The 125,336-nt window shown below is 40.9% G+C and overlaps 1 protein-coding gene across 1 annotated transcript; it reads left to right on the forward strand.

The window, feature by feature from the left end:
- The first annotated feature begins 25,288 nt into the window (after positions 1-25,288).
- Positions 25,289-104,609, forward strand: LOC136874103 (toll-like receptor 13). The gene is made up of 5 exons (XM_067147655.2): positions 25,289-25,997; positions 38,373-38,695; positions 48,885-50,232; positions 65,599-65,788; positions 104,172-104,609. Exons 1-5 carry the CDS (start codon positions 25,582-25,584, stop codon positions 104,445-104,447), a joined length of 2,553 nt encoding a protein of 850 aa, XP_067003756.2. The 5' UTR covers positions 25,289-25,581; the 3' UTR covers positions 104,448-104,609.
- The last annotated feature ends 20,727 nt before the right edge of the window (positions 104,610-125,336 follow it).

The following is a 125,336-nucleotide window of genomic DNA, read 5'->3' on the forward strand; positions in this document are numbered from 1 at the left end:
GAAAGCCAACCATATGATTTAAAAAAAAACAGATTTCAAAAATTGAATGTATGGGCCACGTTCAAAAACGGATGGGAACATGCATTCAAAACTAGAAGCGGACAGAAGGAAAAGAGAAGTTGTAGATGGAAAGAGACTAAATGTTAAAGGAAGACTTGCAGATAAAAACATCGATGAACTCCGGCATTATTATGGAATGGCAATAAGAAACAACACATTTGAAAAGAGGAGTGTGTTATTAAACTAATGATTCTGCCGATCAACATTTTACTGCAAAACACCGTGTTACAGCTGTTTTCCCTGCACGCCTGAACCTATATCGTAGTAAGAGGTACCGCCCGATAGTCCGGCATTTTCGGTAATCCGGCACCGGGCCGGTCCCGAACGTGCCGGACTATCGGACTTCTACTATTTTATTGTAATAATGGTCATGTGATAAGCTATAAAGATGGGACATTTTATGCAAATGATGCTGCGAAGGAACACACACACAACATATAATGTAGAATGTAAGGGGTATGGGTATAGATATACATAAGTTATTGATAGTTGGTAAAGAAAAATACACGTCACAACATATGCTAGGTAGGGTCCGCCTTGTCCTATTTGTTTCCCTCGCAAGCCTGGGATACAGAATATAGTAGTATAAAGTTACAGCTTCGTGACGCTAATATATGTATGTATTATTTTTATTAACGTGCCAGGAACCGACATGGAGCTGTTGCATTGCAACTCCCTTTTAACGGCCATGGACTCAAGCCGCGATTTGAATCTGCGAACTCGGACTCAGAAGAACAGCGACTTGACCAACTGAGCCACATGAAATGGAGGCGCTTGTTCTCATTGTTATAAATAGATGCAGTTAGTACTTTCACAAAGGTTTTATGATGATCGCTCATTAAGACGTACCTTTTCTAATCGTCCTAAATGCACGAGACCGGACGGTAGAACTAACTGGAAGTTACTGAGCCTTGCAGGGATATAACTTCCTCTTCTGTTTACTTTTCCAAATCAAACTCCATGGCGTACCAGCTCCGAAGGGCCATCGCCTACCAAGAGACCATTGTTCAGCTCGAAGGGCTGCAGATTAGGCCTACGAGGCGTCGTATGGTCAGCGCGACCTATCCTCTCGGCCGTTATTCTTGGCTTTCTAGACCGGATCCGTCATCTCACTGTCACATAGCTCCTCAATTATAATCACGTAGGCTGAGTGGACCTCGAAGCAGCCCTCAGATCAAGGTAAAAATTCCTGACCTGGCCGGAACTGAACCCAGGGCCTCCGGGTAAGAGGCAGCACGCTACCCCTACACCGCAGGGCCGGCTGTTTACTTTTAGGTCTCCTTATTTTAGAATTTGACTTAAGGTATCCTGCGTTCGATTCCCGGCACTGACAGAGTTATGAAAAGCATGGGATGGGAAAGATACAGCCTTGTTTGTAGGTGCAATAGATTTGGGCTTGAGTCTTCCGTAATCGAAATATCTATGACCTGGAAGGTAGTTAACTTCACGGCGCGTAGTACCAAGTTGGTTCCTTCTTTTTTAAGAAGACAATGAAATGAAGATTCTACTTGCTCACAAACGAAGAACGATATTAATTTTGCGAAAAGTTTCAATAATGCAGCCGGTTTATATTAAGAGTACAGAAGCTTTGATTTCGATTATTGGATATAATTACACAGTAACAATCAAAACCATCAATATCGATTGAAGGTCCGTCACCGCACTCGGTAGAACTGGCTTTCTTTTCATATCCGCTTCCAAGAAAAAGTCGTATCCACGCTACTGGCCTGGACTTTTACCCTATCCACTGAAATTATTTTCTGGGCACGCCACTGCATTCACTCACCAAGAATGGTTGGATACTCAAAATACATCACATAAATTATGCGGTTACGGCTCAAAAGTACTTAAGAAAGTAAAGCGACGAGATATACGGTTTTAAGTAGAACCCGAATCAATAGGACGTGACTTCCCATTTTAAAAATTTTGCATGCATCGACTACGATTCAAGACGCGACCATCTTGATGAGCAGATAGAAACATTGGAACTGTGTTATCACACCCGCCAGTTACAAAATAGTTACCCGCACTTTCGATGGTGCCATTCGAGGTTCCAATCAGTCCCCGGGCATTTGACAAATAGACAGACCTACCTATAGAAGTAAGGCACGCATCCGTGATCATGTCTTGCTACTACATGCTAGTGCTGCTGTTAGAATAAAAAAGAATGTTTTCATAACTTACCGAGGATGTAAATAGTTTTGGCGTATTTATTAAAAAACGGCCCATCTTCAAAAAGTCACTAATACGGCACAAAATGAGAAACTAACGTACAGCTCATAATCTTGTCACAGTCTTCTGAACACTGCAACTTAAATACAGCACATCCCTCTCAAGCACGGTACGACCCGACAATTGTGACCACGCTGTGCCAGGATCCCTGGGATATTGTTATTTCCAGGAACCTATGTACAAAAGCTGACACGATGATGTAAGCTTGCAACTGTTTCTCGTCCCCATTATCTCGGTGGTCACGTTCCAGCCCCTTGACAGTCTCCATTCTTTTGACATTTGACATTTGTCAATACACGGTTATATTCCCAATACTGAGGTCTCTACAGGGAAATATCCCCACGCATCTCAATCCTAATTCATTCAAACTCCTTCAAGCAGTACAGACATGGAGAATTGAGACTGAGTCTTGCTAGTAAATTTTTTGTCGCTATGTTAATTTAACATTTCGTCGTAAGTTTTTAATTTGTTCGTACCGTACGTAAAACAACGGCTGATCCTCGCTCTAGTGTCAGGAAACCTTTAGGGGGGCCCGGCCCCACTGCCCTTCTGGCTACGCCAGTGACTCCTGTACCTATTGCGAGGAGATGGTTCTGTGTGGCATAGCTGCTCACACTTCCTTGTTGTCCAACAGTGAATTCGCAAGTGATCTGCTGCACTCTAGGCCCGTCTACCACATCTTACCATCCGAGTTACCCGACGGTGACCTTCCTCATCAACACGTTGTACTTTACGTCATTTGACCCTGGTAGTGGTGGTGGTATTTCCCATAACCACATACTCATGGAATGCTCTCGAGATGGTGGCCTGTGGAAATCCCAGTGTCTGCACGACTTCGGAGATGGAATGACCCATACGCCTGACACCGATAATTTGCTCGCAATCAAATGCGCAGAAATGGCGTGTCCTGTCTATCCTTTGGTCAGTTGTTACTCACACGACCAGTACGATGTCTGATGACATCGCAGTCACGTGTTACACTGTACTATTACATTTACTAGGCCGACCACTGTACCAGTTTGCCAAACCGGCAACCGTCTCTGATTCAATTGTATCAGTGAATGTGCTACTGTTAAGACAATTTCAACACGTAGTAAAATGAATGTATTTAACTGATTCAGTGTCCTTGCAAGCCAGCGCTTACAACACCACCTCTGATGCAAAGGGCAAACATCCCTTATTACTCTTTTGAAAATCTGGTTAGTGTGTTGCGAGTTCATGATGAGGTGTGTATAGGGACAAACATGCAGTCACCGGTTCAGAAGAATTAACTAGACGCAGACCCGACAACATATCGAACCCAGGGGCCTCCGAACCGAAGGCCTCGACGCCGACCATTCATCTAAAGAGCTGCATTTTATTAATAATAATAATAATAATAGTAATAATAATAATAATAATAATAATAATAATAATAATAATAATAATAATAATAATAATAATACGATGTTTAACTGTGGACCTGAAAAGGACCAAGATGATGTTTCCGTCATGATCCTAAGCAACCTGCATCATTTAACAGCGACAGATGGAAACGCGAATAGAACCTACATCTGATATTCAGCAATGAAAACATCTCTCAACAGAGCATAAAAACAGTCTTTAATCCCACTCCAAATACGCAGTACAGACCTATAATGTGCGAAATAAACGCTGCCGTTAGGCCGCAGAAAATTCAGTTTCAAAGGAGGTTCAGTTTTCGGAAAGCCGACTAGCCGAAGTTTACAGACATGATGGATGGTGTATTTTTCACCATAGAACCCACACCTGAATTGTAGGTTCTACAATGCTTTTTTGACGCTGTGAATAGGGGCTCCAGAAGGGCCATACCTCATGATTGTCGTACATCATTAATCCCTGGTCTTACTTTAGAGTTTGCTACTCAGTTTACAGAGTATAAAACGCTATTTGAAAAGATCCACTGGGCAAGGCCACATTGGCGGCTAGAAAGAAATTCGTCACATTACTGACAGCATCAAAAGATAATTTCTGGGTTAAAGCTATAGAAGGACTTGATAAAACTAGAAACAGCCACAAAGCGTGGAGACTACGGAGGTGCCTTAATAACACCCCAACCAGATCCTCTGCACATTCCAACATCACTGCAGGCCAGATAGCTCACGATTTGCTGATGAATGGGAAAGTTAGTTACAAAGTCGAAGTACCTAAAATTCATCGTGTGTTCCAGAGCAAGAAAAGTGAACTTACTATCCTATTCAAGTTAGTAAACAAGATTATCAAAGAGAGCAAAACTGATAAAACAGTCGGCTTAGACAACATCCGTATGGCACAAATTGAGAATTTTGGTCCATCAACAAGAGAATGGATATCGCAGCTTTTCAGTACTTGCATGATCAAGTGTCATATACCGAAGATCTCACTCAGTTCGTATAGAATATGGGTATGAAACTCACCAGGTGACAGGGGTGGGTTTTGTGGACCTAACAGCAACGTATGACACCGCCAATCACTGGTTACTCCGTGTCACTTTGATCAATCTAATCAAGGACTTCCATCTGACAAGATTTATTACCACTATCCTTCAAAAGCGCAGGTTTTTGTTGACTTCCAAAGCCAGCGCAGTCGTTGGAGAGCACAGAGAACTTGGCTACCTCTGGGGAGCGTCTTGGCTCCAGTTCTCTTCAACATCTGCACCAACGACCAGCCGTTAACCCAATACACAAGAAGCTTCTTATATGCAGATGATCTGGCCCCTTAGTGCACAGGGCTTAAGCTTTGAATCCGTGGAGTGAAATCTGACAAGTACCCTTAGTAATCTGTCAAGGTACTGTAATCAGAACCAACTCAGACCCAATCCTTTTAAGACACAAGTATGTGCCTTCCATTTCAGGAATCAATCAATCAATCAATCAATCAATCAATCAATCAATCAATCAATCAATCAATCAATCAATCAATCAATCAATCGATCAATCGATCAATCAATCAATCAATCAATCAATCAGTCAATCAATACTGATCTGCATTTAGGGCAGTCGCCCAGGTGGCAGATTCCCTATTTGTTGTTTTCCTAGCCTTTTCCTAAATGATTTCAAAGAAATTGGAAATTGGAAGCTTATCGTGAGTTACGTCTAGAATGGTCGGGTACCCAACTGCAACACTGTCGCACTACAAAATACCTGGGAGTGACCGTTGATAGAGCTCATACGTTCAATATCCGTTGTAAGAGCAACAAGTGTAACGGTTCAAATCTCGTTACGAGATGATATCTGAATTGTTATTATTTAATCTGTGATATTATTATTATTATTATTATTATTATTATTATTATTTCTGTGTTAATGGTATTGTGATTAATTATTATGCCTGTATTATTGTAATTATTATTATTGTTCAATTCAATTATGCAATATTGATCGTTTGCGTGATTGTAGTTAAATATATATATACGTGCGTGTAGATTAACACTAAAAACATGTAAAGTAAGACTTGCTACATAATATCATATATGGATATGCTTTGTAATAAGTTTTGACATTGCAACGCACAAGTTGCAATACTGCTAACGTAACTGCCGAGTCATCGCTCCGTCACTATGTGCATTTGGCGATGAGCTCACTTTGTGGAGATATCTACTGAGCGCCCCAGGCAATTTCACCATTGTATGTAACATTTGTCGCTGGGTGGGAGTAGAACATAGTTCTTTATGGAGATTGCGTAGGTGTGTCAACTAATGTCTTTATAAGCTGACTGTATATTGTAGCGTCAGTCATTGGTCAGTGGTCATGGGGAGAGTGAGGCCACAGTTGGTCGGTCAGACAAATGGATAGTGAACAGTGAGTGAGTCAGTTGGGAGGAGAGACCACAGCCGGTCAGTTAGTTGAAGATACGGACGAAAAGGCTTGCCATGAAGTCATAGAAGGATAGACTTGCCACGTCATATGGATGGAGACACTTGCCAAGAAGTGAGGTACTGAGATGATAGTAGTCAGTCATCTGGATGGAGAAGAAGCAGTCACATGGATACTTGGTCGTCAGTGAAACAAAAAGGATACATCACCAAATTAGGCTTGATACATCTACAGCAAACACCAACTCAAAGGAATACGTCGTAATTACACTCAAAGTGTTGAAGGTAAAGACAAGTGAACCAGTGCGGGATAAATTTCGTGTATAATTGTTAAATATCCGGTCAAGAGGAATTCAGATTAATGCCTAGTTTCTTTCAGTTGCAATGTCATACTTTTATATTCTCATCTGTTTTATCGCAGCAGTTCTTGCTACTTTTATTGAAATTATTTAAGAATATATTTTGTTCTATCAAATTCATGTATCGTTTTATTTCAAGAATTACATAACCAAAAATTTAATGGGGAAACCGAACAACAATGTCCTTTTCCTAGAACCTATATGGTGTGTTGTCAAAAGCAAGCTTATTACCCCACACCCTTTTAGTTTTTAGTATTCTCTTTTTGTCGCCGATACTTAGGACTCGAATAAATTCACAATTTGTTCTGAATGACAGCATATCATAGGTTAATTTTGGGAAGAGTATGCACATTTAAGCCAACGGAATTATTACCGGTAAATGTGAGGAGTGTAATTTTGTGTTGTATATTTGTATTTTGGTGGCATGTCAAGGGATTTGAAGAGGGAAATTAATTTAAGGTCGCGTACTATTACTAGCAACCCAAAGATGGACAAGAAAGACAATGGGAAGTTATGTGACGAGGAGGTCTCTGCTTCTATGAACATCCAAGGTGAGGTTGAGAGTAGTGAGCAGATGAACACGATGGAAAGTTCTGAGGTAATTCAGGAAAGTGCAGAAGTTGAGAAGCACACTGAAACTGAAAAGGAAGTCCCAGGGGGGAGGAACAGACAACTTCTTATTTTGATGTTGGCCAAAATAAACGAGCTCTGTGAAAAGGTGGATATTAGTAACGATAATAGTAAGAAAGAGATGAAAGGATTATTTAGTAGTAGTAGCGAAAATAAGAAACAGATGTAAGAAATGATTAGTAGTAACGAAACTAGTAAGAAAGAGATAAGTAGTAAAATGGAAGAAATGATTGGTAATAATAACGAAAATTGTAATACGATCATTAGTAATATAGATACTAAGATGTTAGAGATAACAGATCAAACATCTAAGTTAGAAAGTAAGTTAAATGAAGAGTGTGTTGAAATTGAAGGTGAAATGAAGTTGAATCGGAGCAATCTTCACACTCAGACAAGCAAATCAGGGAAAAATGTACAGGGGACAGTAACAATATCGTACTGTTAAGTAATAAAATTTCTAGTATTCGGGAAGAAATTCATGAGGTAGTCGAGAAAAGATTGGGCAAGATTTACAATGCGGTTGGGGAAGTAATGAGGGAAGAGATTAGTAGAAATGAACAAATTGAAAGCAAGCTTGGGCGGGTCACTGAACTACGGAATGAACAGGATACGCTATCACAGCAGGTGAGATGGAGAGAGAGGAAGAATTGCAGGAAGCCGTGAAAATAGTGGAAGAGAATGCTGAGAGAGTATCGGAAGAATTAATTTTGAACTGCCAGGGAGTGATACGGCAGGAATTTAGAGGTGAGACGGCGGTAGAGGTGACAGTAGCGAGTGTTTTGTTCAGTAGGGATCGTGATTTACCTGGGTTTTCTGGAAAACAGTTCATTCCCATAGAATTTGTAAAACTAGTTGAGAAAAGATTTGCAAGTAAGTTGAGGAATAATATTATTGAATGGGAATACGTGTTGGAGATTTTGTCGAATGTTTTTGTAGGTGAAAGTAAAATATGGTTTTGAGTGTACTGGAATAATATGTCTAACTTAGGAGAATTTAAAGAGAAGTTCATTGACAGGTTTTGGGAGGAATGTGTACAAGGGCGCGAGAGAGAACGCATGATATATAGTGAAAGTAGTATATTGAGAGGGGGGAAAATGTTAGCCGAGTATCAGAGGAGAGATAGTAATCATGATCCGTAGAGGATTAATTGTTATGTCGAGGGGGATAGGGGTCAGAAGAGTAACCAGAGAGAATCCGAAGATGGGTGGCGTATGGATTTGAGTTATCAGAGGGATTATGACAGGCCGAATATGAAGGTTATCGAAGAGTCGTTATCGAGCCAGAGTAATTCAAACTCACAGGGAATCGAATAAAGTACGTGGACAGGCCGAAGGTAGAAGATGAACAGGTATGTAGCATAAGTAGTTATGTAGTGAAAGTAGATTTAAGAGAACAGTGTGATTGTGACCTAAGTAATGTTAAGTGAGATTTTTAAGTAATGGCGTAGTCGTAGATAATGAATTAATGGTAATAGAAAGTTCGACGTAAGAAGTGATGTGTTAAGTGATGTAAGAATTTATAATATTGAGAATATATTGTAAGTAGTGAGGTAATAACTCCGACGACAGAAATTAAGACATGGAGAAGAAAGTTAAGGTATTATTAGATATTATAACAGCCGTTGGTAGTAAGTCACAATAAGTCAATAAAATGATAGCGGTACCAATCACGATTGAAGATAAATGTAATTTTCAGCCATGCCTTATTGTACTAAATCTTGTGTATTCAGTTATTTTAGGAGCTGACTGGGTTGAAAATCATGGAAGTAGAATAGACTTTGATTTAGGTAGAGTGTGTTTATTCTGGGAGAAAACTAGCAAAGAAGTACGTGTTAATTATGATGGTCTGAGATAAGTGTTTGGTAACTTGTGTTCTTTTAAAGATATAAGAGAGGTGAATGAAGGTGTTCCTAGTGAGAGGAAATGTGATGTGTGTCACGTGTCTATACGACCAGGATCCGAGGGATAGTCTGTATGAGGCAGTGACGAGAGGTAAGTTGAGTGAATTGCAGGAGGAGCAATTGTGTTCGATGTTAGGTAAGCATCGAGATGTATTTAGTGATAAGCCAGGAAGAACACATATATGAACAAATTTGTTGTACATGACCATTCATCATTTGTGGGAGGTAAGTACCCCATTCCACTTAAATATGCTAGTGACATCGAAGAACAAATAAACATTATGCTAGATTACGGAATAATTGAACCATCTTGTAGCCATAGTGTTAATCCCTTAATTATAGTTGCCATGAAGGTTGGATCTATTGAGATATGTAAATTAATAAGGGCAACATTGATTCAGTTTGAGTGACAAGTTGCTACTCAGAGTTCCATTTTCATCATCTGCAGAGGCGGGAAATATGTCTTAAATTCTTTCTTTTGTATCAGGGGTATTTCACGATTGTGAGCCATATCGGGGAGTGTGCATATTCCTTAAAAGATCAGGAAGGGAAGATTGTCGGTACATATGTCATAAAAATTTGAAGAAGTACTTCACGTGAGATTTGTTGAGATAAGATTAAGATAATTAATTTTTGTAAGAAACTGGCAAAATATAACTAACATCTGTGAATTTGCGTGTGAACCAAGTGTCGTATTGGTGCAATGAACTCCAGTACATGGAAAAATAAGCGCTACATTGTCATATATTGTATGACAAAGAGAGAACGAGACTTTGCACAGTTAAATGTGATGACAATATGCGAGAAAAGTTCTCATATAAGTGATATTTCATAATGTTTAGATATGTTAAAAAAGGAATGTTGTATATTCATTTAATTTTTTGTATGTGTTATAAGTGCTATATTGTTGTGTAGTGTACAACAAGGAGATAACAGGACACTTAAGGAGTTATCTATGATGACACTGTACAAGAATAGTTCTCATATCTGTGATATTTTATAAAATGTATTGATGTAAAATATTATTGTTGTATACTCATTTTAAGTGTTTATATGTGTCAAGGGTCAAGGCTAGTGTTCTATATTTCATGTTGTTCATAAATAAATCGATTCTTTGTTCTTCGATTTATTTATGAGGGAGGCGAATTGTAACGGTTCAAATCTCGTTACAAGATTATATCTGTATTTTTATTATTATTTCATCTGTGATATAATTATTATTATTGTGTCATTATTATTATTATTATTATTATTAGTAGTAGTAGTAGTAGTAGTATATCTGTGTTATTGTTATTATGATTATTAATATTATGCCTGTATTATTAGGATTACTATTATTGTAATTATTATTATTATTATCGTTCAATTCAATTATGCAATGATGATCGTTTGCGTGATTATAGTTAAATGTATGTATATATACGTATGTGTAGATTAACACTAAAAACATGTAAAGTAAGACTTGCTACATGATATCATATATGGATATGCTTTGTAATAACTTTTGACATTGCAACGCTCATGTTGCAATACTGCTAGCGTAACTGCCGAGTCATCGCTCCGTCACTATGTGCATTTGGCGATGAGCTCACTTTGTGTAGATACCTACTGAGCGCCCCAGGCAATTTCACCATTGTACGTAACATTTGTCGCTGGGTGGGAGTAGAACATAGTTCTTTGTGGAGATTGCGTAGGTGTGTCAACTAATGTCTTTATAAGCTGACTGTATATTGTAGCGTCAGTCATTGGTCAGCGGTCATGGGGAGAGTGAGGCCACAGTTGGTCGGTCAGACAAATGGATAGTGAACAGTGAGTGAGTCAATTGGGAGGAGAGACCACAGCCGGTCAGTTAGTTGAAGATACGGACGAAAAGGCTTGCCATGAAGTCATAGAAGGATAGACTTGCCACGTCATATGGATGGAGACACTTGCCAAGAAGTGAGGTACTGAGATGATAGTAGTCAGTCATCTGGATGGAGAAGAAGCAGTCACATGGATACTTGGTCGTCAGTGAAACAAAAAGGATACATCACCAAATTAGGCTTGATACATCTACAGCAAACACCAACTCAAAGGAATACGTCGTAATTACACTCAAAGTGTTGAAGGTACAGTCAAGTGAACCAGTGAGGGATAAATTTCGTGTATAATTGTTAAATGTCCGGTCAAGAGGAATTCAGATTAATGCCTAGTTTCTTTCAGTTGCAATGTCATACTTTTATATTCTCATCTGTTTTATCGCAGCAGCTCTTGCTACTTTTATTGAAATTATTTAAGAATATATTTTGCTCTATCAAATTAATGCATCGTTTTATTTCAAGAATTACATAACCAAATATTTAATGGGGAAACCGAACAACAATGTCCTTTTCCTAGAACCTATATGGTATGTTGTAAAAAGTAAGCTTATTACCCCACACCCTAGAGATATTCAAGATTCTCATTATATTATTGTTGCACTGAGTTGTAGCTGGCGCCCATCAAATAACGTATGTGTAAGTAATAAGGTAAGAACTAAGTGTGTGTACAAGGTCCGACGATTGAGTATTTTATTTAATGAATATTAATTTTACGTATTACGTAATATTATTAATATTTAATATTACGTACCAATCCTGACCTATGGTTGCGAAACATGGACCATGAGAAACAAAGATGTTAGTAGAATCCAGGCGGCAGATATGAAATTTGTCCGTAGAATGATCGGCAAAACACGGAGGGACAGAATCCGTAATGAGAAAATCCGCAATCGGGCTTAAGTTGTAAGACTGCAGGACAAAATAACAGTGCAGCGACTGAGATGGTATGGACATATGCGACGCATGGGTGATAACAGATTACAAAAAAAAAAAGTACGATCTAAAACTTGAAGACAAAAGACCAAGAGGGCGACCAAGACTCAGGTACAAGGACATGGTGAAGATTGACATTCAACAGAGAGGATATACTTTGGAAAGCATTGAAGAAGGAGAGAAGTTCAGGGACCGCAACTGGTGGAGAAGCCTCGTTTATCGACCCATCGCTTAAGATGGAACGACGTGGGATATGTATGTAATATTAATTTTCATATTTTTCATTTTAAATGCAGTTTTATATGTTTGTAAAATTAGTAAAGGAGTCAGGAACATCTTCACAAGATAAAAATCTTCACACGAAACAATTTATTCACAAATTGGCAGGGTCACAATGGGGCTATCATACTCAAACAATCCGAACTTCATTAATGGCACCGTGTTTTTTACTGCTGAATATGCTTCCTAAGTCTGGTACAATTCATCTAATGCCAGACAGGTAGATACGGCTCTTAGTGAAACCTGAATGTTGATTACAGGTTGCTTAAATACGACTCAGCTCTATTACCTGACTGGAATAGTCACCCTGTGCACGTAGAGAAGTAGCTGACAACAGGGAGAGGCTTAAAGTGGAAAAGATCGTAGTCCTCCTCAGCAACGGCTGAGATCCTGGAAGAGCTTCCTGAGGACATCTGAGGTGCTTACTGTCCCACCAGAGAAGGCATGGCTGAAGCTGTGGAAGAAGACGACCCCTCACCTCCGCGGATGGATGCCAGCAGATGGGCAGTTACCACCTGGACATAATGAAAGCTGGCTGGTATGAAATGAAATGGCGTATAGCTTTTAGTGCCGGGAGTGTCCGAGGACATGTTCGGCTCGCCAGGTGCAGGTCTTTCGAGTTGACGTCCTTAGGCGACCTGCGCGTCATGATGAGGATGAAATGATGATGAAGACGACAAATACACCCAGCCCCCGTGTCAGAGAAACTAACCAATGATGGTTAAAATTCCCGACCCTGCCGGGAATCGAATCCGGGACCCCTGTGACCAAAGGCCAGCACGCTAACCATTTAGCCATGGAGCAGGACAGCTGGCTGGTGTGGACGTCCCTGAACAGGCTGCGATCGGGAGTGGGAAGATCCAGGGATACCTTGAAGAAATAATAATAATTATTACATTGTTATCCCCGACTATGTTCTGTCTAGGTGTTAGTGGTTCTGGTGTTAGTTTCGTCTGCAAATTGGTGATTATCGATTAGTGTTCGGAAGTTACATATATCCCGTATGATTTCCTCAGTGATGTTGATTATCTGGAGGTAGTTTCAGTTCCACCAAGCCAGTTGTTTGGTTTTTATTGAAAGGGGAACGTTAAACATACTTTTAGTCATTGTATCCTTGCTCATTCTGAGAATATGCCCATCGAATTTCAGTCGCCTTTTTCTGAAGGAGTGTGAGGTGTAAGATTTTTTTGGCATGACAATATATTTCCTGAGGTTTACTTTTCTTCCAGATTCCATCTCTATGAAGGCCGAAAATTTTCCGTAGAATGTTCTTTTCTTGCTTTTCTGTGTCTTTGATTAATGATCTATGCCCCCCCCCCCCCGCCCATGATTAATATTTCCGTTGCATAAAATGTTTCGGGTTTGATTACTGTATTATAATGCCTTAGTTTTGCCTTCCTAGACATTGAATTTTCGTTATATGAATTACGGGTGATTCGGTAGTCGTTTTGTAATTTAGAGATTCAGTCTTTATTTGTCTCACGATTTAACTCAAAGTGTTGAATGACTTCTCCTAGGTATTTAAACATGTTTACTTGAGAAATCTTTGCCGAATTTAGATACCAAAGGTACTGTGCTTCCTCGTGGAGTGTTTGAAGCCCTGCTTTGATAGCATTTTCATGGAGTTTTTCAACTCAATGAATTGCTTCTTGTCTATTATTGGAAAGAATTGCTAAGTCATCTGCAAAGGCCAGACACTTCACTTGAATTCTATCTTTGAGTAGTCTGCCGAGGGCCACTCCTTTAGTTTCCTTTCCACACGTTCTGATTTTTTTTCCAAGTACAAGATTGAACAAGAGAGGGGATAGTCCATCTCCTTGTCGGACCCCTGTCTTAATAGTAGGTCTAAAAGGCTCAGATATGTCCCCTAGGAGTCTAACTTTCGAAGTAGTGTCATTTGATGTTTGCCTCGTCAGTTCTCCTGTTTTCCTACCTACTTTGAAGTCTTCTAGTATACTGAATAGTGTATGTCGGTCTACAGAGTCCTGAAGTCAACAAAAATGATCATTGTTTATCTGGTTTTACGCATTCGTAAGATAGTATTGAAATTCAGAATTTGTTCTGCACAGGACCTGCCCTTTCTGGAACCTGCGTGTTATTCACCTATTATTATGCCGGACTGAGTGACTCAGACGGTTGAGGCGGCTAGCCTTCTCACCCCAACTAAGCAGGTTCGATCCTGGCTCAGTCCGGTGGTATTTGAAGGTGATTAAATAAGTGAGCTTCATGTCAGTAGATTTACTGGCACGTAAAACAACTCCTGAAGGACTAAATTCCGGCACCTTGGCGTCTCCGGAAACTGTAAAAGTAGTAAGTAGTTAGTGAGACGTAAAGTAGTAGTAGTAGTAGTAGTAATAGTAGCAGCAGCAGTATTGTCCTTTATCCGGAGGCGCCGGGTTCGATTCCCGGCCAGATCAGGGATTTTTACCTGGACCTGAGGGCTGGTTCGAGGTCCACTCAGCCTACGTGATTAGAATTGAGGAGCTATCAGACGGTGAGATAGCGGCCCCGGTGTAGAAAACCAAGAATAACGGCCAAGAGGATTCGTCATGCTGACCTCACGACATCTCGTAATCTGCAGGCCTTCGGTCTGAGCAGCGGTCGCTTGGTAGGCCAAGACCCTTCAAGGACCGTAGTGTCATGGGGTTATTATTATTATTATTGTTACCGTGTTTTGGTGGTAGTTATGCATGAAAGAAGGTGCTGGGTGGTGAAGGGGTCTCAAGCTACTAAAGTGAAATTAATTTTAAAATTTAACAAGGTTATATTTTCTTTTCAAAATTAGGTAACAACAAATAAAACAGGTACTTAGTAGCCGAAACACGATTGACAAATACATTTACATAGGTACCCCATTTGGGGCTTCAAAAAGTCAGAAACATAATTCTTGAGCCATGAGCCCAACCTTACAATGAACACCATACAACCAAGGGGCCGAAAACCCCCAAACATGCCAGAAACACCGGCTTCCAATTACATCCAAAAGCCTCCTTGAGGCAGAAACACAATTTTCAAAAAGGGCAACTTCCCCTTAAAATACAAGCCTATCATAGGCCACTCCGAACTCCACCTTTAAGCCGTCCTCAAAGGACATATACACAGGGGCAAAATACCCAATCTACTGAGGTCTGTTAAATGACAAGAAAGTTAATACATGACCTCTAAAATCACAATTTGAGAGGAGGCGAACTTGTACTCCTAATACACTTTGTCTTTAAGACCTATTTTGGCTCTAAGGCCACTGATGCAAGGGCTAATCCCATACTATAGAGGTGACTTAAGAAATTACTAACTTACATTACTGAAGAATAGGTTGCGAAAAATAAATTCACCTCAAACAATGTGAGTGGGAGCTCGAGAGGGTTAACACTCTCTATCCCAGTATGTCGCTTTACAAGAGAATAGAAGAAAAGAGAAGTTACATTTTAGGAAAAGGTTACATAGGGGAACGCTTAGAACCTGCCCCGAAAGTTAAACTGCTGAGCTGGCAAAGAAAAAAATTTATTAATCGGCCATTACCTTATTGTTGACCGCTGCCGAGGAAAGAGGCGCTTCCCGCCTCCTGCTATGTACTTAATACACTGAAAGATGGAACAGAAGTGCCCGGAGACCCTAAAATCAGCAGTTTAAATACTCTCGCAGAAAGTTCTAGGCGTTAGGGGAAAGAAAACACCCTCCCACAAAGATTTTATTGGTTAGGACCCCGCAACAGATTCAAGTTGGGGAAAGATACACCAGATTGGTCAGAAATTAATTGAAAAAAATCGTGATTGGATACATTCAAAACAAGGGGAAGAAAGGGGTAAATATTGCCAACTTAAACAATGACAGAAAGAAATTTAACAAAGAACAAACTCCTGAAATTAAATTTTCTCCAACAAAATAGTTCTTTGACTCCGCACTAGGGTGCACTATTGTTGATCTTCAGTAGTGTCCTCTAGAAGAGAAAGTTCACACTTCTTAATACAAGCAAGACAACAGTACGTCGAAAATGACACAGTTCACAAACTCAAAAATTTCCAGGTAGTGACATCTTCTGAGAAATTTGGAAATTAAGACCGTAGATAAAGTTCAGACTTCCTCCAGAAGAGGAGTTTTAACTGGCGCAACTTTTAAATAAACGGTGTGGAGGTGTACCGCTCGGTACAGACCTCCCCCCCCAAAAGTTCCTCCACGGGGTAACACAGAAGAACATAAACTTTTGTTTGAAAATAAGTTCCAAGTTTTGATGTTGATATTAAGATAACTTGCAGAAGTATTTGAGAAATTTCTTAATTCGGTTCCAAAATTTTGTTGTTGGAGGTGAAGTGAAGTCTTTAGGTTTATAGAAGTTGAATTTCTGAAGATAAGCTTTTACTACTTAAAAGTGAAGGAAAAATTTGCAATGTCCATCAGATATTGCTGTTGAATTCCCAAATGTAGTTATCTCTTATAGTAACTGTCCATGTAGTTGATGTTGATGAAGTTGGATGGCCGGACCGGCCGTTGCAGCTTGCGTCCAAAAGGAGGCCGCTCGGACCCCTTAAGTACCCTGAGATACCGCTCGCCCGCACTATGAGGGGAGCAGAGTGTTGAAACACGCCGCGCCCGCGGTGAACATATACAGGCTGCGGGCCAGTAGCAGGTCGTGCGCCGCACATCAGCCTTGGCCGGGAGGAGAGCTCCGGCTCGCCGTGCACATGTCGTCCTCGCTGGAGAGGAGGGGGCCCATCCCCCTCCCCAGTTGCTGCACGGCGCTGCGCGGCTGCGGGGGCACTGAAACATTAAGGCTAGGCGGCAGAATTGTGTTGGACCATCGTCTTTTTGAAGGCACAGGCATTATGGAGAGGTTGAGGGGCCAGCGGCGTGTAGATATCCATGGCATTTAATCTTATGAAGCCACAGTGTAAGGTGGAGCAGGAGACGGGAGCGTGGTAATGGCCGTGGCAAGAACAGGATGGCAGTTTAACGGATCGGGGCGGGTTTTACAAAAGGCTTACATCTAAAACCAAAATATTATAGAAGGGGCAGAATGCCATAAAAGTGAAACTCAAAAAAAAAAAATATAACCTTCATATCCTTTCAAAATAATATGAAGCAAGTTAACACAAAATTACACCGGTTTCACCTGGGACAGGTGAACCCTAAATATCCTCTCGGTGGCTGGATTACTTAACAATAAGGTAACCGGCGTAAGAAAATCGAGAATGATACAAGGCCCATGAAATCTGGGGGCAAGCTTGCCCGCGGGAACAAAATTTTTGACCATAACCTGGTCACCTACCTTCAAAGGGGTTGGTCTCCGTCCACGATCATACCTTTCCCTAACCTTTTCATGAGACACTTTAAGATTGGCTTTAGCCTTCTTCCAAAGATCTTTAATGTTGTCCGGATCTATTATCTCGGGTAGAATGTCATTCAGAGACCAGAGGTTAGAGAGCGGCGAGTTGGGAACAAACTTGAACATTAAAGAAGCTGGAGTGAACTTGTGAGATTCATGAACCGCCGAATTCAAAGCAAAAGCTATCCAATGCAGGGACGTGTCCCACCTGGAAGGATCTTCATGATGATAGGCAATGAGTGCGGACCTGAGATTACGGTTAACCCGTTCAGCCAGAGATGGTTGAGGGTAATAAGCAGAAGTAGTTACATGAGAGATGGATAAGTCAAAACAGAATTTACGAAATAAATTAGATGTAAAAGCCTTAGCATTATCGGAAACTATGTATTGACAAGGACCAAAAGAAGCAAAGATAGTATTAAGACAAAAAATGGTGGACTGAGCGGTAGCCAGCTTAGTCGGAAATAACCAGGAAAATCTAGTAAAAGCATCTCCACATACAAAGATGAACTTGTTGGCATTCCCCTTTGACTGGGGGAAGGGTCCCACATAATCAATATACAGGCGCTCCATGGGGCGCGACGCTTGATGAGAAGACAAAAGACCTACCTTAGTGGACATGGTCGGTTTACTAAGCAAACAGGATTTACATGCCTTTACTAATTCACGGATTTCACCGTCCATACCTTTCCAGATGAACATATCACGAATCTTTTCACGAGTTTTAAAGATACCAAGATGCCCTCCTAATGGGGTCTCATGATAATACTTGAAGATCATAGGTACAAGAACCGCTGGAACAACAACTTTCATCATCTTATCATGCCTCGAAGGGCAACATAGAACTCCATTCCTCAGAACATAAGGGACAACATGTTCCCCAGAAGAAAGAGTTTCCATTATCGGAGCCAGCGTCGGATCTTCACGTTGGTATTTCTCGATATCCCTAAACAGCATGGGAACATCTGTTAGGATGGCATTAACCTCAGATAGCATGGACTCGGGAGGTGATGGACTGTCGACCTGTTCATGCTTCTCAACGTCGTCTGAAAACATACGGCTGAGTCCATCAGCGACAACATTTTCGGTACCTCGGATATGCCTGACATTGAATTGGAAGGCAGAAATACGGATGGCCCAACGGGCCATACGACCAGTACGACGCGGCCTACCTAAGACCCAGCTTAATGCTTGATTATCTGTCTCCAGGTCGAATTTGACATGTTCCAGATAGAGACGGAACTTTTCTAAGGCAAATAAGACTGCCAACCCTTCGAGCTCATAGATGGAATACTTGGCTTCTTGAGCCGATAGAGTCCTAGATGCATAGGCGATGGGTCGCCTCCCTAGTTCAGTCTCTTGAAGAAGGACTGCCGCTACCGCCGACGACGACGCGTCCGTTTGGACGATGAATTTCTTCGAGAAATCAGGCATAGCAAGTACAGGGGCATTACAGAGAGCTAATTTAAGATCTTCGAAAGCGGCTTGTTGAGAAGGTCCCCACTCGAATTTGATGCCTTTCCTACGAAGAAGGTTTAAGGGCGCCGCTCTATTAGCAAAGTTAGGAATGAACTTTCTGAAGAAATTCACCATACCAATAAACCTGGCGATGCCTTTAATGTCCTTGGGAGGTTTAAAATCACGGATGGCCTGTGTTCTAGAATGATCGACCGCTACACCATCGGGTGACACAATATGCCCTAGGAATGACATAAAGGGCTTAGCAAAGGCAACCTTGGACAACTTAACAGTTAACCCAGCCTTACGAAGGCGATCGAGAACTTCTCGCAGATGATCTAGATGTTCTTCAAAAGTCTCTGAAAATACGACGACATCATCCAAGTAGTGATATAAGTACTCAAATTTGATGTCGGAGAAGACCCTATCTAGTAGCCTAGTGAGCACAGCTGCCCCCGTGGGGAGCACGAAAGGCACGCGGTTGTATTCGTATAAATTCCAGTCCGTGGCAAACGCTGTAAGGTGTTTAGACTCTTCGGCAAGGGGAATTTGATTATAGGCCTGATTCAAGTCCAAGATAGTGAAGAACTTGGCCTTACGAAACCATGAAAAGCAAGAATGAAGGTCGGGAAGGGGCACAGATTGCAACACCACCTTCCGATTGAGAGCCCTGTAATCAATGACAGGCCTGAAGCCTCCTTGGGGTTTCGGGACTAGAAAAATAGGCGATGAATACGCCGATTTAGAGGGCCTAATAATACCATCCTTCAACATCTGATCGATGATTTCTTTTAGAGCCTTCATTTTAGGTGGAGATAGCCTATACGGTGGAAAACGGACAGGAATCGAATCCGTGACCTCAATTTTGTATTCGATCAGGTCAGTAACGCCAAGAGTATCAGAGAATACCTCGGGAAACGACTGACACAGTTTGCGAATACTATCAGCCTGCTCCTCAGGTAGATGTCTAAGGTCTAACAACATCTCATCCTGGGTAGGCGAAATAGAAGAACATGACACAGAATTACACTTTAATAGTGGAATTTTACAACTAGAAGCAAATTTGAATGTGCACGACCTAGACTGGAGATCGAGCACAAGACCAGTGTGAGAAATAAAGTCAGCTCCCAATATAATGGGGCAAGACAATTGCTTGGCCACAAACAATTTAATTTTCCATGTAAATTTAAAAATACGAATTTTGACCAGTAAGGAACCTAGAATTTCTAATGGAGATGTATTAGCAGAAACACATTTCACAGGAGAAGAGTCATAGACAGGTAGGTTACAAACAGACTTCAATTTCGAGTACCATTCAGCCGAAATAATGGAACAAACACTGCCTGAATCTAATAGAGCTGTTATAGGTTCGTTATTTACCTCAATCTTAAGGAAAGGAACAGGTGCGGGGGTATCCGCCGCAATCTTAAGACACTCTTTGGGGCATTCAAAGGACAGATTAGCAGATTGAACGTTCCCAGAATTTTCGATTTGCTTACCAGGGGCTGAGCCTCGGGAAGATGAATTAGTTGACTCAGCCGAAGCCACTAGTCACTTTTGATTGTTGTTGGAAGTTACCCCAGAAGTTGAGCAGGAGGGGGTGCTATTCGAATTGGGACAATTCTTGGCGATATGTGAGAAAGCCCCCCATTTAAAACAGCCTTGTGATGAACCAGCTCCATTATTTGCCCTACTAGACTTGATCAGAGGACACTTATTGCGCAGATGGTCAGGCGCCCCGCAGGCATAACATTTACGGGGATTGACTGGTCGGCGAGGTGGAGGCCGAGTGTTACCAAAGGAAGGCGGGGGTTCTTTCGCGACACGCAAAGAATCGGCGTATCTAACTCCTTCCGCCGAGACGGCCAACGCTTCAAGTTCCGAGAAGGTTTGCGGGCACGCCGCGAAACACAAATATGACCTATAGGGAGGTGAAATTCCCTCTACAATAGCCTGCACAATCTGATCTTCAGGAAAATGAAGGGAAAACACCCTAGTATAAAACTTAATGTCCTGTATGAAATCAGCCAAGTTTTCATCCAAGCGCTGTACCCGATAATAGTATTTCTGAATCAGAGATGACCTCGCGCGGGCAGGAATGAAATTTGCAAGCAAGTGTGCGTGAAAATCTTCAATAGATGACTGTTCAGCAATAGCTCTTACTATTTTATCTGAGAGAACACCAATAGCATACGGATAGATAATTTGCAAAATCTGACAAGGGGAAAGAGAAAACACAAGGGCGTGATCCTGAAATTCCACTAGAAATCTTAAAAATGAAATAACTTCACTGGTGGTGTTGACAGAAAACTTAGAGATACCTCTTAGCAACATTGCCAATGGATGAGGCAAGCTGCTAAACCCGGGTGACATAGTAGGTAGAGGTTTCAGGGGCAAAGAAGTTAATTCAGAACGGATGTTACTCAACGATGCACGGCGTTCAGACTCGTTGTCCAATGGGGCAGAGATAGTTTGAGCAGTGGGGGTTTTCCTATTTACTTCTCCCTTAGGAGACTCTTCCTCGCTACCTACATTCACTATGGTGGGTTGATCAGATTTGGGAGGAATTTCCCCAGTTAACAATTGAGTGACTTTACTAGACAATTCAGAAATAGTTTCAAGGAGCGTATTAGCTTCCTTCCTCTGAACGTCATTCACCTTTAGAGACAACAGATCATTAACTCTATTTGAAAAATGATATAGCCTGCCTTGCACACGCTTAATTTGATTAGGAGACGGATCATTTTCATCAAAAAAACTAACGACCGATGCTAGCCCAGTAATGTTCTCGACGATCGTGGAAAGAGAGTCATCAATTTCTTTCTCTCCCAAATTGGGGATGGAAATGGGCAAATCAAGGGAGTCTCTAAGCTTGTTAGTGTCGATAGCAACCGTGCCTCCAGATTGCACGTTTCTAATAGTTAATTCGTAGATCAACTCCTCTTTGCGCAAGTAGTTAAGGAGGAGAACATCGCGAGGGCCGGGCATGATAACAGAAAAATTTTGAAAAACCTCAATAAAAAATTTCCAGCAACTGAGAAAATGGTTAGAGTTCGGATCAAAACAGAGTTTAGCCGTCAAAAGGGGCTAAATTGAGACCCATTCAACCACGCTCTGCTACCACTTGTTACCGTGTTTTGGTGGTAGTTATGCATGAAAGAAGGTGCTGGGTGGTGAAGGGGTCTCAAGCTACTAAAGTGAAATTAATTTTAAAATTTAACAAGGTTATATTTTCTTTTCAAAATTAGGTAACAACAAATAAAACAGGTACTTAGTAGCCGAAACACGATTGACAAATACGTTTACATAGGTACCCCATTTGGGGCTTCAAAAAGTCAGAAACATAATTCTTGAGCCATGAGCCCAACCTTACAATGAACACCATACAACCAAGGCGCCGAAAACCCCCAAACATGCCAGAAACACCGGCTTCCAATTACATCCAAAAGCCTCCTTGAGGCAGAAACACAGTTTTCAAAAAGGGCAACTTCCCCTTAAAATACAAGCCTATCATAGGCCACTCCGAACTCCACCTTTAAGCCGTCCTCAAAGGACATATACACAGGGGCAAAATACCCAATCTACTGAGGTCTGTTAAATGACAAGAAAGTTAATACATGACCTCTAAAATCACAATTTGAGAGGAGGCGAACTTGTACTCCTAATACACTTTGTCTTTAAGACCTATTTTGGCTCTAAGGCCACTGATGCAAGGGCTAATCCCATACTATAGAGATGACTTAAGAAATTACTAACTTACATTACTGAAGAATAGGTTGCGAAAAATAAGTTCACCTCAAACAATGTGAGTGGGAGCTCGAGAGGGTTAACACTCTCTATCCCAGTATGTCGCTTTACAAGAGAATAGAAGAAAAGAGAAGTTACATTTTAGGAAAAGGTTACATAGGGGAACGCTTAGAACCTGCCCCGAAAGTTAAACTGCTGAGCTGGCAAAGAAAAAAATTTATTAATCGGCCATTACCTTATTGTTGACCGCTGCCGAGGAAAGAGGCGCTTCCCGCCTCCTGCTATGTACTTAATACACTGAAAGATGGAACAGAAGTGCCCGGAGACCCTAAAATCAGCAGTTTAAATACTCTCGCAGAAAGTTCTAGGCGTTAGGGGAAAGAAAACACCCTCCCACAAAGATTTTATTGGTTAGGACCCCGCAACAGATTCAAGTTGGGGAAGGATACACCAGATTGGTCAGAAATTAATTGAAAAAATTCGTGATTGGATACATTCAAAACAAGGGGAAGAAAGGGGTAAATATTGCCAACTTAAACAATGACAGAAAGAAATTTAACAAAGAACAAACTCCTGAAATTAAATTTTCTCCAACAAAATAGTTCTTTGACTCCGCACTAGGGTGCACTATTGTTGATCTTCAGTAGTGTCCTCTAGAAGAGAAAGTTCACACTTCTTAATACAAGCAAGACAACAGTACGTCGAAAATGACACAGTTCACAAACTCAAAAATTTCCAGGTAGTGACATCTTCTGAGAAATTTGGAAATTAAGACCGTAGATAAAGTTCAGACTTCCTCCAGAAGAGGAGTTTTAACTGGCGCAACTTTTAAATAAACGGTGTGGAGGTGTACCGCCCGGTACAATTATTATTATTATTATTATTATTATTATTATTATTATTATTATTATTATTATTATTATTATTATTATTATTATTATTATTATTATTATTATTATTATTATTAGCCCCTGTGTATAAAGGAAAGTGTGACAGACATAAAGTTGAAAATTACAGGCCAGTAAGTTTGACATGCATTGTATGTAAGCTTTGGGAAGGCATTCTTTCTGATTATATCAGACATGTTTGTGAAATTAATAACTGGTTCGATAGAAGGCAGTTCCGTTTTAGAAAATGTTATTCCACTGAAGCTCAACTTGTAGGATTCCAGCAAGATATAGCAGATATCTTGGATTCTGGAGGTCAAATGGTCTGTATCGCGATTGACCTGTCTAAAGCATTTAATACGGTGGATCATGGGAGACTACTGGCAAAAATTAGTGCAATTAGACTAGACAAAAGAGTGACTGAATGGGTTGCTATATTTCTAGAAAATAGATCTCAGAGAATTAGAGTAGGTGAAGCTTTATCTGACCCTGTAATAATTAAGAGAGGAATTCCTCAACGCAGTATTATCGGACCTTTATGTGTTCTTATATATATAAATGATATGAGTAAAGAAGTGGAATCAGAGGTAAGGCTTTTTGCGGATGATGTTATTCTCTATAGAATAATAAATAAGTTACAAGATTGTGAGCAACTGCAACGTGACCTCGAAAATGTTGTGAGATGGTCAGCAAGCAATGGTATGTTGATAAACGGGGTTAAAAGTCAGGTTGTGAGTTTCACAAATAGGAAAAGTCCTCTTAGTTTTAATTACTACGTTGATGGGGTGAAAGTTCCTTTTGGGGATCATTGTAAGTATCTAGGTGTTAATATAAGGAAAGATCTTCATTGGGGTAATCGCATAAATAGGATTGTAAATAAAGGGTACCGATCTCTTCACATGGTTATGAGGGTGTTTAGGGGTTGTAGTAAGGATGTAAAGGAGAGGGCATATAAGTCTCTGGTAAGACCCCAACTAGAGTATGGTTCCAGTGTATGGGACCCTCACCAGGATTACTTGATTCAAGAACTGGAAGAAATCCAAAGAAAATCAGCTCGATTTGTTCTGGGCGATTTCCGACAAACGAGTAGCGTTACAAAAACGTTGCAAAGTTTGGACTGGGTAGAACTGAGAGAAAGAAGGAGAGCTGCTCGACTAAGTGGTATGTTCCGAGCTGTCAGCGGAGAGATGGCGTGGAATGACATTAGTAGACGAATAAGTTTGAGTGGCGTTTATAAAAGTAGGAAAGATCACAATATGAAGATAAAGTAGGAATTCAAGAGGAGAAACTGGGGCAAATATTCATTTATAGGAAGGGGAGTTAGGGATTGGAATAACTTACCAAGGGAGATGTTCAATAAATTTCCAATTTCTTTGAAATCATTTAGGAAAAGGCTAGGAAAACAACAGATAGGGAATCTGCCACCTGGGCGACTGCCCTAAATGCAGATCAGTATTGATTATTATTATTATTATTATTATTATTATTATTATTATTATTATTATTATTATCATCATTACCAGGTTACAAAAGGAATACTGAAAATGAAGTAGTGGTTGTACTCAAATCTTGTTTAAAACCACACCTTAGCTTCTGTGTTTCGACATGTGTTTAGTTACGCCAACAAGGCCTGAGCTTCCTCCAGTTATATACAAAGCCAGCGTTCACTGAGGGAGGCACCTTAATACACGCACGCCATCCTCGAAAGATGATATTACGTTATAAAATCAGGTTCAGTTACAGTACGGTAATTTATTTGTGTTTCTTTTGCAGGATTTTCCGCCAGTTCTCTCCCACCACTGAAGATCGAGCTGGAACAGTCAACCGTTCTCCTTGAGCACATCTCCAGCTAGCTGCTAGAGAGAGTGGAGGCGCGCCAGTGTTACTCCAAGACCTTCACACTTCTGCGCTTGTGTTGTATAATTCGTGTCGTGCTTGTTTATGCTGTGCATTGGCGATGATATCCTTTTAATTTTTTCCTTGCATTAGCGCTTAGCCACATACAACGATTGTTGACCTGACGAATTCATTAATCAATGGCTTTGTGTTTACGTTGTTGCTCGTAAATAATTCTCGTAATAAGTCTCTTCAAAAATACATGTGAAAATGATGAAGGCCGTGGATATTAGACAACTGGTAATGTTTATGTTTTGTATTACTGCGTGTTCGTGCGATACGTCAAATAAGGAAGAATTGCTACGAACGTGTAAAAAGTTTCTGGATACAAATCCTGAGTCTTATCCTGTGCAGATAACTTTAACAAATGATGGTGGTTATATGGGATACTTCCGCAAACCCGTTGGAAAATATTTGCTTGATAATTTCATAAAACTAAATAAAACTGAAGCTGTGATAGATGGCCCGGAAATGACCAGTGTGTGTGTCAGTGTTGTTGATACAACGTCGCATACGTACTTTCTCAATAATACAAATGAGAAAATAGGATGGGTTACATTCAATACGAAGGTGGAAGTCTTGACGGGTATCGTCAACTTTTCTACTCCATGCTGGAAGAACTCTAAGTAAGTACAGTACATTCTTTATATTCACACCAGGCAAGGCTGTACCTTATTTAAGGTAAGACCGAATGCCCTATCTCGCCAATGTTAATTTTGTATAATTTATGTTCCTTTTTCTCAGAAATTGGTAAAGATAAGTGCATGACATTTTACAGTATATTCCTCAACTCTTACAAGGTGCTGGGATCTACAATAGGAACTGTGGTTCAATAAATGTGGGAGTAATGATTTTTTGTTTGAAATTATATATTCTAATAACAAATATCATGAACAATGAGGCATAACTCTCAAGGTGTTAGTCGCAATGACCTGATTGTAGATCCCCAGTTGTATTTTATACACATTCAGTACCTGTCAAAATTTCATGGCTATACATTGTATAGTTTTGAAGAAAAAGGAACATTTATTGAGATTTTTTTAGTTTCAAGAAAATCAACTCCAAAGTTGAAGAGTGAAGAAAGTATCTTAAAAGTTACTCCATACGTTTTCCTAGACAAATTAGAAGCATCCAGCACCATAATCTGACTAGTCACTGGCTAACCCGCTCCTTTTTTCTTCTTTCTTGCTTCTTTTGTTGCCATATTTGCCGCAAATTCTGCTTCTTGCACCCTTAACCATTCAAGCACTTTCAATCCAGATGCTGTATGCTTTCCTACTCCCAGTTCTTCAAGAACCGTAAGCCTGCCTGAATTCCCATGATTTAAGGTTATTACAGCATCTGAGACCCCTAACTTTAATTTATTATATCCCACAAATCCTAATCCAGATGATATCATTAAAAAACTGAAAGAAATGTGAAACCACAACGAGGATTCAATAAACATATAATTTTATCGCCAATTATTTGTTTGTAAACAACAGTAGGCAGACATCTTAGAGCGCAACAGTATAGAAAACTTCCGGAGCTTTAAAATGAGCCAAGCCACAGCCTTCTAGGTCAACAAGTTCCTGATATATCAATGACTATATCAATCGGTGCAAGATGAAACGAAAATCCATGCAGTGTAGATGTAAACTTAAAAAATAATTTAAAATACTTCTAGGACGAATTTGCATATAAATGATACACCAAAATGTTCGTTAAATTCCAAGTTGATAAGTCAATAAACGAAAAATGTCATTTTTTTCAGATTTTGGCGTTCGGTCTTACCTTAAGGCCACAGTCACTTCCTTCCCGATCCTAGCCATTTCCTATCTCCTTGTCGCCATAAGACCCATCTGTGATACATCCGTTCACCTACATTTGACTGGATCCCATTCGCTCTAACCATAGCCTAAATAGAGTACACGAAGCCTTGTCAAAAGCCATGCTTCTACCGTAAAAAGTAACAATTAATAATCATAATAATTAATAATAATTATGACCGTCTCTGTGACGTAGTAGTTATTGTAGTTATCTGCCACCCTCGGAGGCTCGGGTTCGATTCTCGGCTCTGCCACGAAAATTTGAAAAGTGGCACGAGGGCTGGAACGGGGTCCACTCAGACTCGGGAGGTCAACTGAATAGAGAGGGGTTCGATTCCCTCCTCAGCCATCCTCGAAGTGGTTTTCCGTAGTTTTTCACTTCTCCTCCACGCAAATGTCGGCATGGTACCTAACTTAAGGCCACGGCCGCTTCCTTCCCTCTTCCTGTATATCCCTTCCGATCTTCCCCTCCTCCAACAAGGCCTCTGTTCATCACAGCAGGTGAGGCCGCCTGAGCGAGTTACTGGTCCTCCTTCCCAGTTTCATCCTCTCGACCCAAACTATCTGTGACGTACCCACTCGGCCCACAGATGTGGGACAAAATTATAACGTGGCGGGTCACTTTAATATTAATATAAATAAATGATATCTCATTGTTTCTCCATAAACAATATCCCATGGGCGCCAGCCTTCAAGCTTATGGCTTGAAAACGAAAGTTGATAATTAATAATAATAATAATAATAATAATAATAATAATAATAATAATAATACGTAATGAGACTCAAAAAACTCCCAGGGGTGAGGTGACGGAACACAAATTATTAAGTACGCTAACTTGGAATTTAAGGATCATTAATAATAATTTCAGAAAATACAAATTAAAACAGCTATTTATTAAGATGAAAAACGTGACATAGCGGCGTATTAACGAAATCTGAACTTACGGAACCAAAGGAAAATTAAATGAAATGAACTCTAAGAACATGAATTGTAACGCGTAGACTTGCAGTAATTTCAGCCATTAGCTCACCATTTGTAGACTCTGTTATCTGGAAGCTAATGATTGATGATGGATCTCTCGTACCGGCTGCGTCATCTGTTGTTGGATTCCAGTCCTACTTCTGCTTCGTGCATAATACACTAGCTGTAATATGACTTTCCTGCCTTAACACTTCCTACTGTACTCCTTACATAAAGTCATAATGAGTCATAATTTTAAATGCCAAACCACCATGGGTTATGTTCATGGAGAGAATACACTTGTATTCTTCCGTATTACGGAACAGTAGCGTAACTAAATTCATAATAAAAGCTCTCCTTCCCTGTACTAGTCAAAACCGGTCTCCCGTTGACTACCTCTCGTCATTGAGATAACAGGTCCCAATGAGAGTAACTTTCGAGTAGTATATACTCAGATGCGAAGTGAACTAAGTTAAAATCTTCTCCGATGTGCAGACGTAGAATCGTAGTAACAGTGTCTTCCAAGAGTGTCTCTGTCTCTAAGAATGTCCTCTCCAACTCTTGTCTTCGAAGTATATACCCTGTAGGTTCAAAAGTCTCCCTCCATCAGCCATATCACATGGTCCAGTAAGATTCGAGGTCTCATCCCTTCTCCTATGTATTGCTGTGAATCCATCACGTTGCTTCATTACGTCCATTCTAGGCTGATCTTTCCCGCGAAATCAAAGCGTCAGGTAGCGAACTTTGAAAAGAAGGCGTTCATAATGTTTCAACTGTCTCTTCAGAAGGTGGAGAGGGTAGGTCGCTCGTAACCTTGATGAGTACATTTCCTGGAAATGAGCTGAAATTAGCCTGTTGACCCTGGTCACCTCACAACGGCTATTGGAAAATTTACTGCAAGCTATTAATATGAATGATGTTGAAATACGTTACCCAATATGTGGTTCGTTCAGAATACGTTATAGCCGCGATACAAAGAAATGAAATGATGATGTGAAATGGACGATTAAAACCCTATATATAATTTTAAAAATGACCTATCAGTGATGAAATATTTACATCTTATCAATTAATTATATAGTTCAATAATTGAATACATGCAGTGATGTCCCAAACATCACATATCCCTCTCCATGACACTGCCCTTGAGGCGGTAGAGGTGGGATCCCTCGCTGAGTCCGAGGATGAAACCAATCCTGGAGGGTAAACAGATTAAGAAAGAAAGAAAGAATGGAAGAAAGAAATTATTATTATTTTCTCTAGGCAGATAGAAGAATTAATACACAGTTCAAAAAATTACGGGAACAGGTTTTGCAACGTCTTGTATGTGAACGTTAATTTGGTAGATGGGTTCCAATGGTTGTACACCATACCTTGAGACCTTAGCTACTCAGGGTATGTCACATAGAAATTATACTCCATCTGTAGGCGTAGCCATATATTAAACTGTCAGGTGATCCCTCACAACAAAGTGAATAGCGGTGCGTACGTGTGTCGTGTGAGGTACACAGACTACTGCGGTCATTTCAGCACGTTGTACATAAACCAGCACATCCCATGAGACATCTTAACGAGGTTCAAGTCGCAAGGGCCGGGACTTTGGTCCAGGAAGGATGGACTTTTGGTCGTGTTGCTGTGGATCGCAGTTATTCAACGCTTGTGGAATCGCTACAATGAGACAGGCCAGTTCACAAGGAGGGTTGGATAAGGTCGTAGACGCGTGACAGCCCCACGGGATGAGCGATATCTGACCATCTGTGCGTTTTGGCGTCGTTCAGCAACTGCCAGATAACTGCAACCAGTGGCGTATGCTGGGATTAAGACATCGACTACCACTAGACTTAGGTTACCTCTTTTCGATGGTTGGTCGGGCTGAGTGGCTCAGACGGTTGAGGCGCTGGCCTTCCGACTCCAACTTGGCAGGTTCGATCCTGACTCAGTCCGGTGGTATTTGAAGGTGCTCAAATACGTCAGCCTCGTGTCGGTAGATTTACTGGCACATAAAAGAACTCCTGCGGGACTAAATTCCGGCACCTCGGCGTCTCCGAAAAACCGTAAAAGTAGTTAGTGGGACGTAAAGCAAATAACATTATTACTTATTCGATGATTGGTTTAGTGAACGTCAAGCCTTCAGCGTTTTGAGCTGCAGCCAGTAGGGAACGGAGAAGCCTGCTGTGTTGTGCAGGCTGCTTTACAGGCTACTGCCCTGGCCTCTGCTACCAGCAATGTTCAATCCCTGATCAGTGGAGATGGTAGTCTAAGGTTTAGCAAATGAAAGTCCAGCTTTGTGGCTAAATGGATAGAACGTTTGCCTTTGGTCGGATGGCCCCGGTTCAGTTTCCGAAATCAACCCCCTCATACTGTTAATTCACCTGACTTGGGGACTGGGTCTTTATGACGTCTTCGCCATTCATTTTGTCCCCATTAGGTCAGCACCAAGCCTATATAGATGCCATGCCCCATTATTATTATTATTATTATTATTATTATTATTATTATTATTATTATTATTATTATTATTATTAGTATTATTATTATTATTTTACAGCGGTCGTGCCCATCGTTTACTGGTTAATTAGCTTCCTCGGTAGATCAGTGGTGGTGTCCGACCCATGATCACGGGTTCGATTCCAACCAACAAAAGAAAACACTAAACCTGAAAGATGGCATTTCATTTAAGCAGATCTACCCAAAAAAAAATTAAATCTATATTGCTCCGTTAACAGCAGCCCTGCAGTCTCTTCCTACAAGGATGTAGAAGTAAATGGGAGTGAGGCATACCCGCACTCTCTTAGCTTATATCTTTAAGTCAGAAGTATGAGGTGAGGAAGTATATACGATGAGTAACGCACGGTTGATAGTTAACAGTGACGATCTGACGGACCGAAGCCTAGCTAACACCCCTATCCAACGCCGGTCCGCGCTCCTATCCGATATCCAGCAGCAAGCCGCGTGTGATGAGTCGAGGGGAGAGGGACGAGAGTCTGGGCTGCAATAAAAGTCTCCGATGCCTTGCTCTCAGAAATACGTGCGACGTCTTTTCTCACTGCTTTCGAGTTTTGTAAATGGAACAATGTTTCAGATGATTACATTATAACAAGCTTTAGACTTCCATCATTCTCAATTGAGATTTGGGTTCACTGATAGCCCTCAGTATACTCCACTGACTGCAACAAGACCTCAGGAGGGTCACTGGAGTCACGTTGCCTGACCAGACAGTAAGAAACAGGTTAAGCGAAGTGTTCTTACGACCCAGACGTCCTGTTCGAGTGCCCCGTTTAACGCAACAACATCGCGCAGCTCGCCTTCTATTTGCCCATACCGACGTCAAGTCGCCAATGGAGACCTGTGTTGTTCACAGACGAGTCCAGATTTCCCCTGACACAGCGTGATGGACGTCCACGTGTAAGGAGACTCCGTGGTGATCAGTACATGCCAAATGTTGTCCACGAAGACGACCGATTTGGACAAGGTTCTGTGATGGTGTGGGGTGGTATCAGTATTGACAGCCGCACGGATCTTGTCGTCGTCCGTGATATTCTTACCAGTGCGGGTTACGTCGAGCAGATACTGCTACAGTATGTGTTGGTTGCTGCGTACAGTGTTGGTCCTGAATTCGTACTCATGCACAACAATGTAGCGCACATCACCAGACCTGTCTTGCGAGAACTGGACATTCAAGAGATTGAATGGCTAGCAGTGAGTCCCGACCTTAATCCCATCGAGCATGTGTGACATTTCCAGTACACTAAAATTACATGGTTTTTCTCTTTCATCTTTCGATTTAGCCTACCTACCATTGAGGATTCCCCTCAAAATGAAGAGGAAACTCGGGAGGAAATCCAAGTTGGGGAACTAACACAGATGAGGGCTACAGGTAATGAAGAACAACGGGTTTTTATTATTGACGAAATTCTTCAGTTATTCCTGAATAATGGAGCATCTACAAGTGACTGCAAGGCATACTTTCTGGATGGACCAGGCGATACTGGAAAGACTTTTGTGTATCGGTGTTTAATCCAAAGTTGCATTAATTTAGGAATACAAGTCATTTCTGTAGGGTTGACTAGAATTGCTCCTATGTTGCTTCCTCAAGGTCGTACAGTTTACAGCCGATTTACTTTAAATTTACATGAACATTCTGTATCGAGTTTGATTGTGAATAGCAAAGAGGCTAATATTTTTCGTTCTGCTAAGCTCATCATTTGGGATGAAGCACTCATGGCAAAGAAACATTATTTAATGCGTATAAACCGGTTACTGAAAGTTATGTCCGGCTCCATGGCTAAATGGCTAGCGTGCTGGCCTTTGGTCACAGGGGTCCCGGGTTCGATTCCCAGCAGGATCGTGAATTTTAATCATCATTGGTTAATTTCTCTGGCACGGGGACTGGGTATGTGTGTGTCGTCTTCATCATCATTTCATCCTCATCACGACGCGCAGATCGCCTACGGGAGTCAAATTGGAAGACCTGCATCTGGCGAGCCGAACTTGTCCTCGGACACTCCCGGCACTAAAAGCCATACGCCATTTCATTTCACTGAAAGTTATAATGGGTAATGAGGTACCTTTCGGTGGAAAAATTATCATAATAGGATATTTCCGATAAGGATTATCTGTTGTTCCTCATGCACCAAGAGCTGCTATAGTAAAAATTCAATTAGGTTTTCGCCTCAGTGGCCACTTTTCAACATTTTCAAGCTTCAGAAAAATATGCGACCTAAGGGAGATAAATGTGAATTTACAGATTTCCTCTTGAAAATCGGTGTTGGTGAGAGAGAGAATCCACAAGGGATAGCTGCCCTAGAACAAAGGGTACCGTACGGTGACAGCATCAAATTATTATCTATTTTCGCACTATTTATCTTAGGATAAAATGAGCTTATATATTTTTTTAATTTTTAATTTCCCCTGTTGTAGCCCTACAGCTATCCCCGATCAGGAAAACTTTATTTTTCTTTACACATATAGTACAAATGATGATTTACCATTGACAAAGAATCTCGTAAAACATCTAAACAAATATATTTTAGATACGAAACGGGAATACCAAAACGAAGGAAGAAATTCATTGAAAATTTTGTGACAGATCCTCGCGCACCAGCAACTGGCGGGCATGTGATACTTTTCTTCAAAGTATTTAAAACAGGGTTCGTAGTGTCTCTTCGTTTCAGAATCAACTTCTTTGGCCTGTGAACTGTTACTCTCAAACCTTATTGTTGGATCAATAACAACCCCGATGTTTCTCTCCCTGTCAGTCGCGACAATGTCTGCACTTTTACTGGATCCATCACTAGAGATACAGTGCACTTCTTCAAAGACTTCAAATCTGCCAGATTTTTTGAGAAGTTCTGCAATACTGCTCCTGACCCTATGGTGCCTGTTATTACTCAATAGTTCCCCTTTCGAGCAGAAACCAAGAACATGAGGGAGAGTTTCCATCTCGTTGCAGTGACGGCAACTGTTTTCTTGGCTTCTACCTGGAACGCTTTGGACTGCTATCACATTGCAGTTCATTTTAATGGCATTAGTCCATTGGGAAGTTGAAAGTCCTTTCTTCGTTGTAATCCAGGTGTTTGATTGTGTCCATTCTGAAAAGTGGTAGTTTTTTCTATGTTTCAAACTGCTGATCTCTCAGTTTCTTCCGAAGAGTCTGTATCTTAGGTTGTTCATCGGGAGCAAAGCCAAGGCTTCTCAGACTACCCCTTATTTCTTGTTGAAAATTTCTTGTTTGTACCAGAAGTGGGTCAACAACACAGTCCAGTCTGTTACAGATGTTAATGTGTTGAAGGAAAGATTCCCATGACGCTCTCATAACGCCCAATCCACGAACTTTATTTGAGCTGTAGAGCATACAATCTGGACAATCCGTTGGTAAACCAATTATTTCCTTTACTGTACTTCTGATTAATTTATCGACATCGTCTAAAAACCCGCGTCTGAGTTTCGATAAGGGTGCACACTGTAAAGGATAAATCAAACTCGGTCAAATGTATTGATTTATAATGTTAATTTTCTGATCTGGTTTAAGAAAAGTTGAGTTCACAAGTCTCGATAAATTGTCGTTTAGTTTAGTTATAATGTTCCTTTCATCTAATATTATTTCATTGTTGTATGTAACACCCAAATATTTAAGGTTTTCCTGCTTATCAATAGATGACACCTGAGGTCCACTGATAATCCTAATAACAACGTTTATCAGTTGCCCATTCTCAATAACTATAGCTTTTGATTTAGAAGTATTCAGTGTGAGGCCTACTTTGGAAAGGCATTGGCTTACTGTGTCAATCATAAGCGCTGCTGATTTTTTGTCTTTAGATATTAACGCAATATCATAAGCAAAACCTAGCGCTGCCACGTTGTCCATATCTTTCACAAGATTGTAGCCGAATTGAGGAGCATGTTCTAAGTCGTTTAACTCTCTTAATATGAAATCAACTGCCAAATTAAACAGAAGAGGCGATCTTTGAGCTACTCCCCTATGAACTTGAATTTCCTTAGTTCGAGTGATCGCGTCTATTTCCACATGAATCGAATTATTCCTGAAAAGAGATATTATTAAAGACTATAGCTTCTTGGGAACAGATGTCAAATTTAGTGCATATTCCAAATGATTATGATCAATATTATCGAACGCTTTGGATACATCTAGAAAAGTGATGCAACAATTTTTTTTTTTTTTTTTTTTTTTTTTTTTTTTTTTTTTTTTAAGTTTCGCATCTTGAAGACAACTGTTGACCAAATATGAATTTATGAATGTACCTGGTGTAGACACAAAACCTCTTTGATGGGTTGGTAAGTCAATGAAAGGCCTAATTTTTCTTGCCAGACTTCTTTCGATGATCCTTCTTAAAATAGAAAAAATTGTTATTGGACGCCAGTTACTAATTACGTTTGGATCTCCTGATTTAAATAACAGGATAGTACGACCTCTTCTAAAACTTCGCGGAACATAATCCCAGGTTATCATTATATTTGCTATAATACTGATGATTTTCGAACATTCGATTTCCTTTATGACCTTAAGAAATACTCGATCAGGGCCAGGAGCAGTATCAACATTTATTCCCTTCATAGCTTGTTGAATCTCCTCGTCTGTCACGGAACAGTCATATTCGTTATTCTCATCATCAGAAGAAGTGTAGTTACTTAGAACAGCAGGATTTTCTGTCCCTATGGAATTTGAATAGAAGTCATATACTTCCGAAGCAGGAAGTGTACATTGTTTACCTTCAGTATTTGTCATAATATTTTGAACAACCTTCTTTCTTCTATAATAGAAATAATGTTGAATCAGATAAGAACTTAATCGACTTGCCTTCTTCGATAATTTCAAATAGCATTACCATGGCATTAATAGGGTAGTTTCAGATCTACTTCCAGGATATTCAAGATCTTAAACGAGTGTGAATACATTGGTAACTGAAGAAGAAAGTGAAGTTTTGCAGTTTCCCACTGAATTTTTTAACAACCTTGAGGTGAGTGGTCTACCTGAAAGGAGGTGCTATTGCAATGCTCCTTTGGAATTTCAATCCAACTAAGGGATTACTGAACGGGGCGAGGTTAATAGTCAGAAAAATGTACGACAATATCATAGATTTAGAAGTTGTAACGGGTGAGAAGAGTGTGCTACCTCGCGTGGATTTGTCACCATCTGACATTACAATGCCCTTCTCTTTTAAACGACGACTATTTCCAATTACCTTAGCGTTTTGTAATAGATCAACAAAGCACAAGGTCAAACACTTCTTCGAGTTGGAATCTATTTGCCTGGTCCTGCTTTTAACCACGGACAATTGTATATTGCCTTATCGCGAGAAAAAACATTTAAGAATGTAAAAGTAGAAATTAAACCTAAGGGTCGGCGCACAGCGAACATTGTGTGGATGGAAGTATTGTGAAATAAATGTTATAAACTAGTACGTAATGTCATTATTTTTGAATGCTAATAGTCCAAAATAATGCTGCGGAGGAGCGTGGGCGCCCTAATATTAACTTATTTGCCATTTACTGGTCATGATTACTGTCATTCGCATTACTTTTCCAATTAACATTTGATAAATTGGGATCATCCGTAATAATCACATTCCTTTCCATATCGTTTCCCACATAGCTTATTATCTTATCAAATAATTATTTCCCGGTCTGTACACTCCAGAGATATCAAGTTGCCTATAATATTTAGATATGAGCCTTACACCTAGAATTTCATGTTTGTCGTCTTTAACTTTTTCGTAGCTTACAAATTCTTCTTTTCCAGAATGAATACACCCCTCCTACCATTCCTATCCCATTTCTACGATACACACTCCAGTTCCGTGAGAAAATGTTTGCTTCCATTATATCATTTCTTAGCCACGATTCAACTCCTTAAATTGACAGTACAACACTAACATTTTTATGTCATCCCTACTTGACTTCCAGATCCCTGTACCCGTATCACCGCTCCCTAGATCATGCGTACATACATATATACAGACAGACAGAACTTACGGAAAATTAAAAAGTGCACTTCCTTGTTAGTGTGGACACGACCTATACAGAAATACCACTCTTTTTTAAATTCTGAGCAATGTACAGATAAAATTTAGAGAGATTGTAAATTTATTTATTTATTTAGTTATTTATCTGTGTCTTTATAAAGTGGCGTAGTTAGGGCTGTTGTTCCTCTCTTAGATTCTACATTTAATCACATACAATTTTTTTATTTTTACAGTATCATTTTAAAATATTGTGGTAATTCACTACAATTAATGGGAGAAACCATGTAAATCAGATAAAGAGCAATAATAATAGAATTAATTATGATTACTGTTAATGAAAAATATAGGATTGATAGGGAGTTAGCAATTAAAAAATTCAAATTAATAACTAAAGAATGTCTAAGTTATTACTACAATGTCTACTATCTAAAAGGAAAACGTATTCTAATATGAAGAAAAATGAAATGAACTGAATATGACTACGGTAAATCTGAGTTCACTAAACACCATGTTACTATATTATTGTGTTACTATGTTTTCTATTCTGAGAAACCAATGCACAACCTTAAGTGAGAAGAGTAAAACGTAAATGGGATAGCCTGAGATACCTACATTTAATATATATAATTTTTGGTATCATTTACACATCATTCACACATGTCTTCATTCAAATTAGTTGTAAGTGTTCTGGAGGGATTTACGGTAGGGTCCTTGATGAGCAATATCTACTGGAATCGTATTCCGTAACCTCGAAGCAGTGACCAGGAAGAAATAGCTGTAAATATTTGTTCGATGAGGTGATATTTCGAGCAGCGATCCGGAGCGAGTATTAATTTCGTGGAATGAAGAAAGAAGTCTAAAATTGGACGATAGATACGTGGGGCCGTTTGTACAATCCAAGTGGTAGACGAGAGTCATTTGTTGGGTGTTTCTACGGTCGTTTAAAAGTAACCACCTCGTCGCCATAAGACCTGTCTGTGTCGGTGCGACGTAAAGCCACTAGCAAAAAAAAAAAGTGTAACCATCCTGGCTTTTTGTAGTATGGTGTTATACAAGCATCAATGCCTGAGCTGGAAGGCACATAGAATGCAGGAGTTCTGTGCACGTTGTAGCTTTGCAACTTGTTCACAGGTTAGGTCAATAAGTACACGTCACAGTAGTCAAAGATTGGCGTGGTGCGCATACATACAGTCAGAAATTAAAGTGTCCTTGTTACTGTAGACATGACGGGCACAGAAATACCATTCTCTTTTAATTTCTGAGCACTTTATATATACTTTATATATACAGATGTACTAAATTAACGTACTTTATAATTTAAGGAGATTGTAAATTTATTTATTTATTTATTTATTTATTTATTTATTTATTTATTTATTTATTTATTTATTTATTTATTTATTTATTTATTTATTTATTTATTTATTTATTTATTTATTTGTAAACTGGCGTAGTTAGGGTTCTTGTCCCTCTCTTATATCCTACACTTAGTCACATACAATTTTTAGATTGTTACAGTATTCGTTTAAAAGATCCCCCTAGCGCTAATAAAAGCGCGCACGTATGTGGACAAAGGCTTATCTTTTGATAGCACGACCAAACAAAAGTCGTCACTGTAATTGCAGTGACACTGGTTACTATGGACTCTACAACCTCATAGTCTATACACTCACAAGTGTATGGGGTTTATGACTGAGGACAGTTTCACATCTCATGAGGAGTAATACTATATTATGTTTTGTTCACAGGGAATGCATTGCTATCTTCATACCAGTGCCAGGTTTTATGGATACAGCCTTATTCAACTATTCTCCATTTAATGAGGAGTTTTGGAATTACGTCCAGGATGACACAGTTTTCCAAAAGGATTGGATCTGGCGAATGAACTTCAAGTCTACCCGAGCTAGCGGTTCTATCAACACGTCTTGGGTATCTCGAATGAATCTTAGTAGCTTAGTTGAGCTACAATTCCTTGGCAACGACTGGAAACGACCTGAAACTCTTATGGGATCATTAGCAAATCTGGGAAAACTGGACTTGTCCTACAATAACATCGAAATAATGCCCAACGGTGAGTAACTGAGGGTTGTTAATTTTCTTGTTTTGTTTTTTTTAATATCTGAAACCATCTCTTTTCTGTTTCGACTCGGTTAATTTATAACTGTTAAGGGGGACCAATACATTTGACCGACCAATTTGATTTTTCAATTCATTTTTCATTTAAAATTGAACTTTTCTCTTTATAACAGTGTAAACTGTTGGTTAATATCGTCAGTACTTACGGAATTATGACCAAAAACGTGAAGCCGTGTTCCCCAAATAAGCCCTTTATCAGTAAGTTTGTCGCTCGTCTTCCGTAACTTTTGTTTTTCAGAACCGTTTACCTGATAACTCTGAAAGTTTTTAAAATATTAAAATGAAATTTTCCAGTAATCTGTGCCTACCTGCGGAAATGTTTCGCTGGATCTTAGAGTATAACAAGACTTGTAAGTGTGACAGATGGAGCAATCTGTATACTGTTTCACAGAAGAAATGGTGACTTGGACGGATTAGATGGGATTGTAACGCAGGGTTTTACACCACCAACACCTTCCGATTCATGCTTGTGGTTAACTGTTTAAGCAGACTACACCGAACTGAAGCTCGTCTATGTGGTTAAATATCAATTTTTAGAGTCAATAGAGTTTTTGCACTCATGTTCTTTAATGGGTAAACACCTATTATATCTTTAGTGCCTGAACGTTTCATTAATAAGGTCACCATCATTGTGTGAAGTGTTGCTATGCCATGTCAACATTATGTTGACGTTAGCAGGAGTACCAGGATTAAATTCCGGCACTTCGACGTCCCAGTAAACCGTAAAAACTGTAGTTAGTGGGACGTAAAGCCAATAACATTATTATTTCGGGTGTACTTTCCTTTCATGTGGGTGCTGAATATAAGAAATTGTCCATCACTTCAAAAATAAGGCAAAATTATGTTTCATAGTTCTCATGAGAGCGAATAAATTGAGGAATTTCGCACCTTAATTTATACTGAAACATTGAAAATGACTTGATAAATATAATTTTAACAGTTTTATCATGTATACTCTTCTATCCAGTGAAGAGAACTCTAAGAGAAACCGTTATTTGACTAATTGAAATTTATAAATAATAAGCTTGTTTTTCTCTTTTCTAGTAGAATATACGCGATTCTAGTTGATTATATGTGGTGCGTACTAATTGGAGAAGCGTTTTCGTACGTGAAAAAAGTGATTTTCCGTATGATGTTACATTTTATGTTAAATTACCGCCGTTTATATAATACTAGCTGATGTACCCGTGCTTCGCTACGGGATTCTCAGAAAGACTGACTTTTTGGTTTTCCTAACTGAAGTCAACATAGGTCACTACAAAAACGTCAGTAGGAATGTAGCGATTAAAAGCAATGTTATATCATATAAAACACTCGATCAAATGAAAACCCCCACATTTTCTCACTTTTAACGAACAGTACTACAGCGCCGATCTAACAGTCCAAAGTTTCAGAGCTGGAATGACCAGGCCGCAGAGAGCCGTGAACACTTCTCTGCCATTATTCCGTAACATATGCACACTGCTCATTCCATTCAGTGCCTCAGAGTAGGGATTCAATAGTTCGAATGTTATGATGAACCAGTGTGTTACGTACCAGTGGTATCAGAAAATTTATGAACCACAGGAATGGCATGCTAAAGAAGAAAGTTATCTAACTCCCCAGCTACTTCTCGCCAATATTCAAGCAGGCTGTTACACTCGGTACGACCGGGCGAGTTGACCGTGTGCTTAGGGGCGCTCAGCTGTGAGCTTGCATGCGGGAGATAGTGGATTCGAACCCCACTGTCGGCAGCGCAGAAGATGGCATTCCGTTGTTTCCCTTTTTCACACCAGGCAAATGCTGCGGCTGTACCTTAATTAAGGCCAAGACCGCTTCCTTCACACTCCTGGCCCTTTCCTATCCCATCGTCGCCATAAGACCTATCTGTATCGGAGCGACGTAAAGCAAAGTTTAAAAAAAAACGGTACGCAGCAATAATCCTATCTATCCGAGATGAGTGGCAACAGGAGATACAAAGCACATCACAACAAACAACGGTCCATTAAGGCCACGGCCGCTTCCTTCCACTTCCTAGGCCTTTCCTATCCCATCGTCGCCAAAAGACCTATCTGTGTCGGTGCGACGTAAAACAAATAGCAAAAAAAACAAAAAAACAACGGTCAATATAATGTTATTGTTGATCAATTTTATGAGCTTTCTATATTGTAGGCCTTTAAATTTAGTTTTCTTTCGACTCTGTGATATTAGGGCGTCTTAAAAATATTTATAGCGTAGATTTTAGTTCATTATTCTCCGACTTTACATACCTATTTTCATCAAATTCTGTTTACCAATCTTCCTGTGACCCGGTGCTGATATAGACTTAGTAACAAAAATCCAAATTCATGAATATCTCTGTGATCATAGCCTATACGGTAACAATGTAGAAGACATAAATGATCGAAAATTTAATACCATATAACTTTAGTTATGTAGTATTTATCGATACGACCACTAAAAACATAAATATTTGAGAATTACATTTTTGGCCTTCCCCTAAACTACCATTTAACTCAGCATTAATAACATTATTTATGGCCTAGATTATAGCGCCTTACTCCCCGACTTTGCGTACCGATTTTCATTAAGATAGGACCACCAATATCATAAATACTTGAGAGTTAAATTACTGGCCTTCCCCTAAGCCATCATTTTTCTCAGCGTGAATATAATTATTTATAGCCTAGATTGTAGCAACGTATTCTTCAACTTTGCCTACCGATTTTCATTAAGATACAACCACTAATAACATAAATATTTGAGAATAAATTGTTATGCCTTCCCCTAAACTACCATTTCACTCAGCGTGAATAACATTGCTTATCGCCTAGATTATAGCAACTTATATCTCACCTTTTTATACCGATTTTCGTCAAGATAGGACCATTAATAAAATAAATATTTCAGAATAACTTTTAGGCCTTCCCCTAAACTACCATTTTACTCAGCGTGAATAAAATTATTTATAGCCTAAATTGTAGCGACTTACACTGACTGACAGAGCAAATGCAACACCAAGAAGGAGTGGTCAGAACTTTATGCCAATTGCAGGGTAGACTGACGTCACTGAGGTATGCTCATGATGTGAAATGCGCCGCTGTGCTGCGCACGTAGCGAACGATAAATGGGACACGGCGTTGGCGAATGGCCCACTTCGTACCGTGATTTCTCAGCCGACAGTCATTGTAGAACGTGTTGTCGTGTGCCACAGGACACGTGTATAGCTAAGAATGCCAGGCCGCCGTCAACGGAGGCATTTCCAGCAGACAGACGACTTTACGAGGGGTATGGTGATCGGGCTGAGAAGGGCAGGTTGGTCGCTTCGTCAAATCGCAGCCGATACCCATAGGGATGTGTCCACGGTGCAGCGCCTGTGGCGAAGATGGTTGGCGCAGGGACATGTGGCACGTGCGAGGGGTCCAGGCGCAGCCCGAGTGACGTCAGCACGCGAGGATCGGCGCATCCGCCGCCAAGCGGTGGCAGCCCCGCACGCCACGTCAACCGCCATTCTTCAGCATGTGCAAGACGCCCTGGCTGTTCCAATATCGACCAGAACAATTTCCCGTCGATTGGTTGAAGGAGGCCTGCACTCCCGGCGTCCGCTCAGAAGACTACCATTGACTCCACAGCATAGACGTGCACGCCTGGCATGGTGCCGGGCTAGAGCGACTTGGATGAGGGAATGGCGAAACGTCGTGTTCTCCGATGAGTCACGCTTCTGTTCTGTCAGTGATAGTCACCGCAGACGAGTGTGGCGTCGGCGTGGAGAAAGGTCAAATCCGGCAGTAACTGTGGAGCGCCCTACCGCTAGACAACGCAGCATCATGGTTTGGGGCGCTATTGCGTATGATTCCACGTCACCTCTAGTGCGTATTCAAGGCACGTTAAATGCCCACCGCTACGTGCAGCATGTGCTGCGGCCGGTGGCACTCCCGTACCTTCAGGGGCTGCCCAATGCTCTGTTTCAGCAGGATAATGCCCGCCCACACACTGCTCGCATCTCCCAACAGGCTCTACGAGGTGTACAGATGCTTCCGTGGCCAGCGTACTCTCCGGATCTCTCACCAATCGAACACGTGTGGGATCTCATTGGACGCCGTTTGCAAACTCTGCCCCAGCCTCGTACGGACGACCAACTTTGGCAAATGGTTGACAGAGAATGGAGAACCATCCCTCAGGGCACCATCCGCACTCTTATTGACTCTGTACCTCGACGTCTGCGTGCATCGCCGCTCGCGGTGGTCCTACATCCTACTGAGTCGATGCCGTGCGCATTGTGTAACCTGCATATCGGTTTGAAATAAACATCAATTATTCGTCCGTGCCGTCTCTGTTTTTTTCCCAACTTTCATCCCTTTCGAACCACTCCTCCTTGGTGTTGCATTGTCACTGTCAGTCAGTGTATTTCCCAACTTTTCATACCGATTTTCATTAAATTCTCTTCAGCCTTTTTCTCGTAATGCGTGTACATACATACATACATACATACATACATACAGACAGACAGACAGACAGAAATTACGGAAATTTTAAAAAACGCATTTTCTTGTTACTGTGGGGACGACTGATACAGAAATACCATATTTTTAAAATTCTGAGCAATGTACAGACAAAACTCCTATTTTATATATGTAGATGTTCGTGATATTTTCATGTTAGCCAGTACCAGCAGTCCGGCTACTTCGACCGCCATGTTTTTAAAAATATTACGGTCTGAGGATTGCAGTCGGTCTTGGTCTATTGTAGCATGCGGTTTGCATTGACATTAGCTTCTATCGACGTCCAAAACTGATTGTGGTTCCACTATTTCTAACAGTAACAACAATTTATTATTGTTCCGAGAGTTGGGTGTAATTTTTCATACAGCAACTCTCCTACTTGAACTCAGTCTTTTTCAAGTTTCCGAACGACAAGCAAAATCTGATCAGAAGGAAAGCGTGGACTAAATCTTTGAAACGAATCACGAAGGATGAAAAACCGAGGACACTTCTCTCTTAATCCTCTTACATAATTTCGTTGTCTTCTTCCTCCTACACTGCCAAATTCCAATCCTCACTCGATACGGCTCCAACTTAATCCCCATTCCTCAGCACTCGCTCAGCACATCCGTTCACACTGCTTACTCAGTCGAGACTGTAATGTTTCATGTGATATTGTAAGAACTGTTAGTGATAGGCGACGACGTGATTTTCATGACTAGGTAAGTAGTTAGAGTAGATGGGATGTACTTGTCAGACGTATCAATACCACGACTATGTAAAATAAATTATACAAGGGATGCCACAGTCTTCATGTAGCCTAATGTATGTTGTTATGTCACAATATAGTGGATATGCAAATGATATCAGTAAATATAGTGGATATGCAAATGATATCAGTATTATGGTAAGAGGGACAGGTCCCTACTAATTTGTAGTAAAAGTGTAATATTTGCAGTGTTGAATGATTTTGGCTTGGGAATGTCAGAATGAAATTCAGGAGTATGCGTTAAGGTTAAGAGTGTTATATCGTAAACATTGAAAAACAGGCAATTATGTGGCAACTCTCGTGTGTATAAAGTTTATTAACCAATGATTTCTCTCAGTGATTAAAATTGTGTAGTGAATTCGGTATAAATCCGTTCTTATTATTTATTAGATTAGTGTATTCGTCGTTCTATAGTACCCTATTTCCAAGATATTTATGTCACATGCCCATTTTATTTATCGAACAGAACCATGAACCGTATGCTCTTGAGCGTAGCCGTTGCGCTGAATGAAGGTAGGGAGGATGGGACTTCGATGCCCGGGTTTGATTCTCCGAAGTTCTTCATCCATGAGATTTCCATCCATGACATATTTTTGAAGCAGAATTTTATACTTAGTACTCTGTCGAGGCCCAGGACAGGTACAATACTGACTATTGAAGTTTTTAAGTTAACCGATTAACCGGTTAACCAATGTTTGGTTGATGCATATTCGGTAATCGATATTTTACTGTACTTACGTTTTTCAATATTCCAGCATATGTTACTTTACCTATCACATAGGAAGTGCGAACGTCGAAGCAACGAAAGGCTTCTCGTAATGAAAGCATTACAAACATACAAATCACATAAATATTCTTGTGCGTGTAAATGACACAAATTGCACTATGTTAACTATCTAAAGAGAATCCATTTTGCTATTAACATTATGAATTTAGCAAAGTAGCAACTGACATTGCCTTTGACTGGACTTTTCTTTGGCATGAGGGAAACAATTCCCAAATCTTTCATCACATGGCGACAAAAATATAAACTAGCGAGAAGCCTACAAGATGAGATAGTCGTCTCACTCATCAAGTACTCCGTTTCGATTCTTCGTCACCATTTATATGGAGTTCATGCCATTTAACATGGTTAATTGTAACCTATCAATTTTTTAAACATTAATCTTTTTATCTTCCCTCAAAATTGTTATTGTGTATTATTCTGTGTCTTATGGCAAATCTAGGGTGTCCTGGATCAGACTAAATAAATAAAAATGTCACTGGTATTTTTTTCATATGTTGGTATGTCTCTCTCCGTGTCCCGTTTCCTTACCCATCATTTTTATGCACGAGTAACGGGTCCCTTTCTTCCAAAATCCTTGGCTTGGGATGGGATTACCAAAACATGCAATTTCTTTTATGTACAACTCTTAACTTCGTCATAGATTGCATGATTTTCATACTTGTAATGTAGCCTGCTGGTATATTTAACGTCTAATTGTAAAGGTGTAAGCAGTTATTTGGAATATGTTAGAAAATGTGAAACTGCATCCTCATTATACGAGGGCTGTAAATAAAGTACTGGCAACGTAGTCCAGACACTCGCAGGAGATAAGGCATGCGCAAATAAGATATGGAAGTGGGCAGGTGGCGCTGTTCTCTACGTCAGACACACACTATACCCTCCTCTCATTTCATGCATGCATGACACATATACACTGACTGACAGTGACAATGCAACACCAAGGAGGAGTGGTTCGAAAGGGATGAAAGTTGGGGAAAAAACAGAGACGGCACGGACGAATAATTGATGTTTATTTCAAACCGATATGCAGGTTACACAATGCGCACGGCATCGACTCAGTAGGATGTAGGACCACCGCGAGCGGCGATGCACGCAGAAACACGTCGAGGTACAGAGTCAATAAGAGTGCGAATGGTGTCCTGAGGGATGGTTCTCTATTCTCTGTCAACCATTTGCCACAGTTGGTCGTCCGTACGAGGCTGGGGCAGAGTTTGCAAACGGCGTCCAATGAGATCCCACACGTGTTCGATTGGTGAGAGATCCGGAGAGTACGCTGGCCACGGAAGCATCTGTACACCTCGTAGAGCCTGTTGGGAGATGCGAGTAGTGTGTGGGCGGGCATTATCCTGCTGAAACAGAGCATTGGGCAGCCCCTGAAGGTACGGGAGTGCCACCGGCCGCAGCACATGCTGCACGTAGCGGTGGGCATATAACGTGCCTTGAATACGCACTAGAGGTGACGTGGAATCATACGCAATAGCGCCCCAAACCATGATGCCGCGTTGTCTAGCGGTAGGGCGCTCCACAGTTACTGCCGGATTTGACCTTTCTCCACGCCGACGCCACACTCGTCTGCGGTGACTATCACTGACAGAACAGAAGCGTGACTCATCGGAGAACACGACGTTCCGCCATTCCCTCATCCAAGTCGCTCTAGCCCGGCACCATGCCAGGCGTGCACGTCTATGCTGTGGAGTCAATGGTAGTCTTCTGAGCGGACGCCGGGAGTGCAGGCCTCCTTCAACCAATCGACGGGAAATTGTTCTGGTCGATATTAGAACAGCCAGGATGTCTTGCACATGCTGAAGAATGGCGGTTGACGTGGCGTGCGGGGCTGCCACCGCTTGGCGGCGGATGCGCCGATCCTCGCGTGCTGACGTCACTCGGGCTGCGCCTGGACCCCTCGCACGTGCCACATGTCCCTGCGCCAACCATCTTCGCCACAGGCGCTGCACCGTGGACACATCCCTATGGGTATCGGCTGCGATTTGACGAAGCGACCAACCTGCCCTTCTCAGCCCGATCACCATACCCCTCGTAAAGTCGTCTGTCTGCTGGAAATGCCTCCGTTGACGGCGGCCTGGCATTCTTAGCTGTACATGTGTCCTGTGGCACACGACAACACGTTCTACAATGACTGTCGGCTGAGAAATCACGGTACGAAGTGGGCCATTCGCCAACGCCGTGTCCCATTTATCGTTCGCTACGTGCGCAGCACAGCGGCGCATTTCACATCATGAGCATACCTCAGTGACGTCAGTCTACCCTGCAATTGGCATAAAGTTCTGACCACTCCTTCTTGGTGTTGCATTTGCTCTGTCAGTCAGTGTACCTCGACATCACGTAACTCGTTCTTTTTTCTATTATCTAGGCCAAAGAGCCGCGTGTTCAGCTGGTATCCGCCTACCCCTCGACGGTGTCGGAGTTGAAATAACTATTTGATTGATTGATTGATTGATTGATTGATTGATTGATTGATTGATTGATTGATTGATTGATTGATTGATTGATTGATTGATTGATTGATTGATTGATTGATTGATTGATTGATTGATACTGTTGTCAATGTGTAGTGTACAGTTCACGGGCATCCAGTTGGGAGTGTCATTGCTGTGAAGCGGTGAAGTGAAAAGTGTGGTGTCGTGTCCTCCCGGGGACATGAACTCAGGACAGCTATTCCCTCCGAGGATCGAACCGGAAGGAACGTAGGAGGAATTGTTGTACCTGATACATTAGAATTAGCTTAGAATTCAGTACTTGATTACAGATATAGTCACACCTAGTAGAAAAGAGATTGTAATATATTTCATATTCACATAGTTGAGAATTGTAGTAGTCATATTTCAACTTATTGGGACATCTTGAGCAAGGGAAGTTGTCACAAGTCTAGAGTCACAAGCACGAGGATATGAGTCATGTTGACCCAGTACATACGTCAGGTTGTGGACAATATTAAGACGTACAGGAAATACACAGAAAATACTGGCCTCTGATTGGTCAGAACTACGGAAAGTTCTGTGGTCACGTAGATAGAATATTCTACAAACTTCGGGAACAACTGGGTGGAGCCGCTGAGACTATATAAACTCGAGAAAACCGCTGCTGAGGGCTTCTACTAATAATTCGCGGACCAGTTGCAATCAGAACCCTTGTTGGTCGACAGGGTGATTACGCAATGAATAATAATAATTTTTCTCGAAATTACTCTTCGAGGAAGATAGCTACTTGACAACTTCTCGCTCAAGACTTGCCAAAGTACATAATTGTATATACTTCAGCCGAGAATAGAAATTTCATCGTGAGATTCTACTCCATTGCTTATCCTTCTTCTCTGCACCTTAGTTGAAACTTCCCAACCCTAAAGTTTCAACCGCTCGGGAACGATCCAACCAACCTGACTATCTCCTACAAGCTCTGATCCTGTCTGTCGCGACAGTGGATTTCACCGCTCTAAAGCACGTTTTCAAAAGGTGATCAGCGTTCGTGGATCAAAATTAACTTTGTCCGTGGCAAAAGTGCATCAGAATGTTATGGAGGATTTCGTGAAGCCTGTGGCGAGAATGCAATACCGTATACGACGGTTGCACGATGGGTCAAGTTATTTCGTATGGTTCGGATTGAGACTGCGGATTTGCACCAGACAGGTGCTCAAGATTACATTACTCAAGATCTTGTAACACCCTCCGTACTCACCAGACATGAGTTCTTGTGACCTCGACCTGTTTCCGAAGTTGAAGGGACCCCTCCTAGACCGCACAATAGGACGCTTCATCGCTGCAATCAACAGAGAACGCCTTGCCAGCGGTCCCCAAAGGTTTCCCGACACTTGGCAAAAGTGGGTGACTACATTTAAGGAATGCAATTGCACTTGTTAATTCATTAAATATTTCGTTCAATCAGTATTGCCACTACTTTACTTACAGCCTTCGTACCTCAGGGTCGTTTATGGCTCATCCAAGAAAACACTTCCCACTTAGTGATTATGAACATATATTGAATCACGTTATATGGATTTTTGGGGAAGGGGAAATAATCGCGGGCATAAATTGGTTAATGCACTTCATTATTTCCATATCGTTATTTATATAGTATATTTATGCTGTTTCAGATACGATTGACCGCCTACCACAGCTGTATTATCTCCTTCTGGGTCACAACAATATCTCTAAACTGCCGTATGGTGTGGAGAAACTCAAACGAATTCACATAGTTGATTTAACGAATCCTCTCGGAAATGCCACGCTGTCGATGTCCGATGACGATATATCGACATTGAATAGAGTCGTAGTCTTAGGTTTAGAAAGAACGAAACTAGAAGCAAACGTAACCAACATAATCAGCCTACCTAACCTCAAGTTCTTAAACTTGAGTGGATGTTTTATAGGAAACATTGATGATGAATCTACGGATAATCTAATGCAAAATTCACAATTAGAACAAATAGATTTCTCATTTAACAATATTGACGAAATTCCCATGCGTGTTTTTTCTAAAACTAAAAAATTACTACGGTTACATCTACACCACAATAAACTTAAGTCTTGTTCAAATGATTCCCTCAACAATTTAGTCGAACTAAAATACCTTGATATGTCATGGAACAAACTTGATAGTATTCACCAGGATTGTCTCTTTAAACTTCATAAGCTAGAAGAGTTGGATTTCTCTTGGAATAAAATATCATCACTTCATATTTCAATGTTTAGGAATGCGACGAAATTAAAACGATTGATATTGTCACATAACAGCTTGTCTTTCATATATCCCAAAGTTTTATTGCCATTGAAAGATTTAACATTTCTAGACTTATCATTCAACCACTTACTAAAGGAACCCATCATCGGTGAGAATACTTTAGACAACGTACTGTTGGCAAATAACCGCATAACTGAAATTTATAACATGACATATTTCACGAAGCACATAGATAACCTGGACCTCTCAGGGAATCTCATCCGAAAAGTACAATTTCATAACGTGAATACCTTAAACTTATCTTACAATTCTTTAACACACATATCTAAGGAAATGTGGGAATATTTGGACAACTTAACAACTGTCGATTTAGGGCATAATCAATTCGACTGTTGTCATAATGACACTCCGTTTTTGCAGCAGAAGCTAAGAAGTCCAAATCATATCAGGTATTTGGGAAGAAATGAAAGTAGATCGTTTACTTGTTTCATAAACCATCAGGAAGTTCAACTCGAGAAGTTTGAGTACAACACTTCACTTTGCTTAGAAGAAAGCATGGCTGATCCAACTAATCTCTATATTGAAGTTGGAGTAGCCGTCTTATTCCTCTTCTCCTTGGTGATTGTGACCATGGCGCTGTTATACTTCTATCGTACTGAGTTAACTTACATCAGCCACCTATTCAAGATGAAGAAACGAGGATGGGAAAAGGATGAGGAACGCTACAATGCCTGCACTTACGATGCCTTCGTTTGTTACAGGTAAGAAGTTTACACTACTCATTATTAACGTCCATTACATCGGGGATGCCACCTTTTAACCCTGAAATTCGGAACTTAGGATCATAAATCATTATACGAAGGTTGGGCGTAAGTCATAGAAACTTTTCTTTTTCGCACGAATGTGGGATCTACCACACAAATGGAGATATGCAGATGGGAGTATGGCGCGTAAGGTGCTGTGCAATGTACAAATAATGCCGCGTAGGTTTTACCAGGTGCAGGGTATAAAAACGCCATGAAGTCCTTCGGCTACATAATGCTTATTCTCAGAGAGTACAGTAACCTTTACGGCAAACCCTCAAAGTAGTCCCTTAGATTGTCCACAACACATTGGCAATGATGCGGGGGAGTCGGACACGAGTCGCCTCACCATGTGTGAATTTTGCAATCTCGTGTTTCACAGCGGTGGGAATATCCTCTCGTGTCCCAAACCGTCTTCCACGCAATGGTTCATTCACTTTGGAGATGAGGTCAAGATCGTACGGTGAGTATGACGGGTGTTCGAGTACTTCCCACCCAGTTAGCACCGTACAGCCTCTGCTGCGTGCGGTCTGGCGTTGTCATGGTGAAGGATGACATTGTTGAGAAGGAGATTGTAGTGGTGATTATTGTTTTAAGAGGAAGTACAAGGCAACCATCCTCTAACACTAGTCGGAGAGAAAAACAAATGAAGGGGCCAGCAAGGACGTGAAAATGAAAGACTCCTTAGGTAGATCCGGGCGTTTGTCCCTAATGGCGCGACGTAACTGTCTCTGCAGGAAAGTTCTGTAGAACGTTGGTGGTGGTGATTTATTGTTTTAAGAGGAAGTACAAGGTAATCATCCTATAACACTAATCAGAAAAAGAAATGAAGTGGCCAGGAAGGGCGTGAAAATAAGACTCCCTAGGCCTTGCGACCTGATACCGTCGGGGTCGGAAAAGAACAAGAGTTGCCCAAGAGAGGTCAGATAGAATACATGAAAGTGAGGAGCCTAACAGAAGTAAGTGGAAGTAACGCCAGGACTCAGCTAAGGGGCCCATGGGTGCCGGCCCACGCTCCCAAGTTAATAATAATAATAATAATAATAATAATAATAATGTTATTGACTTTACGTCCCACTAAGTACTTTAACGGTTTTCGGAGACGCCGCGGTGCCGGAGATTAGACCCGCAGAAATTCAATTAATTTCCAGTAAATATACCGACACGAGGCTGACGTATTCGAGCACCTTCAAATGCCACCGGACTGAGCCAGGATCGAACCTGCCACGTTGGGGTCAGAAGGCCAGCGCCTCAACAGTCTGAGCCACTGAGCCTGGCCACGCTCCCAACTTAAGAACTCCTGAGGCCCCTTTTGGTCGCCACTTACAACAGGCAGGAGATGCCGTGGATGTTATTCTACCTCCCCTCTGCCCGCAGTGGGTGCAGTTAGTGATGGGCAATGCTCTCGCTCGAGACACACGTCACAGATTTCGAGACTCATGCGAGAATCTCGAGACCAATTCTCCTGTGCTGCGATATATGCGACGTCCCAGTAACTACCAGTGTAGGCTTGGTAGTATATCATAAGCAGTTATTGCGTGAAATACAGAGTTAAAAAAATTAGGGGATCACGTTTTGTAACGTCTGGTATGTGAACGTTAGTTTGGTAGATGGGGCTCCAATGGTCGTACAGCATCCCTTGAGACCTTAGCTACTCAGGGTATGTCACATCGAAGTTATGCTCCATCTGTAGGCGTAGCCATGCAATTAATTGTCAGGTGGCCCCTCAAAACAAAGTGAATAGCGGTGCATCTGTGTGTCGTTGTGAGGTACACAGACTACTGCGGTCATTTGAGCACGTTGTACGTAAACCAGCACATCCCATGAGACATCTTAACGAGGTTCAAGTCGCAAGGGCCGTCACTTTGAACCAGGAAGGATGGACTTCTGGTCGTTTTTCTGTGGATCTCAATGTCTCTCCGTCAGTTATTCAACGCTTGTGGAATCACTACAATGAGACTGGACAGTTCACAAGGGGTTGGTAGATGCAGAGTGCGTCTCTGCCCTTAAGTGGCCACGGCTGGTCCGTGGTCCAACAGCTCTGCACTCCGACCGACCAACCGAGCAGAGGAGGGGTGGCCACGGCCTTACCGTGGCTCTACGCCTCTGCATTCGGGAGACGGGACCGGGCTGGACCTCACGGCTGGCCCCAACCGTCGGCTGTCTTGAGAATGGTTTTCCGTGGTTTTCCATTCTCCTGCACTAAGGCGAATGCCGGGACAGTTCCTAGTATAGGCCACGGCCCTCACCTTCTCCGAAAATCTCCTTCACCGAACAAATCTCCCGTTCAGAGAGACGGCGTCGCCGTCCAGGAGGCCCACCGCCCCCTTCAGGGGAAGAATGAAAACATTTTAGTAGTGGTAGTGGTAGTAGTTCACAAGGAGGGTTGGATAAGGTCGTGGACGCATGACAACCCCACAGGATGACCGATATCTGACCATCTGTGCGTTTCGGCGTCGTTCAGCAACTGTCATAGAACTGCAACAAGACCTCAGGAGGGTCTCTGGAGTCACGGTGTCTGTCCAGACAGTGAAGAACAGGTTAAGAGAAGTGTCCTTCCGACCCAGATGTCCTGTTCGAGTGCGCCGTTTAACGCAGCAACATCGCGCAGCTCGCCTTCTGTTTGCCCGTACCCACGTCAACTGGCAACTTCGCCAATGGAGACCTGTGTTGTTCACAGACGAGTCCATATTTCCCCTCACACAGCGTGATGGACGTCAGCGTGTATGGAGACGCCGTGGTGAGCAGTACATGCCAAATGTTGTCCAGGAAGGCGACCGATTCGGACAAGGTTCTGTGATGGTGTGGGGTGAGGTGGGTGTGAGGTATTGTTTTGTGGAGCATGGCATACGTTCAAAAAATGTATTGATGGCCGTACGGATCTTGTCGTCGTCCGTGGTAATCTTACCGCTGCGGAGTACATCGAGCAGATACTGTTACACCATGTGTTGGTTGATGCATACGGTATTGGCCCTGAATTCGTACTCATGCACGACAATGCCAGGGCTCATGTAGCGCGCATCACCAAAGCTGTCTTGTGAGAATTGGGCATCCAAGAAATGGAATGGCCAACATTGAGTCCCGACCTTAATCCCGTCGAGCATGAGTAGGATAGTCTTGACAGAAGTGTTCGTGGGCGTCCTGTTCCACCACAGACTCTACAAGACCTCGAACAGGCTCTTATTGAAGACTGGGACCTGATACCGCAACGTGACCTCCGTTGACTTATACGGAGCATGCCACGTAGGTAAGTAAACTCGTGTCCTCATCCCGAGGTAGTGCAGCTCTTTTCGGGTACACCCCCATTGGAGGTGAGCTGCATGTACCATTTCAACCACATACCAGCCCTCCTGCCATTCTTAAATTTCTGGCAGTACCGGGAATCGAACCCAGACCCCCAAGAACGGCAGCTAATCACACTAACCGTTACTCTACGGAGGCGGACGCCACGTAGGTGCTAAGCTGTAATAAATGCTCGTGGAGGACATACACCATACTGAAGCTCTCCAACTATGATAAAAAGTCAGCACTGGAGGACTGTTATCACTTTGTTTTCGTCCCTATTTGGACGTTTCCGTTTGTGTTTTGAAAATGAACGCGAATCCATCAATGTTCTTTTGTGCACTTCAACGGTAAAGGATAAAGGTTTAGTTGGTAATATACCCTGAGTGTGAGGTATTGTTTTGTGGGGCATGGCATACGTTCAAAAACATGTTTCTCTATTTTTTTTAAACTGTGTAACATTCTCATATGGAAACGTGTGTGTCGATAAATTGTCTCAAAAGCTTGGAAAAGTATTGAATGTTCAACTAGGAACCCCTTAATACCGCTAACGAAAGTGAAAACAGAATGCCTGTATCTGGCTTATTTGAGCTGAATAGCCCTGCATAATTTGTGAATAACTGTAGATAGAAAGTACAGAACACCTACCTGGTATATGTTTAGTCCTCAGCCCGAAGGCTGGTTGGATTCTCAACAGCACCGCCATCTGCTGTCATAGATGGCCTAGGCATTACTGAAGAGGCGTACTAGGGAAATGAGGAGTGAGGTAGTTTCCCGTTGCTTTCCTCACCGAGCCAGATGTCTGCCAAACCCACTGAAATGCCTGCACCAACCGACCCTATGAGCAACATTTTCACACCATTCATAGCAGGGACTGGCTGCATAAGAAATGGCATTACTAGCATCGCTCATGCCTCAGTCACTTTCATTTTGTCAAAGCCAAGGATAAGACAGAGACAGATCAATGAAAGTAACAAAATTGCTCTAGCCCATACCAGAAGACATAGTGCACTGTAAATACTAGGCCCTGCCAGCAAAGGCACAACCTACCTGAATATCTCACAATTCTTGTCGACAGGGTAGCTTCTTGTGATGCAGGCCGGGCAGGGGGGTATTCTCTGTGACGATTCTCTTTCCACGATATTATGTGTTTTTAAGTACAGAATAATCCTAAAATATTTATGCTGACGTAGTTTACTTCTTTTGAATAAACAACACAGTGGACTGTGCTACGTGGCATTTCTTCAAAATAATCTACATCCACGGCTTACGTTGCGTTTCGGACATCGTCTTAAAGCTGTCGCGTACAATTAGACACAATTACACACTGCACCGTCATATACCGAAGTACCTAATTATTACGGGAATACTCTAACATTGTAAGAAATTATTTCCTTCGTCTCCAAAAATCGGTAAATACAAGCACTGGTCATATGGATATTGATTGCGGGGTCTGATAACGATGTACACCTACGATAGCCGCCAGCTGTAATTAGCCTACCCATTGGTGTACTCACCGCTGCAGCAATGCCAGAATGCTTATGCTTTATAATTATGTTATACTGCTTCAGTGGCGGCTCGTGCTGAATAATGTTGGTGGCTCTGCTCTGTGACGCCCAGTCCATACTCTGTTGTTCCCATCTGGTCCGAAAATGTTTATTTTGGTCTCATCAGACCAAATAACTTGGTCCCAGAACTCTTGACTCCCATTTTCATACGTCTTAGTAAACTTCATTCGAACGACTCGATTTTTTCGACTTACAAACGGCCTCTTTCTTGCTCATCTTCCCTGATATCCATTCTTCCAAAGTACCTGGCGAACAGTCTGGCTGGAAATGTTCTTTCTCAGTAGTGTTTCTGTTAACTGTCGGGTTTCTGGAACACTTATTTTCGGATGTTGCCTCACTAATTTAACAATAAAACGTTCTTGTGTGTCATTTAGTTTCTTCTTTTCAGATCTTCTCGACAATTTTTTTGTTGTGCCATTGTACCGAAATTTATTAAGCACATAATTAATTGTAGAGTGCGGTTTCTTTACTTCTCGTCCAATTTGTCTAAGGGAAATAGCCTTTAAGCGCTAGGTTAACGATAACTTGTTTCAAGTCAGTGCTTGCCCTTACCCATCGTGCACGCGACTGATCGAACAAGGACATTTAACGTCTGTACATGCCCCCCATAGGCTGCGCAGTCTGGCGGAATGTACACAACGTTTATTTACATTCAGAATTTCTTGGTCATTACCTCGCATGTACAAACAAGACTGTTGCCAGTAAATAGGTCACTACACAATATATTGCCCTCCCATTCTTTCACGATTATGTAGCGAAGCTTTTGGTCGCTAACTTCCCGTTCTTAACGCCTTGTGCAATAACGTATCCACGTCTCGTGCGTTGATTATGTGTAGGTATATAGACATTATACAGGCAATGTATATCTGCTACGCGAGGTGTACAAATATGAATGTTACGAACTGTATTCTCCACGTACAGCGACTTACGCGCAAGTTACAATGAATCTGTTATAACTAGGGCTCGGAAGTTGAGGAACTATAAATTGCCTATAAAAGGACCTAAAAATGAAAAAGACCAAAAGCTAGCAAAAAGAACGTAAAATGCGATTTAATTATTATAATTACTTACTTTATCTGTTTACCCTCCAGGGTTGGTTTTTTTCCCTCGGACTCGGCGAGGGATCCCACCTCTACCGCCTCAAGAGCAGTGTCATGAAGCGTGAGACATTGGGTCGGGGGATACAACTGGGGAGAATGACCAGTACCTCACCCAGGCGACCTCACCTGCTATGCTGAACAGGGGCCTTGGTGGGGGATGGGAAGATTGGAAGGGATAAGCAAGGAAGAGGGAAGGAAGCGGCCGTGGCCTTAAGTTAGGTACCATCCCGGCATTTGCCTGGAAGAGAAGTGGGCAACCACGATGACTGAGGTGGGAATCGAACCCACCTCTACTCAGTTGACCTCCCGAGGCTGAGTAGACCCCGTTCCAGCCCTCGTACCACTTTTTAAATTTCGTGGCAGAGCCGGCAATCGAACCCGGGCCTCCGGGGGTGGCAGCTAATCACACTAACCACTACATCACAGAGGTGGACCTACAAAAACTCAACTACCAAAAACGTGTACCGTACGTAATTTCGTTCCCACCAAATTTATGAAAAGTACAATCAATTTTAATATATGTTTCCTTTCTAACCTTACCAAACACTTTCCCTATAATGAATCACTTGAAGGCCATTTATGAAAACTTTTTCTTGGTATTCTCAGCCTTTATGTTTATAACCCTTGCCTTTGTAGAATGGGGCTACTTATAGCAAATCCCCCATTCATTTGTTATAGCTCCCTAGTACATTTCCCAATTATTATTATTATTATTATTATTATTATTATGTGCGTATGGACCCAATGGATCACGCAAAGCTCTAACGATTCTGTTTTCTGAGTTGCCAAACAGCTCTCATCCTTTCTCCGTGGATCCTTTTTCGTTCTTCTGTCCACTTTGCTCCAGTCTTCTTTTTCACTTCGTTCTCTGGTTGCACTTTCCATCCATTTATGTTTTTTCCTGTAGAGGTTTCTGTCCGCGGTGTCATTTGAGTTCATATCGGCTTTTTCCAGATCCTTTTTCATTTCCAGTACCCATGGAATATTTTCTAGATGTTCTATGTAGGTGAGAATCGTGTGTGTCAGTCTCCTTTCCGGCAGTCTGCGGACGTGCCCATAAAACTTCAGACATCTTTTGCGGATGTCTGCTGCAATGTTGGAAAGCTCTTCTGTCACTTTGCGTGACCTCAGTCTATATCCATCTTCTGTTTTTCGGGGACCGAGAATTTTCCTCAGGATTCTTCTTTTAAAATGTTCTCTAGGTCACCTTTCCCATTTAGTGTAAGGATCTCGCTGTCATATAGAACTCCGGGCTTGATTACTTGTATTATAGTGTCTGATTATCATTATTATATATTTTATTCTTCAGTTCGTTCTCATGTCATTCTACTGCATAGCACGCGTATACAGACATACAGTACATGATCGCCCGGAGCCCGAGCAGTTATTGTGACTGCAAAAACTCACGTCCACGCAGCACTGGGGAACCCAAGTCAAGCCAGTAACACAAGAATACAGGCCTCGAGGTCACACCAAGCCACTCCGGTATTTTCCAGTTAAAATCTTTTCTTCCAGCTACACTGCATTTCAGCCGTCCGACCTCATGGCTAAATGGTTAACGTGCTGGCCTTTGGTCACAGGGGTCCCGGGTTCGATTTCCGGCAGGGTCGGGAATTTTAATCATCATTGGTTAATTTCGCTGGCACGGGAACGGGGTGTATGTGTCGTCTTCATCATCATCATCATTTCATCCTCATCACGACGCGCAGGTCGCCTACGGGTGTCAAATCAAAAGAGCTGCACCTGGCGAGCCGAACATTTCCTCAGACACTCCCATCACTAAAAGCCATACGCCATTTCATTTTGCATTTCAGCCTTCTGTATACGGGCCACCGGAACTTGGTCTCACCAAATAATTCTACCATTGTAATTCACCAATGGCTGCTCATGCTAAAATTAAGCTGTGTGTTATAATTTTAAAATACGAAACCGCACAAACAATAAATAAGTAAAGTATGTACGGTACTTACTCAGTGTCGAAAACGGAAATACGCACGTCTCTGTCTTCTCCTGCAGAACTTATCAATGACATCAAAATCGAACCACTTGATTCTTGGTGCCCATATTATTATTCTCGACTGAGAGTACAGTATAATAGGGGCATTAAATTGGTGCCCTGACATGGTGTTTTGGAAGGAAGGTCTTTATTCGGTTGAGGAAAGAAAAACATACTTTATTTCCGGTTCAGCAGTTGTCATGGGCGTTGTGACCGGTATTCTCAATCATATGATAATTTGAGCAGCCGGCCCCTTGGTGTAGGGATAGCGTGGCTGCCTCTTACCCGGAGGCACCGGGTTCGATTCCCGAGTAGGTCAGGTATTTTTAGTGTATCTGAGGGCTGGTTCGAGGTCCACTTAGCCTACGTGATTAGAACTGAGGAATTATCTGACGGTGAGATAGCGGCCTCGGTCTAGAAAGCCAAGATTACCGGCCGTGAGGATTCGTCGTGCTGACCACACTACACCTCGTAATCTGCAGGCCTTCGGGCTGAGCAGCGGTCCCTTGGTAGGCCATGGGGTTAGTTTTGGTGGGTATGATAATTTGAGAGCTCGTGTTTTGTAAATTGCTGGTCAGGATGAATTGAAGTAATGGTACAGCTCCTTGTGCAGGTTGGAAAATATATGGTTAGAAATGGCTGTGGAAGAAGTAAGGAGAAATTGAAGGAACTTACTAGGAAATTGAATCTAGCAAAGAAGTCAGCTAAGGATAACATTATGGCAAGCATAATTGGCGGCCATACAAATTTTAGTGAAAAATAGAAGAATATGTATAGGTACTTTAAGGCAGAAACAGTTTCCAAGAAGGACATTCCAGGAATCATTAATGAACAAGGGGAGTGTGTATGCGAGGATCTTCAAAAGGCAGAAGTATTCAGTCAGCAGTATGTAAATACTGTTGGTTACAAGGATAATGTCCAGATAGAGGAGGTGACTATTACTAAAGAATTATTAAAATTTACTTAATGACAACAATGACATTTACAGTAAGATACAAAAGTTGAAAACTAGAAAATTAGCTGGAATTGGTAAGGTTTCAGGGGATATACTAAAGACAATGGGCTGGGATATAGCACCATAGTACTTATTTGATTATAGTTTGCATGAAGGAGCTATACCAAATGAATGGAGAGTTGGTATAGTAGCCCCTGTGTATAAAGGAAAAGGTGATAGACATAAAGCTAAAAATTACAGGCCAGTCAGTTTGACATGCATTGCATGTAAATTTTGGGAAAGCATTCTTCCTGATCATATTAGACATGTTTGTGAAATTAATAACTGGTTTGATAGAAGGCAGTTTGGGTTTAGGAAAAGTTATTCCACTGAAGCTCAATTTGTAGGATTCCAGCAAGATATAGCAGATATCCCGGATTCAGGAGTTAAATTGGACCATATCGCGATTGATCTATCTAAGGCATTTGATAGGGTAGATCATGGGAGACTACTGGCAAAAATGAGTGCAGTGAGACTTGACAAAGGAGTAACTGAACGGGTGGCTATATTTCTAGAAAATAGATCTCAGAGAATTAGAGTAGGCGAAGCTTTTTCTGACCCTGTAATAATTAAGAGGGGAATTCCTCAAAGCAGTATTATTGGACCTTTATGTTTTCTTATTACATCAATGATATGTGCAAAGAAGTGGAGTCAGAGATACTTACTGTAAGACTTTTTTAAGACTATGTTATTCTGTACAGAGTAATAAATAAGTTATAATATTGTGAGCAACTGCAAAATGACCTCGATAATGTTGTGAGATGGTCAGTGGGCAATGGTATGATGATAAACGGGGTTAAAAGTCAGGTTGTGAGTTTCACAAATAGGAAAAGTCCTCTCAGTTTTAATTAATGTGTTGATGGGATGAAAGTTCTTTTGGGAATCATTGTAAGTTCTTTATTGGGGTAATCACATAAATATGATTGTAAATAAAGGGTACAGATCTCTGCACATGGTTATGAGAATATTTAGGGGCTGTAGTAAGGATTATAGGGGAGGGCATAAGTCTCTGTTAAGAAACCAGCTAGAGTATGGTTCCAGTGTATGGGACCCTCACCAGGATTACTTGATTCAAGAACTGGAAAAAATCCTAAGAAAAGCAGCTCGATTTGTTTTGGGTGATTTCCGACGAAAGAGTAGCGTTACAAAAATTTTGCAATGATTGGGCTGGGAAGACTTGGGAGAAAGAAGACGAACTGCTCCACTAAGTGATATGTTCCGAGCTGTCAGTGGAGAGATGGCGTGGAATGACATCAGTAGACGAATAAGTTTGAATTCAAGAGGACAAACTGGGGCATATATTCGTTTATAGGGAGGGGAGTTAGGGATTGGAATAACTTACCAAGAGAGATGTTCAAGATATTTCCAATTTCTTTGCAACCATTTAAGAAAAGGCTAGGAAAACAAGAAATAAGGAATCTGTCACGTGGGCGACTGCCCTAAATGCAGATGGCTGGCTGGCTGGTTGGTTGGTTGGTCGGTCGGTCGATATAAAAATCGAATCTCCGTCTTCAATCTACGCTTCTCTATCATGCTAAATTTGAGGGGTATTCAAGTCATTTTCCTGAGAGAAATCTTGCTGCCCAGATCTACAGCATGCTACTGACGACGCTGCCTGTCTTACAGGTAAACGTTCAGTTCTACTTAAGAATATAATAGGCAATAACTTCTTGCGAAGGCACTACTTTACTCGTAGACAAACTGTTGTCACCAAAAAGACACCTATGCTCAATGAAGTCTCTTCTAAAAATTATTAGACCTAATTAACATATTTTTAAAGAGTGCTTTAAATGTAAGATTGTTAAAAGTAATTAACTCCATAATGGTGTAGGGAGTAGGCTTAAATGAAATGAAATGGCGTCTGGCTTTTAGTGCCGGGAGTGTCCGAGGACATGTTCGGCTCGCCAGATGCAGGTCTTTTGATTTGACTCTCGTAGGCGACCTGCGTCTCGTAATGAGGATGAAATGATGATGAAGACGACACATACACCCAGCCCCCGTGCCAGCGAAATTAACCAATTAAGGTTACAATTCCCGACCCTGCCGGGAATCAAACCCGGGACCCCTGTGACCAAAGGCCACTACACTAACCATTTAGCCATGGAGCCGGACGGTGTGGGGAGTATTCGGGTGACATGGGCTGAATCCACCTGATCCGTCTGAATAGGTAAATGACCAGTAACTGCTACGTTGAACAGCTTGGTGACCACTTGTAGCCCTTCATGGACTTCACGTACCCCTACGATTTTGAGATATTCCAGGAGGATAACGCACCGTGTCATTGGACTCAAGTTGTCCAGAATTGGTTCGGAAAGCGTTCTGGAGAGATTCAATGAATGCGGTATCTAATTCGTTCACCTGATGTGAAACCTGTCAGCATTTATGAGACGTGGTGGTGAGGTCCGTTCACACCTAAAAACCTTGCAACTGCAAATAGCAGAATGCTGTGGGTCAGAATCTCTCCATATGTGTTTCTTCCACTCGATACCACGACGAGTTGCCGCACTTGAGCGAGCTAGAGGATAGCCTACACGATACTAGACTCCCCTTCCCTTGACTTTTGGGGTATAAAATGTTTGCATGCACTTCGATTCGGAATGCGATAAATGATCCTTACAGCTCTATTTTGCAGGAAAAAGATGTTCCAAATATGCATTTGCTACACAACTCCAGACAACTATCCCATAGCTCAAGTGAAGGTATATTACTCCATACTACTTCTTCTTCTCCTTAATCTGTTTACTCTCCAGGGTCGGTTTTTCCCTCAGACTCAGCGAGGGATCCCACCTCTATCGCTTCAAGGGCAGTGTCCTGGAGCTTCAGACTCTGAGTCGGTGGATACAACTGGGGAGTATGACCAGTACCTCGCCCAGGTGGCCTCTCCTGCTATGCTGAACAGGGGCCTTGCGGGGGGGGGGATGGGAAGGTTGGAATGGATAGACAAGAAAGAGGGAAGGAAGCGCCCGTGGCCTTAAGTTAGGTACCATCCCATCATTTGCCTGGAAGAGAAGTGGAAAACCACGGAAAACCACTTCCAGGATGACTGAGGTGGGAATCGAACCCACCTCTACTCAGTTGACCTCCCGAGGCTGAGTGGACCCCGTTCCGGCCCTCGTACCACTTTTCAAATTTCGTGGCAGAGCCGGGAATCGAACCCGGGCCTCCGGGGGTGGCAGCTACTCACACTAACCACTACACCACAGAGGCGGTTACTCCATACATTTGCAATCTACAATTTGTTATATGTCCAGCTCCTTGGCTGAATAAGCAGCGTAGTCGCCTAAGTTTCAGAGGTCCCCGGGTTCGATTCCCGGCCGGGGCGGAGATTTTAATCTTAAATGGTTACTTCGCCTGGCTTGGGGGCTGCATTCCTGCAACTCACACACAAGACTATCCTTCACTTCAAAAGCACGCAGTTCCTACACACGACAGATGCTGCGCACCCTCATTTGAGGGTCTGCCTTACAAGGGCTGTACCAGCTAGAAGTAGCCACACAAAATTATTATTATTATTATTATTATTATTATTATTATTATTATTATTATTATTATTATTATTATTATTATTATTATTATTATTATTATTATTTACATCCTGCGTAATACAAATATCCCAGGCGTTATTGTGTTACAAGCATAAGTAACGCGATTCTTCCAGGCCTGCTCTCTTGAACAATACCTAAGTACAGGTACATTATTTTATCTATTTGGGGGATTCTCACTCGCCCAGTTGCCTGCACTGCGAGCCTGTCTTCAATCAATCAATCAATCAATCAATCAATCCTGATCTGCATTTAGGGCAGTCGCCCAGGTGGCAGATTCCCTATCTGTTGCTTTCCTAGCCTTTTCCTAAATGATTTCAAAGAAACTGGAAATTTATTGAATGTCTCCCTTGGTAAGTTATTCCAATCCCTAACTCCCCTTCCTATAAATGAATATTTGCCCCAGTTTGTCCTCTTGAATTCCAACTTTACCTTCATATTGTGATCTTTCCTACTTTTATAAACGCCATTCAAACTTATTCGTCTACTAATGTCATTCCACGCCAACTCTCCGCTGACAGCTCGGAACATACCACTTAGTCGAGCAGCTCTTCTTCTTTCTCTCAATTCTTCCCAACCCAAACATTGCAACATTTTTGTAACGCTACTCTTTTGTCGGAAATCACCCAGAACAAATCGAGCTGCTTTTCTTTGGATTTTTTCCAGTTCTTGAATCAGGTAATACTGGTGAGGGTCCCATACACTGGAACCATACTCTAGTTGGGGTCTTACCAGAGACTTATATGCACTCTCCTTTACATCCTTAATACAACCCCTAAACACCCTCATAACCATGTGCAGAGATCTGTACCCTTTATTTACAATCCCATTTATGTGATTACCCCAATGAAGATCTTTCCTTATATTAACACCTAGATACTTACAATGATCCCCAAAAGGAACTTTCACCCCATCAACGCAGTAATTAAAACTGAGAGGACTCTTCCTATTTGTGAAACTCACAACCTGACTTTTAATCCCGTTTATCATCATACCATTGCCTGCTGTCCATCTCACAACATTTTCGAGGTCACGCTGCAGTAGCTCACAATCTTGTAACTTATTTATCATTTATAACATCATCCGCAAAAAGCCTTACCTCCGATTCCACTCCTTTACTCATATCATTTATATATATAAGAAAACATAAAGGTCCGATAATACTCCCTTGAGGAATTCCCCTCTTAATTATTACAGGGTCAGATAAAGCTTCACCTACCCTAATTCTGTGAGATCTATTTTCTAGAAATATAGCAACCCATTCAGTCACTCTTTTGTCTAGTCCAATTGCACTCATTTTTTGCCAGTAGTCTCCCATGATCCACCCTATCAAATGCTTTAGACAGGTCAATCGCGATACAGTCCATTTGACCTCCAGAATCCAAGATATCTGCTATATCTTGCTGGAATCCTACAAGTTGAGCTTCAGTGGAATAACCTTTCCTAAAACCGAATTGCCTTCTATCGAACCAGTTATTAATTTCGCAAACATGTCTAATATAATCAGAAAGAATGCCTTCCCAAAGCTTACATACAATGCATGTCAAACTTACTGGCCTGTAATTTTCAGCTTTATGTCTATCACCCTTTCCTTTATACACAGGGGCTACTATAGCAAGTCTCCATTCATCTGGTATAGCTCCTCCGACCAAACAATAATCAAATAAGTACTTCAGATATGGTACTATATCCCAACCCATTATCTTTAGTATATCCCCAGAAATCTGTTCAATTCCAGCCGCTTTTCTAGTTTTCAACTTTTGTATCTTATTGTAAATGTCATTGTTATCTCCCGCCAAGCACTTTGGCGTTATGCGCTTTTCGGCGCCACAAGCTCCCGTCCTATGCAGTCTACTGAGAGCTTTATCAGCGTAAGGTTCAATTTAGTCAAGTGTTCACGTGTTTAGTGCTCGGTGTGTTGTTCCAATGCGTTTTTCATTACTTGAGCGTGTGTGTAGCCTACACATAATACCTACAAAAAATACAGGAAATCTTGTGCGAGAACACGCGCTGGCCGCATTACGACAAAGTGCTTGGCGGGGGAAAGACTCGCAGCGCAGGCGACTGGGCGAGTGAGAATCCCCCGAAAAAATATTATGTCCCTGTATTTAGTAGAATTTGTCAGTTGAGGGTATTTGCCATCACATACTTACATAAGGATTCAGTTTCAAATATGAACAATTAGAGACAATTCAACTTCATAAATAAACGCTTCGTATTAATAACTGTATAAACGTCATGTAGATTGTAATAGAAGGTGAAGGATGGCTGGCCGTTATTTACGAAATAATGAACTATGAAGACGTTGCACCATACATTCTCTGCTCAACAATAAACCTTAGCTGGGGACAGTTTTTCCAAAATGCTGTTAACTGTCTCTCAACGTCCCGTGTAAGAGTCTGGCTAAGCAGTAATTAGTGAAGTTGGATGATATCTCTTTACCAGGCGACAGGAAGGTGCCTTGCAACCAGTTTATGGGAAACGCCGATCTAGTCGATTAAAATTACTGTTATAGGTTCTTTTAAATTATGAAATGTAGACAATTTGTATACAGTAGTACAATAAATATTGAAGAAGTACCGTAAAAATTAAGCGATTTTTTTTCTTTAACATGTAAAGCAATCTACATATTTCAGTCAAAAAATTAAAACACAAAGATCGCAATGTGCACTAAACCATTCAAAATATTTTCATAGAGATATTTTCTGATTTTGTTGAAAAAGGGCACAATAATAAATATGAATTTACAGACAAATTGTAGCCTAGATGAAATGAATACAAATCATGATCCTGTTAATTAAATGTTGGTCCTGTTAGTCACATTCGATGTAATATGTTTCAGTGGTAATAACCTCAAGTGGATTGTTGAAGAGCTGCTTCCAAACTTAGAGAAGGGGCCTGAAGGATATCGACTGTGTTTACACGATCGGGACTTTACTCTGGGTGCGGCAATAGACACCAATGTCATTGCATCTTTAGAGAAGAGTCGAAAAGTTGTCTTCGTCTTGTCTCAGAATTTTATTAGTAGCCGGGTGAGTAAATAAATCTGTTCTTCCCAGTTTATCTTATCCAGTGCTTTCATCTATAACAGCATTGCTAAGATACTTTACAAAAGATAAGTTTTTATTATTACGTCCTCCTATTCAACACATGTATCCATCTTTTGATGGAGTGATTTTAATCAAACATGTTTCGGCTCATTTTGAGCCATCTTCAGTGAAAACATGTTAAAAACTACATGAATTGATGTTAAAAGAGTGGCATTAAAACACAGTGAGAAAGAATATATAAAAATAAGTGAAACATGAAAAATCTAAAACAATACGAGGTATTTGAAGGTATTAAGGTTTTAATGTTACTCTTTTAACATCAATTCATGTAGTTTTTAATATTTTTTCACTGATGATGGCTCAAAATGAACCGAAACATGTTTCATTAAAATCATTCCATCAAAAGATGGATACATGTACTGAATAGGAGGACGTAATAAAAACTTTTCTTTTGTAAAGTGAAAACCGTCAACACGGAGTGATTTTATTTATTTATTTATTTATTTATTTATTTATTTATTTATTTATTTATTTATTTATTTATTTATTTATTTATTTATTTATTTATTCGTGTCAGTAAAACAATATAGATTACAGATGCAAATTAGATAAAATATATGAAATTACAATATTACATAAAATTAAACCGTTATTTACAAAATATCGGCACGTTAACAGCACTGTGCCAGATCAAGTTCTGTGCACTTAACAGGGCACAGAAGGCAATTAATAAGGTGCCTTGTCGTTTGTACCACGCCGCATTCACATAGGGTCTAATCGCCCTTCATGAGGGCCCCATTTCTTCATATTGTCCTTTGATCTTCCTGCTCTTGTCCTGCTGTTGTCCTTACCGTATGAGGGTGGGCGCCCCACTTTGAACCTGTCACTTGACGGAGCAGGGAGTTTCGAGAGGAGACCTTTGCCTTGATGTTTGAACATTGCTCTCTGTAAGTTAGAGAACGATCCAAAGTAACACCCAAGTATTTCGGTGTGTAATTATGTTCTAGAACTTTGTCCTTCCACTTCACTTGCAGCTTCCTTAAGGCTTGTTTGTTCTTCAGATGGAAAGCACATACTTGAGTTTTTGATGGGTTTGGTTTGAGATTATCGGTCTCATAGTAGCGAGACAAAATATCCATTCAGTTCTACTATTTCAAAGCATTCACTCTGAGTAGCCAAGGCCAGATCATCAGCGAATAGGAAGCTTTTAGTATGAGGTGAATGTGGCTGGTCGTTGGTATATATATTGAAAAGTAAGGGAGCTAGCACACTTCCTTGAGGAAGACCATTCTTTTGCGTTCCCCATCGACTTCGCTTACTCTGAAAGTCAACAAAGAAACGTCGGTTCTGTAAACGGGCAGCAACAATTCTGGTAAGCTTGAAATCCTTTGTAAGGCTGTACAAATTGTGTAACATGATTTGATGTTGTACGGTGTCATAGGCACAAGAAAGGTCTACAAACGCTACTCCTGTGATTTTTCGGGATTGAACACCATCTTCTATATACTGTGTTAGGTTTTCTACTTGTGCATTACAGCTCATGCCTGGCCTAAAAGCAGCTTGCTCTGGGATTAACAAAGGCTCCACAGATGGTGCAAGACGATTAAGAAGCATTCTTTCAAAGATCCTGTAGAGATGACACAAAAGGGAGATCGGTCGAAAGTTTTTAGGGCCATTAGGGTCCTTAGCGGGTTTAAGGATAGCAACTACTGTGGCCTTCCTCCAGATTTTTGGAATGTGACAACGCTCCAGGCAGTTATTGAAGAGTTGAAGTATCCATTTTTTGGTAGCATTTCCATAATGTTTAATTTGCTCTATAAGACTGTCGTCTAGACCAGGTGCTTTTCTGTTCTTACACATCCTGATGGCGTTTTCCAGCTCTCCAAAAACAGGAGGTTCGGATATTTCACAGGTTTCGTCTTCAATGTTCCTTAGAAATTTTGGTGGTCTAGCTCTGCGTTTAACTTTGCCATTCAACAAGAGCTGATGGGCGATTTCATTTGGGGATACATCATAATGAACAGATGCCTTGGTGGGGTCATTATTCAAACGTTTTAGTAGTTTCCAGGCTTTCATGCTGCTCTGCGACATATCCAATTCTTCCATCAAATTAATCCAACGTCCCCTTTTCAATTTACCAACAGTCTCTATCAGTTTATTGCCAGCCTGTATTGTTTCTTCACTAAAAGGATCCACTTCAAAAAGCGAAATGTACTTTTCCAGATCTTTTACTGCACAAGGATCTAAACCTTGTATGTACTGTGTTCTGCAACCACGTGGGATTGACTTGCATGAACATTTCTTGATAGCACCGGTTAACTTATCATATGATTCTGGACTTGGATCAATGTTCAAGAACGCTTTATGTAGACTCTTGGTGAAGTTATCCCAGTCAGCTTTCTGAAAATTGTACCTTCTTCGAAAAGGTATTATTTGAGGTCGAACCGCTGAGAACACCTGACACTTAACTGGTCTGTGCTGATTATCAGGAATAGGTTCACAGACTTCCTTTACACATTGATGGGATATGGTATCAGTAACAAATATGAGATCAGGATTGTATCCGCGTCTCCATCTGCCACAATTGAAGAGCGGTGGAAGCTTGCTGTCATGAATTAAAGACAAGTGATTCATTTCAGCCCAATTTGTAACAGCTAGTCGATCTTTGTTGTCATCTCTATATCCCCAAATGGAGCTGTGGCTATTGAAGTCACCTATAACAAAATGGATCTTACTTCCTAAAAGATTAAAGGACTGGGAGAAGTGAAATGGAACATTTGGTGGTTTATAAACTGACGTTATCATACAGTTTGATAATTCTATTGATATCAGTTCTATATCATCATCTTCAGAAACGGAGGTTGATAGTATATTGATTCCAGGGCTTGCAAAAATGGCACTGCCGTATTTTCCATGAGGTCTCTCGGCGACAAGTCGCATTCCTGGTACTTTTGGTCGGTTTTGTGTACTACTTCTATGAGTTTACTGAACACAAAGAACGTCACATGTGTGCGTGTGTGTGTGGCACATTTGCTATAATATGGCCTCTTTATTCAATGTAATGCCGTCTATGTTTACCGACAGGATTGTTAGCTTTGGTCCTGAAAAAGACCCTTTGAAATATTTATTCACCATACTGAGTTTGCAATAGTGCTACTGGAGTAAGAGAATCAGCCGTCTAGGAACAGTCCTAGTCCGTTGCCCAGGAGACACCCGGATGTATGACAGTATCACATGTAAATACACCATTCTGGGAGGTTTCTCTCGTGTCCCCCGGAATGATGTTAATATCTTGTAACTGTTGAGACATCCGTCGTAATTCGGGCGGCCCACGATGGATGTGTGTCTAGAGGAAATAATGGTATAAAGCCGTGAAATATAAGGGCAAAAATGAGTAACACGCTAGACATGGGGTACCGAACGACTTCAGCATCAGAAAGCAAAAATAATTCCTTAAGAAAGATTGGATATCAAAGATGAAAGAACATTTTCGAACCACCAGTTTTTACAATGGTTTGTTGCAGATCTCTATACTACTTTAACATATATTACTTCATCTGCACATAAAGAGCTTCCGTGGCTCAGACAGCAGCGCGCCGGCTCCTCACCGCTGGGTTCCGTGGTTCAAATCCCGGTCACTTCATGTGAGATTTGTGCTGGACAAAGCGGAGGCGTGACAGGTTTCCCTCCAGGTATCCGGTTTTCCCTGTCATCATTCATTCCAGCAACACAGTCCAATGTCATTTCATTTGTCAGTCATTAATCATTGCCCCACAGGAGTGCGACAGGCTTTGGCAGACGGCACAATTCCTACTTTCGCCGGTAGATATGGGCTTCATTAATTCCATCATTGATCCGATTGAATGACTGGAAACAGGCTATGGATTTTCATTTTTATTTTCATCTGCACATAACTACTGTAGCTTACGAGTACTACTGTAGAAAGACGGCTGCGATTCTACGGACACCTGGTCAGAATGGATCCAGCAACGTTAAATAAAAAAACGTTTTAATAAAATACACTGACTGACAGAGCAAATGCAACTCCAAGAAGGAGTGGTCAGAACTTTATGCTAATTGCAGGGTAGACTGACGTCACTGAGGTATGCTCATGATGTGAAATGCGCCGCTGTGCTGCGCACGTAGCGAACGATAAATGGGGCACGGCGTTGGCGAATGGCCCACTTCGTACCGTGATTTCTCAGCCGACAGTCATTGTAGAACGTGTTGTCGTGTGCCACAGGACACGTGTATAGCTAAGAATGCCAGGCCGCCGTCAACGGAGGCATTTCCAGCAGACAGACGACTTTACGAGGGGTATGGTGATCGGGCTGAGAAGGGCAGGTTGGTCGCTTCGTCAAATCGCAGCCGATACCCATAGGGATGTGTCCACGGTGCAGCGCCTGTGGCGAAGATGGTTGGCGCAGGGACATGTGGCACGTGCGAGGGGTCCAGGCGCAGCCCGAGTGACGTCAGCACGCGAGGATCGGCGCATCCGCCGCCAAGCGGTGGCAGCCCCGCACGCCACGTCAACCGCCATTCTTCAGCATGTGCAAGACACCCTGGTTGTTCCAATATCGACCAGAACAATTTCCCGTCGATTGGTTGAAGGAGGCCTGCACTCCCGGCGTCCGCTCAGAAGACTACCATTGACTCCACAGCATAGACGTGCACGCCTGGCATGGTGCCGGGCTAGAGCGACTTGGATGAGGGAATGGCGGAACGTCGTGTTCTCCGATGAGTCACGCTTCTGTTCTGTCAGTGATAGTCACCGCAGACGAGTGTGGCGTCGGCGTGGAGAAAGGTCAAATCCGGCAGTAACTGTGGAGCGCCCTACCGCTAGACAACGCGGCATCATGGTTTGGGGCGCTATTGCGTATGATTCCACGTCACCTCTAGTGCGTATTCAAGGCACGTTATATGCCCACCGCTACGTGCAGCATGTGCTGCGGCCGGTGGCACTCCCGTACCTTCAGGGGCTGCCCAATGCTCTGTTTCAGCAGGATAATGCCCGCCCACACACTGCTCGCATCTCCCAACAGGCTCTACGAGGTGTGCAGATGCTTCCGTGGCCAGCGTACTCTCCGGATCTCTCACCAATCGAACACGTGTGGGATCTCATTGGACGCCGTTTGCAAACTCTGCCCCAGCCTCGTACGGACGACCAACTGTGGCAAATGGTTGACAGAGAATGGAGAACCATCCCTCAGGACACCATCCGCACTCTTATTGACTCTGTACCTCGACGTGTTTCTGCGTGCATCGCCGCTCGCGGTGGTCCTACATCCTACTGAGTCGATGCCGTGCGCATTGTGTAACCTGCATATCGGTTTGAAATAAACATCAATTATTCGTCCGTGCCGTCTCTGTTTTTTTCCCAACTTTAATCCCTTTCGAACCACTCCTTCTTGGTGTTGCATTTGCTCTGTCAGTCAGTGTATACTACTTGATGAGCCAGGGGGGATATGCCAAGCAGATGAAGGAAGAACTCAAGAGGTTAGGAATTGCAGATGAAGAATGCCGTGATAGAGTCCAATTCAGGAAAAGACTTTCCGACATAAATTTATTGTGGAAGAAAATAAAGAGCGCAGAGGGGGAAGATGGACTGAAGAGAGAAGAGTGCAACATTCTGAAAGAACGAAGGCAGTGTGGAGAAAGAGGAAGGAAAAAGGGATGATAAGAAGGAAGTGAAGTGGTATTGGCGTGGTCCTAAGTTTGGCCTGTTCGCAAGAAAGAAAGAAAGAAAGAAAATGAAATATGTATTTTATGTGGACAACTGTCTTAGTGGAGCTGTTTCAAAAGAAGAGATTGGGACATTTATTTTAAAGGCACAAGAGTTGATGTCCTCTGCAGATTTCAATTTGAGGGGATGTGTGAACTCCTCAGATTGTAATGTTGGCATAACTGAAAATGTCTTAGGACATCGATGGTATTGTGACGTAGATGAAATTGGATGCAACTTCAACTCAACTACAGGTTTGGTAACCCGAAGGGTGGCACTCTCCAGTGTGCAGAAAATATTCGATCCGGTTGGAATTTCGGCCCCAGTGACCCTTATTCCCAAACTCATTCTACAGAAGACGTGGCAAAGGAAAATAGGATGGGATGAGGTTTTACCAGAAGATATTTGTGAAGAATTCCATCGATGGAACTAGCAGCTACAATACCTGCATGACTGCCGGATGCATAGAATTATTTTCCTGAATGATAACAGCTCGTTGCATGTATTTTTCGACGCCAGCAAAAAGACGCTTGGTTGTTGTATATTTATGAGGACAGAAGATGAAAAGGAAATCAAAGTGAGCTTTCCGATGGCTAAATCTACAGTGGCACCTCTCAAGGAACTAACACTACCTCGTCTCGAACTGATGGGTGCGCTCCTTGGAGTTAGGATGTCTCGGTTGAGCCTCCGATGCTTACATCTGGATAATATACACACAGTATTTTGGTCTGATTCAACAGTAGTCTTATCCTGGATAGAAAACAAAGGGCAATGGTCTGTGTTCGTAGAGAATCGGATGAGAATCACGAGTACAGTAAGGCTGATTCATGGAGGCACATTCCGGGTAGTCTCAACGCAGCAGATCTGCTATCTTGAGGATGTTCACCAGCTCAGCTTTGGATATCCAGATGGTGGAAGGGCCCCTCTTGGTTTAAAAGTAAAGAAGAAGAAGAATTGGTCTCTAAACGTCCTGAACTAGTATTGGAAGGAGTCAACAGGGAAAGAAGGAAAACAGTTGTAACTGCCAACATCACTGTTGTGGAAACAATCTTACTGCAACTTAGCTCACGATTCTCTGGATACACTAAAATCGTTAGGTCTATGGCTTGGGTTTTGAGATTCAGAGAATATAATCATAGGGATCGTGTATCTGCAGAAATTGGTAGCGAAGAATTTCTGTATGCTGAGGAAAAGCTGTTCTTCCTTATCCAGAGTGAAACTCTTCATGAAGAAGAAATAAAGGAGCAATTGAAGAATCTGCTGGCGTTCACAGATAACGAAGGAATTCCTCGCATGAAATCAAAAGTTGTTGATTCTGACGACACTCCAGAATATACCTATCCAATTGTACTTCCATCAAGACATGTAATGGTTGAAAGAATGATTGAACAATTTCATTAGTTTCATAATCATGCTGGGACACACACGCTTCTTGTTTTGTTGCGCCAAAGGGTTTTTATTCTTAGAGGAAGAACGGTGGCAGCAGTTTTTCGGAGACATGTGATCTGTTGTCGTAAGTCTGCAAAAGCTTTGGAAGTAGTGATGGGTCGTTCATGAACGAACTAACTCTTTTGAACGACTCACTGGAGAGAGCTAGCTCAGAGCTAGCTCTCTCAATGAGAGTCGACTCTTGTACGAGCTAGCTCCCTCCTTGCTCCTTGAGAGCTAGCACGAGCCGACTCTTTTATCAACAGCTAGTCGTTCAATTACGAGTCGACTCTTGTATGAGCTAGCTCCCTCCTTGCTCCCTGAGAGCTAGCACGAGCCGACTCTTTTATCAGCAGCGACTTCAAGAAAGAGCTAGCTCGTCACATCGACTCTCGTTCATTTCTAGCCAATGCCATGCCTCAGATAATCACGTGACGTACTGAAGCCGCTTTCTTTTTTATAGGCTGCCCAGCCCAGTCTAGCCTCTTCCCGCATTCAGTCCAGGGGGGTGAAACTCTAATAGGGCTTTTGGTTCCAATCTGTAGCTAGCTTCAAGTAGTTTCAGTCTCTTTTTCTAGATGGCGCTGGAGGTCATTCATAACGTGTAAATAGTTATATGCACGTTCTGTAGGTGGCACGCAAGTAAGCATGAAATGAGCGTTGTTAATAATTAAAGGCAGTTTGTCTCGAAGTGAAGTATTTAAAGTATTTCAAGTCTAACCTCAATCAGGGGGCACTTCTCACAAATTAATTAGTCATAAAACGTCAAGCATTGTGGAGATAATATTGCTGAATTGCATCGAATTCGACTTTACCCAATCGATTAACCTTGTTCGAACTTATATCGATTTTAATCGATAGTTCCCATGATGCTACAGTATTTGTGTTGTTTGAATTCCAAGTGCTCATGTGCTTGTGAGGTAAATCTTAGTTCCTTGTGCTTGTTTATTTGAAATATATCTTCGCCAGTCCTCCTGAAATCCTGTATTTCCTGTTTGAGTACACATCAGGGGCTGAAATCTGAATGGTTCTATTAATGTAGTTCTATATATTTCCTGTCTCAGTGCATTTAATTGTTATTTTCATTTTCATGTGGTACTTGGATATTGATGTGATACCCCATTGTCTTGCATATGGTGTGCTCTGTTGTCTTGCTTTCGAAGGGATTTCTTATTTGTTATAATATCAGCTTTGTGTTAATGTGTCAATCATTCATTTGAAGTTGAAGCTACTTTGAGGTGTGTGGTTATGTTCTCAGTAACATAGTATGCCATACGAACTAGGGGTATCAGATCATTATTTACAACGTAGTAAGTACTTGGAAATAAAAATATATGAATTACAATGTATTGGGCATGGAAGTAGTAGAACTGCATTATTATCGCCTTTAGGGGGGGGGGTGGCGAGAGGCAGGGAAAGGAGGGGGGAGGAGCCGTAAGCATACCCGGATGTGCGTCACTGCGCCGGATGTTAAATCTCCGCGCTATCTGTTGATAGTAATACTAAGGTATTGCACCAGAATGCACACTGTGGTGCTATCTCGGAAAAGAGACTAAAACTACTAGCGTCAAGTGGCTTGGAACCGAAATTTATCATTTTCATCTCTATTCTATTCTATCCTCTTTGATTCAGTCAGTGCTCTGAGTGCAGTGGTTGTGGGCTCTTTGTTAGGTACGTTTTTGTGCCATAGTTCTGGCAACTTGCAGCGTAACGAAACAATGAAATGAAATAAACAACATGTTATTGAGCAATACTTACCTGTTCACTTCCTGTATGCACTCATAATCTATGAAGGATGTAGGGCCTAGTATAGATCCAGTAGGTTAGGAGCAAATAAACGACACGAAGTTCGGGTTAACTAACCTCAACTAAGCACGAACAAACAGTCGCTATCCAGAATACTGAATATACCACTCGGCAAGTAGAAACGGCGTAGTTTTATTCTGTCTGAAATAATTAAGAAATACTCTGATAAATCCTCATCTGTTTCTTAAATGAGTTCGTAGTTATGAATTAACATATTGCCAAAATCTTTCGGTTTTACGGTACAGTGGATAAAATAATATACCGTAGTTTTAAATCGAATTAAGGCAAATAGAAAATAACACTAGTTTTGGCTTTAAAATATAGGCTAAATAACTCATACCAACGTGTATACCGCAGTACATTTTAAAATAATTTTTTATTGACCTGTAAGAAGTCCGACTCCTTAGCTGGATGGTCAGCATTGAGGCCCTCGCTGCAGAGGGTCCCGGATTCGATTCTCGGCCAAGTCGGGAATGTAATTCTTCTGGCTCGGGAACTGGGTATTTGTGTTTGTCCCAACACTTTCCTCTTCATATTCAGACAACACACCACAATACCAACCACCATAGAAACACGCAATATTGATTACATCCCTCCGCATAAGGTTAGCGTCAGGAAGGACATCCGGTCATAAAACAGGGCCAGCCGGGCTGAGTGACTCAAACGGTTGAGGCGCTGGCCTACTGACACCAACTTGGCAGGTTCGATCCTGGCTCAGTCCGGTGGTATTTGAAGGTGCTCAAATACGTCAGCCTTGTGTCGGTGGATTTACTGTCACGTAAAAGAACCCCTGCTGGGCTAAATTCTGGCACCTCGGCGTCTCCGAAAACCGTAAATGTAGTTGGTGGGACGTAAAGCCAGTAACATTATTACTTATTATAAAACAGGGCCAAATCCACATTTGCGGAACAGTTCGCACCCGCGAACCCACAAGTGTAGGAAAAGTGGTCGAAGCGGAAGAAGAAGTAAGTTTATATAGTGTAAGGAATGCCAATATATCGAACATATACGACTCATACGGTTTAATCGTTCTTGAAAAAAAAAAATAGTGTGACCATACTGTACACGAAAAATAGGCAAAATGATATGCGTACTGTAGTATACTTGGTTATATGTACATTTGTGCTGATAGTAGTTTCCATTATTTTCGTTAAAGATCGCGTTTAATCAGCTATGTTTCCTACGCTGCATAATGAATGAAAGAATCTGTTGTCCCAACGCGGAGTGTCAAGTGAGAAACTTTCTGCAGCTCCAGTCGAAAGAGGATATTCTGATGACATCTTTTGAGTGAAATGTAAACTACGTGCACAGGAATAGAGATTCTTCTTATGCTTATCTGGATTGCCGGGGTCGAACGGAAGTATTGCCAATATCTCGAACATACGTCCCGTACGGTGCATTCAATCTTGAAAGACATCATTTTAAGGAGAATGGAACTTAGGCAAAGTAATATTAGATGTCATCAATCAACACTGTATATTTGTGACACGTTTCTTCGTTACTGTGTATAAAACTTTATCATCGGATTAATTGCGAATGTTGGCAGCAATGTACATTTGTTTTATTCCAAGAGTAGCGTACCAACAAACTGTACATTGTGTTGCCATCTGTTGTGTAAAAGGTGAACTATCTCGCACCATCTCGCTCCTTCAAATAAAGACGGGAGTCATGATTAATCTAGAAGATGTACAATCACGCTATTTTGGGCGCTTCTGAATAAAAAACGCATGGCTTCGTGTATACTATAGTAACTTACATCCCATTACATTCTTAAACAATTATTTATTAACGTGTAAGTATTGCCAATATCATGAACATACGTCTCGTCACGGTGCATTCAGTCTTGAAAAGCATCATTTTAAGAAGAAAAGAACATGGGCAAAGTAATATTAGATGTCATCCATTAATACTGCATATTTGTTAAACATTTCTTCGTTACTGTATATAAAGCTTTATCGTTAGATTATTTGCCAATGTTGCCAGGAGTGCATTTGTTTATTTCAAGAGAAGCTTTCTGAACTAGACGTTGTGCTGCCATCTTTTGTGGAAAATATAAACTATTTGCGCTATATCGTTCGTTCCCGGAAGTCATACAGAGCGACCGGAAGTCATGAAGAGCGACCGGAAGTCATAAAGAGCCGTCTGCCCTAAACCGGATGAACGAATGAACGAACGAACCTGGAGCGGAGAGCGGCCTCTGACTTCCTGGCTCGCTCCTACCTTCCCGCTCCCAAGAGTCGACTCTTTTGAACGACTCTCAGTTAGGAGCGGGAGCGAATGAGCTAGCTCCCTCAAAAGAGCTAGGTCGACCCATCACTACTTCCCGCTCCCAAGAGTCGACTCTTTTGAACGACTCTCAGTTAGGAGCGGGAGCGAATGAGCTAGCTCCCTCAAAAGAGCTAGTTCGACCCATCACTATTTGGAAGTACCTTTCCCTCCATTACCACAGGACCAAATCAAGGCTTCGAGTACTTTCCAGATCACTGGTACAGACCTAGCGGGCCCTGTGTTTCTACGAGGTGCGGAAAAGGGATGGGTTATGATTTTCACTTGTGCTGTTTGTCGGGCTGTGCATCTGGAGTTGATCACTTCACTTAGTACGGTAGCTTATGTCCAAACTCGACGCAGATTTGTAGCAAGAAGAGGAAGAGTGAATACCATTTATTCTGACAATGGGACGAATTTCACCGGACTTCGTAGAACCCTGGAACAATTAAATTGGACTGAAATAGAGATGACATGCAGGCTTCTGAAAATTACCTGGAAACTGAATCCTCCCACGGCAGCCTGGTGGGGAGGATTCTGGGAAAGACTTATTCGGATTTGAAAGAATTTGCTACGTCGTAATTTGGCAAAGATTGTCTAAATCATGAGGAAATGTGTACTCTTTTGTGCGATTGTGAGAATCTGATGAACAACCGACCTCTATCTTATGTTTCTGAAGAAGATGAACTCGAGCCACTACGCCCCTCCATGTTCCTACAGAATCTAGAGGGTAATAATGTAACCGACAAAAACCAAGTTCAACCCTGCAGTTTGAACGACAGGTGGAGTTATCTATAAGCTGTTCGAGAGAGCCTTAGAAATCGCTTCAAACGAAAATACTTGGTATTTATCCGATCACGGAGCCAAATGAAACGGAGATCCCTCCAAGTTGGAGACATCATTTTGGTGGAGAGCGATGACAAGGAGCGAATCAACTGGCCGTTGGGAAGAATGGTGGAGCTGTTACCTGGAAGAGACAATGTGACTCGTCTGGTTAGGATTAAGACGGCAACTGGTGTCTTGCTTCGTCCAGTACAACGACTTTATCCTCAAGAGATAAACTGTCTTGAGGAGAAGGATTTTACCAATGCTTCATAACACCGAAGAGGAGAGGCAGCCATCAAAAAAGATATTCCCTATAGTGACTCCGGAACTGAAAAAAGGAGTGACTTCAAGACTCACTGTGGTTCTCCAGGTGCCGCTGTAATCAACAAAAATGTTACCAGTAGTGACTCCAGGAGTGCAAACAGAATTCGCTGTGGTAGAGCCGTTCGGCCACTTAAGAAACTAGACTTATAGTGCAGTGTAAGGCTATAATTTTCAGAATGTTTATTTCAGTTTGTGGATGTGTTGCAAAACTGCCTTTTGCAAGGTGGGAGAATGTGGAAAACGTAAGTTATACCTTTTGCGAGTAATCGATTTCCAGCAAAGAGTGTTTTGTTCAAAGTTGTAGTGTAATTTCCTTGGTTGTAGTTTTCAAGATGGTGTTGAGTTGTTTGAATAAAATTGTGATTATGTTATAGTAAATTATTTGTTTTGTATAGAACACCCCACTACCACACCACATAAACACGCAATAGTGATTACATCCCTTCAGATAGGGTTGGCGTCAGGAAGGGCATCTGGCTGAAAAACAGGGCCAAATCAACATGTGCGACTCAGTTCGCACCCACGATCCTACAGGGTGTGGGAAAAGCGGTACAATAAATAATAATAGACGAATAATAATAATAATCATGATCGTATATTTGCAACTAGATCTATGGCCTCGTTTAGTTCCCTACCTCCTAGCTGTACTTCCTCTTAAAACAAAAGTCACCACCACCACCACCACCACCATCTTATCTTCAGCCGGACTGAGTAGTTCAGGCGATTGGGAACTGGCCTTCTGAGCTCACGTTGGTGGGTTCGAACCCAGTCCAGACCGATGGTAGTTGGAAGTGCTCATTTACGTCAGCCTCGTGTTGGTAAATTTAGTTAGTGGGACGTAAAACCATCAGCACTATTTTATTATCTTCAAATAATTAAAAACTGACTATAACCATCATCAACTCGATCTCCCTCCACGTCTCTTACCCGCCATGGCCGAGTCCATTATTCTCCTGGTAACCTATCCCGCTCCTTTCGCTTCATATGACCCCGCCATCGAGGACGACTTATATGCACAACTTCATATATCATAACAAGCTCATTCAACTTGTCTTTTATCTACTCATTAACCAGCTCCCTTCCTTTTTATACATTTCAGTAAATCATCTATTCGCCCTATGAACAATAACAGTGAAAGATTACAGCATTGTCTAAACCCTGTAATTACTCTGAACCAAGAACTGATTTCACCGTCAATTCTTACCGTAGACCGATTGTCAACATAAATGCCTTCGATTGCGCTGATCTCATAATTTCTCAGAATGACCAACGTTTCTCTTTGATACTGTTTTACGTGCCTTCCCTAGATCTATGAAACATAAGCATAAGCTAATATTGTCACAATCTCTTACTAACAGTTCAAAGAAGATTTCGGAAGGAGACTGATGAGGAAATATCGACAGCAGTACGTATGTATAACTGATTGATTGTGTGTAATCTCACCAGAGGCCCACGGGCGAACTACACGTCCGGGTGTGAGATTATTATTATTATGATGATGATGATGATGATGATGATGATGATGATGATGATGATGATGATGATGAGATAGGGAGAGGGTGAAATCCCGTGCCGGCATATAGCTTACTCCTGGCGAATAATACGAAGGGGTCTACTGAAGGCTTAACAACTCCGTTCGACGAACAAATCACCATCAGCAGCATCGTATACCCTAACTCCGTATTGTTACGTGCCAGCCCTGTCGTAGCCTTTGTGTACTTTATGGAAGGGACTAGTGAGCAGCAAACCGGGGAGCTCCCAGCCGGCCTGGAGGGCATGGCTGGCATTTCCGTGTATTGTTCTCGTCGGCTGGGTTACCTGTGAGTTTCTTGGGAGATCCAACGAGAATGTTCCACCTCTAGCCACCTCACGAATATTCTGGTTCATATCACCCGAGCTATAAAAAGGGAGGCTAGCCGCGAACAGTCAGAGTTGGACTCCGTAGTGGAGCTATAAACAGTGTTGGTGCTGGACTTGAAGTCAATGTTGGACTCCGTGGTGGAGTCAGTGTGAGACTCAGTGTGTTGGGGTTCGGTGGCTGGGCTGAGGGCAACAGATGTGTTGGCTTTGCAAGTGATAAATATAATTATTGGTCCGTATTGAAGATATTATATGTAGTATGCTAAATAGTTTATTATGTCACCTATTCAATACATTAGAAATTTTAAACATTTAGGCATTTATCTTTATTCCCATATAAGACATGTTTCGCCCTCCTTTGAAGGCATCATCGGTCACAGTACTACCTCAAGGCATAAATCAGGTACCTGATTTGTAATTAAAATTGTAAAAACTAAGATATAATATTGACATATTGCAGTAGGGATAGTCAAGAGAAAAACAATGTTCATTGATGATATAGATACCAATATATTAGCTGTTGGCTGTAAATGACTAGTTGTGAAGGATAACAGCGTTAAAATGTTAGGATATGTCCTACAAAGGATGACTTAACATATTAACATGGGACAGTCTAAGGGAAAGATAACTGTCTTGCATTAATAGATAAGACCACAGGGTATTTGACAGTGTCCAGCAGTAGTGATCCGTATGGAATATTGACGTTACATTATCAGAAATGTTGGTAACTATTACTAAAATGTCATTAAGAACAGCGGCGTGTTCTGAGGGCTACCAAGGCTATCGGTGAAGCCCAAACCTTAAATGAGAACGATGGAAATTTAAAGCACTTTATAATGTAAGCATCTGACATATCGTTCTATTTACAAAACTTGAAAGCAATGTGAAAAAACGTCGCACGTATTTCTGTGAGCAAGGCATCGGAGAAAGATATTGCAGCCCAGACTCGGCGGCCCTCTCCCCTCAATCCCCCTCTCGCGGCTTGCCGATATATGCTCGATTGGTGCGGGGACCGGGGGGATAGGTATGCTAGGCTTCGGTCCATCAGATCGCCACTGCTTACTAACAGCCATGCGTTCCTCATCGTATGTACTTCCTCACCTCATACTCATAGATAACTGAGTGCTGACATTTGACTTCCGTTACTTCTACATCCTTGTACGAAGACATCTTAGGGCTGCTGTTATAGGTAATATAGTTTTCTTTTTATAGGTAGATCCGATAAAATGAAATGCAATCTTTCAGGTTTAGTGTTCTCTTTTGTTGGTTGGAATCGAACCCGTGATCATGGGTCGGACACCACCACTGATCTCGCGAGGAAGCTAATAAACCGGTGAGTGATAAGTACGACCTCTGGTAATGCTGCAAAATTCAAAATTTGTATTTAAAATTATTATTATTATTGTACATGGCATCTGTATAGGTTTGGTGGTGACCTAATGAGGATGAAATGAACGGCGAAGGCGTCATAAACACCCAGTCCCCAAGCCAGGGGAATTAACAGTATGAGGGGGTTGATTCTGAGAACTGAACCTGGGCTATCGGTCTAAAGGCAAGTATTCTATCCATTCAGCTATAAAGCCTGACTTTAATTTGCTAAACCATAGGCTACCATCTCCACTGATCAGCTGTTGAGTATTGACAGTAGCAGACGCCAGGAAAGTTGCTTCTGAAACAGCCTTGACAGCGCAGCAGGCTACTCCGTTGGCTATTGGCTGCAGCTCAAAACTTTTAAAAGGTTTGACATTCACTAAACCAACCATCGAAAAAGGGTAACTTAAGTCTAGTGGTAGCCCACGTCTTGGACTCAGCGTACGCCACTGATTAAGAAACAATGTTCATTGAGAAAACAATGTTCATTATTATATGGAGTTAAAAGGGGTTATATGAACTTATTTACAGATACAGTAGTCGGCACCAATGCTTAAAACCACAGTGTATTTTAGCAGTGTCCAGCAGTGGTAGTCCGAAGAATCATTGACGCTACTCAATTAGAAAATCTTAGGAAATTATAAAGCTTATATACAATCAATCAATCAATCAATCAATCAATACTGATCTGCATGTAGGGCAGTCGCCCAGGTGGCAGATTCCCTATCTGTTGCTTTCCTAGCCTTTTCCTAAATGATTTCAAAGAAATTGGAAATTTATTGAACATCTCCCTTGGTAAGTTATTCCAATCCCCAACTCCCCTTCCTATAAATGAATATTTGCCCCAGTTTGTCCTCTTGAATTCCAACTTTATCTTCATATTGTGATCTTTCCTACTTTTATAAACGCCATTCAAACTTATTCGTCTACTACTATCATCATTCCACGCCATCTCTCCGCTGACAGCTCGGAACATACCACTTAGTCGAGCAGCTCTTCTTCTTTCTCTCAATTCTTCCCAACCCAAACATTGCAACATTTTTGTAACGCTACTCTTTTGTCGGAAATCACTCAGAACAAATCGAGCTGCTTTTCTTTGGATTTTTCCAGTTCTTGAATCAGGTAATCCTGGTGAGGGTCCCATACACTGGAACCATACTCTAGTTGGGGTCTTACCAGAGACTTATATGCACTCTCCTTTACATCCTTACTACAACCCCTAAACACCCTCATAACCATGTGCAGAGATCGGTACCCTTTATTTACAATCCCATTTATGCCCCAATGAAGATCTTTCCTTATATTAACACCTAGATACTTACAATGATCCCCAAAAGGAACTTTCACCCCATCAACGCAGTAATTAAAACTGAGAGGACTTTTTCTATTTGTGAAACTCACAACCTGACTTTTAGCCCCGTTTATCAACATACCATTGCCTGCTGTCCATCTCACAACATTTTCGAGGTCACGTTGCAGTTGCTCACAATCTTGTAACTTATTTATCACTCTATAGAGAATAACATCATCCGCAAAAAGCCTTACCTCCGATTCCACTCCTTTACTCATATCATTTATATACCGGTACCGGTATATAAGAAAACATAAAGGTCCGATAACACTGCCCTGAGGAACTCCCCTCTCAACTATTACAGGGTCAGACAAAGCTTCATCTACTCTAACTCTCTGAGATCTATTTTCTAGAAATATAGCAACCCATTCAGTCACTCTTTTGTCTAGTCCAATTGCACTCATTTTTGCCATTAGTCTCCCATGATCCACCCTATCAAATGCTTTAGACAGGTCAATCGCGATACAGTCCATTTGACCTCCAGAATCCAAGATATCTGCTGTATCTTGCTGGAATCCTACAAGTTGAGCTTCAGTGGAATAACCATTTACATGGGAGCAGTTTGGGGAGAAAGGGTACAAAGTATCTGGCACCAATGTTCATAATAGTAATTACTGCAGTTGGTTGACGATCACAGTCTGACAGGGCAACTACACAGTGATATTGACGTTATACTATGGAACAGTTGAAGAGTAAAATAATAGAATAAATTCCTAAATGTAATTTCCCAACTGTTCAATCGTCGCCAAAACTCTTGCCTCAGCAGCCGATTAAGAAAAGGCTAATCTCCGACTCAGAAACGCGAAAATGACAGCTCGCAAACATAACTTCTAACCTCAGGAAAACCTAGCATATGTAGGACAGTTTCAGAGGCACAACATTCTGAGAAAAAATCCAAGAGATCAGAGGCGCCCTTCTTCCCAGCATACTCATTTTGGTGCTTTCTTTCCCCCCCAAAAGGTCATAACTGCAGTAAATCATCATCTTCTTCTTCTTCTTCTTCTTCTTCTACTTCTTACGATTTTCTTGGGCGCTGCTGAAAAGCCATTACCCAGTCACAACACTTATTGTCACAAATCTTCAAGAGAAACAGACTGAGTTTTACTTAAGATGGATAGAGTTGTTGAACACTTGTAGAAACACTAGGGTTACAGGTCGAGAACGTGGCGTCATCATAGGTTACAGCAAAGAGATTGGGTTACAGTTGTGGCTCATAAAACTCACTAGTCAAAAGAATTTAGAGTTTAATGTTACAATTATCCAAACATTCTTGAATAGCAATAACACGTGAATGTGTAGGCTGTTGAACGAGGCGAGCGACTGATGTGGGTACTTCTATTTTTTGCGAGCGTAAAGTGTGGAAAAAAACGTTTTCTATGTCGGGCGAAATGGTAACATTGATAGAATATGTGATTAATGTCGGCCATACTATTATTACATGAACACATGTGTGAATCCGCTAACTTTAATTTGAATTTATAAGCCGGAGTCAGAGCGTGATTAAAGCGTAATCTGATAATTGTTGTAATATGTCTGCGTGAATATTTTGTTGTTGAAAACCATGTCCTCAAACATTTTACTGTTACCCGGTCTCAGCTTATCCCCAAGCTACGACTTTTACATTCTTATTATTCTTCTAAATCTCCCCGTGGAAATCGCGTCCCTGCTTTATATATCGCATTTCGTTCTCTTATACCAAGAGAAGTTGAGCTCCTCCGTTTACCCACATTGCCTTTATACTCTATCCCTTATGACAGTCAGTCCTTTTGTCCTCAAGTAATTATATCTTCTTCTGAATCATTTTCTTGTCTAACACATTCTACTCCTCTTTCCCCTCTTGCAACTAAACGTATTCGACTTTCCCTCTACATAAGGGAAGTAAGCATTTTTACTGACGGATCAAAATCAGCACACGGCGTTGGAGCAGCCTTTTATATCCCCCAACCGTATACTCTCTCTGAGTTTTCCCTCCCTTCTGCCTTTTCTGTTTTTACCGCCGAATTGTTTGCTATTAGACAAGCCCTCATTACCATCAGGTCACATGCTTATGATAAGGTTACGATTTTCACGGATGCACAAAATGTTCTGCATGCCTTATGCTCGCCTCTCTCTTCCCCTAATTGGTACATATATAGCGTTAAGTATCTCTTATATATCCTTACTCGTTCTGGTGTTTATATAACTCTAGTTTGGGTTCCCAGTCACTCTGGTATCATGGGGAATGAGACTGCTGATCAGGCAGCTAAACGAGCATCACAACAATCCCCCTCTCTTTTTCTTGCGATCCCCCCTTCTGATCTCATTCATGAAGTGCGGGATATAGCATATCAACATTGGCAGTCCGATTGGAATGAAACGTCACGAGAAAAGGGATGTTTTTATCATCAATTACAACCTGTTATTCCTCTTAAACCGTGGTTTTATTATGGTACGTACTCTCGGCGCCATATCACATCTATTATACGTCTACGTTTTAATCATGCCCTTACTCCCCAATATAAAAATCGTTTTCATCTTCCTCCCCCAACTTCCTGTGCTTGTGGCTTGTCTGATACTGACAGTAATCATCTTCTGTTACAATGTCCTGCTTTTGATGTTCCCCGCCAGCGCTTCCTATCCTCTTTGCTTAACATGGGCATCCCCTTCCCCACAAGTATTTCGTGTTTATTATCCTCTCTAACTCCTACTCTTGTGAACAGCATAAATCAGTTTCTTGATGATGCACATATTATATTATAATCCTCTGACAGTCTCTTTATGCTCTCTCTTCCATTGCAAAATGTTTATCATAATTTTGGTAGGATATAAATCTCTTTACCCTCTGTCTATATGTTATCATCGTTTCTTGTGTGACTCCTATGGAATGTTTTTTTTTTCTATCAATTACGTTTTAAAGTACAATACGAGTGATACATGTGTCAGTGTTAAGTAATTAATGTTTTCGTGACTGGACGATAACACATGAGTCCAACCACACCTTTCAAGAAGTAGAAGAAGAAGAAGAAGAAGAAGAAGAAAACCATGGGTGACTAGCAATACTTGGTTGCAGCTGATAGTAATATTTTCCTTTGAGTTTCGCCGATTGTGTCCAGTTGTGCTGTCATTTTTGTTGAATAGCAAGTTTAATAATCGGCGTGAAATCTGTGTAGGGAATGGCTAAGGAAGCATTGATTCCGGTTCCGGATGCAGCTTGTTTTGCCATTTTATCAGTCTGATCATTACCTGCGTTGTTCGAATGTCCTTTTATCCATGTTAAAGTTATATCAGCACCATTTTCATCGAGTTCAAATAAAAGGCGTCGAATATTGCAGATGTACCAATTTGTATAGGACTTATGTGGCATTAAACTTTGAAGCACACTTAAGGAATCTGTAAAACTGATCGATTTGGAGACGTGGTTATGTTTTAGGTATAGCAAAGCTTGTCGTATAGCGAAAGCCTCAGCAGTAAATTTTGAGGCATAGTTTGGAAGTGTGTATTGCTCACAGACGTGTAACTGCGGAATGTAATATGCGGCCCCCGTGTCTACATTCTGTTTGGGTCCATCTGTATATATTATGAAAGTAGGATTGAGATAATTTATCGCCATTTTAATTATTAGTTTAAGTTGCATTGTGCTGTTATTAAAGGAAATGTGCTGAGCTACTACAATATTAGGTTTGTAGTGCATAATATTGTATGGCATTGTATTGTACGGAAGCGAAATATTTTGTTGAATGCTAGTATGATATTGTCGCGTCAAGTTGAATGCGTCTAACAAAGCAGGAGTTCGTGATTGCTGTTGAGAACGTTGCTGATATTTTTCCAGTAATTGTAATTTTGGGTAGGATAGGATGTCTAGCTAGCGCCATTCGGGGAAGTAAAAATTTAGAAGCTAAATACAAACGGCGATAGTGGAGAGGTCTGTCACATGTTTCAACAAGTAATGCATTACTTGGGGTAGAGGGTAAAGCGCCTATACATAATCGGAGTGCTCAATGTTGAATTACGTTGAGCTTGTAAATAAGTGTGGAGGAAGCAATATCAAAATAAAACGATCCATAATCTAAATGCGAGCGTATTGTATGCCGATGAAGTAATAAAGCCGTTACGGGATCAGCACCCCAGCTCCGTCGAATTGTTAATTTCAATATATTGATAAATTTTTTAGTCTTTTTCGAAAGGTATTCAAAATGGGTTTTCCAGGACAGTTTATTATATAAATACTAGCAAGGTACCCGTGCTTCGCTACGGTATTATACTGAAATTTGTAATTGAATGCTTATTGTTTTAGATATATAATCCGCCGAAATTCGCGATCTGACACGTTTTCAGCGAGAATCCACCAATATTCCCGATCTGACTCGTTTTCTATTAGATTACGCCACGTTTCCTCCCATTTTTCAATCTTCCTTTCCAGCAATCGATTTCGTACTTCTCGGGCTAGGCTCAGGTATTCTTCCCGGTCAGTTGGGTCCGTAAGTCTTTGCCAGACCGTATTTTCCTATAATCATGTTTAATCTGGATAAAATCCTTCAGGAGATCCGGCTTGGTGTCATATGGGGTGCCTTGGCGGCACTGAACCAGCGGCCGGACTGCATTCTTAGTCATTACCCGTCCAGGAGCCGTTTCCAGCGCGGTCCGCACATTTGACGACGCTCCGGAACATTATTATTATTATTATTATTATTATTATTATTAATGTTATTCTTATTCTTATTCTTCTTATTATTATTACTATTATGTGTTGCTGGGATGAGCGATGACAGGGAAAACTGGACTATACGGAGAAAAACCTGTCCGCCTCCGTTTTGTCCAGCACGAATGTCACATGGAGTGACCGGGATTTGAACCACGGAACCCAGCTGTGAGAGGCCGGCGCGCTGCCGCCTGAGCAACGGAGGATCCTTATAAGTACATTAAGAACAGTAAAATCAATCGGTCTCACCTCCTTTTACACCCCACCGCCGTTAGTTTTTACTGCCACCGCCCCCCCCCCCCCAAAATTAAAAGAACGCGTGTTTCTTTATGTTTGAGGGAGATTCCAAACACCAATGTTCACGTCTATTACCTTCAGTTTTGAGATATAAGTATCCCCATAAATATAATTTACTTTTGTCACTTCATTTCAAACTATTCCCCCCCCCCACCTAAGTGAATTTTCCCGCAAAAAATACTTGTTTCTTTAATAGTGAAGGATCTTCTAAACACCAATTATCACGATTCTAACTTCTTCACTTTTAGATTTATGCGTCCTCATGAAAGGAATTCAACTCCTTTACACTCCCGCCCCCCAAGATGGTTTCCCCCCCAAAACGCGTTTTTCTTTGTTTTTAAAGGAGATCCAAATACGAATTTTCACGTCTGTAACAACTTTAGTTTTTATTAGATGTATATATTCTCATACAATTAAAGTCAATTAATTTTTCAATTCTTTCACCCCCTCCCCCCGCTTCATTGGATTTTCCGAGAATACGTGTTTCTTTACTTTTAAAGCAGATTGCAAATATCAAATTTCACGTCTGTAACATCTTCATTTTTAAGATATCAGTAGCCTAATTAAAAGAATTCAACACCATTTTCAGTCACTTTCACCCCCCTCCACCCAAGTGGTATTTCCGAAAATTAAAAATACACGTTTCTTTATGTTTAATAGAGATAAAAAATACCATTTTTCACTTCTGTAACATGTTAAGTTTTTTTAGATATACTGTAAAAATTCTCATTTTAAAATTTCACCCCTTTTGGGTTCCCCGTAAGTGGAGTTTCCAAAAACAAATCACCTATGTTTCTTTACATTTACAGGAGATTCCAAACACCCACTTTTTACGTCTGTAACATTTTACGTTTCCAAGATAATCTTTCAAAAATTCACCCCAATTTGTCACTTCTGTTTAACCGCCATTAATAGGATTTTCCAAGAACTAAAAAAATACGTGTTTCTTTATTTTTAAAGGAGATCCCATATACAAATTTTCAGTTCTGTAATATCTTCCGTTTCTGAGATATATGTATCCTCATTAAAGGCATTCAACCCTATTTTTATCCTTTTACACCCCTCCTATTGGGATTTACAGGAAACAAAAAAATACGTGTTCCTTTATTTTTAGAGGAGATTCTAACTACCAATTTTTACATCTGTAAATTTTAAAGTTTTAAGATGTAGACACATTCATTTTAAAAAATTCATCCCCCTTTTCACCCCTCAATATTTGGATTTTCCAAAAACGAAAAAAATACGTGTTTCTTTACATTTAATGTAGATCCCAAATACCAATTTTCAGGTCTGTAATATCTTCAGGTTCTGAAATATAAGTAGCCTCATTAAAGGCATTCAACCCATTATTCACCCTTTTACACCCTTCCTATTGGGATTTTCCGAAAACAAAAGAATACGTGTTTCTTTATTTTTAAAGGAGATTCTAAATACCAATTTTTACATCTATAAGCTGTAACAGTTTTGAGATATAGATACACTCATTTTAAAAAATCACCCCCTTTTCACCCCCCCCCCCCCATTAATTGGATTTTCCAAAAACAAAAAATACGTGTTTCTTTATTTTTAAAGGAGATCCCAAACACCAATTTTCAGGTCTGTAATATCTTCAGTTTCTGAAATATATGTAGCCTCATCAAAGGCATTCAACCCCTTTTTCACCCCTTTTCACCCCTCCTATTGCGATTTTCCGAAAACAAAAAAAAATACGTGTTTCTTTATGTTTAATGAAGATTCTAAATACCAATTTTTACACCTGCAAACTTTAAAAGTTTGGAGATATAGATTCACTCATTTTAAAAATTCACCCCCTTTTCATCCTCCCATTAATTGGATTTTCCAAATACAAAAAAATACGTGTTTCTTTATTTTTAAAAGAGATCAAAAGTACCAATTTTCAGGTCTGTAATATCTTCAGTTTCTGAGATATAAGTATTGGTATACTGATTAAGGGCATTCAACCCATTTTCCCCATTTTCACCCCTTTTCACCCCTCCTATTGGGATTTTCTGAAAACAAAAAAATACGTGTTTCCTTATTTTTAATGAAGATTCTAAATACCAATTTTTACATCTGTAAACTTTTAAACTTTCGAGATATAGACACACTCATTTTAAAATTTCACCCCTCTTTTCACCCTCTTAGCGAAGGAATATCCAAAAATCCTCTCTTAGCGAGCACCTACATCTTAATATGAATATATCCCCAAAATTTCATTTCGTTACGTCCAGTAGTTTTGGCTCTGCGATGATGAATCAGTCAGTCAGGACAAGTTATTTTATATATATATAGATATACTAAGATACTTGTGCACCCGGACTATCGGAATTGTAATATTTGCAATTCAGAAAGAGTCTGTATTATACTTGCGTTTATGCATGAAAATCATGGCCACATTTTTAGTAGAGGAAAGTTCCAAACAATGCTCGTTTAATCATGCTTTAGCAGTAATTAATGCTCGAGTGATATTAGTTCTGCAGACTTCCAGACTTTCGTGAGAAGAATAAATTGCTATATCATCCGCATAAAGTAATATTCTTGCATCGCGTATTAGGATACTTTCTACATCCTTTAAGTATAGAGCAAATAATAGGCCACTTAAAATGTCGTCCTGAGGCAAACCATTAGACGCGTATCGTACATTAGACGTAGAGGTTTGGCATGTGATTTCCATTCGCCGAAAATATAAAAGATGTTGGAGCATTTTAATAAAATTAGCAGGGAAGTGTAAGTTTTGAAGATTCGACAGTAACATGTGTATGGGCACGTTGTCATAGGCAGCTTTGATATCAGGGAAAGCAGCAATTTGTTCCATGTTTGCGTTGTTTTGCTAGCAGCAAATCCGTTAATGATATATTAATGGGATCCGCTGTGCTTCTCCCTTTTATAAAGGCATATTGATAGACGGGTAGCAAATTGCAATAAGCGAGACACCATAAAAGCCTTTCCAACAGAATACTGAGGAAGACCTTCCTTAAACATCACCCTAAACAGATTCCTCTCTATTCGATAAGATTGGTAGCCGGCAGTTTTGGTTTAGGTATGGGCACAAGCGTAAATGTATTCCATGCAGAAGGAGGAACATCTGAGTTTAGTATTTGATTGTAATACGGTATGATTATTGCATGTGCATGGTAAGGAAGATGAGAGAGCATTTTATAGGTAATATAGTCCGGTCCAGGAGCAGAAGTAGGTTTCTTTTGGAGTATGTTAAAAAATTCTGGGTAAGATATAGATTGGGAGAGTGTGAGAAATTTATCTGGAAGAGGCACTGTAGTATACTGCTGAAATTCTTGAACAACAAAATCCGGAGGTAATGTCGTAAAATTGGGAGATGCTTTCGAAGAGTGGTTGGTCGAGTTTATTGCATCCAGTATGAGCTAGTTTTTTTATAGCAGCCCAAATATCCTTAATGCAGGTGTTTCTGTTGAGGGAGTTAATAAAACATTTCCAAGATTCTCTTCGTCTTTCGTTGAATACTTTTCTCAAGTGGGCAGTGTACTTTTTATATTGCAAATAATTGGCAGGTGTGAAATTTTGATTTAAACTTCTGAGCAGGCTGCGTCTTTGTTTCACCATAGCGGCGCATTGCTTATTCCACCAGTGAATGTTAAGTGGTCTAGTAGTATTGGTATGTTTGCGATAATGAAAAGGGTGATATATATCTAGGTAGTTTTGAATATGTTGATATAAGGAAGTATAGGCAGAAGATGTTTGTGATGCAAATTTAATGTGATTTAAAATATAATCATGAAAGAGGTCAAAATCAAAATCTTGCAGATTCCGTGTTCCACGCTGGTTTTAAAACTATGTTCTGCGGATGAAGTTGTGTTATAAGGTCAATAATTATAGGAAAGTGATCACTTAGACGAGTGTCTTTGTGCGTGTACCACAATGATTTATGGCGTTGCATTGTTCGGAAGGTGGGCAGTAGAGATTCACGATAAGGAAATGTACTCTCAAAGCCAAGGAGTATGTGTTAGGAATCGTGTAAGGTAGCAAGACGTTAGTATATGATATTTTCGATGCAATTAAAGTGAGTACCCCACCGTATCCACAACCATCGAGTCGTTCAAAATTATAACCCTGGACGTAAAAGGTGGGGTCGGGTTTTAACCTTGACTCTTGTAATATAATAATTTGGGGATGATATTCTTGGATGAGAAGTATTAATTCATGCTTTTTTGGAGTAATACTCCTACTGTTCCATTGCAGTATGCGCATCCTCCTCTATGAAAAACTGACTAACCTTGATAAAGAGGATTTTTAATAAATGATCCCATTGAGGTTGTTCACCCAGAACGTCTGCTAAGCGCTTGAAGTCTTGCAGCATTTCTGCTTGAGCATTCTTTGTTAATCGCGGGAGTGTAAGGCGATCAGATGGGCTGAGGACATTCTGAAGGGGAAGCTGTGCTAGTTGACTGTTCCACTTGCACCTTTGGCTGTTGAGTTTGTGAAATAGATACCCGTGGAGCATGCTCCAAGATAGGATTGCGTAAGATCGCGTGATAGCCTGCTCTATTAAAGCCTGGCAGGGAAGCTGGTCGAATTGGTCTTTGAATCACTTCAGTGAATTTCCGTTTACGAGGAGTCTCACGTGGAGACGTCAAATTGCTTGTACTAAGCTTTGGAAATAGATGTGGGGCGCTAAGGGGGGTAAATCCTGTCGGATGGAGTTTTTCTTGTGCTTCCTGGAAGGAAATATTGTCCTCACACACCATGCGCTTGATTGCGATTTGTTGCTGATGAACTTCACATCTATCGGATCCTACACTGTGATTCAGCCCAAACTGTAGGCATTTACGCATTAAATCAGAACATGTGTGAGTTTCATGAGTCTTAGAGCAGTTACCGCATCTCGGGTATTTTGTTCTGTAGTTTTTGGCTGTATGCCCATATCGTTGGCACTTCCCACAGATAATACGGCGAAAAATGAATGCCTGAACCTCTAGTATTACGTGAAAAATAGTAACAAATTCTGGTAAAGTTTGGCATTTGCAGGTTAATTTTATTGTTCCTGTAGGAACAAAGTTAGCTTGCCCTTCAACTGACACACGTCGGTTGAGCCGTTGGGCTTTAACTATAGGAAAGGGGGATTCAGTGTACTTGATAATATCCTCCTCAGTTAATTTCTTATCGACTCCCCGAATTAATCCAATGCGATACAAGCTGGATTCCGGAATGAAAGCTTTAAGTCTATGAAAAGTCAAAATGAGGTTTTTGAGAAAAATGTTGGCATTGTCAGCTGAGTCAAATAGAATTTTAATGCGCTTTGCACCTTTCAGTTTGACAGACATTATACCTACAATTTTACTATCATAGAAGAGCCTACCAAGCGCCATGGGATGAATATTTCCAGTGTTTTTTCTCATCAGCTGTCTCAACATAGATTACGTACGGACTGCGGTGTCCTGAATAGTAGTAAATCGGATTAGTTATAACAATTTTGTCGGATTGTATATTGGACGAAGAGTTTTCACCACCAACCACCAAAAGCTGGTGTGATGTCACTATTATTGGTTGACCGCAATGTTTCTTCATGATCAGTATTACTAGAAATGTCCATGTCCGGTGAACGGTTAGTACCGCCACTCCCACTATCGAAGAGAGCCATGCATATACCGTAATGCTTGCACTATGGAATACTGCACTTGTCGCACACGACACAATTAGGAAAGTAGAACTGCACACTACCACTGTTCGAAGCGAACTGAACTGCAGTAAATTAATGGAGAAATAAGGCAAAGTAATTTAGTCTAAATCGTATTCGATAATCGCAAGTCTAAAAATCGCGTTGTTTCGATTGTAGTTAACTTGATGCAAGACCAACTACAATATCTCAGACCTTAAAGGACCTATCGAAACTGTCCATAATGGCGGCAGCTGGAGTGCTAGCATGCGTTTGTTTTGATTTGTGTAAGCCGTGTTGTTACCAAATATTTACGGAAATTTGAATACACTGACTGACAGAGCAAATGCAACACCAAGAAGGAGTGGTCAGAACTTTATGCCAATTGCAGGGTAGACTGACGTCACTGAGGTATGCTCATGATGTGAAATGCGCCGCTGTGCTGCGGACGTAGCGAACGATAAATGGGACACGGCGTTGGCGAATGGCCCACTTCGTACCGTGATTTCTCAGCCTACAGTCATTGTAGAACGTGTTGTCGTGTGCCACAGGACACGTGTATAGCTAAGAATGCCAGGCCGCCGTCAACGGAGGCATTTCCAGCAGACAGACGACTTTACGAGGGGTATGGTGATCGGGCTGAGAAGGGCAGGTTGGTCGCTTCGTCAAATCGCAGCCGATACCCATAGGGATGTGTCCACGGTGCAGCGCCTGTGGCGAAGATGGTTGGCGCAGGGACATGTGGCACGTGCGAGGGGTCCAGGCGCAGCCCGAGTGACGTCAGCTCGCGAGGATCGGCGCATCCGCCGCCAAGCGGTGGCAGCCCCGCACGCCACGTCAACCGCCATTCTTCAGCATGTGTAAGACACCCTGGCTGTTCCAATATCGACCAGAACAATTTCCCGTCGATTGGTTGAAGGAGGCCTGCACTCCCGGCGTCCGCTCAGAAGACTACCATTGACTCCACAGCATAGACGTGCACGCCTGGCATGGTGCCGGGCTAGAGCGACTTGGATGAGGGAATGGCGGAACGTCGTGTTCTCCGATGAGTCACGCTTCTGTTCTGTCAGTGATAGTCACCGCAGACGAGTGTGGCGTCGGCGTGGAGAAAGGTCAAATCCGGCAGTAACTGTGGAGCGCCCTACCGCTAGACAACGCGGCATCATGGTTTGGGGCGCTATTGCGTATGATTCCACGTCACCTCTAGTGCGTATTCAAGGCACGTTAAATGCCCACCGCTAGGTGCAGCATGTGCTGCGGCCGGTGGCACTCCCGTACCTTCAGGGGCTGCCCAATGCTCTGTTTCAGCAGGATAATGCCCGCCCACACACTGCTCGCATCTCCCAACAGGCTCTACGAGGTGTACAGATGCTTCCGTGGCCAGCGTACTCTCCGGATCTCTCACCAATCGAACACGTGTGGGATCTCATTGGACGCCGTTTGCAAACTCTGCCCCAGCCTCGTACGGACGACCAACTGTGGCAAATGGTTGACAGAGAATGGAGAACCATCCCTCAGGACACCATCCGCACTCTTATTGACTCTGTACCTCGACGTGTTTCTGCGTGCATCGCCGCTCGCGGTGGTCCTACATCCTACTGAGTCAATGCCGTGCGCATTGTGTAACCTGCATATCGGTTTGAAATAAACATCAATTATTCGTCCGTGCCGTCTCTGTTTTTTCCCCAACTTTCATCCCTTTCGAACCACTCCTTGGTGTTGCATTTGCTCTGTCAGTCAGTGTATTTTAATCGTACATTATATTTATGTATGGTCTTAAGTAGGTTACAGATCCTCTTTCAGTGCCGTAAGAAGCTGTTTGTTCTCAAAGAGCTTATTTATTCCAACAATATCGGTGGTGATTAAGTTAATTTTGATTCTCGTGTTCTTCTCTGAAAGTATTTTCTTCATTTTTAGTTACCTATGCAATATGTTTATAGTTTAATGTGCTGTGTACCTGGATGTAAGTAAGAACTTAAGTGTTCCCGTTTCCAAAATGCCTAGTATTAAGGCAAAATTGGGTTAAGAGCAGTCGTGAGGAAAACTTCGAACAGAATCATAGGACTAATAATGTTGTGTGCATTAATCATTTTATTATTTTTGAAATCAAATGTATTGTTAGGGAAGACATTATATACCCATAGAAGATTCTGATCTAATGCGAGTGCCGCGCAAACTTCCGAAGTTAAAACTAATGATGCCTATCCTAGCATTTGCCCTATCAGCCAACATACCTTTTTACAAAGAAAATTAAATCAGTCCCAGAAAGATCCGGAAATCATGACCAAGATTTATGATTTAGAAACTAAATTAATCTTGGATTAATCTTAACGGTGGTGCAAGAATGATATAATTGATTTTCAACGTTTTACAATCAACATGCGTAAACTAAACCTAACCCCATTGCCCGTGAGTGAACGTGAGGATTGTGTTCTTTCTTTGTATTAAAATACAATTATGCCATCAATTCTGGTAAGTTTTAAGGTGACGAGTGCTTTAGATGGTCAAGTGTATCATACAGATATCGCTTGTACCTACTCAACAATACAGGTGGATTTCGGAGGGTTGAAATTTTGTTGGAGAAATTTCTTTGCGTGTTTTACATAATGGGCTGTGGTTAATGGTGGTGTTACATAGTATTTCAAGTACGGTTAATAATGTTCTTTGTTGACATCGTATTTGCTGACCGGAGATTCATATGTGAAATATTTTTATACTCTGTGTCTGTTTCAACCTGACGTTGATACAATAATTCTCCCTTCGTTATTTCCCCCTCTGAGATTTCATTTAGACTTACAATACGCGATAACGCTACTTTTAGTGTTTGATTATTCATATTTTGCGTTAGTGAGTTGCATTTCATGACGTTCGACTTGTGATATTTTCTTTAGGTGACTCGGAAGAAAGACGTATAACCTTTCCCTCAACCTCTCATATCGCACACCGATGTCCGCCATGTTTTTTTCTGGATTACGGTCTGATGTAATTGTAGTTGGTCTTGCTTGATGTTTGATCGTGATCTCGTGAGTTACGTATTTTAAGATTGCAACACGCCCTGAAGTTCTATATACTGTACCACCACCACCACCACCACCACCACCACCACCACCACCACCACCTTGTAGGGTTCTCCCTTTTGGTTACCTTTTACGAGTATTACGACCAAAGACTTTAATATTCTTACGACAGGGCAGAAATATCATGGAAGAATTCTACCTCCCCACCCACAGGGAAAGCATGTATCCGGGAAAAGATGGGTTTGAACTCTGTCAACAGCAACACTTATGATGGTTTTCCCTTGTTTTCTATTTTCACTCTAGGAAAATGCTGGAGCTGTAACTTAATAAATGCCACTGCATCTTCCTTCCTGGTCCTAACCCTTGCTTACGCCACAAATCTAAATCCATTCGTGTGATGTTAAACGGCCAACACGTGGTCGGGAGGTTGATGGCGACTACTGTGTGTGAGTCTGTGATATCCGTGGTGGATAATGGTGTAAGATGCAGAGAAAAATGTGGCAAATGCAGAAGAGTAGTTAAAAGTGGGATTCTGTGTCTTAAGTGTGATGAATGGTACCATTTTCGTTGTGCAAATATTGTAAATAGGACTGATATTGAAGAAAGTGTGTGGCTGTGTCCCGAGTGTAAAGAAACTGATAGTGAGGCAGAACAACAAGAAAGAGAGACTTACGAATCTATGCTTAAGATTTTAGGAGTGCTACAAGAAGACTTATGTGCTCTGAAACTTGAAAATGAAAGCTTAAAGGACAGAATAAAGAAACTGGAAGATAAAGACATTGGAGAAGAAAAATCGCCGTGGACGGAAGTGACGCGTAACCATTTTAGGCCTAATGGTCAACATATGGGAGAAACTGGTACAACTTAAAACCGGGAGAAAAAAAAAAAAAATCTTTGCAGTGCCAAAATAGATTTCAGTCATTGCAACAAGTTCCAGAAGAAGACACATCAAGTTTTCCGAATAATTTTAAATCCAGTGGAGGTAACCTACAGAAGAAGAAAATCAACCGAAAGTCAAGATCGCCAAAAATTCATCTCTACGCAGACAGTCAAGGGCGGGGTATGACAGAAGGCATCAAGGATGAGCTGCATAATCCAGAAACTAAGGTTTTAGGACTAATAAAACTTGGTGCCAAAACTGAAGACGTCCTTTCAAGTTGTGATCCTGTGTTAGAGAAGGACAATTATGTGGTGTTTGTGAGTGGTACAAATGACATTGCTGCAAATGACGGTGAGGAACTAATTACGACCCTCAGAGGTAAGATTTCCAAACTACCTGACTCAAAAGTATTTGTAGTTAATGTGCCGCCCAGGTATGACCTTTCAGAGGACTCGCATGTGAACAAAGCTGTACATGATGTAAATATAAAAATCAAGAGATTTAGAAATGCCTATGTAGTAGATACCGGTACTTTAGGTCTTGGCAGGCAAATGTTCACTAGGCATGGGCTACATCTGAATGGTACCGGTAATGGAAAAGCAACTCTCTGTACACAAATTGCTAAAATTATCAACAGAGATTTGCAAACTAATATGCACTTAAGAAAACCCATTCCACTAAACTGGCATATACAGGGAAACTTGCAAGAAAACCCAGATCCTTAAATCAAGATCTATGTACAAAGATCTGGGTTCCAGGGACGTTCTCAACTCATGAGTCAAAATGTTACCCAATTGCTACAGTCAAGTTTTAGGGAGGGAGGGGGTCTGAGATTGCTCTTGGTAAACTGTCAGAGTGTAGTAAATAAACAATTAAAATTTGGTACATTGATGGAATCTTATGAGACTGATGTGGTGATAGGAGTGGAAGTCGAATCGTGGTTGAGAGAAGGGGTGGGTAATAGAGAAGTATTTCCAGAAGGGTATACAGTCTATCATAGAGACCGAGGAGATAAAAAGGGAGGGGGAGGGGTATTTATTCTGGTGAAGGAAACTTATTGTTCACATGAATGGTTTACCAATGAAAGGGATGAAATATTAGGGATAAAATTAGTTTGTGATAATATGAAGGAGGTGGGAATTATAGGAACATATAGGCCTGGAAGAGAGGAAAGAGACATGGAAATATTTGAGAAAATAATAGATTATACTCAAGATCTAAACTTGCCTGAAGTTGAATGGAATGGAGCTGCAAGTGAAGCCCATGAACAGAAACTAGCAAATAAGTTAATTTGGGAGGGAGGATTTACACAAGTAGTACAAGAACTGACTTGTCTCAATAATTTGGTAGATGTATTCTTGGTTAAACTATGGGAAATTGTTGATAAAACTGAGGTAATTGAAGGAATAGGTGACCATAAGGCTGTAATAATGAATGTAGGACTCGTACCAAAAATGCTTAATAAGAAATTATACAGAAAAACTAAAGTTGATGAATTTGGGACTTACCTTAAATCACAATTCAGTTGTTGGATAAGTGAAGGGAGAAATGTGGATACACTTTGGGCTAAATTTAAAGGAATCATTTGGGAAGGAGAGATGAGATTTGTACCTCTTAAGAAGGGTAAAATGACCTCAGACCCTGTTTATTATATAAGGGAAATAAGAAAATTAAAAAGAAACTGTAGAATAGTAAACAGGAAAATCAAAGAGGTTAGGGAGAATAAACTAGAAAACAGCTAATGAGGGAACTGAATAGAGTGAAAAAGGAAGCAAAAGAGAAATATATGAATGGCATACTTCAAGAGGGCAATGACCACAAAGGGAAATGGAAAAAGTGGTATTCATATATTAGGAATCAAAAAGGAAAAGGAATCCAAATTCCTATAATGGTGGGAGAAGGGGATGAACACTATTTGACAGATACTGAGAAAGCAAATCTATTTAGTAGGGAATTCAGAGATTCAGTAGAAGATTGTCAGGAGTTGGAAACAGTAACAGAAGATAGAGAGGGAGAGACACAGAGGGAAACAAGAAGCTTCTCATTCATAAATGAAGATATTTTCAGAGAAATCCAACTGCTTCAGCAAGGAAAAGCAGCAGGAAGTGATCAAATTACTGGGGAGGTATTAAAGACAATGGAATGGTACATAGTGCCTTATTTAAAATTTCTCTTTGACTATGTCATAAATAATAGTGTAATACCAAAAGAATGGAAGGAATCTATAATAATACCAATTTATAAAGGAAAGGGTGATAAAAGGAAACCAGAGAACTACAGACCAATCAGCCTGACCAGTATAGTTTGTAAAATACTGGAGAGTTTAATATCAAAGTACATCAGAGGGATATGTGATGATAAAAATTGGTTCATGAGGAGCCAGTATGGATTTAGAAAGGAATTTTCTTGTGAGGCACAACTGGTGGGATTTCAGCAGGACATATCAGATCAGTTGGATTCAGCCAGTTAAAATGCATAGCCATAGATCTTTCCAAAGCCTTTGATACAGTGGAACATGGAATATTATTAAAGAAATTGGAGGAAATAGGATTGGACATAAGGGTTATACATTGGATAAGAACATTTCTACATTCAAGGGTTCAGAAAGTCAAAGTAGGAAATAATATATCACAGGAAGAGAAAGTTTGGAAGGGAATTGCACAGGGTAGTATAATTGGTCCGTTACTGTTCTTAATATACACAAATGATTTAGGGAACAATATGACATCAAAAATAAGATTGTATGCAGATGACATAATTGTTTATAGGGAAATAAATAACATTGAGGATTGTTCAGAATTACAAAGGGACCTTGACTGTATCCAACAATAGGTTGAAGAAAATATAATGAAGGTTAATGCAGGCAAATCAACTGTTACAACATTTACAAACAGGAGCTTTAAAACTGAATTTGCATATACTTTGGATGAGGTAGTTATCCCAAAAGATGGCAAGTGCAAATACTTAGGTGTGAGATTTGAAAGTAATTTGCACTGGAAGGGTCATGTTGATGACATTGTTGGGAAACCATACAGATTGTTACATGTCATAATGAGGCTACTTAAAGGATGCAACAAAGAATTAAGAGAAAAAAGCTTCTTAAGTATGGTTTGTCCATTATTGGAATATGCAAACAGTGTTTGGGTTCCTCACCAAGAATACCTAATAAAAGAAATAGATAATGTGCAGAGGAAAGCAGCAAGATTTGTAACAGGGGATTTCAGGAGAAACAGTAGTGTATCAGAAATGTTAGAGGAACTTGGGTGGGAAACTTTAAGTAAGAGAAGGGAGAAAACTAGACGTATAGGATTATATAGAGCCTATACAGGAGAAGAAGCATGGGGAGAAATCTGTGAGAGGGTTCAGTTGGAAAATAATTATATCGGCAGAACTGACCACAAGTATAAAATTAGAAGGAATTTTAGCAGAAGCGATTGGGGTAAATTTTCATTCATTGGGAAGGGCGTGAAGGAGTGGAACAGATTACCAGGGGTAGCGTTTGATCCTTTTCCAAAATCTGTACAGATATTCAAGAAGAGAATAAACAGAAACAGGGAAAATAAATGAAATGTTAGAGGGCATTCGACCAGTGTAGGCTATTGTAAATAAAAAATGTGTGTGAAAAAATTAATTCCATCCCCTGGTCCATGGAGTTTGAACAGCCAAAGTAGGGGACTGCCTGTAGGGGTGAAGTACAGTGGGGACTTCGAGGGCCCTGGGACCGCTACGGTAGCTGTGAAGGCCCTTCAGGAACTCTGAAAAGTGATGGCAAATGGGGCTCTGGTTAAGACGCAGCAGGTCGTTATGCTACTTAGGTTCCAAAATGGGTAAAATATATATATATAAATAATAAATGCAATGTAAATTTTAATCTTATACCAGTTGCATAGTATTATTTGAAGTAATTCCACATACTGTATATGAATTGACTATGTTCGTAAGTATAGGAGATATTATAAGTAAAATTTTGTAAACAATATAAATTTATTAAGGATGATCTGTTTGTTTAATAGAAAAAATTGTTAGCGTTAATTGTATATTATTGTATTCTAGAAAAATTTCCTTCTTCTCTTGTTAATTTAAAATTTAGTGCTTGGCAATAATGTATTTTAGTGTACCATTTGCTACCAAGGTAGACACCTCATTTGCAAATAAAGAGATTTTGATTTGATTTGATAAACTGGATATTCATGATGACTGGTATCACGTGTTCAAAATACGATTGCATTCAGTCATGTTAGGAACTATCCCACTGCTCTTGTCATCCAGAGGTACATGCGCATTAAATCTGTCAGTCTTTGGTAAAATGAAATGGCGTATGGCTTTCAGTGCCGGGAGTGTCTGAGGATATGTTTGGCTCGCCAGGTGCAGGTCTTTTTGATTTGACGTCCATAGGCGACCTGTGCATCGTAATGAGGATGAAATGATGATTAAGACAACACATAAACCCAGTCCCCCCGCCAGCGAAATTAACCAATGATTGTTAAATTTCCCGACCCTGCCGAGAATCGAAGCCGGGACCCCTGTGACCAAAGCCCAGCTGACTAGCCATTTAGCTATGGAGCCGGACAGTCCTTAGTGATACAGTGGTTCCTTTCGTTTCAACATCATTAGCCCATTCCATTCTCAATATGTAATCTATCTATTTACACAAGTTTTCATTCCATCTCTGAAGGGGATGGCGGGCCTCCTAGATGGTAACACCATTTCTCAGGACAGGGAGATTTCATGTGGTGAAGGAGATGTTCGGTCATAGCCTATACAAGGAACTGCCCTGGCATTCTCTTCAGTGCAGGAGAATGGAAAACTACGAAAAACCATTCTCAGGACAGCCGACAATGGGGACCAGCCCCTCTCTGTCTCCCGAATACAGAGGCGTAGAGCCGTGACCATCCTTCCTCTGTTCCATTGGTTCGTAGGAATGTAGAGCTATTGGACCACGGACCAGCCATAGCCACTTGTAGGCGGAAACCCACTCTGCATCTGCTGACCCGGTGAATACACCCCTATTGTTTTTGCATTTGCTGCATTAACAAATTCTTCTTCAAAATTCATCTTGTCCTGTTGGTAATGCGAGGCTTATGTGATGAGTAATAACACAACTTCCATCACCTAGCACATCCATAAATTTAAGAACATGTTAGTAAATTTCACATCATTGTCCTGCAGAGCTAGGAGAAGCGTTCATTGATAGAGCTTTGCCGTATCAAATATGTAAGCATTTCACGAATTGAAACGGTTAATTTTTACCTCAGGGAACAGTTTCCAGGAAGACAACCCAATTTGGCTGTATCATCCTGTGTGGAAAAAAAGAGAAGTCACTGAAGCCTCAGTTACCTAGCACCGTATTGTGGAGCAGCTCGGGATGAAAAGCCTTAAGGAGGGGTCAGTGTGACGCTATCTGCCATTTTAATGTTCGGCTCGGTAGTAGCAAGTTAGCTTAACTTCAGCCGTGAGTGATGTTACCGAGTGGGCCCCATTCTCTAGCCACTGCCATTGCTAGTGACTAGTCAGAGATAAGCTATGCACGCAAGCCCAACCCCTTTGCCACCAGTACTGTCATTGCTAAGTCGCAGACCTTCCTGACAGCGCGAGAGAAACCCTGATTCCGGAGATGTCCAGGGGTTTCTACTCTCACAAAATATCTGGAAAGGACCGTCTCCCTATATGAGACTGTACCACATAGAGACTTGTGAGATTGCGCAGTGCGCGCGTAAACTAAGAAGTTGCGGCTGCTATAGTAGGACAGTGAATTTGTTTGTGAACTGCCATAGGGTCCAAGTGACAACTGTTTTAGCTTGTGAGTGTCAGACTGAATAACTAGTGTGAGTGTACAGTGAGAGAGCACTAACTCGACTTATTGCGTGTCTGCAATTGTATAGCAATTAGTGCTAGTTAATATACCTTAGAGTAAATGCTATCAGTCATGTATTTAGTTACGTAGTAACCTCTGAATTACAATACAAATTTCAGTAGGATCTCCCCTTGAATATCTACCCCTTAGGACTGTTTTGTATGGGGTCGGGGATGACGCGAGATGAATATATATGGCTCTTTTACGGCTGGATGCCCTTCCAGATGCCAACCTCATTTGAGGAGCTATGAAGATGAAATGAATGACGGTGAATGAAATTAGGCAAGAAGGTGGAAGGAATCAGCTGTGGCCTATGAATAGGAACTGTTCAGTATTTGCCTGGAAGTGAAAATGAGAAACCAAAGAAAACCGTTCTCAGAGGAGCCAACAGTGAGTTTCGAACCCACTTGTCTCAAGAATGCAGAGTATTGTTCTATAGCCGTAGCACATTAACCGGTGTGGCCATTCCACTCGGTGAGTAGGGTCTCCCCTCAAATTTTTATGAACAAATTTCTCAGTGTATTTTTACTTTCCATTGTGAAATACATATGAACATCAAGGAAAATATAAGTCATTGGTATTCACTGAATCCTCCTCTTGGCCTTCTTCCAAAATTATTTGGATCATCACTTGATACGGATTTTTCCCTGGAGGGTTTTCTTAAGCTACTTGGAAAATATGGAGGGTTATTTATAGCGTGTTAAGGCAAACAATAATGCCCATTCCTCAAGCCAGGGAAATTAAGCAGACACAATTAAAATACCTGGCCCAGCTGGGAAATGAATCTAAAGCCCTCTGAACCAAAGACTATTCAGCCAAAGACTTGGACCTTATATTTATTAACTAACAGACATAAATTTAAATACATTTTCATAACAGTTATAATTCATTATGTCTCATTCTTGTTTACAGTATGTTTACTTGTTTATGAAACAAATCTGTATATTAAGTAAAATTTGACATTCAGTAAATAATGGACCTAAAATATTAATAAAAATTATCTTTCCTATTACAATCCATTCTGTTTCATTCTTGTGTGTGCTTAATTTTTTTTTTAGTGGTGCCAATGGGAGTTAGAGATGGCAAATCACAAGATGTTTGAAGAGAACCTCAGCTATATCATTCTCATAGAATTGGAGAGGCTTGACAAGAAGAATATACCGAGACATCTACGATACTTGATGGACACCAGAACCTACCTTGAGTGGCCACAGGACTCGACAGACGAACAAAAGATTCAGAGGTGCTGGAACAGACTAAGGCATGCCTTAGGTGACAGCATATTTAAAAGGACTGGTAAATGTGCACCAAAATGTTCAGTGTTGGATCTCTGAGAGAGTCATTTACGCGCAATAAAATACAGGGGAAAACTGTAATATGTTATTGGTTGGGAGATGGGAAAGAATGCTGCAAATTACCACAAGGATACGTAATAATATCGCTTTAAGATGCTAGCAATGCTTCTTTGTAATGAAAATAAACTTTGTTAAAATCTGTTTTATTTCGTTTTCAATGAGATCGCTTCCTTCAAAATCATTTTGAAGTGGTGATGGGTGAAAATTGTTATTGAAAGGAACATTATTATCACTCTCTTATATGCAGGTAGGTGAGAAGTTTTCCTAATTTGCTTTACGTTGCACTGACATGGGAAAGGACTAGGAGTGGGAGGGAAGCAGCTATGGCCTCAATTAAGCTCACAGCTGCACAACCCTAATCACACGGCCAACTCACTTGGTAGGAGAGAAGTGATATAGAAATAACTATCACTTCCAACAAACTATTAGCTTCTCTGTCAGAACACTGTGATAAATAGGTATAATATTTATGGTAACTTTAATTAATGTTTGAGTTGTAGTTGCTTTAATGTTTTTAAAATTGGGTTTAGGAAATAGTTTTGCTTATTGTAGAGTAGAGAAAGGAAGGACTATTTTTGACCTGTAACAGTAAGAGTTTTGTCTGTTATGTTGTTTCGCTGTTATTGCTTGTTTTGTATATGGATAATAAGCATATGAAGCCACACGATTGTCTTGACAATTTGCACACCTTGCCTGATTCCCTGACATTTATCTTGCAATCAGTGTGTCGTGTTGGCTACCATACTTGTTGCAGTGGGTGGTTCCTGTGCAGTGTGCATGATTCAGCATGGTGATTTAATTTGAGACAATTAAACCAGATTATGGTGTGAGGGTATTTTGGGTGACGTGGGTATGGTTTGCTCTGGATGGCCTATGTTCTACATTGCATATGGACTGGTGCGGATGGTGGTGTGGGCTCCTGAGGTTGGTCTGGGGTATGTTGGCAGCTCTGAGGAATCTGTGAGGGTGCAAGTTTGTGTAATATTTTCAGAGTTAGGTAGTCGGATGAGTTTAGGGCCTGTCTCCACTATAGACTCTGTGTTAGTGATTTCTGTTATGGGATGACTTGTGTTTGTTTGGATATCTGTAATGTTTTAGTTTAAGTACATTTTTGTAAGAGGGAAGATGTTTATTTAATTAATACTTTTTTACTTAAATGGTTGCTATGAATCATAGTATCTACTGAGGGCACCTTGATTTGTGATATGACCAAGACAGCTTGATTGAGTCGTTGGTATGTGGTGGACCTGAGCGGCCACCCACCCAAGTACAGACTATGCCCAAAGCTTACTAATTTACAGGCAACAGTTGTAGGTACCCCTGGCTTCTGCAGGCTTATTTAGTGTTTTTAGTGGTTGTATGTCCGCCTCAGTAGTGTAATGGTTAGCACTATTAGCTGCCGTACTCGGGGGCCTGGGTCCGATTCCCGGTACTGCCAGAAATTTAGGAATGGCGGGAGGACTGGTATGTGGTTGAAATGGTACATGCAGCTCACTTTCAATGGGGGTGTGCCTGAAAAGAGCTGCACTACCTCGGGATGAGGACACGAGTTTACTTATATTTTAGTGGTTGCGTTTCCAGATTTAACAGAAAAGGTGATAATTTGGAATATTTGAATTAGCTCATGAACATTAAAATTTGAAAAGTGCACAGTTTTGCAGCATCTCTCGAAGGCACCCCTTTGGCTTATTCCCTTAGCCCCAGTGCTTCAAAGCTATGTTTAAGAGGAGTAGATAGAATAGGCTGTTTATATCTTGGCTGGAAGTGTGAGAACTTTTCAGACTTGGCTGGAGCAGTTGGGTGAGATTGGACATGGCAGGGTTTAAAAGGAAATTGGTTTGCTGAGTGATGAGGCCAGGAGAGGTGAGGGGGGAATTGGTTGTGGGCAAGTGTATGCCTGCATGTGTGTGTGTGTGCATGTGTGTGACAATTTGCGCACCTCGCCTGATTCCTTGATGGTTACCTTACAATCAGTGTGACAATGATGGCTCCCACACCTGTTGCAGTGGGTGGTTGATGTGCATGATGCAGTATGGTGGTTTAATTTGAGACAATTAAAGCAGATTATGGTGGGAGGGGATTTTGGGTGAAGTGGTTGTGGTTTGCGCTGGATGGCCTAGGTTCTACCTTGTGTGTGGATCGTGTTGTGGGCTTCTGAGGCATTGGTGTGTGGTCTGGTATATGTTGGAGCTCTCAGGAACCTATGAGGGTACAAGTTTGTGCAATATTGTTACAGGTAGGTGGTAGGATGAGTTTAGGGCCTGTCTCCACTCCAGGCTCTGTGTTAGTGGTTTTTGTGATGGGATAGACTTGTATTCACTTGGATATCTGTAATGTTTTAGTATGGGTGAACTTCATGAAGGATAGTGGAAGGGGGCATTCAGTGGTAGCCTGTTTGAGTTGCATATAAGTGAGTGTAGCAGCATCGATGGTGATTATTTCTGTATGAGTATTTTGTGTGTATGTTGGAAGGATGCAGTATTGGGCACTGAAATGTTTGGGGTAGTAGGTACAGGTGAACTGTATTTTGGTTTTTGATATTGCTTGCCAGGACGTGTCCTTTTATAGGCTATGGCCTCTCACCTTTCTCCACACTCCAAAATGACAGCTACACATCTCCTTGGCCTGAGAGAGGGTGTCGTCCTCTAGGATGCCCACTGTACCCCTCGAGGGCATGGAATCAAAGCTTAGAGAAATGTATAAAGATCAAATTGCAATACAAAGTAAAAGGGGATTGGCTCACAAGGAAATTCACGGCAAGAGGACAGGATTCCTCACAACAAATATTACCAGAACATCAAAAACAAAGCTAAGTTACAAATCTATATTTCTTTACAGATCATTTAATGACCAAGATAGTTCAGCACTTAAAACCACTAGCCAGAGTCGCTGGACTTGAGAGACAGGTTTTTCAACCTTTAGCCATCTTCGAATATATATTTTCCTCAGTTTTCTATTTTATCTCAAGGTATACCTGGAATGTTACTTATGTCTAGGAAATTGCTGTATCCTTCCCAATCCTGGCCCTAATTCATTAATTTACATGTACTCCAGCTATTACAGTAACAAAGGTTATCAAATGTAAATGGTGGTGTTGGTGATTATTCCTTCAACTGGGCAACCCTTCTCTTATAACACGCAAGTCTGATAAAATAACATCAACACAATCTCCACCTTGGAACTTTATTTATTTTCAACTTAAGAATAATAATTAATCTAACCAAAAATTTAGTAAAATTTTCCTAACATACCACCCTACCAAAAGGCACAGCCTTTAAAAAAGTACTGTTTATAAAGCATGCGTGATCAGTGAGACACTGACAAATGTCAGTGTTCAGTAAAGCCACTATCAGTCTTGATAATACCTTCTTGTAAGTCCTGACACTTATCCCTCCAAGGCCTTTCAACTTGCAGGAAGTGGCAAGGAAACCACTGGGCTTCATTTAAGTCTACAATTGCTATAATCTACTTACACCGGGTCCACCTTTTGTCATTTCTACCTGATCTCTCATGGTCAACTATTCTAACTGTAATGATATGGTCAACTATTCTAACTGTAATGATATAACTTTTGTAACAGAGGAATGAGTAGAGGCTCAGAGATCACTATTCGACTCCTACGAAACATTCTAAAAATGGCTTACAATATAAGAGTAAGTCATACACTTTGATTCTATTGACTTGTAATCAGTCAAAGGTCAAGACAGAGATGAGCCCCAAGTTAGCGATGAGGTAACAAAATTTCTCTTCTTGGCATATGAGAAGCAGCTTAGAATATTTACACTTGAAAATGGCATTTGTATGGAAATAATACATTCATAATTTTGTCAATTTTAAATTATTTTGTAAGGGAAACATTTTTCATATCGAAACTTAGTTTTCTTAATTGGCTTTGGTATCAACAAAGCTATCTAATAACTCCTAAATACCTAGCTAGACTGATGGTTGAATAGAACTACTGTGCTATGCCTTGTAGAGGTCTGCAAACAACCCAGTTCATTTGGTTTGCTCACGCTCATTCGAACCTCATAGCGAAATACGGTCAATCTTGAGCGGGTTGGCTAGCAGCATGTAGTCTGAGGTAAGGTGGCTAGTGCACATTACAGACAGTATCAAAACTAAGTTATGATGAACAAACTTAAAAGGAGTGAAGAAAGCAGAGTGCCTGACTATACAATACTGGACACCATGCAAATAGTTTAACGAAATAGGCATTGAAATAATGTAATTCAAAACTTACTGTAAACACTGTGAGATAAACTTTTCACATTACTAGATAGAACATGATCTTGTACCATCTTTCTCATCATCTCAAACATTCATCATTATTGTGTTGTCTGTTTTAGTTCAGAATGAATCAAGAGAGCACCATTTACTACACCTTTACTAATTATAGGCCTAATTAAAGTTGTGAGAGAGAGAGAAAAAAATATCCACAAGGGATAGCTGCCCTAGAACAAGGGGTAATGGTAACAGCATCAAAGATAATTTTCACACTATTTATCTTAGGATAAAAAGAGCTTATATATTTTTGAATTTTGAAATTTCCCTGTTGTACAGCTATCCTCAATCAGGAAAACTTTATTTATCTTTACATATACCGTATAAATGGTGATTTACCATTGAGAATGAATCACGTAAAACATCTTGCCATATTGGAGGCTGGAATAAACAATATTTTCTTCACTAACATAGCAAGTCTTGCATTTCTGTGCTGTTATTTCTCTACTATGCAAGGGGATCGTCATCACAAAGGTGATCTTTTAATAGATAAATTGTTGTAGTAAGAATATCAGCAACATTTATTCATTCATAGTCTGCACCAACATAAACACGTTCTTGACATAGATCTAGGAACCTATTATCGAAACAACCGTAAAGGGGCGAAGATTTGTTGCACACATTTTGACATAATTCTGTGTAATGTTTTGTTAGATATCAAATGATACTGTATTTAATGATGCACTGTTTTCGGCCGCACTTTATACACATGTGCTTTCATATGCGAGGTCGTAGATGCAAACGTCAATAATAAAAATAATAATTTTTATTGCATACAATGTCCAAAATTTGCATATTACATCAAGTAAATTACAATTCACTCAAGGAGAACTTTGTTCAGAGCAAAATTGATTCAGAGAGACTGTTCTCTTCTTGCACTTCATTACGTGATATGTATCACACTGTTCATTGCACAATACACATACACATTCCTGGCTGGCCCGGTGGTAGGATTTCTTGGCACAGATACTGTGGTGAAAGCCGTATATTGCAAAGCGTGTCACCAAATGTCTCATCTCATATTCCTCTTTCATCCAATCCTTATTTTTCAGTGCGTCTGTACTGTAAAAGCTTTCCTCGATCAAGTCCCTTCTCTCTCGTAGTTCTCGTAACAGTTCCTTGTATTCCGGAGTTTGCTATAGAGGCATTTGTAGTCTTAAATCCTCTATCAAGAAGGTTTTCCGGGCTAAAACATATACGTACTGGGATTGGGTGAATTTAGATACCCCTAGGACCCTCTTAAGTTATCTCGGTTTCATGCTTTCCAGTTCTCATAGCTGTTTACGTGATAGGTACTCCCATATTATTTCTAATCTGTATGTGAGCGTTGGTAGCACTTTGACTTTGGAATGTTTCATAGCCGTCTCCAGTGACATTCTTTGCAGATATTTGATTTCACTTATGCTTCTAAGTGCAGCAGCTAGTCTCTTCTTTATGTGTACTGAGAAGGTCGTCCTGGAGACTTGTAGTATGATCCCCAGATAAGTCAACTGCTTTTTCGGTGTTGATGTATGTCTCCCACATACAATGTAGTCCCATTTCTACAAGCATCCTCCTCTCCTCAATACCATTAATTCTGTCGTCTTTAGATTCATCCTTAGCTCGTTGTCATCTGCCCATTGTGTGATAAACTCCATTCCATTTTGCAAATATTTTATGTTATCAGCGGCTAGTGCCATATCATCCGCATATATGTATATGCTTACATTTTGTGCTCCCTCTTTGATTTTTGTAGGAAAATCCTGGGTCAGCGCATTGAACAATAAAGGGCTCAATGGGTCCCCTTGTAGCACTCCGATGGTTTGATCTATCCAGTCTGATTGGGATACCCTGTCACTGATTTGCACTTCGTTTGCTGCCAGTATGTTAGCTATTAATTCATTATATACAGTCATCCAACAAAGGCTTTGGTGTAATCAATGAAGATTACATACTTCTTCCCGTGGGCTTATGTTCTTTCTTGTATGTCCTTTAGCAGACAGCTCGCCACTATCAGGGTGGATCTTGCTTTCCGGAATCCAAATTGTTCATCAGGTAACAGTGGTTCCATCAGGTTACTTATTTTTTGTGCTAATACTTTTGTGAGTAATTTAAATGCCACCAATTCCAAGGCTATACCTCTGTAAGATTCTGGTTTGCTCATGTCCTCTTATCCTTTATATAGCATCTTTATGACTGCCTTCCGCCATGCATTAGGTATGTTACCGGATTCCACGCACTTGTTCATTAGCATTGTCCATACTGGTTCTAGGTAGGGTAGTGTAGCTTTTAGATGTTCAGTGCAAAGTCCGTCTATTCCCGGTGCCTTGTTTACCTTGCTTGTTGAGATGGCCTTTCTCACTTCTTCACTTGTGAAGATTGTAGTTCTTTCTATCACTTTCCTCTTCTCTAACTTCGGTCTGGTTATAGAATCCTTTCACTTCACACTTTGATTCCGCGGTAATAAGTGTCTGTCAGTATACAGATGTCAAACTCGCTGAAAATACCCTCTTTTTTTTTTTTTTTTTTTTTGCTTTACATCGCACTGACACAGATAGGTCTTATGGCGACGATGGGACAGGAAAGGGCTAGGAGTGGGAAGGAAGTGGCTGTGGCCTTAATTAAGGTACCGCCCCAGCATTTGCCTGATGTGAAAATGGGAAACCACAGAAAACCATCTTCAAGGCTGCCGACAGTGGGGTTCGAACCTACTATCTCCCGAATACTGGATACTGGTCGCACTTAAGCAATTGCAGCTATTGGGCTTGGTCTGAAAATGTCTCTCAGCATCCGTGTTAATACGCCTTCTAGTCCTACATTCTAGTTGAGAACTTTCACTTGATCTGGCTCCATCCTATGATCTTTCCGTGTACCTCCAGGGATCTCGATAGGGCCGGCATATGACGTCCTTTGGCCAAAATGCCCCCTCATATACTTTGTCATGTTCTTTCATTGGGATGCTTATTTTTAACGCTCTCCTGGTATTGGTGTCACTAACCATTCGACAATTTATTGTTCCAGGCACCCCATTTTCCATTAGGTGTTTTTCTATGTCCTCTTCCATGGTTTCCGGGGTCAGATTTCCCAGATATAGCCACGTGTCTCCCTGTACTGCCTTCAACTTCTTTCCCCTTGTCTTGTGCCCCTTATTCTTTCTCTTGTTTCCTTTTCTCCTTCCCCCTCTGATACTCGTCCACTCCTGGGTCCCTTTCTTCCTCTCATCACTCTCATCCACTGTCCTTGTTCCCTCCGCTTTACATTTTCATCCTCACCAGGTTTAGCATTTCTTTCAGTTTCGGTGACCATCTCAATCTCTATTTCCTCCTTGGATTCCATCGTTCCTCTTGGGTATTTCTGCCTTGTTTTGCATTCTTCTTCCTTTATTTCGTATTCCCTCTCCTCTTCCGTGATCTGTGATGTCATTGATCTTCCGGTCTTTTATTAACGTTTTAATGCCGTTTGTGATATCCCCTATCATGGTTTGTAGTTGCTAGTTGATTTTTTCTATAATATTTTCTTCCAACTTCCCGTCTTTAAGTACTTTGTCGCCCTTGCTTACTTGGCCCATTTGCATCTCCAACCTGTCGCTATTGTCGTCTCTGATTTGCTCTATGTCTGCCGTTGACTTTCTGCTACTGCTCCCTCTATTGAGAGCTGCTTTAAGAGTGTTGTCGCTTGACTTCTCGCGGCTATCTTCTCTGTATTGTATTTCCCCATTAGATATCGGGTTTGTATTGTTTAGCTTGTGGTTTCATGCACCGAGTCTGTAGATGTCACTATCTGTCCTTGTCGGATGATTGCCTTCCCGCCGTCCTATCTGTATTGGTTCTCCCTGCTAGAAGTCTGATTTAGGTTCCTGCTACTTGCAGTTTCCTGTGTTGGTCCAACAGATGTTGTTAGTTGTCTCTTCGGTCGTCTGTCTTTTTCATACCGATTTTCCCTATTAGGTGTCAGGTTCGGGTTGCTGCCGCTTGCAGCGTCTTGATTGGGTTAGTAGGTTTCTCTAACTGTTCCTCTGATAGAGGCGGGTGTTGGAAAACAAGCCTGAGGTAAGTAAAATTGACCTTGGAAACATCCATAGCTCCTTTTCCGATACATCTTCCCATGAAAATTTACACTAATGGGAAACTTACCCTTCAGAAATCACTGAAGCGGAGAGTGTGGTAATGAATAAAATGTTCGTGCCCACCGTGTCGAAGAAGAAAATTACTGCCACCGTCCATCATATCACAGTGGATACTGCACCGGGCCCAGATCGCGTTTTGATGAGAGCCCTTAAAGACGATGTAAAGGCTATCATCGCAATAATAGCAACGAGAATGCTACAAACTGGCAAAATTCCCGAATGTCTGCGGAAAGCACGAACAAATTTGCTATATAAGAAAGGCGATATGAAGGCCGTGTCGAAATGGCGACCCATCACTATCTGTTCAGTCATTAGGAGAGTAATAGAAAGAGTACTGGACAGTCGCCTGTGTGGGTACATCCACTATAATGAACACCAGCGAGGATTCTGTTCAACTTCAGGCACCATTATGAATACTTCCATTCTCGGCGCATTGTTAAAATCTGCTAAACAGAGGAAAGAAGACATCACAGTAATTTTCTTGGACATTCGAAAGGCATTTGACAATATCGGTCACAGCCACCTTCTAAAAACTCTAAAGTCCAAAGGAAAACCTTCAAAACTCAGGGATGTAATTTCCAACCTTCAGACCGGGAAAGTCACTCAAATCGAAACGCAGAAGGGTAGAACAAAACCTATTCTCATAAAGAAAGGTGTGATGCAGGGATCTCCATAACCACCAGCCCTCTATAACCTAGCCGTAGATCATATCTTAGACGAGCTAAGTGAAGATAGTCTCTCGTGGCATTACGGGGGATCTCTGTCACCTGAACTACCATCCATAACCGTAATGGGCTTTGCCGACGACACCGTCATCATCGGGAAGAACAAAGAAGCTGCCTTAGATCTTACTCGACTAGCCCGCAGGAGGTTCGAAGAAATTGGTCTTGATATCAATCCACAGAAGTGTACAGGGATATGTGTAATCTGAGGCGAGTTGAAGCAAGGGTTGCTATCCGTCGAGGAAGACTGTAGCATTGACTTAATCGGAGACGGCGAACAAATTTGTTACCTTGGAACTACCTTCAGGGATACTCTAGTGTTCGACGAGACTGCTGTAATGAAAGATCTTCACAATAAGCTCCAACTTCTAACATCATTGCCACTGCTTAAGGAAGACCAAAAGCTCATAGTACTAAATTCCTCAATCTGTCCCACCCTGATATACCCTTTCCTGACATGCAGTTTCAAGAAAATCGCACAGAAATTTTTATCCGATAGCGATAAAATTATTAAAGGTGCAAAAAAAGGAGATATTGCAGTTGCCAACGGATACCACAGAATGGAAAATTCTAGTTCCCATGGAGGGAATTAGATATTTTTCACCAATAGAGCTTGTCAAAAACAGATCAGATGTAAGGCTTTTCAGGCGTTTGCTCTATTAACCAGCGTTTCGTCTTAGGTCTGACACTAGACTCAGAGTGGGATGTATCAGACCCTACCCACTGACGCTGGGGTGTAAGCAGGTGTGCCTCTTAAATGGGCTTCTGATAAGTTCACCTGCATACACCCCAGCATCAGTGGGTAGGGTCTGACACATCGCACTCTGATGAGTCTAGTGTCAGACCTAAGACGAAACGCTGGTTAATAGAGCAAACGCCTGAAAAGCCTCACATCTGATCTGGATACCCCAGATGACATGCTGTACAACGAAAAGAAATACAAAGGACTCGCTCCTTTTAAAACCTCGTGGGAAGTTTACCCACAATGCATTAATGCCTGCAATATCTTGCTGAAGACTAAACATCCACTTGGTGTCGCTTCGAGGGATTATCACGTGGAGAGTCCGGAATGTATAGAACGCCTAAAACTAGCAAATGCTGATACCCAGAAAATAACCGCCAAAAACGGCCTGTACGATACTAAGATGATCTGTCAAGAGCTATGAGAACGTGAATTCACCTCCTGGTGTTCACTACCGCAAAAAGGACTCCGAGTACAACTTTACAAAGAGTATACACCAGCAAACTCTTGGGTGCGAGATCATACCGGACTGTCTTGTAATGAATGGAGAGAGGCTTTAAAGATGACTGCTAATGTTTTTGCAGTGCGCTCGGTCCCAGGCAGATCCCTGGACAACAACCTCTGTCGGCATTGCAACAGAGAGAAAGAAACTCTTGGTCATGTCCTGGGATTCTGCAAACGCGGGGAGCTCCTACGAAACACACAGCACCACCAGATCAGATCCTTCATTGCCGAAGAACTAAGAAAGAAGGGATTCAATGTACATGAGGAGGTACATAGACTGGCCATCAATGGTAGTTCGCAGAAAATTGACAGCATAGCCTTTACATGAGGAGGTACATAGACTGGCCATAAATGGTAGTTCGCAGAGAATTGACATCATAGCCTTTAAAGACAACAGCTCTCAAGGATTCATATTAGATGCGACTGTCAGGTTCGAGCACCATAGCGGTCAGCCACAGGAGGTTAATCTAGAAAAAATGAACAAATACAAACCCACTATCCCTTACTACAAATCTAAATACCGCCATCAAGAAATCGAAATAATAGGGATAATGGTCAGAGCTCGCGGTACCATACCTCGTCACTTCGTCGCCACATGGAAGCACTTCCAACTCCCAATGAAGCTCATCCCCGAAATTGCGACCCTCGTCCTCTGAGGTTCCATCAAGATCCTGAGACACCACCTCTACAGCTAATTTTGAATTTTCTTTAATTAATAGATATGTACAGAAAATTTGATATGTTTTACCTTGTTCTTGGCGGCAGCCTGTAAATAGGGGTGGTCTTCCCAAAATAAATGGAAATTATATATATACATCTCATTTAGAGACTTATGCCTTTTACCAACATTTTGCGATATCTTTTCAGTTTCAACTCAGTAATTTGTAACTGTTAGGTTCTTTTAGTCTGCCAAAACTAATTTTGAATGAATAAATTTATAAACTACTGAAAAAGAAAACATATGGTAACAGAATTATACCTGAAAAAAGAAACAACATAATTCTGTTACCATATGGGTTTTTCCAGGTAGTTTATGAGGTTATTTATTCAAAATTAGTTTTGGCAGACTGAAAACCTAACAGTTATAAACCAACTGAATTGAAAAATGGAGAGGGATGGCTTCGTATATCATTTTTAAAAATCCTCCTGTTGTCACATGAGGAGTATTGTGATAATCCAATAAAAAACCTTTGAAGACATAATTCCAATTTCTCCACAGGAATATTGTGCAACATACAGTAGCTCCTTTTGTTGTCTTCACAGAAATTTCAGCCACACCATTAGTCTTTGGAGAGGATGGAGCGCCACTCTTGAAAATTACCCCGTTCATTTAAAAAAAAAAAAAATTGAAACTCAGCACCTTCAAATGCAGAGCAATTGTCAGCTACTAGCACTTCTGGCAAATTCTTGACGCAGCTAATACCTGTAAACACATTAAATGACTGTCAACCAACAAGAAATATTGACCAAGGAAAGGTCCGAGATAATCAACGTGAAATCTTTGTCATGGTGGTTCTGGGGTTATCACAATTGGCATTATGGGAATCATATTCTTTTGTCATGGTGGTTGTGGGGTTATCACAATTGGCATTATGGGAATCATATTCTTTTACAAGTCTCTCAATTGCGGAGTTTAACTTTGGCCACCATACATATGAGTGAGCTAAAGCTTTGGACTTACAAATTCCCATGTGGGAAGCATGAATTTGATTTGGAACTTTATTTCTTAAAGTAGAAAGTATTATAACTCTATACTCTGTATGCACTAGCCATGCGTCTTGGTAGGTGTGCTATTTACCAACTGATGAGCCCAACTTAGCACAGAGGTGAAACGCTGGCAACCAGGAATGAGTTAGCTGGAAGATTTATAATGTCTAATAACGGGCCAACTATATTGTTATTATATTTTTGTTGTCGTGAAAAAACAATCATTATCAGGTTGGGCTACAGAAAAATCTAGGGTTTCAAAGCATTAAATGTGGGCCTGTAGACTCCACTAAACACGCATTCACAGCAGAGTGTTTATGTTACATCATTGTAAACCATTCAAACAGAGCCAATTTATTGTTATAGTAAGTTATGAACATTTTATTGCATGATTGTAACATCACACCATTCGAAAAAATGTTTCTTAAACAATGAAATCAGTATTATTATAGTGTTACAACCATATCAATGTCAAATTCCACCTGTACATTGTTCACAAGCAAGTCAACCTTGTAACTCCCACTTTCATTCTGTAAATCCTCCTTAACAAAATGGGACCTTTCTGTCTTATAAGAATTATTTTCTCTAGAGTTGTGATTTCTATTAACTCTGAGATTAGGTTTGACAGTTGCTGACTTGGCAGCAGTACATACATTTTACAAGATTCCCCTTCACATGACATTTATTATAATCTTTGTATTTAGAAAAAGAAGTTGCACGATTTTCACCCCCCCATAAACATGACAACTAGCTTTATTAGGGAAATTGTTTGACTAGTAATTGCTCTTAGGCTTCATATACCGGTAATTACCATTTTCACTTTGCGTCCCATCAAGAACATAGCAGTCTTTTAACAATTCTTTAGAATTAGCCAAGGTTATTCAACTCTCATAGGTAGCTTTCTTGGCATCCTTCTCCAAAAGCCTATCACATATACTCGTAACAAACCTATCTTTAATCAAAAGTTGTAAATTACTGTTGTCGAACTTACAGTTTGCAGGTCAATGACCTAATCCTTGCCAACTGCTGATTTGCAGACTCATTAGGTTCTTTTAATGCATTATATAATTTAAACCTAGCAGAAAAAAATGGATTTAGCAGGTAAAATACACATGTCTATCACACAAAGCTACTAGCTTACCATATGTTTTCTTTGTGTTGGGTAAGTTTGGCCATCACCTTATATGCCATCTCATTGACCGACCTGAGAAAAAAAAAATGTTCATCTAAATGTAGCTCATTATTTCAGTCACAGAAAAGAAATTCTCCATTCATCATCATTAATGGCTAAAGGCAATGCCTTGTCTAAGGAACGATTCTCCTCAACTCCTCGTTTCATTTCATAATAAGAACCATAATGAAGACACTGTGCTAAGTCTTGACGGAATTTTTTCCTCGGTCTTTCTTCCCCGTGATTTTTCCTTCCAGCAGATTGGTAAGAAAGGTGTTGTGTCGCAAGATGCGGCCAGCGAATTCAGCTCTTCTTTGTATCGTTAAAATCAGTTCTCTCTTCCCTCGAATTTCTTCTAGAACGCTTTTGTTTGGTCTCTTTTCAATTCATTTAATCCCGAGCATTTGTCTCCAGACCCACATCTCAAACGCTTCCAGTCATTTCCAATCCTGATCTCTGATTGTCCAAGATTCACAGCCATACAAAAGACATCACAAATTTCTTCCTAATTCCAAAATCTAAATTTGCATGGACTAAAAGATTTCTCTTATTACTAAACCCCTGTTTGGCAAGTGCTATTTGCCTTTTGATCTCTTTGCTGCACCTGTTGTCATTGGTGATCAGGCTTCCTATATAAGGGAAACTGTCGACTTGTTCCACTATCTTGTCATTAAGTTTAATGTTGGTGTGAATTCATTCAGGATGTTTACTCAACTGATATCTTGGTTGTCTTGACAATGTTTAGGCGTGAAAAATATTCCATTAGTGGCAAAAAACTTCCAATCATTTTCTGGGGTAAACTCGCGTAACTGTCCTACCATGGAACACATAGTTGTAATTTTTATGTTGTCTTTTTCACTCAAGAAAGGTTACTTTTACCTCGTATGTCAGTTAAGACATATGGATCCCACAGTAATAATCCTTGTAGTACCATGGACTCTTTCATGTACTACATATATCCATACATCTTCATTATAGATCGTTACGCCTCTCAGCGTTCAGCCTGCAAGTCTCCATGAATTTAGTAAACACTGCCAAAATCCTCTATTTGTAACTAGTTCTGTGGCCTTGTTTAGTTCTATAACTCTTATATTTAAATCGTTAGAAAGTAAGCCTAACCATAGTTGTCTTGGTCTCCCTCTACTTCTCTTACCCTCCATAACACTGTCCATTGTTCTCCTAAGTATCATATCCTACTCTATTCACCTCGCATTACCTCACCATCAAAGCTGGATTATACGTACAGCTTCATCCATCGAGTTCATTCCTAACTTCGCCTTTATCTCCTCATTTCGAGTACCCTCCATCTATTCTTCCCACCTGACTGCACCAGCATCCCAGTACTTTCATCTCTGTTACTTCTAGCTTATGAATAAGATATCCGGAGTCCACCCAGCTTTCACTCCCGTAAAGCAAAACTAGTCTGAAAACAGACCAATGTAAAGAGCTCCTGGACGAACCTGACTTCCTTCTTACAGAATACTGTTGATCGCACCTACGAGTTCACTGCATTAGCTTTACTGCACCCTGATTCAATCTCGCTTACTATACTACTATCCTTGGAGAAAACACATCTTAAATACTTGAAATTATCTATCTGTTCCAGCTTTGCATCCCCAATCTGACATTCAATTCTCTTGGATTTCTTACCTACTGACATCAATTTAGTTTTGGAAAAGTTAATTTTGACACCATACTCATTGCACCAGAAGGCTTTTAGCACGATATGCCATTAAGACCAAGGCATCACCATAGGCCAGACTGCTTAGTACATTTCCACCTAACTGAATCCTTTCCTGCCGCTTTATACCTTCCAGCAGATGATGCATGTAAACAGGTGAAAAATTACAGCCTTGTCTTGTCCCTGTAAGTACCCTGCACCAAGAACACATTCTACCATCAATTCTCACTGCAGAACAATTGTCAACATAAATGCTTTTATTGCCAATAATAATGAAAATGAAAACCTACAACCTGTTTTCCAGTCATTGAGCGGGTCAGGGATGTAATGAATGAAGCAGATACAGGCTGTTACTACGATGGGGTCGCCACTCCCAAAGTGATTTATTAATGAATGATAGATGCTATGAAATGAGAATGGAGAGTGTTGCTGGAATGAAAGATGACAGGGAATACTGGAGTACCCGGAGAAAAACCTGTCCCGCCTCCGCTTTGTCCAGCACAAATCTCACATGGAGTGACTGGGATCTGAACCACGGTATCCAGCGGTGAGAGGCTGACGTGCTGCCATCTGAGCCACGGAGGCTTGCCAATAATAATAATAATAATAATAATAATAATAATAATAATAATAATAATAACACACAGGTCTCAAAACAACGAATAGCAGATCAAAGACGCGCAATTGTCATGAAGAACTTTATACCAGAAACAGTCCTCAGTAAGATTAAACAGAAAATTGAAACTGAGCTAATGGGTCCCTTGGAACCTTCAGGTGAGCATGAAAGAATTGCATATGAAACGAACAGAGCCACACCCTACACCAACACCATGGCCCCACAAAACCTCCAAGAAACTGAAATTTACACATACCAACAGAATACAGAAAATGAATGGCAAACTGAAATAGAAGATGAATTCCAAAGAGCACTTATTGAGTTTGAAGGTACAGATCCCACGCTCAGACCTATACTACCCAGGCAGAAGCAAACCAAGAAATTCACACAAATAATTGAAAAGTTGAATACCAACATTCTACCAATATATTTAGAAACACACCAGACATTCCTCCAGGTACATACTGCAATCTACTGTGCTGCTGTGACAGCAATCAGGGCAAATGAGGGAAAAGTAAGATATACAAATAGGTCAATGAACCGAATACATAGAGAACCACCATGGCAGCACCGACTCGAATCACGAATTGAAGACCTACGACAGAACATCAATCGACTTACTCAATACACCAATGGTCATCGAAGTCCTCGGCTTTGCAATCACATAAGGAAAATATTGAGGAATACCAAAAACCACTCTATTAAAGATGCAGAAAACTCTCTCATTACCAAACATTTAGATACAATGAAGCAAAAACTAACTGCCGTTGCTAAACGTCTCAAGCGCTATGCTAAGGCAACGGAAAGAAAGGCACAAAACTCTCTTTTTAATGGGAATTAGAAACTATTTTACAACAAACTTAGGACACCTGAGACAGCTAACATGCAGAATAGCAATGGGATACCAACTGCGGAGAGCATAAGGGAATACTGATCAACTATATGGGATGCGTCCATACAACATAATGAAGAGGCACATTGGCTTAAAACTATCAAGAAGAAAGCTGAGAATATTGAAAGCATGACCCAAGCTGATTTCACATTAGAGGAGGTTGTAACAGCGATTAACAATTTACACAATTGGAAGACCCCAGGAATAGACCGCATACACAATTACTACTATAAGAAATTCACCAGTGTACACAGATTACTCACCTACCACATACAAATTTTCATCAGTAAACCAGATGCCCTCCCACACTTTCTCACTACAGGAATCACATACCTGAAGTCTAAAAATAACAACACGGCAAATCCTGCTAACTACCGACCAATCACATGCCTACCAACTTTATACAAAATTATAACATCACTTGTAGCAAATAGAATCCAGAGTCATTGCAAGGTCAATTCCATCATCGATGAGGAACAAAAGGGCTGCAAACGGTTCACAGAAGGCTGTAAAGAACAATTAATAATTGAGGAGCTGAATGAATACTGTTTTCAGATTTCCTAGTCCCTTCACTACAACCCAGTCCAGGTCTTAGTTCGCTAAGATGCCGCTGGAGGTCAGGAGCTCACGAAAACTGGTACCATGCGCTACGCTGTTATTGCATGCGGCATGCTTCACAAGTGGCACGTTTAGCTGCGGCCAGTTCTCTGGCTGGAGAAGATGTCAGCGAGTGGAAGAGAAGGTTTTGTGGCGTCACATTTAATAAAAGACTGGGCATCAGCACTTTGACCTATGTTTCTAAGAATGCCCTCTGCTAAAAGCAACAGATTCATGATACAGAAGTTTGTGTGACTTTATTACCATAATGGTGTATCACAGTCACAGTCCTACACTTCTATGTGCCATTTACCTTCTTAAAGAGGAATGATAGCTTTCTCAGTTTTAATGATTTGAGGCTACATGATGTAAGAAAGTTTGGTGTAAAAGCAGACAAAAGGGTTGATGTTATTTCACTAATGAAATACTTAAAAACTGAAAATGTTGAGTGGTATGTGAAAGTTATGTATGTGTGTAATGATTCCCTAGAGTCTGCTAATGCAGCATGTGAAGATAAATCATCCTGATTTTGCTCAATGATGCATTTGAGTATTTCGAATAAGTAAGAGACACAATGTCTAAATCCCAGTTATATACTTTGTGATCTGTTTTTGTTCCTTTTCTTTTCTTTTAGGTTTAGAGAATCATTTTGTAAATGAAAATAGGAATAAATGTTGTTCAGAAAAGAATGTTATTAATTTTATAACATTTCAACTATTTGTTGGGGAAGGGGAGGAGGCAATTACCGTAGCCTAATACCATAGTTGGAGAGAGCACTGTAACAAAATTCTCTTGACCCTTTACGCAAAAAGAATGAAAAAGGTGAATATTAAATAAAAAATAAACTTACCGTAATGGTTTTACCTTAGTTGACAATTTTTTTGTTCTTTTTAGGAATTTGTTCTTAATTTTAGTAAGTTTAGACATTTTGGAGAACTGAGGTGGTATAAACTGCCACTTTTGTTCCTCTATAGTGGGCGATCATGCTTTCCTAACTCTCTCATCAATACTGGTGTATGGCAAAATATAATATTCCTGCTCTTCATGCAATAACAGCGTATAAAATGAAATTTTAAATAACTCTGTCTTTCTTATTAGCAAACAGATCAATCAAATTCTTTGGAAAATACATTTCCGGGCTCTTTTAAATGTCCTTAAATTAAATTCAGATTGATTCCTAATATTACTTTTAACTCAGAACATTTATAAACTTCAAGCTTCTGTTTCTCAAAATAACGTAAGTCTACTTACGCTGTTATTGCATCCAACTCCTCAATTGATAGTATAATCATGGAACAAGCATACCATAACAACCGAAATTTGCACACTTGTTTCACAGATTACAGAAAGGCATTCGACTCAGTGCCACATTCCTGGCTTGTTGAGGTCCTTAGAGTATATAAAGTTGATCCTAAAATAGTGACATTTCTAGCAACTACCATGCAGACTTGGAAAACTATTATTAACCTCCGCAACAGAGAAGAATGTGTGGTAACTGACCTCATTCCAATTAAAAGGCATTTTCCAAGGGGATTCCCTCAGTCCGCTATGGTTTTGTCTTGCTCTGAACCCACTATCAGACTTACTGAGTTCAACAACATATGGATTCACTATAAAAAATAAGCAAAGAACAATCTACAAAATTTCACATCTGCTGTATACGGATAATCTGAAACTGTATGCTGCATCACAAAGACAACTTGAACACCTTGTCTCAATTACCCATACTTTCTCCACAGATATCTGCATGAAATCTGGACTCGATAAATGTGCTACTCAGACAATTAGGAGGGGCTCTTTCTCGGCACACAGCATCCACTCTGAAGCAACAGATATCTCACCACTGACAACAAATGAAACATATCGATATCTTGGATATAACCAATCAGCCAGGATTCAACACAAGGACACAAAACAGGCATTGAGACTGACATATATTGAATGAGCAAGACGAATCGTACGTTCTAAGCTCACAGGAAAAAGCATCGTTAAGGCCATCAACACGTTTGCTATACCTGTTCTCACATACTCATTTGGAGTCATAAAGTGGACTACAACTGAGTTGAAGGATCTTCAAACGAAAGTGAATGTGTTACTGACAAAACACAACATGCATCATCCAAAATCAGCCTCAGAAAGACTCACTCTGCCTCATTCTGATGGTGGTCGTGAACTAATAGACCTTGAGAAATTACACAATGAACAAATTACATCACTAAAGTGCTACTTCAAACATAAATCAGAAACCTCGGCCCTACATAGTGCAATGGTTGTGGCAGATAACGGTTTTACACCCCCTCAATATGAACACCCCGGCTTCACTTAACAATGTCATTCTCCACAAATGAGGAAAAGATCGTTCTATGGAAAAAGAAACCTCTTCATGGGTGGTATCCAAATGAGTTAAATCAGCCATATATCGACAAAGCGTCGCATGAGTGGCTGACACATTCGGATATATACCCAGAAACAGAGGGCTTCATGTTCGACATACAAGATCAAGTCATTGCCACAAGGAACTACAGAAAGCATATACTACATGATCCGTCTGTCTATTCAGATCTGTGCCGACGATGTAATACATCTCCAGAAACCATCCAGCACATAACCTCAGATTGTTAATTAATGGCAAACACAGACTACAAGTACAGACATGGCCAAATTGAAAAAATCATTCACCAGAAATTATCCCGACAAAGTAACCTAATACATTGTACCACAGCATATTGGAAGTACAAACCTCAATCAGTCTTGGAAAGTGAAAATTACAAAATTTACTGGGATAGAAGTATCATCACTGATAAAACTATTACCTGCAATAGACCAGATATAACTTTTGTAGATAAAAACAAGAAAATCTGCTTCATAATTGACATAGCATGCCCTAATACTCACAACCTTCAATCAACACATACAGAGAAGATTTCAAAATGCAAAGATCTGGCCACAGAGATAAAAACCATGTGGAAACTCAACAATGTTATCATACTTCCAGTAGTGATTGGATGTAATGGTATTATATCAAAGACACTACACAAGAGCATTGAAGCCCTTAATCTCCACCCTCTCACTTACAGAGAATTACAAAAAGCAGCAATCCTGGCCACTTGCCATATAGTAAGAAAGTTTATTGGCATGAACCATCCACCATACACAGAGGGCTAATGAAAATCGTCCACTAATAATTTTGGCCATTTGTATGTAGTAAATATCTCATAAATATCTGTCAAGTCTATTTGTCAGCAATGTTAAGTATATACCGATATGTATGAAGCATATGTGCGTATGTACCAAATAGTACTTCTTCCACGTACATTGTACCGAAGAAGCTCATAAACCCAATTATAAAATTGTGAATTATATATAATGAAATATAATAATAATAATAATAATAATAATAATAATAATAACAACAACAACAACATCTGTCTTTCTTTCTTACTTTCTTAATCCATTTACCCTCCAGGGTTGGCTTTTCCCTCGGACTCAGCGAGTGATCCCACCTCTACCGCCTCAAAGGCAGTGTCCTGGAGTGTCAGACTTTGGGTCAGGGGAATGAAAATAAGAAGGACCAATACCTCTCCCAGACTGCTATGCTGAACAGGGGCATTGAGGGGGAACGGGAAGACTGGAAGAGATAGATACGGAAGAGGGAGGGAAGCAGCCGTGCCCTTAAGTTAGGTACCATCCCGGCATTTGCCTGGAGGAGAAGTGAGAAATCACGGAAAACAACTTCGAGGATGGATGGGGAGGAAATCTAACACCCCTCTACTCAGTTAACCTCCTGAGGCTGAGTTGACCCCGTTCCAACCCTCATAGCACTTTTCAAATTTTGTGGCAGAACCAGGAA

The sequence above is a fragment of the Anabrus simplex genome, chromosome 5, assembly GCF_040414725.1.
Source record: "Anabrus simplex isolate iqAnaSimp1 chromosome 5, ASM4041472v1, whole genome shotgun sequence".
In the NCBI taxonomy this organism is placed as follows: Eukaryota; Metazoa; Arthropoda; class Insecta; order Orthoptera; family Tettigoniidae; genus Anabrus; species Anabrus simplex.

Bases quoted from the DNA above. Each gene is read 5' to 3' on its own strand.
- LOC136874103 (XM_067147655.2), top strand. From the start codon at position 25,582: ATGATGAAGGCCGTGGATATTAGACAACTGGTAATGTTTATGTTTTGT. The intron at 25,998-38,372 runs GTAAGTACAGTA...TTTTGTTCACAG, and splicing joins CCATGCTGGAAGAACTCTAA to GGAATGCATTGCTATCTTCA. The intron at 50,233-65,598 runs GTAAGAAGTTTA...AATATGTTTCAG, and splicing joins GATGCCTTCGTTTGTTACAG to TGGTAATAACCTCAAGTGGA.